Genomic DNA, 144,179 nt, shown 5'->3' with positions numbered 1-144,179 from the left:
TAACATCTCAAAAACTTTGGGGTGTTCAAAAAAATATAGGCTTCACCTTAACCTCTTCAAACACTGCCCTCCCTGGGCCTCAATATAGGGACACTTCTGATACATGCTTGGCCTCAGTAGCTTTCCTTAGCTATGGAGAGAGATTCCACCACCCCTTTCTTGTATCCTTGACTCTATAGCCAGAACCACATGAGCAGCCCTGCCAAGTTTTTCTGCTTGCTGGGGCTGGAACTTGACCTCATTCAAACAAATTTTCACCAGCTTGTGTCAAGTTGGCATACCACTGTCAAACACAACCCTAGAGACTGGACATGCATAATAATAATAGAAGAAGTATGTCAGTGTTCTGTCATAAAACTCCTATGAAAAGAGGACTTTAGAAATCTAGAATGCGCTGGAAGGTGGTGGCACACGCCTTTAATCCCAGCACTTGGGAGTCAGAGGTAGGCGGATTTCTGAGTTCGAGAGTTCGAGGCTAGCCTGGTCTACAGAGTGAGTTCCAGGACAGCCAGGGCTACACAGAGAAACCCTGTCTCGAAAAAACCAAAACCAAAAAAAAAAAAAAAAGAAAAGAAAAAAGAAAAGAAAAGAAATCTAGAATGCCCTGTGTATTTATTTGCTGGTTACTTTAGTCAAGACCAACTAGAGATACCTAGGACAATCAGCCTCTACTAAGTAAATACTAAGTAAATACTTCTATCAGATTGTTTGTTGGCATGCCTACGGGTGATTTTCTTGGTTGGTGATTTCTGTGAAAGAGACCAACACACTGGAGGTGGTAGCACTTCTGGGCAGATGGTCCTGGGTTGTATAAAAAAACAAATAGCAATCCATGGGAAGCAAATCCTTCTGCTTCAGTTCTTTCCTCCAGGTCTCTGCCTTGAGTTCCTTTCCTACCTTCCCTTAGTGATGAACTGGGATGTGGAAATAGATATCAAATAAATGCTTTCTTCCCCAAGATGCTTTTGGCTGGCAGTTTTATCACTGAAATCAAACTAGGCCAATGTCCAAATATTTCCCCCAAATTATCCAAGAAGACAGCTGCTCACAGGTGGGTATTCATCTCCTAAAACATTGAAAGAAAAATAGAGAAAGAAATTGGGACAGATTCACGGTTTAGAGCTAAAAGAAGTGAGTTCTGTGATTTTGATAGAGAACTAATTCTTATTTTTCCTAAACTCCAGTACAGGCCAAGTATCTCCTCAAATTCTGTGTATATTTGATTCCAATTTTACTTCCAGTATTCACTTTAGTTTTTGTTTTTCATTTTTATCATTGTTTGAGACTATCTCTGGAGTGGTTTGAGTGAAAATGGATAGCCTCCATAGGCCTATAGACACTATTGGGGGCTGTGGCCTTGTTGAAGTAGATGTGGCTTTGTTAGAGCAGATGTGTCACTAGCAATGGGTTTTGAGGCCTCAGAAACTGAATCCAGCTCTCTGCTTACTGCCTGTGGATTCAAATGCAGGGGATGGTTCTGATGCTGTGACCAGGAATTCGCATGTGAATGCTGAAGGTCCTGTTCCCCAATTGGTTCTTTTTTTTTTTAATTTATTTACATTACAGATATTATCCCCTTTATCCATTCCTGCCAACCACCCAGAAACCTATCTCCCCTCCTCCCGCTTCTATGACTGTGTGCCCCCACCCACCGACCCACTCCCACCTCCCTGCCCTCAAATTCCCCCATCCTGGGGCATCCAGCCTTCATGAGACCAAGGACCTCCTCTCCCACCTATGCTCCACAAGGCCATCCTCCCTTATATATACAGCTGGAGCCATGGGTCCCTCTCTGTGTCCTCCCAGGCTGGTGATCTAGACCCTGGGAGCACTGGTTGGTTGGTATTGTTGCTTTCCCCATGGGGCTGCAAATCCCCTCAGCTCCTTTAGTCTTCTCTCTAGCTCTTCTATTGACAATTCCTTGATCAGTTCAATGGTTAGGTGCAAGCATCCAACTCTGTATAAGTCAAGCTGTGGCAGAGCCTCTAAAGGAGACAACTATATCAGGCTCCTGTCATCATGCACTTCCTGGAATCCACAACAGCATCTGACTTTGGTGACTGCATATGGGATGGATACCCAGGTGGGGCAGTCTCTAGATGGCCCTTCCTTCAGTTTGGGTTCCACACTTTGTCTCAATATTTGCTCCTGTGAGTATTTTGTTACTCCTTCTAAGAAGGACCGGACCAGCCACACTTTTGTCTTCCTTCTTCATGAACTTCATATGGCCTTTGAGTTGTATCTTGGGCATTGCAAGCTTTTGGGCTAATATCCACTTATCAGTGAGTGTATACCATGTATGTTCTTTTGTGATTGAGTTACCTCACTCAGGATGATATTTTCTAGTTCCATCCATTTGCCTAAGACTTTCATGGAGTCATTGCTAATAATAAGTGAGTAATACTCCATTGTGTAAATGTACCACATTTTCTGTATCTATTCCTCTGTTGAAGGACATCTGGGTTGTTTCCAGCTTCTGGCTATTATAAATAAGGCTACAATGAACATAGTAGGGCATGTGTCCTTGTTATATGTTGGAGCATCTTCTGGGAGCGGTATAGCTGGGTTCTCAGGTAATACTGTGTCCAATTTTCTGAGGAACCACCAGACTGATTTCCAGAGTGGTTGTATCAGTTTACAATCCCACCAACAATGGAGGAGTGTTCCTCTTTCTCTGTATCTTCCCAAGAATCTGCTATCACCTGAGTTTTTTATCTTAGCCATTCTGACTGGTGTGAGGTGGAATCTCAGGGTTGCTTTGATTTCCATTTCCTTGATGACTAAGGATGTCGAACATTTCTTTAAGTGCTTCTCTGCCATTCACATTTCCTCAGTAGAGAATTTTTTTTAGCTCTATACCCCATTTTTAATAGGGTTATTTGATTGGCTGGAGTCTAACTTCTTGAGTTCTTTGTGTATATTGGATATTAGCCCTCTATCATATGAAGGATTGGTAAAGATCTTTTCCCAATCTGTTGGTTGCTGTTTTGTCCTATTGACAGTGTTCTTTGCTTTACAGAAGCTTTGTAGTTTTATGAGGTCCCATTTGTCAATTCTTGGTCTAAGAGCATAAGCCATTGGTGTTCTGTTCAGGAAAATTTCCCTGATGCCCAAGTATTCCAAGCTTTTCATAACTCTTTCCCGTATTAGTATCAGTGAGTCTGGTTTTATGTGGAGATCCTTGATCCACTTAGACTTGAGCTCTGTACAAGGAGATAAGAATGGATCAATTTCCATTCTTCTACATGCTGACTTCCTGTTGAACCAGCACCATTTGTTGAAAATGCTGTCCTTTTTCCACTGGACAATTTTAGCCCCTTTGTCAAATATCAAGTGACCATAGGTGTGTGGGTTCATTTCTAGGTCTTCAATTCTATTCAATTAATCTTCCTGCCTGTCCCTGTACCAATACCTTGTAATTTTTATCACTATTGCTCTATAGTACAGCTTTAAGTCAGGGATGATGATTTCCCCCAGAAGTTCTTTTATTGTTGAGAATATTTTCACTATCCTAGTTTTGTTGTTATTCCAAATGAATTTGCAAATTGCTCTTTCTATCTCTATGAAGAATTAAGTTGGAATTTGGTGGGGATTGCATTGAATCTGTAGATTGCTTTTGGCAAGATGGCCATTTTTACTATGTTAATCCTGCCAATCCATGAATATGGGAGATCTTTTCATCTTTTGAGATCTTCTTTGATTTCTTTCTTCAGAGACTTGAAATTCTTGTCATACAGATTTTTCACTTGCTTGGTTAGATTCACACCAAGGTATTTTATATTATTTGTGACTATTGTGAAGGATATCTATCATTTCCCTAAATTCTTTTTCAGCCTGTTTATCTTTTGAATAGAAAAAGGCTACTAATTTGTTTGAGTTGATTTTATATCCAGCAATTTGCTGAAGTTATCAGGTTTAGTAGTTCTCTGGAGGAAGTTTTGGTGTCACTTAAGTATACTATCATTTCATCTGCAAATAGGGAAATCTTGACTTCTTCCTTTCCTATTTGTATCCCTTTTGACTTTTTTGTTGTTGTTGTTGTCTAATTGCTCTGGCTAGGACTTCCAGTACTATATTGAATAAATAGGGAGAGAGTAGGCAGCCTTGTCTAGTCCCTGATTTTAGTGGGATTCCTTCAAGTTGCTCTCCATTTAGTTTGATGTTGGCTACTGGCTTGCTGTGTATTGCTTTTACTATGTTTAGGTATGGGCCTTGAATTCTTGATGTTCCCAGGACTTTTACCATGATGGAATGTTGAATTTTGTCAAATGTTTTCTCAGCATCTAATGAGATAATCATGTGGTTTTTTTCTTTGAGTTTATTTATATAGTAGATTATGTTGATGGTTTCCATATATTGAACCATCCCTGCATTCCTGGGATAAAGCCTACTTGATCATGATGGATAATTCTTTTGATGTCTCCTTGGATTCAGTTTGCAAGAATTTTGAGAATTTTGGCATCAATATTCATAAGGGTGATTGGCCTGAAGTTTTTTATTTCTTTGTTGTGTCTCTGTGTGGTTTAGGTATGAGTGTAATTGTGGCTTCATAGAACGAAATGGGTAGTGTTCCTTCTGTTTCTATTTTGTGGAATAGTTTTAAGAGAATTGGTATTAGGTCTTCTTTGAAGGACTGATAGAATTCTGCACTAAAATCATCTGGTCCTGGGCCTTTTTAGGTTGGGGATACTTTTAATGAATGCTGCTATTTCTTTAGGGGTTATGGAACTGTTTAGATGGTTTATATGATCCTAGTTTAAATTTGGTAATATGTCTAGAAAATGGTCCATTTCCTCCAGATTTTTCAGTTTTGTTGAGTATAGGCTTTTGTAGTAGATCTGATATTTGAAATTTCCTCAGTTTCTGTTGTCTCCCTTTTCAGTTCTGATTTTATTAATTTGGATACTGTCTCTGTGCCCTCTGGTTAGTCTGGCTAAGGGTTTATCTATCTTGTTGATTTTCTCAAAGAACTGGCTCCTGGTTTTGTTTATACTTTGTATAGTTCTTTTTGTTTCTACTTTGTTTTTCAGGGTTTTCAGCCCTGAGTTTTAATATTTCCTGCCATCTACTCCTCTTGGGTGTATTTGCTTCTTTTTGTTCTAGAGCTTCAGGTGTGCTGTCAAATGGCTAGTGTATGCTCTCTCCAATTACTTTTTGTAGGCACTTAGAGCTATGAGTTTTCCTCATATTACTGTTTTCATTGTGTCCCATAAGTTTTGGTAAGAGAAGCCTTAATTTCCATTACGTTGTAAAAAGCCTTTAATTTCTTTATTTCTTCCTTGACCAAGTTATCTTTGTGTAGAGTATTGTTCAGTTTCCACGTGTATGTGGACTTTCCATTGTTTTTGTTATTATTGAAGTCCAGCCGTAGTCTCTGGTGATCTGACAGGATGCATGGGATTATTTCAATTTTCTTGTATTTGTTGAGACTTGTTTTGTAACCAATTATATGGTCTGTTTTGGAGAGGGTACCATGATGTGTTGAGAAGGTATCTTCTTTTGTTTTAGGATGAAATGCTGTATAGATATGTTAAATCCATTTGGTGCATAACTTTTGTTAGTTTCACTGTGTCTCTAGTTTCTGTTTCTATGACCTGTCCATTTCTAAGAGTGGGGTGTTGATGTTGCTCACTATTATTGTGTGAGGTGTAATGTGTGCTTTGAGCTTTAGTAAGGTTTTTTTTTTTTTCGAATGTAAGTGCTCTTGCATTTGAAGCATAGGTATTCAGAATTGAGAGTTCATCTTGATAGAGTTTTCCTTTTCCAAGTATGAACTGTCCTTTCTTATCCTTTTTGATAACTTTTGGTTGAAAGTCAATTTTATTTGATATTAGAATAGCTACTCCAGCTTCTTTCTTGGGACCATATGCTTGGAAAATTGTTTTCCATCATTTTACTCTGAGGTAGTGTCTGTCTTTGTCACTGAGATACGTTTCCTGTATGCAGCAAAATTCTGGGTCTTGTTTGTGTACCATGTCTGATAGTCTGAGTCTTGTTATTGGAGAATTGAGTCCATTGATGTTAAGAGATATTAAGGAAAAATGATTATTGCTTCCTGTTATTTTTGTTATTAGAAATGGAATTTCCTTTTTGTGGCTATCTTTTTTTGAGGTTGTTGAAAGATTATGGTTGGGATTTTTTTTTTTTTTTTTTTTTGGTTTTTCAAGACAGGGTTTCTCTGTGTAGTCTGGCTGTCCTGGAACTCACTCTGTAGACTAGGCTGGCCTCAAACTCAGAAATCTGCCTGCCTCTGCCTCCCAAGTGCTGGGATTAAAGGCATGTGCCACCATGGCCTGGCTCATTTTGCATTTTCTTTTTTTTGTTTTATTTTGGTTTTTTGTTTTTTTGTTTTTATAATTTATTTTTCTCAAATCATAATTCATTCACACAGGCGATATAAACACAGAAAGACAGGATGTGGGGAAGGGAATGACACTGGAGTGTGAGTGTTCAGGGGGAATACAGATATCTTCAGAACCGGGTATCAGCTGGGTGAAGGTTCAGGGGACAAGTCACTATGACTCTGCCTATGACTCACTTGTCCTTATCTAAGTTGGTATTGTCTGCCAAGGCTACAGATTTACAAGGTCTATGGCTACTCAGGCTTGTAAATTTCCACAAAAGCTGCCTGTTTACATTAGCTTATAGCCATCTGTTTCAATGTTTTTCCACTGAGACCAAAGACTTGGTGTTAGTATACATGTATGACAGACCTATTGCTGATTTTAGGCATATGGCTGATTTTAGGCCTTCAGTGTGTGAGCAGGGCTGCCCCTGACATCTCCTCCCTTCACTAAGTTTAGAAGGGCTGTGGCAATTCTAAACTTGCGAAAGCGGGGATAGAGGCCTGACCGCCAGTATTTGAAGGGGACCGTATAATGGCTCCAGTCCCCCTGTCGTTGTCCAGTGAGGCATGAGGGCCATACCCTCATGGAAATGTCTTTTTCCTGGAGAGGGGATACTTTTGACATCAACCCCTATGCAGTCAGCCTTGTCCCTCAGGGAACCCAGAGAGATATTTTTATCTTTTTTTTTTATAAATAATTTATTTATTTTTGAACATGAAATGCTTTTTTATAGCATGTTTTACAAGGGGAGGGGGTAAGAGGGGCCAGGTGGTAGAAAAGTACAAAATCTTCTTGGCCTGTGTCTTGAAACATGTCATGGTCTATATGGTACACTGCCTTGAATTATGATCTACCTGCTGTTCTCCAGAAGATATGGTACACTGCTTGAGTTATGGTCTCCCTGCTATTCTTAAGATGATATGGTACACTGCTTTGAGTCTATCTGCAGTTGCTAAGCAGGATCTTGCAGTTGCCAAGCTTCAGAGGACATTGTGCAGGTGGGGAAAGGTAGGGGGTGAGGGTAAGGATGAGGGTCCTGTCTTCTGGCATCTCCCCCTTCTCTGTTTAGTTAGAGAAGGCATCTTATGATCAATCCCAACTATGTGAATTTTGAATTTGGATGTCTAATTATGGGGGGGTCTTAGACAAATTCACAACCCCAAAACACTGATGTGAGACGAGTCACATCGATGGTCGAAGGTTTTAGGCTGTCGACGATGGGCAATGTCAAGGGACTCCGATGTGGGTGAAAGGAGGGTGAGAGCCCTGTCTTAGGCCATGTAGGCTGCACCCACTCCCAGCACCACGCACTCCTTTTCGGCTGCATTGGGTGGGCCCCTGGGAAGTGGACCTACAATAATCCCGTCATTGGGCTAACTCACAGCCATCCTAGTCCCTTGTAAATGTTCAATTTACCAACCATTTGTCAGTTTGGGGTGTAATATTGTCATAAAGGAAGGCTCCCCAATGTTAGCGGCCATATCAAGGGCGGCCTTGGTTTAGGAAAAAGCCAATTTTTGTTGTGGTGATCAAGAGGCCAAGCTCTCTATCGAGAGAAACGGGGGCAAAGCCAGGCATACCAGGAACCCTTCTGGAGGGCATGGAAGTCTAGCGGTCGACCATAGGGGGGAGGCAGGGGAGCTGGCAGCTGTGTCAGTCTCCTGCAGAGTCACTTCTGGATCTTCTTCAATTTTCGGCTGATGGTAATGAACTTCAACCGTCTTCTTGATGGCAGCATCAACCTGGTTCCGTGGATGACAGGTCGCGGGCGATGATCTCTGTCTTGCTCAATCTTGATGTCCTGCGCACATCCTCTCAATGAGGGTCCGTCCAGAGGGGTCCGTACCTCGAGCCCCACATCTGGGTGCCACTTGACCCGACTGGCAGGCCCTAGTTATTCGTGGGGGCGAGGAGGACTGCAACCTGCTATTCTTCAGAAGATATGGTACACTGCTTGAGTTATGGTCTCCTTGCTATTCTTCAGATGATATGGTACACTGCTTTGAGTCTATCTGCAGTTGCCAAGCAGGATCTTGCAGTTGCCAAGCTTCAGGGAACCTTGTGCAGATGGGAAAAGGTAGGAGGTGAGGGTAAGGGCAAGGATCCTGGCTTCTGGCCCATCTGGATTAGAACTTCTAATAGCAGGCATCACGGGTGATTCATTTTTGCCTGGGATGCTGCGTGAGTTCAAGCTCTGGGAGTCCCTGTTTCTCTCGGTTTTCTGGGGTTGAGTACGGAGCTGCCGCCTGCGACCTACTCTATGCTCGGGCCCAAACCGGAAGTCTATTTTTATCTTTTATTTATATTCCCTTGAAGTGCTCAGCCTTGCAGCCTAATCAAGAATTCAGATCCCCTCTCAGAGAGGGTTCTGGGTGGCCCCTCTCTGCTTGGTCTAGGGACAGAAGTCCCCCCTTTTAGGTTGCGTGGAGATGGGTTTTGGAAACACCCTGTATAAAGTAACAACCTCATCTTGAGTCTCCTGGTCCTCCATAGCTAACTAATGATAATGTATCTGAGTAGGTTTTGCTACCAAATTATTTATCTGCTGTATCACAGAGTTTACACCTATTTGAGGGTCATGGACCAGCAGAAAAAAGCAAAAAGAACCCAAATATGATCCCAAGATGGGAGGAAATAGGGTTGACAACCTTGGAGAGGCTGAAAACCAATTCTTGTACCAGCCTTCATCTGTCTCTTTCTCTCTCTGATTTTTCTTAGGGCCTTCACTACCTATTTCATGCTCTCTTTAACCCTCCTTGTCTTGTCTATGTAAAGGCAACCTTGTTCTTTAAGGGCTGTACACAGTCAAGAGCTGAACACAGCCCTATCTATTGTAATAGAGTAAATAAAGTCCAATACAGATCTTTGCGATTTTTGGAGGTCTCTTCAGACAGCGAAACAAGGGATTTCTTCAGATTAGTGATGTCAATCTCTAGCTGTTTGATGTTCTTGCCAGTGGCCCTTCAAAGGTCTGAGTAGTGTAAGTTTGGAGACCAGCATCTGGATTAGAACTTCCAACAGCAGACATCACGGGTGATTCATTATTACCTGGAAAGAAAAAGAAGGGGATTCTCAGGGAGATTCTCTTCCCTGGATGTAAATTGTTATTCATCTTATTTATGGTTGGGCCTGGCTTTGTGGTGGTATCTATTTTTTTCATTAATCTTTTTGGTAGCCAGTCAGCTGTGCCTTCTGTGGTATCAGATAGGCATATCAATCCTCGGCCCCATAAGGGAATTGGATCTGGGACATTCCCTTTAAGGGTAAGAGGGTCCTTCCCCATATCTGTGGCAAAGTTTTGTTGGCCTCGGTGGTGCCAGAGGCAGTCAAAGCAGATTTTCCATGAGCTTTCAATTTAGAGAGTTAAAAGTGAACAAAGCATGATGGAGAGTATTTCAGGGGGACTCCTTCTGGGGGGGGGGTACCGTTCCCCCTCTTTTGTTTTTAAAGCCAATTTTTCAGAGTTCTTGTAAAATCAGGGCAGAAGCACCAACAGTCGCTCCTTCCACACTCAGAGAGTCATGCAGACCCTATTTAAGGATATATAAATCTATATTAATAATCTTTTGTCAAAGGACTGTTATAGCACCGCCGACAACTAATCAGACTATATAATATATCAGTTAGTAATAGCTTCTTCAACTTTTTGTGAGATTACCTCTCTTTTGTCAATTAATAGTTGAGGAAAATTAGGATTTACCTCTCTCTTGAGAATATTGAACAGAGACTTAAATTCTTTTGTGGAGAGCTTAAAATAGGATCTTAGCCAATTAGCAACTCCTAGAAACTTTTGAAAATAATTTAAAATAAGTAAACTCTCTCCCTCTTTTTTTTTTAGACCCTTTATCTCTGTGGTTTTATTATTGGATATTATAAGTATTTACCTTTCAATGTTATCTCCTCTCCCATTCTCCCCCAAAACCCCTTATCCCATAACCCCTCCTCCTAATTTTTGTGAGGGTGTGCTCCAAACATCCTCCCAGTCCCATCTCCCTGCTCTCAAATTCCCACACAGTAGGAGATCCAAACTTTTGGGGACCATGGCCCTCTACTTTCACTGAAGTCTAACAAGGTCACCCTCAATGCCCAATACAGGTACATGAGTCCCTCCCTTTGTGCTCTCTGGCTGGAGGTTTAGACTTTGGGAGCTCTGGTTGAAACTTTTGATACTCCTTCTAGAAAGGACCAAAGCATCCACACTTTGGTCTTCCTTCTTCTATGTGAGTTTTATGTGGTCTGTTGTTTCTTAGAAATTGTGAGCTTTTGGTCTAATATCCACTTATCAGTGAGTGCATACCATGTATGTTCTTTTGAGATTGGGTCACCTCACTCAAGATGATATTTTCCAGCTCCATCCATTTGCCTAAGAATTTCATGAACTCATTGCTTTTAATAGCTGAGTAGTACTCCATTGTATAAATGTACCACATTTTCTGCATCCATTCATCTGTTGAAGGGCCTCTGGGTTCTTTCCAACTTCTGGCTATTATAAATAAGGGTGCTATGAACATGGTGGAGCATGTGTCCCTGTTGTATGTTGAAACGTCTTTTGGGTATATGCCCAGGAGTGGTATAGCTGGGTCCTCAGGTAACACTATGTTCAATTTTCTGAGATACCACCAGACTGCTTTCCATAGTGGTTGTACCAGTTTACAATCCCACCAACAGTGGAGGAGTGTTCCTCTTTCTCCACATCCTCGCCAGCATCTGCTGTCACCTGTGTTTTTGATCTTAGCCATTCTGACTGGTGTGAGGTGGAATCTCAGTGTTGTTTTCATTTGCATTTCCCTGATGACTAGGGATGCTGAACACTTCTTTAGGTGCTTCTCAACCATTCGAGCTTCCTCAGTTGAGAATTCTTTGTTCAGCTCTGTGCTCCATTTTTTAATAGGGTTCTTTGATTGTCTAGAGTCTAATTTCTTCAGTTCTTTGTATACCTTGGATATTAGCCCTTTATCAGAGGTAGGGTTGGTAAAGATCTTTTCCCAATCTGTTGGTTACCACTTTGTCCTATTGGCTGTGTCCTTTGCTTTACAGAAGCTTTGCAGTTTTATGAGGTCCCATTTGTCAATTCTTGGTCTTAGAGCACAGGCCATTGGTTTTCTGTTCAGGAACTTTTTTCCTTTGCCTATGTGTCCCAGGCTTTTCCCCAAGTTTTTCCCCTTCTATTAGTTTCAGTGTGGCTGGTTTTAGGTGGAGGTTCTTGATCCACTTGGAATTGAGCTTTGTACAAGGAGATAAGTATGGATCAATTTGCATTTTTCTACATGCTTACCTCCAGTTGGACCAACACCATTTGTTGAAAATGTTGTCTTTTTTTCCACTTGATGGTTTTAGCTCCTTAGTCAAAGATCAAGTGACCATAGGTATGGGGGTTCATTTCTGGGTCTTCTATTCTATTCCATTGATCCTCCCACTTGTCTCTGTTCCAATACCACTCAGTTTTTACCATTATTGCTTTGTACTACAGCTTGAAGTCAGGGATGGTGATTCCCCCAGAAGTTCTTTTATTGCTGAGAGTAGTTTTCACAATCCTGGTTTTTTTCTTATTCCAAATGATTTTAAGATTGCTCTTTCAATCTCTGTGAAGAATTGAGTGGGAATTTTGATGGGGATTGCATTAAATCTGTAGATGGCGTTTGGCAAAATAGCCATTTTTACTATATTAATTCTCCCAATCCATGAGCATGGGAGATCTTTCCATCTTCTGAGATCTGCTTCGATTTCTTTCTTCAGGGGCATGAAGTTCTTGTTATACAGGTCTTTTACTTGCCTGGTTAGGTTCACACCCAGGAATTTTATTTATCTGTGACTATTGTGAAGGGTGTCATTTCCATAATTTCTTTCTCAGCCAGTTTATCTTTTGAGTAGAGGAAGGCTACTGATTTGCTTGAGTTAATTTTATATCCAGCCACTTTGCTAAAGTTGTTTATCAGGTTTAGGAGTTCTTTGGTGGAAGTTCTGGGGTCACTTAAGTACACTGTCATATCATCTGCAAATAGTGAGATTTTGACTTCTTCCTTTCCAATTTGTATCCCTTTGACCTCCTTGTGTTGACTAATTGCTCTGGCTAGGACTTCCAATACTATATTAAAAAGTAGGGGGAGAGTGGGCAGCCTTGTCTAGTCCCTAATTTTAGTGGGATTGCTTCAAGTTTCTCTCCATTTAGTTTGATGCTAGCTACTGCTTTGCTGTATATGGCTTTTACTATGTTTAGGTATTGACCTTGAATTCGTGATCTTTCCAAGACTTTTATCATGAAGAGGTGTTGAACTTTGTCAAATGCTTTCTCAGCATCTAGTGATATGATCATGTGGTTTTTTTGAGTTTGTTTATATAGTGGATTACATTGATGGATTTCCGTATATTGAACCAACCCTGCATTCCTGGGATAAAGCCTACTTGATCATGATGGATAATTGTTTTGATGTGTTCTTGGATTCGGTTCGCTAAAATTTTATTGAGTAATTTTGCATCAATGTTCATAAAGGAGATTGGTCTGAAGTTCTCTTTCTTTGTTGGGTCTTTGTGTGGTTTAGGTATGAGTGTAATTGTGGCTTCATAGAATGAATTGGGTAGTGTATCTTCTGTTTCTATTTTGTGGAATAATTTGAAGAGAATTGGAATTAGGTCTTCCTTGAAGATCTGATAGAATTCTGCACTAAAACCGTCTGGTCCTGGACTTTTCTTTGTAGGGAGACTTTTAATGACTGCTTCTATTTCTTTTGGGCTTATGAGACTGTTTAGATGGTTTATCTGGTCCTGATTTAACATTGGTAACTGGTATTTGTCTAGAAAATTGTCCATTTCATCCAAATTTTCCAATTTTGTTGAGTATAGGCTTTTGTAGTAGGATCTGATGATTTTTTAATTTCCTCGGTTTCTGTTATGTCGCCCTTTTCAGTTCTGATTTTATTAATTTGGATGCTGTCTCTCTGCCCTCTGATTAGTCTAGGTAAGGGTTTATCTATCTTGTTGATTTTCTCAAAGAACCAGTTCCTGGTTTTATTGATTCTTTGGATAGTTCTTTTTGTTTCTATTTGGTTGATTTCAGTCCTGAGTTTGATTATTTCCTGCCATCTATTCCTCTTGGGTGTATTAGCTTCTTTTTGTTCTAGGTCTTTCAGGTGCATTGCTAAGCTACTAGTGTATGCTCCCTCCAGTTTTGTTTTTTTGTTTTTTGTTTATTTTTTTGTAGGCACTTAGAGCTATGAATTTTCCTCTTAGCACTGCTTTCATTGTATCCCATAGGTTTTGGTATGATGTGTCATCATTTTCATTAAATTCTAAAAAGTTTTTAATTTCTTTCTTTATTCCTTCCCTTACCAGATTATCAATGAGTAGGGTGTTGTTCAGTTTCCATGTGAATGTGGGCCTTCCATTGTCTTTGTCATTTTTGAAGACCAGCCTTAGACCATGGTGATCTGATAGGATGCAGGGAATTATTTCAATTTTCTTATATCTGTTGAGGCCTGTCTTGTGCCCAATTATATGGTCTATTTTGGAGAAGGTACCATGAGGTGCTGAGAAAAAGGTATATTCCTTTGCTTTAGGGTGAAATGTTCTATAGATATCTGTTAAGTCCATTTGGTTAATAACTTCTGTTAGTTTCACTGTATCTCTATCTAGTTTCTGTTTCCATGATCTATCCATTGCTGAGAGTGGGGTGTTGAAGTCTCCCACTATTATTGTGTGAGCTGCAATGTGTGTTTTGAGCTTTAGTAAGGTTTCTTTTATGAAAGTGTATGCTTTAGCATTTGGTGCATAGGTATTCAGAATTGAGAGTTCATGTTGGTTGACTTTTCCTTTGACAAGTATGAAATGTTCTTCCTTATCCTTTTTGATAGCTTTAAGTTGAAAGTCGATTTTATTCGATATTAGAATGACTATTCCCGCTTGTTTCTTAGGGCCATTTGCTTGAAAAATTGTTTTCCAACCTTTTACTCTAAGGTAGTGTCTGTCTGTGTCGCTGAGGTGGGTTTCCTGTAAGCAGCAAAAAGCTGGGTCCTGTTTGCGTATCCAGACCTTTAGCCTATGCCTTTTTATTGGGGAATTGAGTCCATTGATGTTAAGAGATATTAAGGAGAGGGTGTTCTTGCTTCCTGTCATTTTTGCTAATAGTGGAGACATCGTTTGTGTGGTTATCTTCTTTTGGGTTTGATGGAAAAGGATTATTTTCTTGCTCTTTCTATGGTATGATTGCCCTCCTTGGAGCTTTCCTGCTACTATCCTTTGTAGTGCTGGATTTGTGGGAAGATACTGTGTAAATTTGGTTTTGTCATGGAATATCTTGGTTTCTCTGTCTATGGTAATTGAGAGTTTTGCTGGGTAAAGTAGCCTGGGCTGGCATTTATGTTCTCTTAGGGTTTGTATGATATTTGTCCAGGATCTTCTGGCTTTTATAGTATCTGGTGAGAAGTCAGGTGTAATTCTGATAGGTTTGCGTTTATATGTTGCCTGGTCTTTTTCCCTTACTGCTTTTAAAATTCTTTGTTTTGTGCATTTTGTGTCTTGATTATTATGTGACGGGAGGTATTTCTTTTTTGATCTAGTCTGTTTGACGTTCTGTAGGCTTCTTGTGTGATTATGGGCATCTCCTTCCTTAGGTTAGGGAAGTTTTCCTCAATAATTTTGTTGAAGATATTTACTGGCCCTTTAAGTTGGGAATCTTCACTCTCATCTATACCTATTATCCTTAGGTTTGGTCTTCTCATTGCATCCTGGATTTCCTGGATGTTTTGTGTTAAGAACTTTTTGCATTTTGTGTTTTCTTTGACAGTTGTGTCAATATTTTCTAAGGTATCTTCTGCACCTGAGATTCTTTCTTCTATCTCTTGTATTCTGTTGGTGATTCTTGTGTCTATGACTCCTGATTTCTTTCTTAAGTTTTCTATCTCCAGGGTAGTCTCCCTTTGTGATTTATTGTTTCTACTTCCATTTTTATGTCCTGGATGGTTTTGTTCAATTCCTTCATCTGTTTGTTTGTGTTTTCTTATAATTCTTTAAAGGATTTTTGTGTTTCTTTAAGGACTTCATCCTGTTTTCCTGTGTTCTCCTCAAGTTTTTTGATAGTGTTATTTATTTCCTTCTTATAGTCCTCTTTCATCATCATTAGAAGTGATTTTACATCTGGTTCTTGCTTTCCTGGTGATATGGGGAGTTCAGGACTTTCTAATGTGGGAGAACTAGATTCTGATGATGGCAAGTACCTTGGGTTGCTGGTGCTTGTGTTCTTGCACTTGCCTTTTGCCATCTGGATCACCTTTGTGCTATCTGTGCTGTCTCTGACTGGGGCCTGTCTTTCCTATTATCTAGGTTGTGTCAGAAATGTTTGGGATGGGTTTTGCTGCTGGGGTTAGAGCTGAGGCCCAAGATCTGCTCCGTGCTCAGGTGGAAACTGGAAGGGGCCCGTGCTCCGGGTCAGGAGTGGATTCCTGGGTCTCAGTGGGTCCCAGTTGTTCGCTGATTGGGGCAAGTATTGCCATTTCCTAGCCTAAGATATTGCTTGGGTTAGAGCTCCTCGGAGCCCCACTTCCTCTGGGTTCTGTGAGATTGGGTGCAGAGCTGATTCCTGGGATTTGCCGAGTGCTCGGGCTCAGACGGGAAGGAACCCGCGCCCCGGGCCAGGAGTGAATTCCTGGGTCCCAGTGGGTCCCAGTTGCTCCCTGTTTGGGGGCAAGTATTGCCACCTCCTAGCCTAAGAAATTGCTTGGGTTAGAGTTCCTGAGAGCCCCACTTCCTCTGGTTTCTGTGAGATTGGGTGCAGAGCTGACTCCAGGGATCTGCTCCGGCCCAGACCAGATGGAGCCCGCACTCCGGGCCAGGAGTGAATTCCTGGGCCCCAGTGGGTCCCGGTTGCTCCCTGTTTGGGGCAAGTGCTGCTTTTTCCCTACCTGGGATGCTGCCTGAGTTAAAGCTTCTGGGAGTCCCTCTTTCTCTCGGTTTTCTGGGGTTGGGTACAGAGCTGCCACCTGTGACCTGCTCTATGCTCCTACGGGGTTGTTTTTTCCCTGTTTTGCATTTTCTTTGACAGTTTTGTCAATGTTTTCCATGGTATCTTCTGCACATGAGATTCTTCTATCTCTTGTATTCTGTTGGTGATGCTTGTGTCTATGACTCCTGATCTCTTTCCTAGGTTTTCTATCTCCAGGGTAGTTTCCCTTTGTGATTTATTGTTTCTGTTTTCATTTTTAAATCCTGAATGCTTTTAATTCCTTCACCTGTTTGGTTGTGTTTTCTTGCAATCCTTTAAGGGATTTTTGTGTTTCCTCTTTAAGGGCTTCTACCTGTTTACCTGTGTTCTCCTGTATTTCTTTAAGGGAGTTATTTATGTCCTTCTTAAAGTCCTCCATCATAAATATGAGAAGTGATTTTAAATCTGAATCTTGGTTTTCTGATGTCATGGGATATCCAGAACTTACTATGATGAGAGAACTGGGTTCTGATGATGCCAGGTAACTTTGGTGTCTGTTGCTTATGTTCTTGTGCTTGCCTTTTGCCATCTGGTTATCTCTAGTGCTACCTGCACTCACTGTCTCTGACTAGAGCCTGTCTCTCCTGTTATCTTGGTTGTGTCTGAACTCCTCAGATTCCAACTGTCTCTGTGATCGTGTAATTCTGAGATCCTGGGTGAAAGAGCTTCTGGGACTCAGTCTGCCTCTGAGATTCTGAAATTCTATAATACTGGGCATGTTAGAGCCACTGGGAGTCCAGCTTCCTCAACTGCTCTGAGTGCAGCAAATCCTCCGCTGCTCTGAGTACAGTGGTTCCTCTAGGATGGGTCAGGATATGGTGTCTTCACAGGAGCAGATCAGCTAGGATCAATCCTAGCAAAAAGGATCAAGTGATGGGTTGAAGGAGAGTGGTATTCAGGAGGGCAGGATTTTGGTGGGTGATGGGTCCTGAGTGCCTCAGACTCCCAGCTGCAACTCTGAGGCTTCAGGTGGTGGAGGAGGGTTCTTATCTGCTGCTCTGAGTACAGTGGTTCCTCTAGGATGGGTCAGGATATGGTGACTTCACAGGAGCAGATTAGCTAGGAGTCTGCCCCAGCAAAAAGGACCAAGAGCCCCCAACTGGTTCTTGGTCGATTAATAAAGATGTCAGTGGCTAATAGTTGGGCAGAACAGGCAGGACTTAGAGGTTCCCACAGGCAGGCTAGGAGACTCAGGAAAAGGAAAAAGGATTCACCATGCTTCAAAGGGAGAGAGACAGCCATCAGCTATGTGAGATCTCCATTGAAGTGGCCATTGGCAGCTTCCCCAACTGAGCCTGGGGTAGCAGACAGGAGATTAGAAATGCAAGTAAGCTGAGAACAGATTTAGGGTGCTGATAAAGGAATACAGAGAAGTTCATGTTAGCAGAGGAAGGCTTAGAAGAGCCCAGCCACTACACCATAAGGCAGATTAAAAATGAGCTTGTGTGTGTGTGTGTGTGTGTGTGTGTGTGTGTGTTTCATTCTTGGATTTAAGGGAACCTGGGCAGAGGCTGGTAGTGTAATCTGCCCAGAGCTTAAAGTGGGGTAGTAGAAACTATATGCTACATCCAGATGTAGAATTCTTCCTTCTCCAGTACCATGTCTGACTTCATGTCACCATGCTTCATCCCATGACAATAATGGACTATATCTTTGAATGGTAAGCAACAACCAGTTAAATGTTTTGCTTTATAAGAATCACTGTAGTCCTGATGATTCTTCACAGCAATAGAAGCTCTAAGACAGTCTCATCATTTACCCTAAGATGGTCTTGAACTCTCAACACTAAGTCATCAATCTCCTGAGTACTGGAATTAAAGGCTTCCCCCAGCTAAAATTGTTTGTATTTTATTTATTCCCAGTTGGTGTTACAGATGTTTCAAATTCATCATGAGGAGTAGCTTATCAAATTAACTCTAGTAACTAAAATGATTGCATATTAAAATAATTACTTGTGACGGGAGGTGGTGGCACACGCCTTAAATCCCAGCACTTGGGTGGCAAAGGCAGGCGATTTCTGAGTTCGAGGCCAGCCTGGTCTACAGAGTGAGTTCCAGGACAGCTCAGGCTATACAGACAAACCCTGTCTCAAAAATAATAATAATAATAATAATTACTTGTTTCTATTTGTCTATATCAATAATTTGGAGGCATTTTTGGGAAGATTGCAGGGCCTAAGTCCCCACTCCTATGCAGCTTTCTGTGTAACATCTTTCCTTTATCTGCTTAGCACAAGAGCAGAAATCCCACTGATGATTAATCTTTGGTGTTGATATATTGTCCTTGCCTAGTTAGTATTTACTGACACATACCTTTCTACACATGAGAGAAATATGACAGAAAACACATAAAGGTTGCCTTTGACTCATGGGAATTATGTTTAAATGGAAAGTAGGAAAACAAAATTTAACAATAATAATCCATGCATGAGTTTTTACTGGGACTATTTCTTTAGAATAAAACAGAATGGATGATGTGATAAAAATGAGGCCATGTGGGTGGGAGGAGGCTACAGAAGGCTGAGCGGTGGGAAGGCCCCTGAGAGTCTATACAAGTGAAAAGAAGGAACCAGGTCACAGCAAATGAAAATGAGTCTCAAGTGTTTATGAAAAGACAAGGTGTGTCTGTGCCTTTCAGTAAGGAGGGCATGTAGCCGGAGGCTGGGACAGACACAGGAAGCCACAGAGGCTATAACAAAGTTTGAGATTTATTCTAACTACAGTGGAAAATATGGAACAGTTTATGCAAAGGACTGCCATAAGAACTTTGTTTAAACAAACAAAGAGTTATCTCAGACAGGTGATAAGCTGCTGCCACTTAGAAATAGAAAAAACAGTTCTGTAGCTAAGCAGAAAGAAATCATTTTAGATAGCGAGTGCCTGTAGTGTGGAGAAAGCCTGAGACAGTGCACTAGAGGGATAGCACATACCGCAGGGTACCATAGCCAGCATGAAGACAATGGATCCCCTGGAAAAAAGGCAGCAAGTCATTGCTAGTACACCCACCTGGGTGGATGATCTGGGCCAGCATCAATTACTATACCAAGACACAGAAATTTCCCATTAAATGGCATTGTAATTCCCTGAAAGACTGTCTCGATTCCTGTTTCATTCCTTAGCCCCTAAACAGATCTCCTGCACCCAGTAGAGATGGATGACAGCTGAAAACAAAGATGAGGCAACAAGAAGCAGGGGTATGAATATCTAACTGCTTTGAAAACTCTCAGAAGAAATTTGACGCCTTCTGCAGTGCTTTGGGTTTTCAAAGTAAATATGAAGTAGGAAGGAGTTGAAGATCAGCATGGTGGGTAGTACAATAGTATATCCTAGTGGGAGAAAGGGGTTGTTGTTTGTTGTTGTTATTTTGGTTTTGTCATTATTGTTTATATCAAAGCCTGACAAGGGCTCATATCTCCTGAACCTCCTCTTACTTAGCCTTTGTGTTGAGGAGCCAATTATAGCAGATTGTGAAGTAGATCTCCCATCAATGGGATGACACATGGTCACCTCCTACATCATGGAGCAAAGATGGGTCCTGGCACATCCTTACTGAAAAAAAAAAGTGTTGCCTTGACAAGCTATGTTTGCTTTGTTCCCATGTCCCTTTGTGCATAACTGAGATCACTCTTTGTTTTTAACATTTCGAGGTTCATTTCAAAATACATCTCGGAGAGTGCTCAGATCAGATACCCTCTCATGGGAGAAACACAGTCCCTGTCATGTTGCTGTGGCTACCTCTGAGTCTCACATTAACTATTTTCTTTTGGATTGGTAATGACCCCAGGATAGAAAATTTCCTGGAAATCTGGGGAAACATCACAGGAAAGCACCAAAGCAACCAGGAAAACTGAAGAGAGTTAGGTAAAAGTTACTTGATGGTCAGGTTTTCTGGAGGTTGTTTCAGAGTACTTGAGTCTCTTACCTCTAAGGTAAGTACAGAGTACTTGAGTACTTACCTCTAAGGGACTTTCTACTTACATGTTAGACATCCTTAGAGGTGGAGGATTGAGCACTAAGCACAAAAATAAGAAACAATCAGGCCAAAAATGCTCCAAGAAAAATAAAATAGACTCTCTTAGATAGAAAATTTGTCTTTAGCTGTTCCAGAGGCTCTTCCACCCCATTCAATATACCCTGGCTGCCTGGGCTACAGAGACATGAACAATGTGGAAGAAGAGACCTCTTAAAACCCAGTTTAATTCTCCCTCCCTCCCTCCCTCCTCCTCTTCCTCCTCCTCCTCCTCCTCCTCCTCCCCCTCCTCCTCCTTCTTCTTCCTCTCTCTCTCTCTCTCTCTCTCTCTCTCTCTCTCTCTCTCCTCATTCCCTCTCTCCCTCTCCCCTTCCCTCCATCACGCCCTCTCCCCCAATTGATTCTCTTTTTTTTCCCCTCTCAACCGTGTTTCCTTAGAATCTGGGAGTGCTTCGATCAGGTTTTGGAGAAGAGAGGAAAATACTTAGGTCTGATATTACCCTAGACTATGTGACCCTAAGCAGATGCTTTTCTGGGTAAAATTGCCTTGCAAGGCTACTCTGGTTTTTAATCAAGAATAACTATTTAAAGAGTTGTTTGTTTGTTTGTTTGTTTGTTTGTTTCAGAAACATAAATTCCAGCCAACACAGAGGGGCACAGATACATCTGATCACAGCCTATGCCATTCTTGAATGAGGCAAAAGAACTCTAAGGAAACCCTGCCAATTTCTCTGCATAACAAATCAATAGCTCCATCTACTGGCAGTGGGCACACCTCATTCCTACTTCATTTGTGAGTTCCTTTCCCAGTGACACCTTGTGTCTGTGAGCTAAGGAGGGCTCTACATGATAACACTTGCTGTCCATTGTTACAGTTTGTGTGGTAAGACATATGGATTCATCTTTCTTGCATTGATACGATGAATTCCTTCATGATTCTTTGCTTTTCTACTTTCTGCCTGCATGCCTAGTCCACAGGTATGTCTCCTTTATTTGTACTAACCTCAAAGGGTCTTGTGTTTTATGCATGCTTTTTCTTGGCTTTGAAAAGCCACATTGATTGTTTATTTATTTATTACATTATCCCATGTATGTAGTTTGGATCAAGCTTTTTCTTTTCTTTTTTTAAGATGATGTGACACAGCACTGTACTCTAAGTCAAATAATTACCATCTTCATATGACCAGCTTTGTCTTCTCATAAATGATCATTGTAACTGGACTTGTTGCTTGTTTGTTGATGATGTTCCTTTTATAGAAGGCGGGAATGAACAAGATCAAGATCTTCATCTGTGGCCTTTGGGAGTTAGGGAGGAGCTAGAATACAAACACTGTGAAAGAATAGGAAGAGGAGGGTGTCAGTAATCCCTTACTAAGATTCTACAAATAAATCCAATAAACTATTGTCCTCTCCCACCCCAGAATGATCTTTGATGAACCTGAACTTTATTTATTGAGACCTTATGGGAAGGGAAAATTTTGCTTAATCCTCCCTACACACCAGGGAGAAAATTCTCAAAGCAGATTTGTTAATATTCCTATCTCTCAATAAGAAAGAAAACCATGGCCAGTTATGATGACACATGCCTTAAATCCTAGCACTTAAGAGGCAGAGAGAGGCAGAGGCAAATAGATTCAAGGCCAGACTGGTCTACATAGCTTGTTCTTGGACAGTTAGAGCTACATAGCAGAGACACTCTGTCTCAAAAAAAAAAAAAGTTACAAATGAATATAATTGTATTTTTTAGATTAATGTATTTATTTTATTTGTGTGAATATTTTGCCTGCATTCATACATTTCTTACACTCCCATATTGCTGTTCATCATCAAAAGCAGTGAAAGAAGGAACCTGGAGGCAGGAGCTGATGCAGAGACCATGGAGGGATGCTTCTTACTGACTTGCCCATCATGACTTGCTCACCCTGATTTTTATAGAACAGAGGACCACTAGCTCAGAGGTGGCACCACCCACAATGGGCTGCATCCTCCCTCATCAATCACTAATTAAGAAAAAATGCCCTACAGTCTTGCTTACAGTCCAATCTTTAGGGAGGCTTCTTCTCAATAAAGGTTCTCTGCTCTCTAATGACTGTATCTTGTGTCAGGCTGTCATAAACATAGCCAGCAAGGCCCTGATTTCTGATCTGGTTTCTAAATGGTTCTTGGGTTACCTTTTCAGAGAGGAAAATAATAAAATACCAGTAGCTGGGTATGATGATATTCACTTTTAATCCCAGCACTTAGGAGACAGAAACAGGAGAATCTCTGTAAATTTGAAGCAATCTGAAGTAGCCTGATTACATACACACACACACACACACACACACACCATATATATACTATGTTCCAGGACAACCAAGGCTATGTAGAAAGATCCTGCCTCAAAAAACAAAATAAACAACACCAAACCAAAATAAATAATCACTGAAGGCTTCTTAAGGCAAAATTCTTATTTATTTATTTATTTATTTATTTATTTATTTATTTATTGGTTTGGTTTTTCAAGACAGGGTTTCTCTGTGTAGCCCTGGCTCCCCTGGAACTCACTCTGTAGACCAGGCTAGCCTCGAACTCTCGAACTCAGAAATCCGCCTGCCTCTGCCTCCCAAGTGCTGGGATTAAAGGCGTGTGCCACCACCACCCAGCTGGCAAAATTCTTCTAGTAAAGAGAATAGAATGTTTAGCTAGGATGAAAACCTCACCTTCCAGTTCGGCCAGGTCAATCACTCAGTCAACAGACCAGGCTCAACTTAAAGCATGCTTAAGCCATCACTTATTGTAACAATAACTTATTGTTACCAGATATTTCATAGTCGACATATTCTAGCTATATTTGAAAAAAAAAAGTAAAATAAAGTGGAGAATCAAAAAACACATTCTCGAGTTTTATTGTTGTTTCTATCAAAAGTGATTGTTAAAGTCTAGGTAAAATATTAAGGCTTAATTGAAATGTTAAGGCCTAGATGGAATGTTAAGTTCTGAGTAAAATGTTAAGACCTAGGTAACTGTTACCTGACTAGCCTGCCATTATAAGGAAATGTTCCCATTTTTTTCTACTGTTACTAGGAACCTTTCTATGCCAAGTTGGTTACATATCCTGTTATGTTCTATGCCCCTGGAAACAAATCATGATAGAAGTCAGTAAAACTACTTTGTATAGTTAGCCACAATAAGCCTGGACTCAAACCAATCTACCAGCAGCACTTTCTGCACCTGTGTATAAGCTTTTATAGTATTTGCTTTTATAAGCTGCCCCTGTGATGGACCCCAACATAAGAGATATAAGAAACTATTTAAAAATAAGACTTCTATTTTGAGTAATGGTTGAGTAAAGTTTAAGTTCCCAAGACCTCCTTATGAACTGACATCCTACTTAGCAAAAAGAGACATGTCCCATGTAACTGACATCCTGGTGATTGACAAGTTAAGACATATTAGACAAGACAAGTCCCATCTTGGTAGACAAGTTAAGACATGAATACTAGACAAGGAAAGTCCCTTGTCAGAGTTGCAAACACTAACCAATGGGAGCAGGATAAATATACAACAAAAACATAGTACTAAGGAAATTCCCTATCCTTACATCCTGATTGGTACAATAACTTGACACAGATGTTTATAGATTTTTAAGGATTAAAAGCCCTATCAGATCTTAAGTCAATGTCATGGTTCAGTTCTTTTATCTGGACCATGGCCCTGGTGGATCAGTCCTGGCTGTATACTTCATAGTGGCTCAATAAAATATCCCTGTCTGACTGAGATAGGTGTTCGTGTGGATTGTGAGGTGATTTCTGGACCCCGACAGTAATTAGGTATTCTGTTTTTGCTTTCTGTTTATTTATAAACAAAAGTAGAGACTGAAGCAGGAAGCCATGAGTTCAAGGACAGCCTGCCCCTGTAGTGAGACCCTATCTTAAAGCATCTTGACAGTGTGTTTCAGCTTCTTCTTCTTAAATATTTATCACCCTCTAGCAGTGAGATCCTTGCTCTGTGGCAGAATTGAATAGTCTCCAAAAATACAGCAATATTCTAATGTATTATATCATATATAAAATGACAGATACAATACCATAGCATACAAGGAAACAACTAGTGAGAATAGAAGTCACAAAGGCATCAAAGTTCTCTGCTAAGAGAATTTAAAGAAGGACTATTGAGGAAGCTGAAACACACTCTCAAGATATTAGTAGAAATGTAGTTTTAATTCATTGTAGATACAGATGTTTACATACGGATATGCATATGTGGTATGTATGTATGTATGTATGTATGTATGTATGATATATGTTCATAGTGTATTATATACATGTGTGTCTCATTGTCCTGTCAACTTAAAAGAACCTTTGGAGCAACAGCAAATACCCTAGCACCAACAACTAGATCAAAGTTTCTAATACTGTCTAATACAAGATCTTGGGATAGAGAGCTAGAGAGATGGGTCAGAGGCTAAGAGTGCTTCCTGCTTTTGGGTTGGTTCCAGCATCCATATCAGGCATCTCACAAGCAAACTCTAGCACTAGGGAATTCAAATTGCACATAGCAATATAAGACATACATGCATATGCTAGGAATTACAAAAGGAAGCTGATTCTCAAAGAAGCAACTTAAAGCTTCTAACTCTAACATTTCAGCAAACAGCCCACAGACTACTTGCCATGGCTTAGTTAAAAGAAGAAAAAGGAAAAAAAGTAATCATTTTTGTATTGCTGTACTTGAAATATCTGACAGTCTGACAGAAATACCATACAGGATTTCAATCCTTTGTGGCAGAGAGAACATGGTAGATTCATGGCAGTAAAAGTATGTGGTACCAGCTTCTCGTATCACTGTAAATCATGAAGCAGAGATGGTTTCTAAGGCCTCCCCTATGACTCTAATTCTATCAGCAAAGTCTCATTTCCTAGTGGTCCCACGGCTTCCCAGAAAAGCAGCAGCAGCAGCTAGAGAGCAAACATTTGAAACATAAGCTAGCTAGGGACATGTCAGATTCAAATCATAACAAATATGTATATTTACACATAAGTATACCTATGTAATATATCCATCATAAATACTCTATACATGTTTATTCATGCACATATATATTAGATTAGCTTAAAAAAAACAACAACTAGTATGATGAAAACTAAATGATGTGTTACTCTGGATGTGGAGTTCCACATCTTTTAGGTTTGATGTATCTTTATGTTTTTGTTTGTTTGTTTGTTTGTTTACTTGGTTTAAGTTTTGGTTTTGTGTGTGTTGTTGTTTTATTTTGGGTTTTTTGTTGTTCCTAGAAACATCCTTGTATTTTCTTGAGATGGGAAGTCTGAATGTACCTAGGCTAGCCTCAACTACTCCATCCTCCTACCTAGCTAAATGCTGGGTTATGGCTGAGCACCATTTTGTAAAGCTCAAGGTAATCAAATGTGATATCGTTGCTATTGGGAGCATCTGGAGTTACATGACTCCTGCTCTGATGAATAAGGACATATACAACCTCATGGTTACACGTTCTTACCAAAATTAATCCAGTTTAAACTAATTGCATTCTACTCAGCTTTCAAGAATAGTTAAAAGACATCAAGAGAGACAGGAGACTCCATTTTAAACAAATAAAGACCACTATAAACAACAACAGTAATAAAAAAAAAAACTAGGAAAATACAGGAGATCTAGATGACAAATTTCATTTTTGAAAGTTCTGATTAAAGAAAATGATGGTGAAACAGTAGGAAGACATAAATAAATAATTTTAAATTATTTTGTTAGTAGAATACATATATCAAATTCAAGTTTAGGGGGCTAGGGACATACCTCAGAGGTATGCAAGGCCTTAAATGACCAGTCCTTAGAAAAAGCTGAGTGGCTGATAAGTGAAGGAAGGTCTGACCCTTTCTTTGGGAAGTTTTCTCTAGACTGATGATTAATCACCAATAGCTACTTACATTGACTGAATAGGTTTTTCAAGAGATTAGCTCTGAAGTAGTATTCCAGGTAACACACAGTATTATGAAATGGGTATCTTTGTCATCCTTTTTTGTGGTTTATTTCATTTATTTATTTGTTTTCTTTTTGAGATAGGGTTTCAAATGACCTGGAACTTTAGCTGAGATGACCTTGAACCTCCAGCTTCTATCTCTCAAGTGCTAGGAATACAAGCATGCATTGCTATATCTAGCTTCACCTCTTTTTATAGATGAGGAAAGATTTGGAAAGGTCAATCTATGGAAGGATCCAATTCTGTAGAAGATTCCAGTGTGAGGACACGGGCTTTAAATCACAGTTCTACAGCTTTTTTGCATAACACACAACCCTCCATAGGAGAGACATTCATTAGTGTCTACTGTAAATACAGAATTATATCATGGGTCCTTACATACATTAAAAAAATAGTGGCCAGTCAGTGGAGACACACGTCTTTAATCCCAGCACTTGGGAGGCAGAGGCAGGCGGATTTCTGAGTTTGAGGCCAGCCTGGTCTACAGCGTGAGTTCCAGGACAGCCAGAACTATACAGAGAAACCCTGTCTCGAAAAAAAAAAAAAAAAAAGTGAATAGCCAGATAATGATCCTGAGTCAGAGTTTGGTGGCCAATGAGCTCCTGTGGACATCCCCCCAAAACCAAGGCTGATACTAGGCTGACAGAAGGGTCCCATTGCATAGGAAAACATACGAATAGCTCATTGTCTGTAGAGAGGTTGAACTGGTACCTGCATGGAACCTTCACCCCTGTGTTCTAGTCTCTAATACAGGAAGATACTCTGCAGACTACTGAAGAAGAAACATGAATACCTACCCAGCCACAAAAACTTTTACCTGTACACAATCTGTCCTGCCTACAAGATGTGACTCAGAACTTTGGGAGTGGCCAACCAATGGATGATTTAACTTAAGACTGGTGCCAGCAGTGGGAGCCCTTGTCCAACACTAAGTGGGTGGCCAGGAACTGGAGATTGGCTAGCCAGGAGACCTAGGAGAGAGTCAAACAGGACTAGCTTTAAAAATAATAATGATAATGATAATGATAATGATAAACAAACAAACACACTGACTCCTAATGATAGTCTGCTATAATCATAGACTGATGCCTTGTCCAGTAGTTATCAGAAAGACTTCCTCTGGCAAATGGAAGCAGGTGCAGAGACCCATAGCCACATATTACAAGGAGTGGAAGTCTAAATTGGAGGTCTCTTACTGGGTCCCTCCCCTCAGAACTCAGGGAACCCCATGGAAGGGGAGGAAAGACACACCAGAGGAACATGAACCACTCTATTCAACAAAGCAGGGCTCACATGGACTCACAAACTTACATGACAAGCTCGGGGTCTGCATGGGTCTGTATCAGATCCTCTGTGTATATGTTATGGTTATTAGATTGGGGTATTTGTCAGATTTCCAAAAGTGGGATCTGGTGTGTTTGACACTTCTGTCTGTTCTTAGACTCATTTTGTCCTATTAGATTGTTCTGTTCAGCCTGTAGCATCTGAGGATTTTTGCCTTGTATTGTTTTCTCTTGGAGGCCTGCTCCTTCCTGAAGGAACATGGTGGGCAAGTGGAGGAGTAAGAACTGTGGTCAGAATGTATTGTATGAAAGGAAAATCTATTTTCAGTAAAAAAACAAAAAACAAAAAACAAAAAAACAAAACAAAAAAAAACCCCTTATTTTTGTTGGACAACCCATGGCTTCACATAGCAATGATCTTAGGGAGTAGAGCAAGGAAGTTTAAGATCATCCTCAGTTACATAGCAAGTTCAAGGCCAGTCTGGGCCACAGGAAAGCCTAAGGGATAGGGAGGTGGAGGAAAAGAAAGCAAAAGAACATGATTTGATAGATGCCCCACCACTAGCAACACCACTTACTAGTACCTGGCAATGCCTGGAGCACAGAAGTGGTTCAACTACTTCTTGCATGACCCATGAAACAATCTCGGTTTATTCCACTGGAGAATCTGATAAATTCCTTATACAAGGTCAGTCTCCTGGGGTAAGTTTTCTGGATCTGAACTGAAACCAAGACTGACCTTCAACTCCTGACCTTGCTGTCTCCACTACTGCAGGACTGGGACTATAGGTGTGCACCACTGTGCCTGACTTTTCTGACTCCAGGTTCCCCTGTGACAGAAGTGACTTTTTAAAATTTAAATTAGATGTTAACACAACACAGATGGTTCCCTTCTCCTTATTAGTATACAACGGAAATGGGTAAGAATTTCACTTGTACTATTTGGCTATGTGTTTGCCAAATGCCATGCACTTTAAATAATAATCTATATTTTTTTCTAATTTAGTTTGATTTATTGATTTTACACTTAAGTGTGTGTGTAACTTGTGGGAGTGTAAATATGGGCACTTTTGGCAGGCATGTGAAGAACAAAGGATAACTTTTAGGAGTTGGTTTTCTGCTGGCCTTGAACTCAGCCTGCCTCCCTAGTGCTAGGATTAAAAGCATGTGCCATCACTACTCTGCCATTCTCAACTTCTATCATAGTTCCATGGATCTAACTTGGGTGTTATACTTGTGAAACAAACAATTCTACCCACTGAACCATTTCACAGGCTCCTGAGTTTATTCTCTGCCAGCATAATGAAGTAGAAACAGAAGCAGAAGTGACCGCATACACAGAAGAAACTGGATCAAGAGTCTGTGGCTCGTCTGAGGTACAGTATGAGACCTGTCTCAAATGAATAAACAGGTAGACAAGCAAGTAACATTTGCTCAATACTGAGTGTTAAATTTTTTATTATTTCACTTTTTTAAAGTCTTACTACATAGCTATAGCTGGCCTAGAACTCATGGAGATCCACCTATATCTGCCTCCTGAGTGCTGAGATTAAAAGCATGTACCACAGAGCTTGGCAGTTATGCCAATTTTTAAATAAATAAATAAATAAATAAATAAATAAATAAATAGTTTCTCTTGTAAATGTTATTTCATTGGAAACTAATTTTCAAATATAAAAACCATTTATTTAAATATGATAGCTAAACCTTCTTGGCCTTCTAATAAGCCTTCAACTGAGTCTTTTTTTTTTTTTTGAAGATTTATGTAGCTGTCTCCAGACACACCAGAAGAGGGTGTCAGATCTCATTACAGATGGTTATGAGTTATCATGTGTTTGCTGGGAATTGAATTCAGGACCTCTGGAAGAGCAGTCAATGTTTTTAATCACTGAGCCATCTCTCCAACCCTCAACTGAATCTTAAATTAAGGGTAATTCATATTCATACATTCAACATATTCATATTAAAATGGTTTTAAGGCCAGGCGGTGGTGGCACACGCCTTTAATCCCAGCACTTGGGAGGCAGAGACAGGCGGATTTCTGAGTTTGAGGCCAGCCTGGTCTACAGAGTGAGTTCCAGGATAGCCAGGACTACACAGAGAAACCCTGTCTCAAAAAAACAAAAAAAAAAAAAATGGTTTTAAGATAAAATCTGTTCATAATCATTGTACAAACCTGAACATAGGAAAGTTACCCTTTCCTTTGGAGAGCATGTTTAAATTGCTAAAGTCTTTTTTGAACTTAGAATATAAAATGTCTTTTTTGTTGTTGTGGGTTACTAGTCTCCCAGATGAGGCAACACTCTACCACTCAAGCCACCCCAACCAAAAAGGGAAAGATTTGTCAACTGAAATAAATGTTCTGGGGTAGGAATTTATGTTTCCAACAATACCTCTAGGTGCTTTGAATGTTCAGGGCTGTGTGAGTTCCCAGGTCTTTAGTGTGTTGGGGAATACAGTTAAAAATTGATGGACCAACCTGATTCTATCTTAAACTTTTGATGCCATTTTGTTACAAGGTCAGAATAAGTTCCTTTTTGTTTACTATAAAACTCAAGTTTGACCGTGCTTCATCCTATTTCTGGAACTCAACATGTTTCCTATGCCCCACCCTATGGAATTTTACTCACACTCTGAACATACCCTGAACTGTGCCCTGATATGATTAAGATATTTTGTCAAGGAGTCTTGAGGTATCTTGAGATGTTCTGCCAAAATGATTTGTCAAATAAACTTACCTGACATCTGCTTCTGTAACTTGCTTGCCAAGTCCTTATGTTACAAAATTCCTCTAAAAATCTCTTTTGCATCTTTTAAAAGGAGATCCAAAAAAGTTCACCCTCAATGGTCTCTCAAATCCCACTTTGGAGAATCCAGCATATGCATAATAAATAAAGCTTGCCTAATTAGCCTTAAGTTGGGTGGTAGTTTTCATTCTTGCTTGGTAAGATCAACATTCTTGGAGGCCCCAGTGAAATTCGACCCCAACAAAGACTAGGAGACCCAAAGAGCTACTTTGCCGGGCAGTGGTGGCGCACACCTTTAATCCCAGCACTTGGGAGGCAGAGACAGGCGGATTTCTGAGTTCGAGGCCAGCCTGGTCTACAGAGTAAGTTCCAGGACAGTCAGGGCTATACAGAGAAACCTTGTCTTGAAAAACAAACAAACAAACAAAACTAACAAACTAACACCCCTTTGGGGTGCACACCTTGAGGAAAGTCCAAGGCCCAGGGACATGCTCTTGGTTTCATGAACTACTGAGGTGAGCAGGGGAGACAAAAAGAACAACTGAGAATTCCTCAATCCATAAGTCATAAGTCATAGTAAGGGATCACCTCTTGTAACATCTGATACTGTTCTTGTGGGATCCTCCCTGTCTGGAGACAGAAGGTACCATATAAGGTACATCAAATCCTGTCCAGGGCACAAGTAAGACATTGCTCTGCCTGTCTTGTTTTGGTTTTTGTTTGTTTTATTTTTGGTTTTGGTTTGGTTTTTTGTTTGTTTTCAGTTTTGTTTTGTTTGTTTTGTTAGCGCCTGTTTCTTCATTTCCTGTATCCAGTTTTTTTTTTTGGGGGGGGGTTGTTTATTTGTTTGTGTGTTGGTTTTAGTTTTGGGTTTTTTTTGTTGTTGTTGGTTTGTTTGGGTGTTTTGTTTTGTTTTGTTTTGTTTTGTTTTGTTTTGTTTGTATCTCTCCCTTGCTGTTTCCCTGCTGTTAGTTTTCTGTAGTCTGAGCTTAGATGGACAGAACGGGTAACAGGACCAGTAAGTCTGACACTCCTTTTAAACTGTCTTTTTATAAACTTTTACAAACTTTTTAAACAGATTTGACAAACTTTACATTCCTATAATTAAGCAAGATTGTGATTATCCGATCACCTCCAATCCTGTTAGGAACTAGCATGCCCTACATTCTGAGTTGAATGGCCCCCATTGGTTTGCCTGGCCACCTGAACTAAACATAGTATATTCTACCTTGTGCAGAAGCAACATCTAATTTGCTCCCATGGATGAAGATTTGAATAGTCTGAATGGGTGAAGTGACAAAGAAGACTCCCTAGAGACCCCTGACTGGAAACCAAAATCCCTTCAAAAATCCTGTCCTATAGGACCCTTTCCTTTCTCCTTCCATACATTCCTCTTCACCTTTTGCCGTCCCCACCTCTCTGGAGCCCACTGGTTTCTCTTTCTTCTCCAACTCCTCAGGCTCTAGGGCAATAATCCCACTCCTTGCCTTCCTCCTTCCCCCCACCTTCCATCTTTTCTCCTAACCATACCCCACCATCAAGACTTTGTGCTCATTCCCCCCAACCCCCAACACACACACATACCACTCCCACTAGCCTGCAGCTTCAATGTCTTTCCCAGGCACGCCTGTGGCTTCTGTTTCCACTCTTAAGCCTGAAGCAAATGAAACCCCCAATTCAGTTTCCTCCCCTTTCCAAGCAGAAGCAGAAGGATTCTAGGCCCCTGTCCTTCCTCTCTGCTGGGCCTGGAAAGGATGATACCTGTATGTTCCATTTACTATAATAGATCTTTACAACTGTAAAACTACCTGAAATTATTACCAACAAATTCTTCACACTCACTATGAGAGAAAGAGAGCAAATCCTAACAGAAGCAGCCAAGACACTGCCCATATTATATAATTTTGACAATGACCCGAGAACGGAAGCAATTGACAAGGCTTTATCCAGAAGGAAACCAGATTGGAACTATGGGACAGAAGGTCACCCAGTGAGTACCACCAGGTTTTACTGGAGGGCCTAAATCTAATCCTTCTAAAGAAGTTGATGTAACATAGTGCTCAGTAGAATCACCTTCAGTGTTTCTTGAGCACTTTCTGGAGGCATATTGGCTATATACCCCTATTGACCTGGAGGACCCAGCAAATCTGAAGGCCTTTGTAACTCAGTCAGCCACAGATATACAGGGGGGAAAATACAAAAAATGGGTGAGGTTGCAGGAAAGAATAGGTCAAAATTATTAGAAATAACCCAAAAAGTGTTTGACAATAGAGACAGCAAAGGTTTTCTATAAAGAAAATAAATTGGGCCACTGTGGCAGCACTACATCCTCCTGGCACTTTCAACCACAGATGAGTGTTCCTCATCCAAAACCAGTCCTGACTTTGGAAGAAAGGGGGCCACGGCTCTTTCAGTTTAGGCCCCCAGTAAACTATGATAACCTCAGTTGGTTGCCTGTAAACTCCTTGTAGATACAGGAGCATCATATCTGGTGCTACTGAAACCCTTGAGACCTCTTGACAAAAAGAGCAATGAAAGTACAGGGGGCTACAGAGGAAATTTAAAACTATAATGAGACTACAAAACTGACCATTGATTTGGGAACTGTGACTCATTCTCTTATTGTTATTCCTGAATGTTTCCCTGGCTGGGGAGAGGTCTGAATAAGTTCCATGCAATTTCTTTTCAGGTTCAGGGGAGATGCCTAAGATACAAATAAGTGAATTTAGCCACAAACCTTGACTGTCACCTGTGCCTTAAGAAAGAAATGTATCCTCTTCCAAGGCCCAACCCAAGATCCAGACAGGGAACTAAAGGAAATTTTGATAAAAGATGTTCTTATTGTCTGGGCTGAAGATAATCCTCCTGGCCTGGCCAACCACGTGCCCCTGATAATAGTACAACTGACTTTTAGGACTATTAAGCACAAGGGTAAACAGTACCCCATTAGCTCTGAGGCCAGGGATGGGATAAGGACCCACATAAGATACTTGGTTGAAGCATGCATATTCAATCCATGCCAGACAATCTAAACTATTCTATATTACCAGTTCAAAAACCAGGAACCCAAGACTATAGGTTGGTACAAAAATTAAGGGATGTTAACAAGAAGATACAAACTTTTCACCTGGGGCTAGAGAAATGGCTTAGTGGTTAAGAGCACTGGTTGCTCTTTCAGAGGACAAAGATTTAATCCTCAGCACTCACATGGTAGTTCACAACTCCATATTTCATGTGTAACTCCAGGTCCAGGGGAAATGTTTCCTCTGATCTTCAAAGATATCAGAAATTCACGTGGTCCATATACATACAGACATACAAACAGGCAAAATACTCACACATACAAATAAAATAAACCTATTTACAAAAAGAAAGAAACTTACCACCCAACCATTTCCAATTCCTACAGTCTGCTCAGAATGTGACCACCTATACTGTGCTTGATTTAAAAGATGCATTTTTCTCCATTCCTCTGTCAAAACTAAGTCAGCCCATATTTGCATTTTAATGGGTGGATCACAAACTGGGAATTGTTTGGTTGCACCCCCTGGACAAGGGACTGAGGTGCAAACTTTACATATAAAAGTAGACCTGACCCCTAGGTTCTTCCAGCATTCCTTAGTTCCTACCTGGCATACTCTGCCCCCAACCCTGAACTTTCCAGCCCCAGGGAATGGGATGCCCTTTCCCAAGAGGCTCTTCCCTATATAATCCAGATATTCTGATCTCCTCACTCTCCTTCTCTTGTCTCTCTTCATGCACACCCTTTCTCAATCCCCACTCCTAGCTCCTCATAGTGACTTCCCTGGCCTCATGAATGTTGGGATAACTGACTTAGACCCAATTATATCAGGGAATCAAGAATTCCCCTACCATCTTTGATGAGATTCTTAACCAGGACTTAACTTATTTCTCAGTGAGTATTCAAAGGATACCTTACTTCAGTAGGATGATTTATTATTGGCTGCCAAGGATAGAGAAGCCTATTTAAGGCTTCTGTAAAACTCTTAAGGACTCTAGACCAGTTAGGCTCCCAGGCCTCCAAAAAGAAAGTTCAGGTTTGTATGTCACAGGTTACCTATTTGGGGTATGAATTAAAAGAAAGGAAAAGACTATTGTCAAAGGCCTGCATACAAGCTATAATGAGCCAGGCAGTGGTGGTGCACGCCTTTAATCCCAGCACTTGGGAGGCAGAGGCAGGTGGATTTCTGAGTTCGAGGCCAGCCTGGTCTACAGAGTGAGTTCCAGGACAGCCAGAGCTACACAGAGAAACCCTGTCTCGAAAAACCAAAAAGAAGAAAAAGAAGAAGAAGAAGAAGAAGAGGAGGAGGAGGAGGAGGAGGAGGAGGAGGAGGAGGAGGAGGAGGAAGAAGTTGCTATAATGAGAAACTTTACCCTAAACAAAAAGAAGAAAATTAGAGAATTCTTGGGGGGCATTGGATATTGCTGCCTCTTGATACACTGGTTTACTGAGATTGCCAGACTCTGTATTCAGCCTCTGTGAGAGGAAACACCCCCTTGGAATGAATGGAGAAGCATGAGTAGGCTGTTAAGAACTTAAAGGAGACTTTTGCAGACCCCTGTATTGGACCTCTCCCTGATGTTACCAAGCCCTTCCATCTTTATGTCCATGAAAGAAAGGGCATTTCCAAAGGAGTCCTAACTCAAACCATGGGTCCCTGGAAAAGGCCAGACATCCTGTATTTCACAAAGACTGGGTCCAGTGGCCTTGGGATAGCCATGTTGCCAGTGGGCCATAATGGCTACCATCATCCTTGTGAAGGAATCAGACAACTTAGGTTGGGACAAACTCTTAACTATAATGGTGTCACAGGTGGCAGAGTCTCTGCTCAGGAATACAACTAACAGGTAGATGTCAAAGGACTATTTGACTCAATACCAAGCTCTCCATTTAGACAAAGACAGACTAGCTTTTAACAAATCTTTGGCCATCAACCCTGACACCCTGCTGCCAGATGACCCGCTGAGGAACCTATCCATGACAGTCTTGAAATGTTGGATGTCATCCAAGGTACTCAACCAGACCTGATGAATATCTCTCTTTATTGACAGAGCTGCAGACCTCTACACTGATGGCAACACTTTCAATCAAAGAAGGAATCAGGTGTGCAGGATCAATGGTGATAACAGATCAATGAAAAATTACTGGATACAATCCCTGCCCAGTGACACATCTGCCCAGAAAGTAAAAATAATAGCCTTGACTCAGACACTATAACAGGCTGAAAGAAAGAAAATAAACAATTCTACAGATAGGCAGTATGCTTCCCTACAGCTCGTGTTCACAGACAGATATATAAACAAAGGGGCCATTTAACATCAGAAGGAAAAACAATAAAAAGTAATCAGGCTATTATACAGCTTTTGGAGAGCACCTGGGTACACACCAACCTGGCTATTATACATTGGCCAGGGCACCAAAAAGAAAATAGCCCACAGACCTAAGGCAATTTAACTATGTAGATCAGGTTACCAGGTATATTACTCTAGATTAGTAGTTCTTAGTCTTTAGGGGTCAAATGATCTTTCACAGGGGTCACCTGAGGTCATTGGAAAACATAGATTTTTACATTATGATTCACAACAGTAGCAAACTTATGAAATAGCAATGAAAATAATTTTATCATTGGGGGTCACCACAACATGAGGAACTATATTAAAGGGTTGCACAATCAGGAAGTTTGAAAACTACTGTTCTTAACATAAATTAGAACTTACACTGTATGTATTATCCTCAAAATTCAGGAAAGGTAAAAAGGATTAATAGAACTATAAAAAATTTAAACTAAATATACTCTTGAGACTAGTTGACCTCTTGCCTAATGCCCTCCTGAGGGATTACTGAACCTTATAATGAGGATGTAGGTAGAGGAATAGCTGCTTCTGCAGCCCTGGGAACATCAGCACTAGTCCTATAAGACCAAGAAATCAAAACCCTAAATGCCTAAATTAAATGGGACTTAGACTTAAAACAAACAAACAAAAAGCAACAAAAAAACAAAAATAAAAACAAAAACAAACAAACAAAAAAAACCCTCAGTCTCTGAATTAGAACAAACACACACTTTGGCCAAACAGGAGAGGTCTCATCTTACTCTTTATGAAACAAAGGGTGTGTGTGGCCGAGGGAGAAACTTGCCGTTTCTATGCCAACCAATCAGGAGTAACAATAGCTGTGGTAAGAAATGATCTTAAAACCAAATACTTAGATTACCAAAGAGGAAATAATTGGTACCAATCCCTATTCAACTTGTCACTCTGGCTAATCACTATCATTTCAGGGGCTGCAGGCCCACTAATACATAATCAAGCTATGTATCTTCTGATGCATTACAAATTTTGTCTACTGCTAGATAGAAAATGATAAAATACCTACCCTCTGCTGAAATTGTCAGCCCATGAAACAGACAGAAATGATAGTTCCCAACAAAGAATTTGAAAGGGACACAAAAAACAAGAGGGGATGATGGACCAACCTGATTCCATCTTAAGGTTGGAAGCCATTTTGTTACAAGGTCAGAATAACTTTGTTTCTCTTTACTGTACAACTCAAGTTTGACCATGCTTTAAACTATTTCTAGAATCTGACATGTTCCAGGTCTAGGTAATTTAACTGACAGTTTGAACTTATTCTGAACTCTGCCCTCATTAGTTGTTGAGCCAAGGAATCTTGAGATATCTATAGATGTTCTGTCAAAATGACCTGTCAAATAATCACATCTGTTGTCAGCTTCTGCAGTTTGCTTTCCAGATCCTTATGCTGCCAAATTCCTCTGAAAATGTAAGATTCTTGGGGAGCCTTAGCTTGCAGAAGACCCCCTGAGAGGAATTTTAACTGATCCAATGCATTGAGGCTGTCCTACATCAAAGGGAGTGGTGACCCCAGGCAGCCCATTTGGTCAGTTTTTATACAGTTTAAGGCGTGGACTAGAGAAACGGTGACTAGACACAATATGATTGGCAGAACAGTGTGACTTTTAAGCTGATTGGTCTTTGGGGAATGAAGTGGCAAGAACCCCTTTGTCTGTAAATGGCAAGGGTTGTTCCATCCTGCAGAATGTGTCTACTGTGCTCTGGGCCTTCCTCACCTGCAGGTGGGTTCCCACCCCTGTGGTCTGAGGAATGTTAATCAGCCTCTCCCTTCCTCCTCTGAATGTTAGTCCAGCAAGCGTCCTCTGACTAAGGAAAGTTAATTAGCCTCTCCCATTGGGGGGGGGGGGGGAGTGGCAAGTGTTCCAAAGTTCCTCTTCAAAAATACCTTTTTCCCTATAAAAAGAAGCCCAAAAAGTTCACCCTTACTGGTCTCTCAAAGTCCACTTTGGAGAGTCAAATCCTATGCATAGTAATTAATTGGCTTTAATTTGGGTGGTAGTCCTCATTCTTGCTTGGTGGGATCAACAAATGTCTCTTTTGTAAATTTATTTGCAAAGTTAACACTTCAGGGTCCTATGGGGGAGTTATGATAAGACAACTAGCTGTTACACTTCCTTGGAACTCACAGAGATTGCCTTGTGAGTGGTGGGATTAAAATATGCACCACTGCTCCAGGCTCCAATTTGTCAAAAAACAGTTAACATGTCAGCAATCCTAGCTGCTGGCTGGAGGATACTTGGAGGTCTGAAGTTTAAGGTTATACTAAGCTGCAGGGTGAGTTAAACAATGGCATCCTGAATTACTAGAGACCCCAGGGCCTTAGGGTTTTACTGCTATGAAGGGACACCATGACCATGGCAACTCTTTATAAAAGTAAACATTTCATTGTGGCTGGCTTACAGTTTCAGAGGTTTAGCCCATTATTGCTATAGCTAGAAGCATGGTAGCATACAGGCAGATATAGCGCTGGAGGACCTGAGACTTCTACATCTTGATCCACAGGCAGAAGCAGAAGCATTTTAGACCTCAAAGCCTGCCTCCAACAACCCACTTCCTCCAACAAGGCCACACCTCCCAATAGTGCCATTCCCTGTGACCAACCTTTGAAATACATGACCCTATGGGGACTCCACCTCAACCTGTATCAAAAGAAGAAAAAAAATCTTCACCAAAACACAACTGTTAGCAGCAGAAGCAGTTTACAGTTAGCCTTCAAATCCAGTGATGATGTCATCCCTAGGCAACAAGGACCTTCTTGTGTTTGTTGCCATGGCAACCACCACACACTCCCTGAGTATACTTGTGGGTGGTGGTGCACGTCATTACCTGGCATCTACCTCAGGGCCCAGATAAAAGACAGAGACCTCGACCCCTCTCTCTTCTCTTCCTAATTTCTTCCCTCCATTCAATAAAGAACCTCTGTTTGGAAACAAGCCTCCTTCCAATTAACAACAACAGTTACTAAGTACTCATAACTGTATGCACTTGCAATCTCAGAAGTTGGGGAGTAGAGTCAAAATAAGAAGTCTGTCTTAAATTTGCAGCAGACCTAGGCTATATAATGACTTCCTTGTCAGCCTAGGTCATAGAATAAGATGCTATCTCAAAACAAACAGCATTTGAAGGAAATGTGTTTCTAGACTATCTACTGCTTTATATATCAAATGCTAGCAAGATGAAGCCAGCTGTCTATAATTTTGTATAGCATTTCCATTTCCTATATTTACTTTTTTTTTCCTAAAAGTTAGTAGTATTGTCATAGTCTGCTTATAGTTCTGGTGATGCTTCAGAGACTCTTTCCCTTATTCTTTTTGCCTCATGGCTTATTGTGAAAGAATGTAAAAATTCATAGAGAAGCTTGGGACCCCCCCCCCCATCTGAATTAAGGTTAGCAAGTTGACAAGCTCACAGGTTTCAGGAACTAGCTGGCCACAAGTCAGAAGGCAGGTCAGCTAGATTGTTCCCAGAACTGGCTTACCACAAAGGATAGCAGAACTAAAGATACAGGTTGGCTGAGTTACTTCAGGAAATGGCTGCTTACAATAGTCAGGTTAAGGTCACATTCCTGAATAGAATGTGTATGATGTTTCCTACTCCCCACCCTGGTCTGTGACTAGCTGAATAATAGGTTAAAACTTTCCAACTATTTTTATGATGTAAGTTGGGATTTCTCCACTGTCCCCTCCTGGTTTCCCCCTTCACACACACACCTGTCCCGTGGTTTTCTGTTTTCTCCTTTAAATATTCCTTGCTCCCAAGCCTTGGGATCGACATTCCTCTTGTGAGCCTCGGCCTCAGCCAACTGATCCCCAAATAAAGCCTCTTGTGGTTGCATCAAGATCAGTGTCTCGTAAGTCATTGGGTGGCTATAATCTCCTGTGGTTTGAGTGGGGGGGTCTCCCTTATCTGGGGGCCTTACAATTGTTGACGAGTGGAGAGAAGACATCCTTGGCAAACATATCAATTATCCATTAGAATGTATCAGAGTAGGCAGTCTGTAGATTAGCTTTTAAGATTCCTGTAATCTCAAGTCCCTGTTGGGCTCTCTCTGTGTATCTTACTGTTTTCATCAAGAAGTCTATGGAAGTTTTATCTGGTCAGATATATTTTACAAGAAATAAAGTCTTTTTTTTTCTTTTTCTTTTCTTTTCTTTCTTTCTTTTTTTTTTTTTAAAGAGGCATTGATATATATAGCCCAGGCCGAGGCTGTCCTCAGTTTTAGAGTTTGGATTACAGGCTGTTCCCACCAAGTTGGGTACATTTCTTTCTTTTGTTTATGAAGACTAGATCTCTTGTATCCAGCCTGGCCTAGAACTCATTGTATCTAATCTTTAACTCTGACATTAGAGATTACAGGCAAGCATCACCACATCTGCCAAAGTTAAAGTATATAATTTTGGATGTATAAATTGTATCTTGACAAGTATATGAAGCTATGTAATCACCACCAAAATTACCATATAGACTACAAATAAGACTGGGGCATAACTTAAGCTCAGCTAGGAGACTGATTGCCAGGTGTAGAAGACCACCCACCCTGGGTTCAATTCTTGGCATTTAAAACCCATTGTGGAGAGGTATGTCTGTAATCCCAGCACTATAGCAGAAGAATTACTTTAAATTCAAGGCCATGCTGGGTTAGGTTACAGGTTGAGACCTCACCTCTCTCTACCCCCAAAATCTATTATCTCTTGCCCTCACTGAAGAAAGTCCTCTTGAGCCGGGTGGTGGTGGCGCACGCCTTTAATCCTAGCTCTTGGGAGGCAGAGGCAGATGGATTTCTGAGTTTGAGGCCAGCCTGGTCTACAGAGTGAGTTCCAGGACAGCCAGGACTACACAGAGAAACCCTGTCTCGAAAAACCAAAAACCAAAAAAAAAAAAAAAGAAAGTTCTCTTGAAGTCAGTATCTTGTCTGTCCCTAGAGCCCACGATGTCTTCTGCAGTTATGAATTTTCTTTTCCTATAGTGTTATAGAAACAGAGTGAAAGAGTGTTATAGAAACAGAGTGAAAGAGTAAATAATCTTTCACATAGGGGTGGGTGTTGAATGCCTTCTTTTACTCTTTAGTGCTTCTGAGCACTAAATTCATTGCCAGAATCTGTGGATTGGACCAATGTTAGTTCTAAATCTATAGGAGTCTGTCTGTCCTAATTGGCTTGATTATACTGTTCCATTTTGTCTCTGCCAGGAATGGACCCAAGGCTTTGCATATATTGGGGAGATACTCTGAGACTTGAGCTATATCCTCACCATGACACTGACTATAGTGAGTAAAGCTTTGAGGACCATGTTCTGTTTTGTGTGGACACATGCATTGATTTCTCTGGACAAAATACAAGCACAAGAGTGCTAAGTAGCATAAAACTTTAGTGTTGAGGTTTGGTCTGTTGCTATGTTTTATAATGCTAAATACTGTACCCAAAGGGAAGGTCTAGGCCTGTGAATGAATTCTCACATTTACAAGCTTTTGTTGTGCAAATCTTGTTCCTTGATTTAAAACTATTGGTTAAGTAAAATTTCCTACAGCCAATTAGTGGAGGGCTTAGACATATGTAGAATTTGAGTTACCTGGTTGGGGATGGAGAAGAGAGAGGAGAGAGGAATGGGGGTGGGTTGAGGAAGAAGGAAAAATGGGAAGAGGAGGAAGCTGCCACAAGAGAAGATAAACCATGGGCATGTGGCCAGGAGAAACAGCAAATATCTGTAGTATACCGCTGGGGAGGTATCCAGGGCATCAGTTAGAAGAATAAATTAGAAGTTACCCCCACCCTTACCCCAGTAATTGTCAAAGCCAAATAAAATAAACATAGTCTGAGTGTCATTTATTTGTAAGCTAGTCAGCTTAAGTTGATTGTACTACAGTTTAGCTGTCAAATTTGATCCATAGTGGCTGTATCATTTTAAATTCCAGAGGAACACAGGGTTACAGTTGCTTCTTATCTGTGCCAATATTTCATAATTGGTGTCATTTTAGCACTTAGTTGAATGTGAAGTAGATTGACTATTGTTTCAAACTGTATTTCCCTGATAACTAACCATCCTGTACACTGATGGCTTACATGAGAAATGTCCTCCATAGGACCTGGTATCTGAACTCTTAGATCCTAGCTGGTGGTTTGGGGGAGGTGTTTAGAGAGGCTGTGGGACTTTTGAAAGGTAGAACCTTGCTGGGGGAAACTTGTCCCTGGGTTGTTTATAGTTTAGTCCCATTCCCTGTTTGAACTCTGCTTTGTTCTGCAAGCTTGCCACTTGCTGCCACTTGCTGGCATGCTTACTGGCCATGACTGACTCCTAGACATTGAGAAACATAACCCATGTTGTTTCATCAAAGCAACAGAGAAGTAACTAACATACACACCCATTGTTCTTTTGATTTTTTTTTAATTATTTTATTTATATGAGCACATTGTTGCTGTCTTCAGACACACCAGAAGAGGGCATCATATCTCATTACAGATGGTTGTGAGCCACCATGTGGTTGCTGGGAATTGAACTTAGGACCTCTGGAATAGCAGTCAATGCTCTTAACCACTGAGCCATCTCTCCAGCCCCAAAATGTATGCCCCAGGCTGGCCTCAAACTCATGATCCTCGTGTGTCGGACACTGCTTGAGCCTAGGGATCACAGGTGGCCATGTTGGTGCGAGCAGAAGTGGGCGGAGACACAGGTCGGCGGGCGGCATAGACGCCGGGGATGCAGGACACCAGTTGGTGTGGGTGGCCACGCGAACAAGAGCGGGTGGAGATGTCCTGGGCGCCGGCTCCAAGGCCGTCTCGGGACGCGCAATAGAATGCAGAGAGTGCCAGGGCAGGCGGCCGCACGGCTAGCTTGAGTTCTTCCCCTGCCCCTTGCGGACAGGGGCGCACAAGATTTTGACTTACTTGAATCCAGAATTCACAAGACATGTGGAGATCTGAGACGTGTTGATTTATTAACAGGGTGGTGAATGGTAAAGGGCTCTCCCGAAACGTGTCGGAAGGTGTTCGTTTTTATATTGGAAGCAGGCAGGGCTTCAGGTAATACGTAAATTTTAAGGCAGAGACCTGTTAGCCTCGTGACCTAGTGAGGGCTCTATGTTAGGTCTCTGGATTTTGGGGGCGTGGCCAAATTACAGTCCCACACTCATGACTCTGCTTCCTTCAGCAAGTCCTACTGGTGTGCACCACCACAACTGGCATCTTTTGGCCTTGATACATGACTTTCTGTAGCCTGTGCTGACCTCCAACTAAGTATATAGCCAAAAATGACCTTGAACTCCTAACTCTGGCATGTGCAACCATGCACCAGCTCTTGTACACCTTTTCCTTTTCTGCACTTTTTATTTTTAAAAGATTTATTTATTTATTTATTTATTTATTTATTTATTTATTTATTTATTTATTGTATGTGAGTACTTGGTACACTGTCACTTTCTTCAGACGTACCAGAAGAGGGTGTCGGATCCTGTTCAGATGGTTGTGAGCTGTTGGACTCTAAGATCCAAAACCAGGGGATGCACTCCCCCAGACACACTCACAGATGGGATTCGCTGCAATAACATGAGGTTTATTAATGATAAGATGTTAACCAGTGTACTGGGGTTCCCCTATATGCAGACAAGAGGAACCCCAAGCCAAAGTTGGGAACAGTTTTTATACAGAGCTCACGAGGGAAACCACAAAGTCTGACCTTCTCAGGTCCGGTCTCTAGGTGACTTAGATTATGACAAGGAGTGTCCTGGAATGTGTCTGTGTGCTCTGGGCCTTCCTCACCCGCAGGTGGGTTCCCTCTCCTGTAGTCTGAAGAATGTTTAATCAGCCTCTTCCTTTTTCCTCTGAATGTTAAACCAGCAAGTGTCCTCTGACTAAGGGATGTACTCCTCCTGGAATGTGTCCAGGGGCAGTGAATTTTAAGTTCAAACCAAGACCTGAATTCTAAGTTCAAACTGAGACCCAAAAGTCCTACAGAGCCACCATGTGGTTGCTGGGAATTGAACTCATGACCTCTGGAATAGCAGTCAGTGTCTTAACCACTGAGCCATCTTTCCAGGCCCCTTTTCTGTACTTTTGATTTTTAAAATTTATTAGCATTTTGAGAATTTTTTACAGTGTTTTGATCAGATTTCATTTTCCAAAGTCAAACAAATGATTTAGTAGTTTGCCCAATACCACCCAGCTAAAAAGGCAAAGCTGGATTTAAATACAAACCTACTATTGTAGCAAAATTCTAATATATTATATATGTATAATATAGTAGCCTGGAACTCTTGGAAATCCTCCTGCCTCAGTTTTCTAAGTGTTGGAATGGCATGTATGAATCACAATATACAAGCTAATACTCTTTTTTTCAATTTAAGATGCTGGACATTGAGTCCTATAGCCATATGTGTGTTAGGTGTCCCTCTCCCATATGTTTGAGGCTGAGGCTCACTGTACAGTTAGGCTGGCCTGGATTTCTCTTCCGGTGTGGTATTCCTGTGATAGTCTCTCTACAGAGCTGGAACTCTTAAAATAGAAGTACAAAGGCCCCAGACTCAACAAGTTCAGGTTGGCCTCCACACTGACTCTCCAATTAAAAAGATAAAAAGCAGAGAGAGATTTAACCAACATGTTGGGGAAAGGAACACATACATTTCAATGACTCTCAAGTTTCTATTTGGGGGGTTCTGACATGACCTTTAGGTTTAAATATAGTAACTATAGTTCCTGGGGAACAGGGTGAGATGTATGCCTATTAGAAGTCTTGGTCAAGGTGTTGCCTTCTGATCTGTATTTCATTCCTGGCTCTGCAAGGTAGTCTGAAGAAGCCCTAACTTGAAACAATCTTGTTCCTACAAGTTGATTACTTAAGCTATAAGGAGCAGCCTTACATTCTTCCTTAATTACCCTTATCTGCCTGTGGTCTGCTCTATGAAGTCTTGCTGTTCCTGAAATCTAAGGTGAATTCAGGTGTGGGAAATGAGCAGTCTGCACCTTCAGCATTGAAGGAATAAGATTGTCTGTGTAAACAGACACTCCAGGGAATGACTAACATGCCTATGCAAGTTAAGCTGGAGCCAGAATGACACAGACATAAAATGAAGGCAGAAGGTGCCAAGCTTCTTTCTATCTTGCTTTCAGGTCATCTAGTTGGTCCAAGTAAGAAGTCAATGCTTTTTAGCAAAGGTAGTTTTTAAGTGCCTATTACATGATTATAGGCCAGCATTAAAGAACAGAAATCCCCAGAAAAGGTACACCTATTTCAGGTTCTTGAGGACTGACTGACTGACTGACTGACTGACTAACTGACTGACTGACTAGAACCACTCTAAAGGCTGGAGAAATGGCTCATGTAAGCATGGGTAATGGGCCTGGAATCCTCAGAACCCATATATAAATTTCTGATGTGACAACCCACTGATAATCTCAGTCCTGGGTGGGACAGAAGTAGGCAGATCTGAGTTCTAGAACACCCTGATCTATACTGTGAGTTCCAGGGTCAGCCAGGACTTTGTACAAAGTGAGTGATCTCTTTTGTTTTTGTTTTTTTAAGTTCATGTATCTACTTTCACACAAGTTCATGCTATTTTTTGAGGCAACTTCTGTTAGTATTCTGTCTAAACTCCACCTCCACAGTTATCTGGCAACACCCAGGTATGCTCCACCCCACAGTTACCTGGCAACAGCCAGGTAGGCCTGTCCATTATAAAAGGGGCTGTTAGCCTCCTCCTCTCTCTCTTACTCTCTTGCCTCTAGCTTCTGTCTGTCCCCTTGCCCTTCCCCCCTTCCCTTCCCCCTCTCTCCACGTTGTCACGGCTGGCCTCTACTTCTCCTCTTTCTCCACCATCTTCTTCTGTTTCCCTCCTCTCACCTTTGCCCTATCTCCTGAATACCCCCCCCCAACCATTTGGTCTGGTGTTGTCTGTTCTAAGCTACACACCAAAGTCTTAACAACTTCATGTCCACAGGGCATGATCACACTTGCCTTAGAATAAGCGATCATTTGTTCCCTTTAGGATGAGTGTGGTGCTTTGTTACATGAGTTTCCATGTCCACCTTCTTTCTTTTTTGTTTAATATATTTTGTTCAGGACACCTAATCAAGGGCCTTGAACGTGATGAATATCTGCTGCAACCCAGAGCTTCGTCCCCAGCCCACTTTGCCTTAACTTCTGCCATAGCTCCTGAATACACTGAAAAGTGTTGGTCTGAAAAATAGTCTTCTTATCAAAGTCATAATATGAATGTTTTTAAATTTTTTTCCAAAAAAATGTGCATGTTTGTGGATATGCCTGTCATTGACATAGAAAAATAACTCAGAGCAGGGTAATGGTAATTCCATACCTTGTTATGTTCTGTATGTTATGAACTTCCATTACTATAAGCTTCACATAGGGCCCATTAAAGATCAATGAGCATGTATCATGCTATGCTTGTATTTCCATATGAGCTCATTACAATTTTTGCAGTTCTTGCTTTTATGAGTTGACATAGAAAAATGTTCAGGGTTGTAACCTCAGCCCTCAAATTCTGAGCTACGGCCCTGATTGATCAGTCTTAGGGGTGTGTGTTCAATAAGCCATCCCTGTCTGATTGAGATCAGTGTTTGTGTGGTTTGTGGGATGACAAAAATAAACAAAAATATATCTTGTTTAGCTCAATACTTTAAGATAGTGTTGGAAATTTCTATCTTACAGTGACCTCTGGTGTTACAAAGAAAGGTATGCAGTGTGGTAGCACTCTGTCTCTCTCCTGGGTTTTGTTTGTTTTTTGAGATCAGAATCTGGCTTAGTAACCAACGCTGATGGTGAATGTCTGATCCTCCTGTCTCTAAGCATACACCATCACATCTGGACAGATCTCTATAATCTTAAATCATTTTGATACAGGATCTCATTGTGTTGTCTTAGCTGTCCTAGAACTTAATGTAGACCAGTTGGCCTCAGAACTCAGATCCTTCTGTCTCAACTTTCTACAAATGCTGAAATGAAAGACCTGTGCCAATGTACAAGACTTATGTGGTGTGAGGGACCAGATCTAGATCTTCATGAATGCCAGACAAGATCTCCAATAACTGTGCCAGACTTTCCAGGCTCCATGTCTGTAATCCAACAGACCATTTTGGGGTATCTGGGAGAATGGATGCTGGGAATCAAGTTCATGACCTTGTCCATGGTATGTATGTACCCTGTACCTGAGTTATATCTCCAGCACCTAATGCTATCTTTGATACAGCTTCAGACTCAGGAGCTGGGAGCTGCCACCCTGATCGATCAGTCTTAGGATATGCATTCAATAAATTATCCTTGTCTGATTTAGATCTGTGTTGGTGTGGTTTGTGGGGTGGTCCCTAACGCCAACATCTTAAAAGAATGATACAATTTCAATTTTAAGAAATCACTGCCAGCCTGGTCTACAAAGTGAGTTCCAGGACAGCCAGGACTACACAGAGAAACCCTGTCTCGAAAAAACAACAACAATGGAAAAAAAAAAACAAACGTAGAAATCACTAGTAGCTCAGGCTATGCATAGAGGTTTCACCCTAGATACAATTGTATAGTGACAGTTTTTACTTATCTTTCATAGGACATAGTTGAGAGAGAAATGCAAAGGAGAAAAGTGGCAGAGGAGAAGAAAGAAACAATACATTTGTTCACAAATCAAATTGTAATTTTTGTATCAACAAGAATAGTTGATACCTGGGCTAGAGAGATGGCTCAGCGGTTAAGAGCACTGACTGCAGCCTGGTAGTGGTGGTGCACACCTTTAATCCCAGCACTTGGGAGGCAGAGGCAGGTGGATTTCTGAGCTTGAGGCCAGCCTGGTCTACAGAGTGAGTTCCAAGACAGCCAAGGCTATACAGAGAAACCCTGTCTTGAAAAACCAAAAAAATAAAAAATAAAAATAAGAGCACTGACTGCTCTTCCAGAGGTCCTGAGTTCAATTCCCAGCAGCCACATGGTGGCTCACAACCATCTGTAATGGGATCTAATGCCGTCTTCTGGTGTGTCTGAAGTCAGGGACAGTGTACTCATATACATAAAATAAATAAATCTTAAAAAAAAGAATAGGTGATATCTAATACAGTTCTTTTTCTATTTTTAGAAGATAGAATCTAAATTCTGTTAGTAATACTTGATCTCTACCCCAAGAGGACAGTGGTTTAAGACAGAGTCATATAAATGACCTTATAAAATATAACTCACATAAAAGAACTCAATTTCCTTTTTTGAGGCCAGGTAGACCATAGTGGTCTCAACCATGTGATACTCCTGAGTTTTTTCCTCTCGAATGCTGCGTTATGGGTATGTGCCATCCATCGGCATTATCTCCCCAACCCCAAGATCTTCGTTTTTAAAAACTGTTTCATTGCTTTGTGTCATTAACTGGTAAAGGCATCTTTGAAAAGGTAGATGCCTCAGGCACTTCCAGTTCTTGTTGGAGAAGAGGATAAGTGTTCAGATAAAGGCAGACTAGAAGATGGGTATAGTGACTAACACCTTTTATCCCATCACTCCTAAGGTTGAAACCTCAAAAACAAACAAACAAACCAAACAGACAAAAAATAGGCCAGAGGAAAAAATAGGCCAGTGGTTAACAGCACTTGTTGCTCTTCCAGAGGACCCAGATTTACTTACCAGTTCCAGAGGATACAGTGGTTACATGGTAATCATATACAAGAAAAACATTCATACATGTGAAATAAAAATAAATAAATCTTAGAAAAACAAACACAAGACCAAAAATGGAAACAAAATGAAAATGAGCATAGGAAGAACATATACAACTGTTGGTTTTGTTTTGTTTGGTTTGGTTTGGTTTTTCGAGACAGGGTTTCTCTGTGCAGCCCTGGCTGTCCTGGAACTCACTCTGTAGATCAGGCTGGCCTCAAACTCAGAAATCCACCTGCCTCTGCCTCCCAAGAGCTGGGATTAAAGGCGTGTGCCACCACTGCCCGGCCACAAATGGTTTGTAATTCTGTGACAGTCCAGACAACAAAAATGACATGCAGTTGGTAGATTAGATACCCTACTCCCCAACAAAACAAAACAAAATGTGCCTGGATTGACAGTTTTACAGAAAGTAAAGAGTTCCAGAGCAGCACAGGCTGAATAAAGTCATATATTTGGAAGAGAAAAGAGTCTTTATCTAACTAGTAATAGGCCATGTTAACAGAGCACCTACTATATGTCAGGTGCTACATTTAACTCTTCATAAGTATTGTTGTTCATAGCACATTCACATTTTAGAGGTGGAGAAACTATGGCATACAGAAAGTTAGGTTCTTTTTTTGTTTTTGTTTTGGAGACAGGGTTTCTCTGTGTAACAAATCCTGGCTGTCCAGTACTCTATCTGTAGACCAGGCTGGTCTTGAACTCACACAAAGATCCGCCTGGCTCTGCATCTGAGTGCTGGGATTATAGGTGTGCACAACCATGCCCAGCAGAGTTAGGTACTTTTTTTTGGAGATCATTCATCTGCTAGTAGACATGGGTAGAGTCCAGAACTTCAGCTCTTGCTCTCTGCAGTTTTTACTACATCTAAGTTAAGACCACAGCAACCTAAGGACACTTAGAGAAGGCAAGAGGCCTATAGCAAGGTCCAGATGAGAAACTTCTCATCTGTTGCTACTCATTTTGAGAATCTGGCATTGTGAAAGGCCACACTGCTCGATAATCATCTCACGCCTCATCTCATGCCTTCCCTCCAGCCAGGAAAGATCCTTTGTGATGAATTACTAAAAGTTTCAGATGGACAGACAATTTGAGCTTCAAGGCTCAAATGTTTCCAGGGCAGAGTGAAAAGTTTCTTTTTTCACAAGTTTGCCCCAAGTGCCCAGAGTAACTTTCTGGAAATAAGCAAGGTTAACAGGACTTCTGTTTTCTAGAAATGTCTTAGAGTTAATTATATACATTGTATAAGGTTCCTTGTTTTTTGTTTGTTTGTTTGTTTTTGTTTTTGTCCTGGATGCAGAGGATTTATGTACAATTTAATGAGTCTCTCTACTAGTAACAAACAGCCTTTTACCCCCAAATAATATGGCATTAGCTGCTACTGTTGATGCTATTTTCTGCTCATGCAAATGCTTGTGTAAGATAAACTAGAGCTGGTACTTTTAATTTTAATGTGGTAATCAACTGCCAAAGTCTTCACCCTTTAGGCTGCAGTATTTGTATGCTTTTAAAAGAAAAAAAACCAACAACAATAAAACAAACAAAACAAAAACCAAAAACCATAGTATCTGACTTTTTCATTCTTTCTTTTTTTTTTTTTTTTTTGGTTTTTTCGAGACAGGGTTTCTCTGTATAGCCCTGGCTGTCCTGGAACTCACTCTGTAGACCAGGCTGGCCTCGAACTCAGAAATCCGCCTGCCTCTGCCTCCCAAGTGCTGGGATTAAAGGCGTGCGCCACCACTGCCCGGCTTTTTTTTTTCATTCTTTCTAATACATCATCTTGTTAAATGCTTTACGTTTTCACTTAAATATGCTTCCTACATATCCATACTGATACATGTGGGTAGCTCTGATTTTTGGCTTTTTATTTTTTACAGAGTGGTGTTCAATTGTGTGAATGTACTATGGTTTATCCATACATCTTCTGAATAACAGACAGTTGAGGATATTCTCTACAACATGTTTCTTTTTTTAAAACTATTTATTTATTTATTTATTTATTTATTTATTTAATGTAAGTACACTGTAGCTGTCTTCAGACACCTTACAGGAGGGCATCAGATATCATTACAGATGGTTGTGAGCTGCCATGTGGTTGCTGGGATTTGAACTCAGGACCTCTGGAAGAGCAGTCAGTGCTCTTAACCACTGAGCCATCTCACCAGCCCCTACAACATGTTTCAAGAGCTCCATTGGGACTTGTTATAGGAGGTGAACAAGACAGACTGCAGAATTCCAGTATGCTATGAGGTGAGGAAAAGCATGCATAGCATAGTTATAATTAGTTATACAAAACACCTGTTAGAGTGTCTGATCCATGACATGTCTTTGTTGAGTGAACTCACCATGAATCAGAAAGACACTGAATGCAGGGCATGCAGCGTGTCATGGTGTGGACACGTGGCAGACTGTGGTTGATATCCTTAGGAACTGCAGTACCTAAGGCAAGTAGTCATAGGCACAGCTGGTGTTCTGCAGGAAGTTCCCCTGTCTGTGGCTGTTGTTTAAAGGCTAAGATGGACAGGTCGAGAGGGACTAGTCTTTTGTTTCTGTTTCCAGTGGTGGCTGGAATCTAGGCCTCTTATTCATTAGGCCAGTGCTGTACCCCTGAGCCACATTTCCAAGCCCTGTAGAACCTTGTATTGTTCTTAGACTCTGGTTACTCTTTCAATTCATAACTAAAAAAAAAAAAAAAATCACTAGTTAGTCAAAGAAACTACATCAAGACTGTTTTTTCTACTCTAATGTAAATAGTGCCTTTTGAGCCATTTTTTTTTTAATATAAGAAATAGTCACAGCTCCCTAATGGCCACCACACCCAGCTATATTTATGCAAAGTTAATACACCTGGCTAGGCTGCTCTGTGACAAACCAGGTCTGTAAAGCTCAAATTCAAGTCCATATTTCATGACAAAGAGGTAACCTCATTTTAAGAACTTTATAACTGTACACTGGCAGTATTTAATATTTGTGTCATGATGTGTTTTGAGGATAGGGCAAGAGAAACGTATCATGTGTTAAAAATCCTGAAGCAAAGTGGTCCATATCCCACCCCCACCACAATTAATACATTCCCAGATTTTCATAGCTGTGAATGTAAAGACTCTACAGTTTTACAAAGCAACGATTTTGCTCGTTTCTAGTTTGGCTTGCTGTATGACTGATGAACAAGCACCACTGTCAGCTCCTGAGGCATTGAATCAGGAGGACTGTTGGAGCAGCTTAGTACACACTATTTCTCTTCTGTGTGGGAGGTTTTACGCCCAGTTTATCCCTATCATCAATTGGAAATTTACATTTCAAACGTATGGCTAAAAATAGAACGTTGACAAATCTTAGCCCACTGCCTAATACACACCAAGGAAATAAAATCGGGCTATGATCTTGATTACACATTTTGGAAGATAGCAGCTCCCCCTGTGGTCTCAGTCTCTCATTTTCATCTTTCTCATCTTACATTCACAAGTTTGTATCCACCTTTTAACTATTCTTTTTCACTTCAACATGCTCTTTTTGTCTTTCTTTCCCTCTGAACACTAGTGGGTGTGCCCAGTATGGGCCGTCGTTATCATTTTTTTCCCTCTATTGTTAATGTTTATCATCATCATTGTCTTAGCAAGTTGGGTTGGGGAGGAAAGGGTTTATTCAGTTTACACTTCCACATTGCTGTTCATCACCAAAGGAAGTCAGGACTGGAAGTCAAGCAGTTCAGGAGCAGAAGATGATGCAGAGGCCATAGATGGATGTTACTTACTGGCTTACTTCCCCTGGCTTGTCCAGCTTTTTTTGTTTGCTTGTTTGTTTGCTTTTCGAGACAGGGTTTCTCTGTGTAGCCCTGGCTGTCCTGGAACTCAGACTGGCCTCGAACTCAGAAATCCACCTGTCTCTGCCTCCTAAGTGCTGGGATTAAAGGTGTGCGCCATCGCTGCCTGGCTTCAGCTTGCTTTCATTCTTATAGGACACAAGACTACCAGCCCAGGAATGGCACCACCCACAATGGGCTAGACCCTCCCCCCCCCTTTATCAGTAATTGAGAAAATGCCTTACAGCTGGATCTCATGGAGGCATTCCTCAAGGGAGACTCCTTTCTCTGTGATGACTACGTTTTCGTCAAGTTGAAAACCAGCCAGTACAATCATCATCAACATAACACATAGTCAGTCTTACTGTGTAACCAAGGCTGGCATAGCCTTGCAGGGGCTGTCACTATAGGCTTTCCCATCATAGCAAGTGGATATTACTATTCCTTTCCAATGGGAAATGAAACATGAGCCCTTGAGTAAAGTTAGTGTTATGCCCAGGTCTTGGGATCTCCAAAAGATCTCAAAGAATTGCCATATCCGCTGTAGAGAAACATAAGAGCATTTATTTCAAACCAGGTTTGGACTGCAAATTGCACAAAGCAAAGTTGCATCCTGTGTCTAGGAGCAGGTTACATGGGGGAGGGAAGCTATAATGTTTTTACAAACCAGTCATAGCTATCTGGGAATGCTTAATTGGCATGATTTCTCTCTAAGGATATATGGTTTTTGCTTTTCCCAGGGCCATAAGCCACCTGTGTTGGAAAGTGTTTGGCCCTCCATCAGAGAGGGTTCCAGCTTCAGGCTGCATGGAGGCTGAAGCCTGCATTTGTTTATCTGTTCTCAGGATGGGGTTCACACTGTGGGGCTATGTCTTTTGGGAGAGTCAGGTGGAGGTGGCGGGAAGGAATGGGGGGAGGGCTTCTGTGTGTGCAGGACTGAGGGGGAATTGCTGAGTCAAGCACCAGCCTGCTTGGCCTCTGAGGAAGTGCTGAGACTGGTGCTAGCCACTTGACCTCTGGAGAAATGCTGAAGCCTAGCTGCTTGGCTAGACTTCTTCATTAGCATGCCCTCAACCATTGAGATATACCCCTAGTCTAAGGAAATTATTATATTTTGAGATAGGAATTTTAGCCTCAACTGATTTTGAACTCCCTATGTACCTAAAGATGTTTTTGAACTTGTGATCGTCCTGCTTCTACCACCAGAGTACTGTAATTACAGGCATGTGCCACAGACCAGGTTCAGACAGTTACTCTTCATATTCAGGAAACAAAATGAAAAATAATGACAAGACTCAGCAATACTTTATTGGTTTTGATTAATAGTATACAATTCAAACTTTTCCAGTAAATCTAAACACAGTTCAAGATTAGGGGGAAATGTAATAGATTTCTAGTGTTCTTTTATGTGAATAGATACTTTGAAGCGAGGCTAAGGTGGTCAGAAGATGTTTAGGAAAATGCTATAATTCTGAGGAGCATTTGCACACAGAATGACAGGACTGAACTTTTAGTTTGTGGCTTGGCCATTTTATAGTTATGATTCACTATCACTATTTTGAATATGCTATTAAACTCTAGGGTTTAAAGTGCTCAACTGCCAGGCAGTGGTGGCGCACACCTTTAATCCCAGCACTTGGGAGGCAGAGGCAGGTGAATTTCTGAGTTTGAGGCCAGCCTGGTCTACAGAGTGAGTTCCAGGATAGCCAGGGTTACACAGAGAAACTCTATCTCGAAAAACCTAAAAATAAAATAAAATAAAATAAAATAAAGTGCTCAACTTAATTCACAGCCTTGTGAGTGTTCTCTATGTATCCCCACACAAGGAAAGCTGAGTCCCTGTATGCATGGGTCAACTATGTAAGACTTCAGATAAACTTTATCAAAAGAATAAACTGAGGCAGGGTGTGGTACTTCACACCTTTAATCTCACAGGCTTTTGATCTCTGAATTCAAGGTCAGCCTGGTTTTCATAGTGAGTTTCAGGACAGCCAGGGCTACACAGAGAAACTCTGTCTCAAAAAACAAACAACAACAAAAAGAAAAAAAAAATATTTAATTGGAGAAAACACTAGCAACACAACTCAGCTCTGAAAACCAAGATAAAAAATGTGCTACATCCTGCTGGGTGGTGGTAGCACACGCCTTTAATCCCAGCACTTGGGAGGGAGAGGCAGGCGGATTTCTGAGTTCGAGGCCAGCCTGGGTCTACAGAGTGAGTTCCAGGACAGCCAGGGCTGCACAGAGAAACCCTGTCTCGTAAAACAAAACAAAACAAAAAAACAAAACAAAAAAAAGTGCTACATCAAAGCTTAGTCACTTACTAATTCAACAGAAAACTAGGCCATTGGTTTATAAACTAGGCCAGTGGTTCTCAACCTGTTTTGAATCTGAAGAGATATTTAACACTATCTGGAAACACTAAAGCCTGTTATCAGAAGGAAGAGGTTGCTACTGAAGTTAAATGGTGAGGGGGCTGAAGCACACTTAAGGACCTTAAGTTACATGGGAGAACTGCCCAGCAAAGGGTTAATAGGACTAAGCACAGAAATAAAGTGGCATCTTGTCTTCAACTTCTTAAGTATTTTTCAAGGAGGCCTGCTTCACTACCCTTTTGGGATGGGTGTCACACACACTCAGAACAAAATGAGGCAGGATCTATCTTTACTATTTGAGAGGTTTCATTCACTACCTAGCCCAGTTTGGACTGTAACTGAGGCTCCTCCTGCTTTAGCCCCTAAAGGCTGGGATTTATAAGCATGGGCCACTATATCTGCCTCTTCATGACAGGTCAATGATAACTTTAAACAATGTGCTTTTTGCTGGCCACACCCAGGAGTATCCATTCCCATACAACCAACTCAGAACTCTCATTCACTACTCTATTTTGTTCTCCTTAGTGTAGTAGATGCAAGTGAGTGGGGGTTGTTATCCAAGAGCTGTCTTACACACCACTCAATGGTGGTTAAATAACACAAAATTTACTTAACAAGGGTGGTTACTGATGGCCAGTGAATTTCTTACTTATATACTTTTCAAACCAACTGAGCACATTTACCATTCATCAGTTAATGTTTTGATGGCTTCTATTCTAAAGACAAGGTTCACAGTCAGGTCACCGGCTGGGCAGAGAGTGCCTTACCTGCTGAATTAGTCCAATGATCCTTTTAAAATTATAAGTATTTAAAAATTGCATTTATATAGAGGCAGTGGTGACACTCGTCTTTAATCCTAGCACTCAGACGGGAGAGACTGTAGGATCTCTGTGAGTTTAAGGCCAGTCTGTTCTATAGAGTGACTTCCAGGATAGAGAAACCCTGTCTCAAAAACCAAAGGCAAAACCAAAAACAACTTTACATTTATTTTTTATATAGGTGCATGAATGGAGGTTAGAGTTAGTTCTTTCCATCATGTGGTCTCGGGGATCCCACTCTGGTCCTGTATTTCATCTGCACCATTGTTGGTGTTTTAACTGTTTTGTGTGTCGTTAAATATTATGTTATCCCAAAACACATTTTATGTAAAAAGAAAAACTTAGTTTCAAGTTTTTATTATAAACTCTAAACTCTGTAACTAGTTCATTGAAGTGTTTATTTTCTTTTTTTGTTGTTTTTGGTTTTTGGTTTTTTGGTTTTTGTTTTTTTTTTTTTGGTTTTTGTTTTTTGTTTTGTTTTTTTTTTTTTTTTGGTTTTTCGAGACAGGGTTTCTCTGTGTAGCCCTGGCTGTCCTGGAACTCTGTAGACCAGGCTAGCCTCAAACTCTTGAACTCAGAAATCCGCCTGCCTCTGCCTCCCAAGTGCACCACCACCGGCCGGCTTTAAGTGTTTATTTTCATTATGCTCTTTTAGTGTACATGCTTGCGTGTGCGTGTGCGTGTGCGTGTGTGTGTGTGTAAGTTACAAGATCTGTGGCTGTCAGATCTCCTTCCACCATGTGGCTCCTGTGGACCAAACTCAGGCAACAGGACTTGGTGGCGAGAACCTTCATCCACTGAGTCATCTTGCCAAACTCCCACCTTTTTTTTTTTTTTTTAAGATTTATTATTTTTATTTTATGTGAATGAGTGATTGCCTACATGTATGTGCTGTGGCTTGCAGAGGCCAGAAGAGAAAGTGAATGCTGAGAGCCAGATCCTCTGCAAGAACAGCAACTGCCCTGAGGTGTTTTTGTTTGTTTGTTTTCCCCAAGACAAGGTTTCTCTGTGTAGTCTCCGCTGTCCTGGAACACAGTAGACCAGGCTGGCTTTGAACTCAGAGATCTAACTGCCTCTTCTTCTTGAGTGCTGGGATTAAAGGCATGTGCCACCATCAACCATCTAGTTCTTGTTTTTTGATACTGGATATCACTACATAGCTCAGAGTGTCCTGGAACTTGAAATGCTGGATCATAGCCTTATCTTACTGTGCACACCTGAAAGTTTTAAGTTTCTTAAAAATGCTTAGGAATGGAACTGCCTTCTGTTTTTAAAACAGGGTCACAATATCCCAGGCTGTCTTCTGACTTTTAAGTATGCAAGGATGAGCTTGAACTTCTGAACCTCCTGTTTGCACCTCTTTTAAGTATTAGGATTATAGGTTAGCCTATGTCTGGGTTATATGGTGCTGGCCTCTGATTCCAGATCCAGGGCTTTTTGCATGCTAGGCAAGGCTTTTTGTTTTGTTTTGTTTTGTTTTGTTTTGGTTTTGGTTTTTCGAGACAGGGTTTCTCTGTATAGCCCTGGCTGTCCTGGAACTCACTCTGTAGACCAGGCTCACCACGAACTCGGAAATCCGCCTGCCTCTGCCTCCCAAGTGCTGGGATTAAAGGCGTTACCCAGAAAAAGGATTTCTTTTTCGAGACAGGGTTTCTCGGTGTAGTTCTGGCTGTCCTGGAACTCACTCCGTAGACCAGGCTGGCCTTGAACTCAGAAATCTGGCTAGGTGTGCCGGGCCGTGGTGGTGCACGCCTTTAATCCCAGCACTTGGGAGGCAGAGGCAGGCGGATTTCCGAGTTCGAGGCCAGCCTGGTCTACAGAGTGAGTTCCAGGACAACCAGGGCTACACGGAGAAACCCTGTCTCGAAAAATCCACACACACACACACACACACACACACACACACACACACACACACACAAAAGGAAATCCGGCTAGGCAGTACTTTAGCTTGTTTCTCTCTCTCTCTCTCTCTCTCAGAGAAAGACAGAGAGACAGAGACAGAGGGACAGAGGGACAGAGAGACAGCCCGAGACAGACACAGAGAGACACATACAGAGAAAGAGAGAAACAGAAAGCCAGAGACAGGTTCTTTTGTGAAAACCTGGCTTTCCTGGAGTTTGCTCTGTAGATCAGGCTGGCCTTAGCTCACAGATATCCACTTACCTCTGCCTCTGCCTCAGGAGTGCTGATATTAAAGGCATGTGCCATCACCTGGCTTGTTACATTCTTTAAAAACATAAACATTTAAAATTGTGTGCATATACATGTAACAGGTATTGGTTACCAACTTGATTATATCCGCAATAAAAACACATTTGCTGGCTGTTGGGTACACCTGTGAGATTTTTTGTTTTTTTGCACTGGATGATTTAAGGTAGGAAGACTCATTTTAAATCTAGGCCATACTTTCTGGTGGCAGTTTATATAATAGGATGTGGAACAAGCTTTCACTGGCATTAGAGCCTATTACTTCAGGATTCTGGTGTATACTGAAGACAAGCTGAAATGTAAATATATATTCTATCAGTTATGTTTCTCTAGGGAATCCTGTAAGACTCTGTGTGAATATGTTTACACAGGAACCCGTGGAGTCCAGAAGAGGGTGTTGGATCCCCTATAGCTGGAGTTACAGGTGCTTGTGAGCGGCCTGGTATAGTAGGTGCTAGGAACAGAACTTGGGACTTCTGCTTGCAGCAGTATGTGTTCTTAATGCACTGAGACATGTCTGCAATCCCCTGCTTAAGTTCTTCTATCACATGTAGTCTGTTGTGTTAACATATAATTATGTCTGGCCGCCCATTCACTAGCTGGTCGACTCGGACCTCCCACATTTCAGCTGCTGTGAACTGTATTTTATAAGCGTTTGCATACATTTATTATCATTATCATCATCGTCAATATTATTATTATTATTGGTGGTTTTCAGTCAGGGTCTCTCTACATAGTCCTGGCTGTCACAAACTCACCATGTATTCCAGGCCGGCCTGGAACTCACAGAGATCTGTCTACTTCTGCCTCCCAAATGCTGGGATTAAAGACATGTCTCACCATGCCCAGAATTTGTGCCATTTTGTTGGTGACACTTCTCTGGTAGTGGAACTGCTCTTCCATGCGCACGATCACAGGGGTGTAAAGTACCATAGGCATGTCATGCCTAGAAGACAACATGTCACAACCTCTTGCACCCCCCTCCCCTCATCTCCGGTTCTTTCCATTATCTATTATGAAGTGTTCCTTAACCTTGGAGGGGATGATACAGATGTCTCACTTATGGCTGAATATCTATCACTCATTTATATTTAGTACTTTGGTCCCTTGTGAGTCTGCAGTCACCATTGGCCATTGCAAAAAGAAGCTTCTCTGATCAAAGGTGACAACCACATTATCTACAGGGAATAAACACAATTATTTAGGAGAGAATTTGTCAGGTCAGGTGTATCATGTTAATTTAGCAAAACAGCTATAGCTTCTATGCTAGGGTATATGAATTCCCAGCCGTGGGCTTTAGCCAGGTTTATAATACCAGATGTAAATTCCCTCCTGTGGAGCAGGCCTAAAAACTAGTCAGAAAGTCATTGGTTATATTCACAACAGATTTTGCACTACTGTTCAAGTGGGCACATGTGACCTGGCTGGTCAGTAATGTACCCTGTAGGACCCATAGCTGAGTAAGACCTGATGACTTTTCTCCTCGGCAACCTGAATAGCTCTTTCTGATACTATGAGGACTAACCAGCAACAGGGAAGCTTCCATGTCAGTTCCTGTTTGATTTCTCTATGCTCTACCACTACAGCATGTTATATACCGAAATTAAAACAAAACCCCTGCAATTTAACAAAAGCTGGATGAGATTAATTGTTGATGCTCATTATTTTAAAAAAAGAAATCTTAAAATGGGATGAGATGGTAAAATTATTATCGAGAGCACCATATATACAAAGAAAACAAGTATTTGCATAAAACCTGTCTTTGGTCAGATTCTAGAAGTCTGAGATGGATATAAAAAAATCAAAGATGGGAGAAAACAAAGTCTCTAATGCATAAATATAAATGGGTTAAAATTACTAAGAAATATTTCAAAAGTTATTTTTAAAATATTAAGTGAAAGTCAGTGTTTAAAGTCAAACACATACAAATACCATAGATTAAAAAAAAAAACAGCTGGGGTTAGTTTAATTTTTCAAGGAGTATTGAGTGCCTTCTAGGGTGTACTGGGGAATTCGTACTTGTTTTTAGAAAGGAAACCACACCTGTTAAAGATTGTACAAGGCTCACTTGATTACACCTTCTGTGATTATGGAGAGTTGAAATGTTGCAGGTACATAGTCAAATTATCTATGGCAATTTTTAGTTCACTTAAAAGACATTCATTGCCCCTAGGCTTCCACTAACCCAAAAGCTGAATGTCATTAAGTAAAACTGGCGACCTACAGAAGAGATGTCTACACTTCCCCATAACCCAACAAACTTGATGTTGCTACTCATTTATTTGGAAAATCCCTGGATTTAGGACTTTCTTTTGTTTTGGAACTATAAATACTTCTTGTACTCATTTCTTTGAATCAACCTGAATACATGTTCTTGGGTGAGTCTTACCTCTTTGAGGTAAGAACTGAGTTTGTATGGGTAATTAATAGACAGTCAGAACTGTATAATCTTACATGTAATATACAGAATCAGGTGACACAAATTTCGGTGTTTCGAATATTGATTTTAAGGAGAATTTGCAGGGTAAGATGGTGCAAACCTGTAATCTCAGCAACCAAGAAACAGAGATAGAAAATAAAGAGTTTAAGGTTAGCCTGGGCTACATAGCCACCCTAAAAGAAAACTGGAAACAACAGCAAGATGGTTCAATAAATTGTTTGCTGCCCAGCCTGAGGACCTGAGTTTGATCCTCAGAACCCATAAGGTGGAAAGAGAGAACCAATCCCACAAGTCGTTCTCAAATGCATACACTTGATATATAAATGCTTTAATTTTGCTGGGTTTTTTTGGTTTGTTTGTTGTTTGTTTTTTTGAGACAGTCATACTATATAGCCTTGGCTGGTGCGATGGCTATTGGTGGTTGTCAACTTGACTATATGTGGGATGAATGACAGTCCAGAAGTGGGGGCACATTTGTGATCTGGATATTGATGCAGATCTTGAGGCTGGTAGGCACAGGCTTTTGATCTAGATCTTGATCTTACCATGTTCTTCATCATACTGAAGCAGCTGGTGTAATAGAAAGATAGAATGACCCTTTGAAGACACAGTAATGGCGCCAATTAGGTGGCAGCGGCCTGGAAGGCTGAGGCAGGGTTTTCCAGGTGGTATATGCTTTGAATCAGTACCCAATATATAGTAGTTTCTCCACTATATAGCCACAATTGATGTGTCCAGGAATCAAGGGGTTGAAAAGGGAATACTTCCTCTCAATATCTTCCGTAGTAACCCACTGGGTAAATTTTTGCTTCCTGTTCTCACAACCCTAAGTTTTGCTGGCCTACAAGCTTTGGTTCCATAGTGGAGTTTTCCTGCCAGGAGCTTCCAAAAAAGATTCCATAGACCTGAAGGCTCTGATTTTTCCTGATCATTTTAGGCTTCTAATGCCCTTAAATCAACAGGCTACGAAAAGAGTAACAGTGTTAGGAGGGGTATAGATCCAGATTGGATTGCTTCTCCACAACGGACATTAAGTATTGTGTCTGGAGTGCAGAACATCCTTTAGGGCATCTCTTGGTACTAGTGTGTCCTATGATTAAAGTCAACCAGAAAGCACAACAGCCTAACCCAGGTAGAATGACAAAAGGCAGCACAGACCCATCAGTAACTAAGATATGGGTCACTTTTCTAGGAAAAGGGCTGAGACCTGCTGAGGTGCTTGCAGAGGGTGGAAAGAATTCAGAACGGATAGTAAAGGAAAATAGAGATACCATCTAAGGCCACATAACTAGTTGCAAAAATGAGGATTATAGTTGATGTGAGTGCTTCTGTTGTATTTTATTTAAAATGGATTTGTACAGATATTTGTTTTTTCTTTAGATTTTTGTATCATACATTGTAGCATGAATTAAGAGAAGACTAATAGGATATCCCCCAAGGGACAATGCCATCTATTCTAAATTTATATTGTCTTTGTGGTTGTATGAGGGATAGTTACATTATGTTAGTGATAACTCTGACCTGGTTAAATATGTAGTGTGTTTGCAATTGTACATGGAATAGTTACATTATGTTTAGGTATCATTATGACCTGGCTATTTTTTTATTTGGCATTAACCATGACAAAAGGAGGTATAGTTGTGTGTCAAGTTGACAAGGGATAGATTTGATCACTACTGTTGGTTGTAAACTTGACTATATCTGGGATGAACTGCAGTCTAGAAGTGGAGGGCACACTTGTGATCCAGACTTTGAGGCAGGAAGACAACTCACCTTTGATCCAGATCTTGAGGTTAGAAAACATAGGCTTATGATCTGGACCTTGAATTGGGAAGACTCAGGCCTTTAATCTAGACATTTGGTGGGAAGACACACCTTTAATCTGGGCCACACCTTCTGCTGGAAGCCTATATAAAAACAATGGAAGAAGGAAGGTTTGTTCTTTCACTGTTTGTCTTTGCCTTGCTGGGACATCAATTTCTTCTCTGGCATTGGACCCTACTTCTTCAGGATTCCAGTGTATATAAAAGACCAGCTGAGAGGACTTTCCATTAACAGCTCACCACGGTTGGCTTTGTTGGCCTGCATCCTGTAAGTCATTCTAATAATCATATTCTGTCTCTGAAGAGAACCCTGACTAATATTGCTGGCCTAGAGCTTCTATGTAGTCTAGGCTGGCCTCTAATTCAGAGATTCACCTGCCTGTTCTGCCTCCCAAATGCTGAGATTAAAGGTGTTTATCACCACCCCTGCCATTAAAAATTTGTCTTAATACAAGAAAACAACCAAACAACAAAGAGACTTTGATCACAGTCCAAATGTAAATGGACTCCACCTTTCCTAGTTCCTATTTGTCACCTAACTTATCAGCTATGTATGTGTAAGCTACATGAGCATATTTTTAAAATAAGTTTAAGGCAGACTGGAGAATGATAAACTCAAATTACTCTCAGACCAAATCTATAAAAATTCAGAAAGCTTTGGGAGTAGATCTGAATTTACTTGAGGTATGCAGTTTAAGAGGGTGTGATCCATCCATGACTAAAGATTGGCAGGTTCCCAGAACTACTTGCATTAACACTTTCCCTGAGAGGGAGCTGAGAGTGGAGCTCAGTAGGGAGATGCTTTAAGCAGAGACTAAAGGTCCTGGGTTTCATTCCTAGCTTTATGCAAAATGCACACATGTATACAGGTCTCTCTAGAACTCCTGTCTTGTTAGTGGTGTAACTAGTGTGTAACATTCAGAATGGATACATTTTAAACTATTTGTTCTAGTAACAACCATAAAATAAAAGCCATAGAAAGGATGAAGAATTAAAACTTTATAATAGGCAATCAAAATTTAAAGGAAATTTAAAACAAATTATAAAACCAAAAACATTAAACTATTCAATAGTTTTTGTTTGAGAGTTCTTATTCTGTAGCTCTATAGACTAACGTGGCCTCAAATTCAAAAGTGCTAGGATTAAAAGCAAGTGCTATCACAGTCTTAGGATGTTAGAGACAGAGTCTAAGAAACCCTGGTTCTAAAATTCCCTGTGTAGACTAGGACAGGCTTGAATTCAGATTCACCTGCTCTGCCTCCTGGGTGCAGGATTAAAGTTATATATCACCATAGCTGGCAATATTTTTTTTTTGATTTTTCAAGTTTTTTTTTTTAAAGATTTATTTATTTATTTTATTTATGAGTACACTGTCGCTGGCTGTCTTCGGACACACCAGAAGAGGGCATCAATCTCATTACAGATGGTTGTGAGCCACCATGTGGTTGCTGGGATTTGAACTCAGGACCTCTGGAAGAGCAGTCAGTGCTCTTAACCGCTGAGCCATCTCTCCATCTCTCAAGATCTGTTTTTATTTTATGTTTGCACCACGAATATACCTCATGTTCATAGAAGCTACAAAAAGGCACTGGATCCCCCAAAACTCGAGTTACAGGTGGTTATAAGTATCAGTACGGGTCCTCTGCCAAAGGCAAAGGCGCCTTTATGTGCAGAGTCTTCTCTTCAGCTCCTATTCAAGTTTTTATATCTGCCTAAAAGTTATAGCTAATCATATTACTTGTTAATTTTCAGTATCTACTAATATTTTATAAAACTTGGGATCAAATCCACTCTTATGTACTACCACTGATCTTTATCCCAGCATCAATTATTAATTATAAGAAACCATCTGCTGCCGGGCAGTGTTGGCGCACGCCTTTAATCCCAGCACTTGGGAGGCAGAGGCAGGCGGATTTCTGAGTTCGAGAGTTCGAGGACAGCCAGGTCTACATAGTGAGTTCCAGGACAGCCCAGGCTATACAGAGAAACCCTGTCTCGAAAAACAAAACAAAACAAACAAAAAAAAATTTGCATAGGAATATAATCGTGTACTATATCATATCTTTAAAAAAAAAACAGTTGTATGTAGCAAAATATGAATGACCATACCACTGGTCATCCAGTTTACCCCGAATAACATATTCTAACATAATAATAGTTTTGTGAGTTTTTGTTGTTTAAGAAAGTCAGGGCAGTTGTGGTAGCAAATGCCTTTAATCCTAATACCCTTAAAGAGGAAGCAGAATCTCTGAGCTTGAAGCTAGTCTGGTCTATATATGGAGTTCCAGGACAGGTGGGAAATTGAAAAATCAAGATATTTTTCTTTTCTTTCTTTTCCTTTTTTTTTTTTTTGGGGGGGGGGGTTGGTTTTGGTTTTTCGAGACAGGGTTTCTCTCTATAGCCCTGGCTGTCCTGGAACTCACTCTGTAGACCAGGCTGGCCTCAAACTCAGAAATCTGCCTCTGCCTCCCAAGTGCTGGAATTAAAGGCGTGCGCCACCACCGCCCGACCAAGATATTTTTAAAATTGATGAAAACATGGGTATTATAGTACAGTAGGAGCAGCCTTCACTATAGGTCTGAGATGTTTGTTATCTGATATCATTCTTTGATTTCAAGTTGAAAGAAGTGAGCCATCTGTTGGGGTAATACATTACAAAACATGTCACATATGTCACAAGACTGTTAAGTCATACAGAGGTAGGCAATGAATAGCTACTAAGAGGATTGTTAGCCCAAGAAAATTTTTTTGTTTGTTTGTTTTTCCAAGACAGGGTTTCTCTGTGTAGTCCTGGCTGTCCTGGAACTCACTCTGTAAACCAGGCTGGCCTCAAACTCAGAAATCCACCTGCCTCTGCCTTCCAAGTGCTGGGATTAAAGGCTTGACCACTACTGACCGGTTGCCCAAGATAATTTAGCTCTGAAGTTGCACTATCCTAACTCTCCACAATCAGGAAGCTCTGGCTTTTCTCTGGTAAATTCAGTTCACAGCACTTACCAAGTGATTTTAAAGACAGAATGGACTATATTTAAAGCCCGAGTCCCAGAAACACAGAGTACAGAATAAGGACTGGCATGGCAATAGATTTATTTAACTAGGATTGAAGATTTCATGGCCAAAATGTTCAGTTCAGCATTCCTTTTATAGTAAGTCACCTTAAAAATATATGAGAGGTTTGTCAAGTAAGATGGCTCAGAGAGTAAATGTGCCTGCGCCGAGCCTGATGGCCTGAGCTCAATTCCTAGAACCCATGTTTAAAGGAGAGAATTGATTCCCACAGAGTCTAATCATAATCTGACTAAAACCAAAGGATCATTTGAGAACAAAAGATTGAAAGCAAATGCTACTAAAATAAAATGATTTCAGAAAACTAGAGAGAAACCTTAATTTTATAGGTTACAAAACACATAGTTTAAAAGATATAGAAAAAGTATTGTTTAAAACCTATAGAATAGGTACAAATAAAATCCCTTTGTATTTTACTTAGAGTTTCGATTGCTGGAGGTTGTGGCACCCGCCTTTAATCCCAGCATTCAGAAGGCAGAGGCTAGCAGATCTCTTGAGTTCAAGGCCAGCCAGTCCACAGAGTGGAGGTCTAGAATATCCAGGGCTACACAGGGAAACCCTGTCTTGAAAAATCAAAGTGAGGTAAAGAAGTTTTGATAAATTTCATTATCCTTATTTTTTTAATCACACCACTACCTCATGTTTATATCACCAGTTTAGATTGTTATAGAAATAAAATCCTTTTAGAAATCTTTAGAATTTTATTTTCTAAGCTACCATGGTTGAAGTTTTATATGCATAGGGAATGAATGACAAGATTTTATGATCCTCATACACAAGTTAACTCTAGTCAGATTTCCAGAGATTAATATAAAAATGTGAATTATAGTAGTCTGATTCCATGTCTTCTAACATTTTTCTGAAATACAATTTACAGTAGCTGTATGATGTCGCATGGTACAGACATCAGTGGGAAAGTGCTGTGGGAAAGGGGTTGGTTCTTCTGTCCGTCCCTCTTGGGAGTACTGGAGTGTCTGCAGAGGCATTTTTTTACTTGTTTGTTTTTCAAGACAGGGTCTCTGTATAGCCCTGGCTGACCTGGAACTCACTCTGTAGACCAGGCTGGCCTGGAACTCAGAAATCTGCCTGCCCCTGCCTCCCAAGTTGGGATTAAAGGTGTGCGCCACCTGCAGAGGCATTGTTAAGTCGGTATTGATGTTATTTTTCCACCAGTAAAATGAGCCAGTTTTAGCCAAAGTATACATAGGTAGATTTATTGCCATGAAGAGGGAGAAAGAGGGGAGGGGGAAGAGAAAGAGCACATCCAGGGGGGATGTGGTGCAAAATGTCTGGATTATATAGGGAAGAGTCTGGATGTATGGGGGAGGGGAAGAGAGCAGCCCAGCCCCTGGGCTGGAAAGTTCGAGGTTGGGGGCAGGGTATGTCAGGTAGGGACAGAGGGATGCTGGGAGAACCTGGGGCCAGGTCTGTTTTGGTATGTAAAATAATTGGCTCAGCCCTTGTCCTGGGGTTTGAAACCAAGCAGTTATGGATAGGAGTATCACTGGCATCAGGTGATGAAAGCTAGAGATGTCAAAAATCCTAAAATGTCGGGCTAGAGTGGGCTCTAGACTCAGCCATCTAGAGCACTGGCTGCTCTGCCAAAGAGCATATTCAGGTCCCATGACTCACAGCTTTCTGTAATTCCAATGCCAGAGGATCGAGTGTCCTGGTCTCTAAGCATGAGGCAGGCACATGGTGCATGGTCATACATGTAGATAGAATATCCAAACAAATAGAATAAAATACATTTTAAGAAACCGACATTCACCAGGCAGTGGTGGCGCACGCATTTAATCCCAGCATTTGGGAGGCAGAGGCAGGTGGATTTCTGAGTTCGAGGCCAGCCTGGTCTACAGAGTGAGTTCCAGGACAGCCAGTGCTACACAGAGAAACCCTGTCTCGAAAAACCAAAATAAATAAATAAATAAATAAATAAACAAACAAACATAATGACAAGTACTGCCAGAAGTATGAAATCAATCTCAAAATCTAGCTCCTGTCACTGAATCAAATGGTCTTTCAAGCCATTAGATAATGATAAAAATCAATGCTGGGTCAATATTAGAATTGGGAGAATAAAGAATAGAAAATATTTCTGCCTCAGAAGCAACAGGTTATTTTTTCCTTAGGATTTATGTGTCTTTAGTATAGACATAAATTTGTATGTACTTGATCACGGTGTTATTAGATAGGGTGGCCTGTTGTCCTACCTTAGCTTCTATATGCTTAAGATTAGAAGCATGCTTTTTTTTTTGTTTTTTTGTTTTTGTTTTTTGTTTTTTTGTTTTTTTGTTTTTCAAGACAGGGTTTCTCTGTGTAGTCCTGGCTGTCCTGGAATTCACTCTGTAGACCAGGCTGGCCTCGAACTCAGAAATCCACCTGCTTCTGCCTCCCAAATGCTAGGATTAAAGGCATGCGCCACCACCACCCAGCTAGAAGTATGCATTATTACATCTAGCTGTTTTGTGAATGTAGGCAGTAGGGACCAAATACAAGGCCATGCTAGAACCCATTGTAATACTGAGTTACACTCTCCATCTCAATTTAAAAAATGTATATTGTAATGTATGTAAGTTAAAATCCCAAACTCTCACTTGGAGTCAGTTCTGTCTAGATGATTGACTAATTTATCATTAAAAATATTCCAGAAAGAATTGGCTCTACTTCTGGACATTTTGGTAAATTTTGAGATAATATAAGAACTAATGTTTTATAATCTTAGGGATACTGTATCTTTCAAATTTGAAAAAAGCCTGTCTTTATAGATTCAACTCTTTTAGAACATCAAGGGTGATATACTTGCATGTTTTAAACTTCAGCATCAACAGTGTTAGTTACTAGTTCTTCAGATTCATTACTATCCTTGAAGATACTCAAATTAACTATCATTATCACTAATAACACCTATGAACACTAACAAATCAACTAAGCAATAGAGCAGCTGTAGGGTCTATAAATAGTACTGAAAACAGAGAAGATCTTTCTCATGAATGCACTGTGCTACCAGCATTTTCAAGAGTGCCTGACAATTAAGTTACGATCTTTAAAAAAGTATTTTATATTTATGGGTGTTTTGCCTGCACTATATGCATGGCTGGTGTCAAAGGAGGTCAGATGGTGTTGCATGCCCTGGAACTGCAGTTATGGATATTTGAGAGTGACCAGGTGGGTGTTAGGAACCAAATGGTCTTCTGCAAGAGCATTAAGTCCTCTTAACTATTGATCCAGCTCTTTCCTTCTAGTTACAATTTTAAAAGCAAAATTTCAACCACTATTTTAACTTTCTTTGTTGTTGGTTTTTCGAGACAGGGTTTCCCTGTGTAGCCCTGGCTGTCCTGGAACTTACTCTGTAGACCAGGCTGACCTCAAACTCAGAAATCTGCCTGCCTCTGTCTCCCAAGTGCTGTATTTTAACTCTTAACAGACTTAATTTTGATATGTATTGAGTACAAATTAGCCAAATATATAAACATAACTGATCAATTTAAACTTTTTAAAAAAGATGCTCTATTTCTTTACAAGCTTTATTTTTTAAAGGTTTATTTATTTTTATTTATATGAGTACACTACAGCTGTCTTCTGATACAGAAGAGTGAATCAGATCCTGTTCCAGATGGTTGTGAGCCACCATGTGGTTGCTGGGAATTGAACTCAGGACCTCTGGAAGGGCAGTCGGTGCTCCTAAGCACTGAGCCATCTCTCCAGACCCAATTTATACTTTTTTTTTTTTTTTCGAGACAGGGTTTCTCTGTGTAGCCCTGGCTGTCCTGGAACTCGTCGCTCTGTAGACCAGGCCGGCCTCGAACTCAGAAATCCGCCTGCCTCTGCCTCCCAAGTGCTGGGATTAAATGCGTGCGCCACCACTGCCCAGCTGCAATTTATACTTTTGACTGTTATTGAAAATTACCTTAAATTAGGGCAATAACACTTAAGTTTAAGAAATAGCAGATATATGTTCTGAGTGGAATTTCAAATTTTGCAGAGCTGAAAACATTTAGGTGTGTGCAAAAAAATTTAGGTGTCTCCAAGTATCCTTAAGGGATTTTTTGTAAGAGATGCTGTAGCAACTTGTCATTGCAGTTTGTTTTACAGTGTTTGTATAACAGGCGTATCATAGGCCTGTTGTTAAATGTCTGTGTAGCTAAGGATGTCCTTAAACTCCTAATCTTCCTGCCTCTATTTCCCAATGCTCAGCTATCCCTGTAGTTTTGTTTGAGTGGCCCCTGTATTACTTACTACTAGTGGCCTTTGAGACATCTGAGGGCAAGAATTTTTCATAGAACTTGGCCTTACATATTAAAATTTAGTTATTAATGATACTAAATATTAACATTCAATATTTACAGAATTTATTAAATGCTTTATAATTTGTGTCAATCCCTCCAGAATCCTATATTCATCCAACTTAAAGATTCATAGGAAGAGGAGAATTTAATCAAGTATAGTGTGAGATGAGACCTAATCCCAATCCAGACAAGATTGGTTGTGCTATGTTCAAATTTTATCCATCTACAATACAAAACCACTGAAAATCCTTAGGAAGGGGAGAGACATAATTTTGATAGAAAAATAATGAAGGCTAATACAATGCCAGCCAGATGCAGGGGGCTTGAGCAAGCTGTAAGGTGCTCACACATGTTAGTACTGAAAACATATAATTATTCAGGGGGTGGGGTAAATATTTAAAGAGGAGCTTACAATAAAATCAGCATGTTAAATACTTAAAAGATCCAGAGTTACAGATGTGTCAGGTAGACTAGGAGATACTGAAGTTAAAGCTGAGAAAAACAGACTTAAAAATTCAAATGATTTGAAGTACTCAGGTTGACACTCTCCAGACTTTTTGTTTGTTTTTTTGAGACAGGGTTCCTCTGTATAGTCCTGGCTGTCCTGGAACTCACTCTGTAGACCAGGTGGGCCTCGAACTCAGAAATCCACCTGCCTCTGCCTCCCAAGTGCTGGGATTAAAGGCGTGCGCCACCACCACCGGGCTCTCCAGACTATCAAAAGAAAAAAAATCACTTTAAAAATTCACTGAAACGCCTGGTCTACAGAGTGAGTTCCAGGACAGCCAGGACTACACAGAGAAACCCTGTCTAGAAAAAAAAAACAAAAAACAAAACAAAAAAATCACGGAAACGTTGACCGATATTAAATTTAAAAAAACAAACAAACAAAAACAAAAAACAGTGGAGGCCAAGAATAAGTAGTCGTCTTCTCTTATACAGAACCTAATCTTTGCATCATCCACAGTATATTCTAATTGAGAATTGGGAAAAGAATGCAGTTAAATGGACAGGGGTTTACAAGCAACAGGAAGGAAGTAACACAAGGAGGGGGAACAAATGCATTAGTAAGTTTAAATGATGTTTCAACACTCTCCATGAAAGATAATTCTAAGGGCCTTGTAAATCTGTTTGCAGTTTCATTGAGGAAATCCCAGAAGCCAAAAACAAAAATGCATTAGGATGCTTCACAGGGTATTGCAGGAGGAGTTTCTTCTTGTTTATTATGGAGAATAGAATGCTCAAGAGAATGAGGGAAAATAATTTGTGACAGAAAACATAGATATGCTTTTGACAGGACATGCATGATTAGTAACATTTATTTCCTATGTACTCAAAAGTTTATTTAGCAGAATTCATATAAAATATTTTCACTTTAGTCTTAGTAAATAATTTGAGATACATATAAACTCTAAACATTCATATAGTGTATGGAGTAACAGACACTTATAGTAACAGTTTCCCAAAGAAGTCAGGGACAAGCACATCATGAGACAGGTGGTATCAATGCCACTGATTAAGTGTGAGGAAACAGCTCTTTTAGTGTGTGTGAACTTCAAGGAGTGGTTCTCTCCTCCCACAGTGTCAGTCCTAGGATGAAATTGAGGTGGTTTAGTTTTAGTAGTCAGTAGATGACCTCTGGGCCATCTCACCAGCCCTGATTTTTCTTTTTCTGTGTAGCCTTGGCTGTCCTGAAGCTCACTCTGTAGACTAGGCCTCTCTGCCTCTGAGTGAAAATATGGGCTGCCACTACCACCTCCAGGTTAGCTGTTTTTCACAGTTTCTAGCTAGACTGCAATATCACATACCTTACATGTGTTAATGTACTAACAATTTTTCTTCTCTTTACTCATGCCAATTCACTACTTTCCCTGGTGCACAATAATTGAGTCCCCCCCTTTTCACTTTTGCTTTATTTGCTGGTGTAATGTACTAAAATTCCAGTTTAAAAAATACTCAATATGTCTAATAGTGTGATCAAAAATCAAGAAGACAACATTTTTCTGGGATATGGCAGAAGTGCAAAGTTAAAAACAAAGTGAGATTAACAACAAGGTCCTCTCCAAACAACTCTGAAATGCAGCTAATGTTTTTCCAGTGTATACCACAATAAAGAGCTGCAGATCTCGGTCAGTTTAATACCCTTTATGTCTCATTTTGTCAGGAACCAACCACTCATTGTTGGCTTAGAGAGGCCATTTCTAAACTTTTACCTCTATCAGATATTCCTGGAAATGGTTATTTAATACGTGTTTATGCCACGCAATTGATTGGTCTGCATATAACATCTGCTCATCAAATTTTAATAGTCAAGTTTTGTAGCTTCAAGTCCTTGTCTGAGCCCGAATACAAATGCAATATTCTCACAAGCTGACATTCTCTTCTCTAATCTTGACGCTGTTGACCCATTATCGACCTCAGTATTGTAAGGTCGTGCCGCTTACAGTCCAGTACACTTTGCTTCGTTTCTTCTCTTCTGGACGTCCTCTTTACTTACCTGGTCTGATTTTGTGCCGCCCCACCCTTGCAAAGATGCCAGGCATACTTTCTGAGTTGCCTGCCAACCTGGCGGTCGCGGTATGAGTGGCCCAGGTGACAGTCGCCTGACCCCGGGGCAGCTGACGAGGGCCCCCGAGCTGTGCTGGTGCTCACTCTTCAGCCTCCGGTTCCACTGTTGGGGCTGCTCCAGGTTTGGCGGGGTCGGTCTGCCACGGCCAGAAGGTCACGCTCACCTTGGGGCCGTCCATGGCAAGCACCGAAATACCTCCCAGGGTCAGAGAAGGACAGACAAGTCGCCAGCCAAGGACAACACTTAGTGCCCGAGCCGCGCCCGTCCGGGCAGCCAGCGACTTCCGGATCTGCGCAGACGCCTGGAGCGCCCTTCCCCCGGGGTGGCTGTTTCCCGGCGTGCTCTGCGGCGGAAAGGCCGAGTCGACAATAACAAACCCCACGGCGGCCGCGACCCAGCCCTGCTAAGCTCCCAGTGCCTCGGCCCGCGGACTCGGGTCCCCGCGCGGAGCCGAGGGGCCGGAGTAGCGCCTGCGCCGGACTCCCATCCCGCCGGACCTTCAGGCCTCACCGGGTGCTCGGCGGCCGGGCGCCGACGGTTGTGTCGGTTGGCGGCGCCGCAGGGGCGGTTGGTGGCCGCCGCCGAGGCCAGGGCGGCGGCAGAAGATGGTGCGGGGGACCGCCGGCTGTGTTGCTGCCGCGGGTGGAGGAGGCGCTGCCGGGTAAGTGCCGCCCCTGTTCCCATCTGACGGCAGGCTTGGCCGGGCCGGTCGGCACCTGACGGGTTCACTGGAGCGTCTGTCGACGCCTGCTCGGAGGGTCGCCGCGCCAGCCCTACCAGGACCGTGAGGCCCGCTGGCTGCTGACTGGATCGCGGGAGCGGCAGGGCGCCGGTGCTCACCGGAGGCCTGAATCGCGGCCTCGGTCTCCAGGGCTCGGCGCACTGGAGTGTTGGACTCGGGAAACCGGAGAGGGTTTGGGCCAGGGCCGGAGTGCCCAGAGAGGAGGAACCTAGAGGTGATGCTTTTGTCCTGACCCCGGAGTGGAAGCATCGGTGTAAAGTTACTCCTTGGAATGACTCAGCCTCGCTTGCCCCACGGGTGGATTTGGGGGTGGGGGGTTATGCGGGTTCCAAAACTTGGTACAAATGACAGCTTCCAAACGTGGTGTCTATACTTTCTCTACAGAGTGGTAGTTGTACTATGGTGACTGTTTATGGTTTCATAATCCTGTCCTTTCCGTCATGAGTCTTTAAAGTGTGATCATTCTATGAACTGATATAGGCCTGATACCACTGAACACTCGTGCACTCACTTATTGATAAAGTCCCTGTAAGACATTCAGTTGAGTGCGAATGTTGACAAGTCTATTATGAGCGTTAAAAATTGTCCATTTTGCTAACTATTTTCTGTAAAGTACTGATGAGATTTACTTACCTGAGGATTTGCAAAGCTAGCTGTTTAGAAGAAGCTTAAAAGTGGACCAGCCTGTGTACCTAATTAAATATTGTTACTGTATTTCAGTAGGTGATTTTTTTTTTGGATTACTGGATCTATAAATGGACTGCTATTATGTGAGAAATACTCTATTTAGTGTTATCACAAAATATGGCACAAATCGTTTTACCAGTAGGTTTTTGTCATGTTTTTTAGTGTTTATATCTGGTTTAAATGTTAGCCTAGGGTTAGAACATAGCTGCTATATTCATCTCAGCATTCCAGGAGGCTGAGACAGAAAGATGGCTTTAGGTTATTTGACTTATCCAGTAAGTTAAGGTGGTCTTGGGAAGCATAGTGAAACATGTTTTGAAAAAACAAAACCAACAAAACTTATATTTACATAGTTATGCCATGGGTGTGTCAGGTACTTAATGCAGCATTTGCATTGATAAATCTGTTATAATGTAATTGGTTAGTAGGCTTAGGCAAAATTTAGAATTTTTGTTTTGTTTTGAATTAGGTAGGGAAGACAAGCGGTCCTCTACCTGGAGAGAAGAGGGTTTTTTTTTTTTTTTTGGATCTTTATGACAAACATCAGGGTTTGAATGCACAGCAGGTTGAGTTTACACATAAATCCATAAAAGCCAAAGGACGATAAAAGAACTGATTTCTCTCCAGATTATATTTGTTTGTTTCTGTTTCTTGCCTTGTTCGTGTGTACAGGTAGGAGTAAAACCCTGAATTTCCAGCATGCTCTGTGAAGTGTTACATCCATGAGCCACTGTTAGACCTGAAGAAAAAAACATTTCCACAACTATCTGATTAAGAGAGCTTCATTTAGAGGTGCACATTGTAGCTCAGGTTGGCCTTCACTCTTGGCCCTCTTTTGCTAAGACCTGTCATACCTGACACATCTCAGAGTTTTGGTAGGTGTTCAGCAGCAGACGCTCAAGTCTCTATCTGTCATTCAGAAGAAAAGCGAGAATATAAGTGGATATAAACCAGCAAACCAGGAAGGTTAAGATGTGTGTGTGTGTGGGTTTGAAACTTTGGATAAGATGTTTTTTACTGTCTTGAGTAAAGACCCAAGAGAATTTAAGAAGCTATGGCTACTTGACAAAAGGACCCTTTTGGAGGGATGAGGAAGAGAAGAAATAGAAAATATGGAAGGCTCTGATTGAAGGTGTATTCCATGAAAAAGGTATTACTGAAGATGGAATGCCGGGACTGAGGGGTATTAGGAGGAAGAGACATTCTGTAGACATTCAAGTTTTATGTCATAGTAGTTAAAAAAATAAATAAAAATGTGGGTTCTATGGACCCTGCATGTATAAAGGCACAGAGTTGAGTGTCAGTAGATCCAGCAAGTCTGGGGAACAGTTGGACTCGAATCTACTCCTCACATATTGATTGATCCTACAAAGTACACTTGTATATAATAGTGTACTAGAGTAACACACATTTCATATATGTGTGATTAGACAACCATTGGACATTTTAAAGAAGGCAAAATGACATACCAGTTGCAGGTGTAGAAAAGATGTTAAAGAAGCAGGTTCTAGTGAGTTAGGTTAGATAATGTACTTTTTACAAAACATTACTTAGAAATTTCTCTAGTATTCTTTCTGAATTATGGACCTAAGAAACCTAATTTGCTTATTATAAAACTGGTCATTGTCGAAGGTCTTAAGAGCATTACTTTTTCTTATACCCTTCTGTAAAGTTGAGTCTAGTGAGTCTGCAAGTGTGCGCAGAACTTGAATGCTCACAAGCAACCTTTTATGAGTAGTTTCAGTTTTCTCAGGTGTTTAATGAGTGTCCTCAAGATTATAGATTGTGCTAGAATGAATTATCATATTATTGACTTGTAATTATGAAAACATGAACATAGTAGAGATCTGTTTTCTTCTTTGAGACTATCGATATCTGTTTTTCCTTTACTATCCATATATAAAAATTGGTCAGTAACTGCCCACAGAATGTGTATCCAGATTACTACTATTCACTACTATTCTGTTCTTTTCATGGCCTTTGGTGACAGCAAATGATATTTGAGAATGCTTTTTTTGATACTGCCATATGTTTATAGTCTTGGTTTGATAAGAGTAAAAGCTAATTCAGTATTATATAGGTAATTTAGGTTTTGTTTCATAGTATACAATGTGAAATACAACTTTAGAGAAAATGTTCTCTAAAGTCATGGATTTTTTTGTAGTTTTGATGAATTAGATATGACGCCAGAATGAGTAATACGTTAATGCCCTAATGTTGAATAATTTCCATATTATGCAGTCCAGGTAAGGTACACACTAGTATGTATGGCATCACGGTGGAAATAAAACTGAATATCATTACTTGTTCTTTAATCTTCACATGAATTGTGGCAAATACACTCATAAAATAAAATCTAATCTTTACAAATTTGGGGGCTGGAAATATATCAGCAGTTAAGAGCACTCCCTCCTCCAGAGGACCCCAATTCAGTTCCAGCACCCACATTAGATTGCTTATAAACCAGCTGTAACTCCAGCTCTAGGGAACCCAACACCATCTTTTGGTCTCTTTAAGTACCTCCATTTATGTTCACACATGTATTATTTATCTATTTATTTATTTACTGTCTGTAGAAGGAAGGAGAGACAGTCACAGACAGACACTCTTAACTATGTAGCACTGGCTGACCTCATTTTTATAAAACCAGATTATTGTATATATGCATCTGCTTACTCTACTACTGAATTTCATTTCTGATTTAAAAGTATTTCTGTTGTGTTTTGGCGATGAGCATGTTATATTAGTTATCTCCATATTAACTCTTACCTGAGCATGCGTATCTAGTGTCAGAGAAGGCACATGCTTAGATATGAACCTTCATGAGACAGGTTTGCTTTGTATAAAGTGTGAAGAAGATACCTGCCCTACTCCTTTGTTTTCTCCTGGTGGTGGTATATGGGGGGCATATGATTTGCAGGGGCTGACACCCAGTTCTTGGTCTGGACCACCCATATGGATTTTGTGGTGAATGCTATTTTCATTGATGCAAAAACTGGTCATCACTCAAAGTGGTAGAATTGCTAAGAATTGCAGTTTGTAGAATTAGAAACAAGATAAAATTATTTCAAATTGCTTTTCTCCATGAGGTCTTTAGTTTACTTTCTTTAGTAACATTCAGATCTTGTGCTCTGTTAGACTTGAAAGCAACTTGAAAGTATTTATATTCCTAGCACCTAGTACCATGCCTGAATTATTTACATCTCCCCCACTGCTACCCCCACCCCAAGTATTGGGAGTCTAATGGGTGTTTAGTTTTGGAAATCTTAAAAACCTTGAAATGTAAGAAAGCTAATTCTGAGGTTTTAGCATTTTAGAAAATTGGTGGTAAGGCTAGAGTGATGGGCCTTATTATCACAGTGATTTTTTTTTCAAGAGGAAATTCTGAATTACCTCAGTTGAAAAGTTGGCTAGACAGTTAAATTAATTTTAAAACAATTCTCACTATGAAGCTTTGGCTGGCTTGGAACTTGTTATGTAGACCAGGCTGTCCTTCATCTCTGGGATTTTACTACCTGTGCCTCCTCAGGGCTGGGATTAAAGTTGTGCAGGTATGTTGTGCAAGATGAATCTTTTTTTTTATGAGATGATTTCTGGTTATTTTATATAGACATGGAAGTCAAGCATCACTCATACATTCTATATAAATATAATGGGATCATTTTTAATTTAAAAGATTTTGTTTTAGATTGCTTTATATGACATTGGATACCCTGTAATTGGAGTTGTGGAGACTTAGGGGTTGCCATTTGGATGGTGGGAACTTTGAAAGAACAAGTGTTCTTGGCTGCTAAGCCATCTATCCAGTTCTTCCATCATTTATAGCCAACTATAAATGAGAAGGACCATGTTAATTGCTGAACTACACACCCAGCTCAGGAATAATGTTAAGGACCATATTTGAACTTTAAAATTCAGATAAGCAGAGTTTGGAGGAGGGATTTTACCTGGCCAGAAAATACAAAGTGTTAGTATAGTTTTCTTCATGTGTAGGATCCTTTCATGATACTTCTGGAAAGAGGAACTGGGGTTAATTCTGAAGCTAATAAACGTTAAAGCTTACTACCCACCACTTTTTAGTCACACACACACACACACACATATAAATATAAGATGTACTCCTGGACACTGTAAAGGATTCTAATGTACATTATTGCTCTCCTCCTTACCAACTATGTAAATATATCATTTTCAGTTTGTAGATCATAAACTGAGATGCTAAAGTTACTGAGTTCCAGTGGAGTAGATAGAATCTAAATAGAGATAAATCTTGTTCCAAACACTACCTTTCTAGGTTAATTATGTGTCAGCGTTGTCAAGTTCACATATGTAGTGGGGTTGCAAATAAAAGGAAGTAAGTGGGATCATGTAGGTTGTCATTCTCTGGAGTTGCCATTTCACTAGTTTTGCAGAGTGGTTCAATGAGAAGGAAGAAAAACCAGCTTTGAAGAAAGCAGTGCTTAGCTAAACATTACAGCACATGAAAGGTAGCTTCAGAGAAGGCAGAGAAAGACAATGAGAAGCAGAATTTGAGGCCAGCTGGTAGGAGTATTGAAGGAGTGCAATAGAAAGGTAAAGAATTTGCAGTATAAAGTTATTCCATGGAAGATAAGGAGTTACGTTCTAAAAGAAAAGATGAACAGTATTTAAATAGAAATGACTTTGGATACCAGGTGAATGATAGTTTTATATACAATAAAATTAAGGGAAACATTTAAAGGAAAAGCATCAAATTGAAAATTGGACTTTTTGGCTGTATATGGATGTGTAGTTCAGCAGTTATCTAGTCTTGGTTTTTTGTTTTTATTTGTTTTAGACAGGGTCTCATGTAGCTCAACTTGGCTTTAAACTCACTGAGAATAACCTTGAAGTTATGATGGATCATCCTGTCTCCAATTTCCAAGTGTTTCGATTACTGGGGTATGCATTACTACACCTGGCTTATACAGTGTTTGGGAGTCAACCCAGGGATTTCTCTATGTTCATCTGGGCAAGCTCTATACCCATCAACCTCTTGAAGTCAATCACACTGTGAGGCCCAGGCATACTTCTGTGTCTCAAGTGCTATGGTTCTTGACATGCACAACCATTTCTACCAGTGACCATACACTGGACTCAATCCCCAAAGCAAGAAAAGAAAAAAGAATAAATTTAGACATGTTTGAGAGTAGGATTTGTAGTTGTAAAGATTTTTACATCAGTTAGTACTGATGAGTAGGAGATAGGTCTGAATTGTTACTGACATTAACTGATGGTGTTTTCAAACATGTGGGAAGAGTTTGTATAATTTTATTACATATGAAGATTATTTCTCGGGAAATAGATCTTTCCTTATCAAATGAAAGAACTGGTAGATGAACCCAGTCAAGGTCACATAGAGTAGGATTGAATATAGGTTTTCTGAGTCATCTATTCTTATTCTGTTTCCCTAAAGATAAAAATTAGAGGAGTAGCCGGGCGGTGGTGGCGCACAACTTTAATCCCAGCACTTTTGGGAGGCAGAGGCAGGCGGATTTCTGAGTTCGAGGCCAGCCTGGTCTACAGAGTGAGTTCCAGGACAGCCAGGGCTGCACAGAGAAACCCTGTCTCGAAAAACAAAAAAAACAAAACAAAAAAAAAAATTAGAGGAATAAATATGAGTGACCATTTAGGGGAGACAAGGTGGAACAGAGCAACATATGGTCCACAAACTAAATTTCAGGACAGCTAGGGCTACATAAAGACACTGTCTCAACAAGCAAGCAAACAACCACACCCCAAAAACAAGAGGTGTAGTGGCATACATTTAATACTATCCTTAGGAAATAGTCAGGGGGTTCAGAATTGATATTTGAGACTACCCTGAGATTGTCTAAAAACAGACAGGCAGTTCTTAGTTTGTGCATTTGTGCATTTTTAGTACACGGTGCAAGTCTCTATAAGAGTTACACCAACTTATATTCCTGCCAGTAAAGCTAGGTGTGGTAGGTGGTACAGACCGCAAAGACAGGAGAATTAGGAGTTCAAAGTTGGCCTGGTACCTAAGACATTTCAGGCTACCTGGACTACATGAGACTGACTCTTTTCTGTCTCAAGACTAAAGATAAGAAAGGGGAAGGAACAAGAACAAGGAAAAGAGTCAGTGCACATTGTTTGTTACCTTTTCAACATTTAATCATTAGTGGCAATCTGAATGCTAAAAATCGTGTCTTGTAGCCATCTCAGTTCTTATTTTTTAGTTTAGTATGCACATCCAGTTAGTTAGTTAGTTAGTAAGTATGTATGTATGTATACTATTTTTGTTTTGAGATATGGTTTGACTGCATAGTTCAGGCCATCCTCATGCTCCAGAATGTTTATTTAGACTCCTGAGTGCTGGGGTCACACAGGTGCTACATCATCCTAAAACTGTCATTTGAAAAAAATTCAACTTTTCTCTCCTCCAATTGAAATTCTAAAATTCACTAGGTTTGAGCATGACTGACATGTTTTGATATTTCTGTCTAGTGCTGTCTCAGTGAAATATATTAATAATTTTTGTCTTATTGACTAGAAGCTAATGACAATACTTAGGCAAGTGGTTAATAAATAGTAGGAGTTGGGAGTTGGGGTGCTGAAGAGATGGCTCATAAGTTAAAAGCTCTTTGTTACATTTCTAGAGGATACTCAGGTGATTCCTAGCACCCACATAAAGGCTCAGAGCCATCTCTGACTCCAATTCAAACGGATCTGACACAGCTTTTGCACTCTGAAGGCACCTGACATGCATATAATGTGCCCACAAAAAAGTGTAGGCAAAACACCTATGCATGTAAAATAAAAATGTTTTTTATAAAAAATGAGTAGGTATGGTGGTACATACTTGAACTCTGAGCTCAGGCAAGAATACTGAGCGTTTAGAACCAGAGATAAAAAGTAGTAGGCAAGCAAGTGTGTTATTACTATATACACTCAAAGTCTTCCAGTTATAAATCTCTCAGCAATTCATTCTAGCAACTGTTTACAAACACAGTAGTAGATTAAAACTCATAGGAGGCTGTGTGTCAGGTGAACATAACACCATTAAGATACAGGACTTGATACTGAGATTTGGGTATTCGTGGGATCATTTCCCCAAAAATAAAGAAAAAAGATGACTTTTTAAATGCTTGTTCTGAAAATTAAGTGCAACAAACAAGTTTAGTTCATAGAAGCAACTTATGGAATTAAGGATTTTTTTATATAAATTAAGGGCAAATGTATAAAATAATGAGCAATCCCAAAGTTATAAGTTAATAAGAGCATTAGCTCTTAATTTTGTTTGTATGTTGAGGTCAGAGGATAGTGTCCTCTCTGTCACCATGTGGGTCAGCTACAATAGGTGCATTTACCTTCTGAGCTATCTTGCCAGCCTACAGTTGTTTTAGGAGTTAATAGTGTAAGGTTAAGTTTTGGTAATGTGCTCAGTGAAGATAAACTTAGGTTCTAATTAGAGTTGGTTTTGTATATGCAGATTTCTGGTTTTGGTTAATCAAAGAGTTCATTGTGAGCTTACAGTTTGAAAGGGTGAGACCATAACAGAGAGCATGACAGCAGGCAGCCAAGCTTGGCACCAGAGCTTTACATTCTAGTTTACAAGCCTGAGGTAGAAAGTTACCATTTTTAAAAATCATGCCTTCTTTTTGTAGATTCTTGTCTTTTCCTTCTTAGGATAGCACTTGCATACCTCCTTTATTGATATTTAGTCATTTTATATGGTGAGGTTTTAAAAGATACTTAATATTGAAGTTTGTCACTACAAACATTTTTTTTTTAATTTTTGAGTGACTACATAAGCACTTGGTTTTATGCATAGTCTGACTATATCATTTTCTAGAACATTGGATGAGTGATCTCATGTACTGCTTGACTTTTGCAAAGACATAGATTTGGAAAAACTGGGTAGTTTGTTAATAAATAATAAGCCAAGACTTTAGTTACACATATGCTTAAGCTTATTTTTTATATTATTATTATGTAGGAGTATTTTGCCTGCATGTATGTACACCACCCACATGGGTACCTGGCCCCTTTGGAGGCTAGAAGAGGCCATTGAATCCCCTGGAACTGGGGTTGCAGTCTCAATGTAGATGCTGGAAATCAAACACAGGTCTTCTATAAGAAGCCAATGCTCTAAACTGCTAAATCATCACTATACTGATACTTGAGATTTAAAAAAAAAAATTTTTTTTTTTTAAATTGTTATCTGGTCAGCTTGGAACAGGCTGTGTGGTTCTAGATGACCTGGAGCAAATTTCTAGCTGCACCTGCTTATTGCAGACTTGGATTACTTACATGCTACCATGTCCACTTTGAACAGACTCATAAGGAAAAGAAAACTCAACTTCGGATCATCGTATTTTTGACAAGATAGTTTCCTGTGAATTCTCCTTCAGAGATTTTGTTTTTTTATTTCATAGTTGGGATACATCATTTTTGCCTCAAACACCATTGATTGCCCATTACGTTTGTTAGTTATTAAGTATTTAAAGAATGGCATATGCCAAGTTGTAGCATACACCTACTATCCTACCACTTGGAAGATGGAGACAGTTTGAGGATTTCGAGTTTGAGGCTAGCTTGTGCTACATGGTAAGACCTTGTTTGAAACAAACGAGCAAAAAAAGTTTACCAAACATAGAGTGACATGAGTAAAGGCACAAAGAACCAGGGCTTACTCCTCTCATATCAGTGGAACTGTCACAGGCCTCATGTAGGGAGCCAGAGCACGTACTGGTGGGGTATCCATCTAAAGAAGCATGTTTTATGAGTAGATTTTTGGGGGGTGGGGTGGGGTTTCGAGACAGGGTTTCTCAGTGTAGCCCTGGCTGTCCTGGAACTTACTCTGTAGACCAGGCTAGCCTCGAACTCTCGAACTCAGAAATCCTCCTGCCTCTGCCTCCCAAGTGCTGGGATTAAAGGCGTGCGCCACCACCGCCCGGCAAGTAGATTTTTTTTAAAAGATTTATTTTATATATGTGAGTACACTGTAGCTGTCTAAAGACACACCAGAAGAGGGCATCAGATTCCATTCAATATGGTTGTGAGCCAACATATGGTTGCTGGGAGTTGAACTCAGGACCTTTGGAAGAACAGTCAGTGCTCTTAACCACTCTCCAACCCTTATGAATAGATATTATGAAGCTGTTTTTGATTTGGAGTAGTATGGCATAAAAACAGGACTCAATCTTGTTCTAGTGGTGGCCTTCTACTATCAGCATTGTCAGGCTCAGGTATATGGTACTAAATGCTAACTAGACAGAAATAGTGAAAGATGGGTGGGATATAAAGACTTAATTACTGATGGATATGGGATCAGGGAACCACATGATAGGAAACCAAGTAGATACTCTTTTGTTTGTTTGTTTGTTTGTTGTTTTGGTTTTTTTATTTTTGTTTTTTGTTTTTTGGGTTTTTTTTTTGGTTTTTCGAGACAGGGTTCTCTTATAGCCCGGGCTGTTCTGGAACTCACTCTGTAGACCAGGCTGGCCTCGAACTCAGAAATCCGTCTGCCTCCCAAGTGCTGGGACTAAAGGCGTGCGCCACCACTGCCCGGTGTAGATACTTTTTTTTTAATGTGCATGTCTGGAAATATATTGACAAATAAGTTACCCAAAACAAGCTACTTGGGTGTGATCTGTAATTTTTTTGCAGTGTTAGACACTGAACCTAGTTAGGGTCTTGTGCCTGTAAAGCAAGCACTCTGTCATTGATCCATACCACTAATTAACCTCTCAAGTTATTTATTCACTCTATAATGCCTACTATAGAGACTCTTAGTAATATGCTAAGAGTGCAGTTGCCTGTTCACTCAGTGGATGCTTTGGGGTGAGTATTTTATGTTAGGCCAGTTATTTTTTACCTCTAGATAGCATTTTTGCAACAGTTACTGTGATGTTGGCATTGTACAAAATACCTTTTGCCGTAACTTCTTTCTGTGATAGCTATATGAAGTGGACATTATTAGCATCCCCATTGGGGATTGGAAATACAATTTTTAAAAGTAACTAGAAATTTAACTAATGTCTATTGATAGGAAAGTTTCTTCTTTTTTTTTTTTTTTTTTTTTCCCAGTTTTTCGAGACAGGGTTTCTCTTTATAGCCCAGGCTGTCCTGGAACTCACTCTGTAGACCAGGCTGGCCTCAAACTCAGAAATCTGCCTGCCTCTGCCTCCCAAGTGCTGGGATTAAAGGTGTGTGCCAACACTGCCCGACAGTTTCCTTCCTTCTTCTCAGCGGTTTTTATAAAACCAGTTTACTTCAGTGACTGTTACTTCAGAAGAAACATTTCAGTGAATTTTAGAACTTTGAGTTAGATTATACAAAATTGAGCTCTGTAAAAAAAAGTCTTAGGATATTTGTTTTAATAATAATATTAAGTTCCTCTTATTTATATATAATAAGCATATTTATGTGTATATATGTGGTGGGGCTAAGGATTGAAGCAAGCAAGAGCCTTGTGCATACTAAGCTAAAATTCCACTCATAAGCTTCATTTCCAGCCTATTAAATGTATATCAGTTAAAGATGACAAATTTCTTTTTTTATTTTTATTTATTTTTTTATTGGATATTTTATTTACATTTCAGATATTATCCTCTTACCCCATTCTCCCCCAGCCTCCTCGCCCAGTAACCCCCATCCCATCACCCCTCCTCCTGCTTCTCTGCAGATGTGCCCCTACCTACTCCCCCATTCCCACCTCCCCACCCTTGAATTCCCCCACACATGGTGTCCAGCCTTGATGGGACCAAGGATCTCCTCTCCCACCTATGCCCAACAGGGCTATCCTTCCCTACATATACAGCTGGAGCCATGGATCCCTCCCTAAGTGCTCCCAGGCTGGTGGTTTAGACCCTGGGTGCTCTGGTTGGTTGGTATTGTTGCTCTCCTCATGGGGCCACAAACCCTTTGAGCTCCTACAGTCTTCACCCTAACTCCTCCATTGGGAACCCCTTGAACAGTTCAATGGTTAGCTGTGAGCATCTGCCTCTGAATATGTCAAACTCTGGCAGACCTCTAAGGAGACAGCTAGATCAGGCTCTTCTTCATGAGCTTCATGTGGTCTGTGAGTTGACTCTTTGGTATTTCAAGCTTTTGGGCTAATATCCACTTATCAGTGAGTGAATACCATGTGTGTTCTTTTGTGATTGGATTACTTCACTTCAGGATGATATTTTCTAGTTCCATCCATTTACCTAAGAATTTCTCAAATCCATTGTTTTTAATAGCTGAAGAGTACTCTAGTGTGTAAATGTACTACACTTTTTGTATCTATTCATCTGTTGAAGGACATCTCGGTTCTTTCCAGCTTCTGGCTATTATAAATAAGGCTTCTATGAACATAGTGGAGCATATGTCTTTGTTATATGTTAGAGCATCTTTTGGGTATATGCCCAGGAGTGGTATAGCTAGATTCTCAGGTAATAGTATGTCCAATTTTCTGAGGAACGGCCAGACTGATTTCCAAAGTGGTTGCACCATCTTGCAGTCCCACCAACAATGGAGGAGTGTTCCTCTTTCTCCACACCCTCGCCAGCATCTGCTATCACCTGAGTTTTTATTTAATCTTAGCCATTCTGACTGGTGTGACATGGAATCTCAGGGTTGTTTTGATTTGTATTTCCCTGATGACTAAGGATGCTGAACATTCTTTAGGTGCTTCTCAGCCATTCGAGTTTCCTCAGTTGAGAATTCTTTGCTAAGCTCTAGACTCCGTTTTTTAAATAGGGCTATTTGGTTGTCTGGAGTCTAATTTCTTGAGTTCTTTGTATATATTAGATATTAGACCTCTATCATATGTAGGATTGGTAAAGATCTTTTCCCAATCTGTTGGCTGCCGCTTTGTCCTATTGACAGTGTCCTTTGCCTTACAGAAACTTTGCAATTTTATGAAGCCCCATTTGTCAATTCTTGATCTTAGAGCATAAGCCATTGCCTTTCTATTCAGGAAATTTTCCCCTGTGCCCAAGTATTCGAAGTTCTTTCCCACCTTCTCTTCTATTAGTTTCAGTGTATCTGGTTTTATGTGAAGGTCTTTTATTATCCACTTGGACTTGAGCTTTTTACAAGGAGATAAGAATGGATCAATTTGCATTCTTCTACATGTTGTCCTCCAGTTGAAGCAGCACCATTTGTTGAAAATGCTGTCCTTTTCCCACTGGACAGTTTTAGCTCCTTTGTCAAAGATCAAGTGACCATAGGTTCATTTCTGGGTCTTCAGTTTCATTCCATTGATCTTCCTGCCTGTCTCTGTACCAATACCATGCAGTTTTTTATCACTATTCCTCTGTAGTACAGCTTGAGATCAGGGATGGTGATTCTCCCAGAAGTTCTTTTATTGTTGAGAATAGTTTTTGCTATCCTGGGTTTTTTGTTATTCCAAATGAATTTGAGAATTTCTCTTTCTAACTCTGTGAAGAATTGGGTTGAAATTTTAATGGGGATTGCATTGAATCTGTAGATTGCTTTTGGCAAGATGGCCATTTTTATTATATTAATCCTGCCAATCCATGAGCATGGGAGATCTTTCCATCTTCTGAGATCTTCTTCGATTTCTTTCTTCAGGGACTTGAAGTTCTTGTCATACAGGTCTTTCACTTGCTTGGTTAGATTCACACCAAGGTATTTTATATTATTTGTGACTATTGTGAAGGGTGTCATGTCTCTAATTTCTTTTTCAGCCTATTTATCCTTTGAGTAGAGGAAGGCTACCGATTTGTTTGAGTTGATTTTATATCCAGCTACTTTGCTGAAGTTGTTAATCAGGTTTAGGAGCTCTCTGGTGAACACTTTGGGGGTCACTTAAGTATACTATTATATCATCTGCAAATAGTGATATTTTGACTCCCTCCTTTCCTATTTGTACCCCCATTTGACTTCCTTCTGTTGTTTACTTGCTCTGGCTAGGACTTCCAGTACTATATTGAATAGGTAGGGGGAGAGTGGGCAGCCTTGTCTAGTCCCTCCCTGATCATAGTGGGATTGCTTCAAGTTTCTCTCGGTTTAGTTTGTTGTTGGCTACTGGTTTGCTGTATATTGCTTTTTTTTTTTTTTTAAACTTTATTTATTTATTTATTATAAGTACACTGTAGCTGTCTTCAGACACCCCACAAGAGGGCATCAGATCTCATTGCAGATGGTTGTGAGCCACCATGTGGTTGCTGGGATTTGAACTCATGACCTCTGGAAGAGCAGTCAGTGCTCTTAACCACTGAGCCATCTCACCAGCCCCTGTATATTGCTTTTACTGTGTTTAGGTATGGGCCTTGAATTCCTGATCTTTCCGAGACTTTTACCATGAAGGGATGTTGAATTTTTGCAAATGCTTTCTCAGCATCTAGTAAGATGATCATGTGGTTTTTTTTTTTCTTTGATTTTGTTTATATAGTGGATTACATTGATGGATTTCTGAATATTGAACCATCCCTGCATTCCTGGGATAAAGCCTACTTGATCATGATGGATGATTGTTTTGATGTGTTCTTGGATTCGGTTCGCTAGAGTTTTATTGAGTATTTTTGCATCGATGTTCATAAGGAAGATTGGTCTGAAGTTCTCTTTCTTTGATGGGTCTTGTGAGATTTGGGTATGAGTGTGACTGTAGCTTCATAGAATGAACTGGATAGTGTTCCTTCTGTTTCTATTTTGTGGAATAGTTTGAAGAGAATTGGTATTAGGTCTTCCTTGAAGGTCTGATAGAATTCTGCACTATAACCATCTATCTGGTCCTGGGCTTTTTTTTTTTTTTTTTTTTTTTTTTGGTGGGGAGACTTTTAATGATTGCTGCTATTTCCTTAGGGGTTATGGAACTGTTTAGATGGTTTATTTGCTCCTGATTTAACTTTGGTACCTGGTATCTGTCTAGGAAATTGTTCATTTCATCCAGATTTTCCAGTTTTGTTGAGTATAGGCCTTTGTAGTAGGATCTGATGATTTTTTAAATTTCCTCAGTTTCTGTTGTTATGTCTCCCTTTTCAGTTCTGATTTTATTAATTTGGATACTGTCTGTGTGCCCTCTGCTTAATCTGGCTAAGGGTTTATATATCTTGTTGATTTTCTCAAAGAACCAGCTTCTGTTGTTGTTGATTATTTTGTATAGTTCTTTCTGTTTCTACTTGGTTGATTTCAATTATTTCCTGCTGTCTACTCCTCTTGGGTATATTTGCTTCTTTTTGTTCTAGAGCTTTCAGGTGTGCTGTCAAATTGTTAGTGTGTGCTCTCTCCAGTTTCTTTTTGTAGGCACTTAGAGGTATGAGTTTTCCTCTTAGTACTACCTTTATGGAGTCCCACATGTTTTGGTATGATGTTTCCTCATTTTCATTAAATTCTAAAAAGTTTTTAATTTCTTTATTTCTTCTGTGACCAAGTTATCATTGAGTAGAGTGTTTCAGTTTCCACATGCGTTGGTTTTCCGTGGTGATCTGATAGGATGCAAGGGATTATTTCAATCTTTTTGTATCTGTAGGGGCTTGTTTTGTGACCAGTTATATGGACTATTTTCGAGAAGGTACCATGAGGTGCTAAGAAAAAGGCATAGTCTTTTGTTTTAGGATGAAATGTTTTATGTTTTATAGATATCTGTTAGATCCGTTTGATTCATAACTTATGTGAATATCAGTGTGTCTCTGTTTAGTTTGTTTCTGTGATCTGTCCATTGCTGAGAGTGGGGTGTTGAAATCCCCCACTATTATTGTGTGAGGTGTAATATGTTTTTTAAGCTTTAGTAAAATTTCTTTTATGTATGTTGGTGTCCTTGCATTTGGAGCATAGATGTTCAGAATTGAGAGTTCATCTTGGTAGATTTTTCCTTTGATGTGTATGAAGTGTCCTTCCTTATCTTTTTTGATTACTTTTGGTTGAAAGTTGATTTTATTTGATATTAGAATGGCTACTCTAGCTTGTTTCTTGGGACCATTTGCCTGGAAAATTGTTTTCCATCCTTTTACTCTGAGGTAGTGTCTGTCTTTGTCACTAAGGTGTGTTTCCTGTATGCAGCAATTTTCTGGGTCCTGTTTGTATATCCAGTCTGATAATCTGGGTCTTTTTATTGGAGAATTGAGTCCATTTATGTTAAGAGATATTAAGGAAAAATGATTGTGGCTTCCTGTTACTTTTGTTATTAGAGGTGGAATTATGTTTGTGTAGCTATCTTCTTTTGGGGTTGTTGGTAGATTGCTTCCTTGCTTTTTCTAGGTTGTAGTTTCCTTTCTTGTGTTGGTGTTTTCCATCAATTACCCTTTGAAGTGCTGAGTTTGTGGGAAGATAATTGTGCAAATTTGGTTTTGTCATGGAATATCTTGGTTTCTCTATCTATAGTGATTGAGAGTTTTGCTGAATATAGTAGTCTGGGCTGGCAGTTACGTTCCCTTAGAGGTCTGTATGATGTCAGTCCAGGCTCTTCTGGCTTTTATAGTCTCTGGTGAGAAGTCTGGTGTAATTCTTATAGGTCTGCCTTTATATGTTACTTGACCTTTTTCCCTTACTGCTTTTAGTATGTTTTCTTTGTTTTGTGCATTTGATGTTTTGATTATTATGTGACGAGAGGTATTTCTTTTCTGGCATAGTCTATTTGGCGTTCTGTAGGCTTCTTGTATGTTTATGAGCATCTCATTCTTTAGTTTAGGGAAGTTTTCCTCTATAATTTTGTTGAAGATATTTACCGGCCTTTTAAGTTGAGAATCTTCTCTCTCATTTCTACAAGTTTTCCTCAGGTCTGATCTCATTTTGTCTTGGATTTCCTGGATGTTTTGGGTTAGGAGCTTTTTGCATTTTGCATTTTCTTTGACAGTTGTGTCAATGTTTTCCATGGTATCTTCTGCACATGAGATTCTCTCTTCTATCTCTTGTATTCTGTTGGTCATGCTTGCGTCTATGACTCCTGATCTCTTTCCTAGGTTTTCTATCTCCAGGGTAGTCTCCCTTTGAGATTTCTTAGTTTCTATTTCCTTTTTTAGATGATCCTGGATAGTTTTGTTCAGTTCCTTCACCTGTTTTGGTTGTGTTTTCTGGCAATTCTTTTTTTTTTTTTTTTTTTTTTTCCGAGACAGGGTTTCTCTGTGTAGCCCGGGCTGTCCTGGACTCACTCTGTAGACCAGGCTGGGCTCAAACTCAGAAATCCGCCTGCCTCTGCCTCCCAAGTGCTGGGATTAAAGGCGTGCGCCACCACTGCCCAGCATTCTGGCAATTCTTTAAGGATTTTTATGTTTCCTCTTTAAGGGCTTCTACTTGTTTACCTGTGTTCTCCTGTATTTCTTTAAGGGAGTTACATATGTCCTTCTTAAAATCCTCTATCATCATCATGAGGAGTGATTTTAATTCTGAATCTTGCTTTTCCTGTGTGATGGGGTATCCAGTTCTTGCTATGGTGTGAGAACTGAGTTCTGATGATGTCAAGTACCTTTTGTTTCTGTTGCTTATGTTCTTGCGCTTGCCTTTAGCCATCTGGTTAACTCTAGTGTTGCTTGCACTCACTGTGTCTGACTGGAGTCTGTCTTCCAGTTATCGTGCTTTTGTCAGAACTCTTCAGAGTCCAGATGTCTTTGTGATCTTGTGATCCTAAGCTCCTGGGTGGAAGCACTCCTGGGACTCAGGCTGCCTCTGGGATCCTGAAATCCTGCTGCTCTGTGTACAGTGGTTCCTCTAGGATGGCTCAGGATACAGTGTCACCACAGGAGCAGACCAGCTATGTGTCTGCCCCAGCCAAAAGGACCTGGTGAAGGGGCGGAAGAGAAGTGGTATTCTGGAAGGGTAGGGTTTGGGTTGGTGATGGGTCCTGAGCGCCCCTGGCTCCCAGTTGTAACTCAGGGGCGTAGGTAGTGGCAGGGGGTTCTTACCTGCTGCTCTGAGTGCAGTGGCTCCTCTAGGATGGCTCAGGGTATGGTGTCTCCACAGGAGCAGACCAGCTAAGTGTCTGCCCTTGTCAAAAGCTACAGATTTCTATCTCATTTACACAGAAGTTTATATTTCCCACAATGTGTTTAATCTAAACTGTGGAGGGAAAATTAAAATAAAACCTTTCCTTTATCAGGAAGAACTGTGGTGCTCTCAAACAGTATCATGGCCACCTAAAATTAAGATCTCTGATTGAAATAGCAAGTTAGAGACAGCTTGTGTATTTGGTTCTGATGTGTTAGCTCAGAGCCTGGAACATGTTAGGTAAAGTACCTGCATTACACACCTACCCAGAAATACTTGTTAAAGAGTTGGTAGGGTGAGCACCAAGGCAGAGAGAGGGGGTCTGTGGAAATCGCAGCTTTAAGTTCTATGGTGGAAGAGAATATCTGTGGCAGAAGTCTGTGGGTAGGGTAATCTTGGTCTGTGGCAGAGTGTATATCTCCAGTCTCCTCAGAGTGTTACCTGCCGTAGTGCTTGCCTCCCCCACATTTTTGTTTTAAAGCCAAAGATGGTATACCCCTTGAATCAGGTTGAGGACACATATACTTTACTTTGTAGATTCTTAGGAGGGTATACACTAACAAGTCAAATTATTCTTTCATTTTCTTTGTGTCTGATTTTTAATTTTAAAACAAGAAAGCTGGATATTAGCTAAGAATGAGAAAAATCTTAAGTACCTCTTATGTTGATTAGGTGTTGATGCAGTGGAAATTTGATTTGTATATGATGTGCTTAGAGGAGGCTCAGATTATTATTTCAGTTATTACTATTTTTAGTAAAGTATATTTATTGCTTATTGTCTGCCTTGTGTACAGGGTGTTCACAGTCCTTTTGTAATAGGCATTATTAGGTATTTTTGCTTATGTTCCTGAATTGGCTACAGATACTATGCTAAGAATTGACAAATGCTCAGTCCATAATTTAAGAACTTGATTTCTCATTGAGATCTTACAGGAAAGCCAAGCGGTGGTGGCACACGCCTTTAATCCCAGCACTTGGGAGGCAGAGACAGGCGGATTTCTGAGTTCGAGGCCAGCCTGGTCTACAGAGTGAGTCCAGGACAGCCAGGACTACACAGAGAAACCCTGTCTTGAAAGAAAAAAAAAGAGAGAGATCTTACAGGAAATAAAATTAAGTAACTTCATTTGTAAAGAATTGAAATGGGTTAAATTTGAGCCAGAGTCTTGCTGTGTAGCATTAGCTAAGCCTAGAACTCAACTATGTAGACCAGGCTGTCCTCAAATTCATGGAAATCCACCTGCCTCTGCTGGTATTACAGGCATATACCACCATGCCTAGTTTTGGGAGGCTTAGTGTTCTGGTACATCAGCATGAGTAATGATGACTAATCAGTATGCAAAATAATTAGTTTTTGTCCATTTTGAACAAGGGGAGGATTATGTAGGACATATTTAATGTATATGCTTAACATCCAGACACTATCCCAATTCATGTAGGTACCACAGTAGACCTAGTCTTCCTACTAGGCTTTTAGAATATGGATTTACTTTTGAGAAATCATTCCTTTGGCCCTATTAAAAAACAAGCAGACAAAAGACCAGTTGATTGATGGAAACTTCTAACTATATAATTTTTGCCCTGTAAGTAGGGGCTGGAACCTAGAACTCTTTGTAAGCTTTGCTTTAATATTGCAGCTATTTTTTATGTTTTATTTTTTTATTTTTATTTTTTTTTTAACAGAAATGAGAAACAAAAACCTGGACATAGAGGACTGCCTAGTATACCCATACTGCATCTTAGTAACTTCCTTCAGCTCCCATCTTGCTTTAGTTTAGACTTTTGCCTTCCCCCTTCTCTTATTTGGCACTGCAAAGAATACGATACTGCTTTTAAGAAGAAAGCTGGAAGTCAGAATAATTTTCTCATTGTCCAGCCTAGAAATTGTGGTAGAGGGATTTGAACCAGAGCTTTCAGTTGTTTTTCTGCTGAGTGGGGACATATTATAACCGGAGAGGTAACAGGTATAGTGGCACATGTCTAATTCCAGCATTTCTCAGGGGCAAGTTCAAGGTCAGACCCTGTCTCAAAACAGCAAAAAATATAAATATAACTAGAAAATGTTGTTTCCATAGAAGCTTACTGTTTTGAAACACTGTTGCTAATCCAATACTTAATAGTATCATTTTCTCTCTAAACACTGCCCTGAACATTTTCTCTATACATCTTTGATTGTGTTATTTATTGGGGGATAGCAGAAGACCAAGATTGTGTCCTAGGTTGGCCTGGAATTTCCAGCAGTCCTCCTGCTTCACTCTGCCCAGTGTTGAGATTATAGGTGTGAGTCATAACACCTAGCTGTGCTTATGTTTTGTGGCTTGTTCTTTAACTACCCCATGTTTTCCCACAATGTTTACACCAAAAGAATGAGTAACCCCACATTTATTATTAATGATAATGTAAAGTATTTTATTTATTTTAAAAACATAAGAAAATGGTTTGCTTTTTGCTGGGAGGGAATAAGACAGGGTTCTTGTGTATCTCTGGCTGTCCTTAAACTCACTATGTAGACCAGGTTAGCCTTGAACTTGTAGAGAATATGCTGAGATTAAAGGAAAGCATCCCATGCCTGGCTATGATTTCCTTAAGAAGGGTCTTTATTGTACTGCATGGGTACCTGTTCTCAGCAGTTCTCTTCTGCTAGTATGTTTCAAGGATGGTGCCATAGAAATTCAATATCGGCCATTGTTGATTTTCTTAAACCTGGTATTTCTACTGATGCAATTTTAAAGAGAAAAAAGGTGAGGGTTTTCTAGTATTATTATTGAACTAAGGGAAGTCTGAATTTATAAAATTTCTGTTTACCCTAACAAATACCAGTGGTTTTCTAGAAAGGTTATAATTATTCATGGTACATTGATTGTTTTATTGTGAATGTTGAATATGATTAAAATGATTTACTACTACCTATAATGTTTTATTGTGAAAATTTACAAATGAACAAAGTATCCTCACTTGTTGGAGGTACTATTCAACATTCTATATATCTTTCAACGTAATTCAGTTCTGCTAACCTTTTTAACGTTGTTTTCTCTTTTTCACCATTTGTTTCCATTAGAGTAATAGTTTAAATCGAGTATCATTTTACACATTAGTTTTTTCAACTTATTTGGTCTTAGCCATAGTACCATTATCAACCAAAGAAGCATGTCTACAAATATTATTTTAATAATGTGTGTGTCCAGGGTATGTGCGCTGGTTCCTGTGGAGACCAGAAGCAATGTACCTATCTAGAGCTTGAGTTAGGGCCACCACCAAATGTGCTGGGAACTGAGCTGAAGTTCCCTGAAAAATCAGCAGTAGGAACTCTTAACCCTGAGCAACCTTTTCAGCCTCCAGTCAAATAAAAATGTTAGAAAACTTTTGGATGTTGGGGGTTTGTGCTGAGATTAAAAACTAAAAGATGCTAAACTAAAAGATACAAACTAAAAAATACTGTGCATGCTGAGCAAGCATCCCATAAGGAAAAACTTGTAGCTTGAAATTCTTTAATATCTAGGACTTAACTTAGACTTAGATTCCTATATTCACCTAAAAATTGGCTTTTATTTCATGCAAGAAAGCTAAGAGCTTAATTTTCATTCCCCAGGTTTATAATGGGCTCTGAAAGCATCTTATTTTAATTTTAAAATTAATTTATTTGTTTTGTGTGTATGGTCAAAAGACACATGACATAGCTTATGCCTATGGGAGTCAGGGGACAACTGGTAGGAGTTAATTCTCTCCACAACTTGAATCCTGGGGATAATCTCAGGTGCTTTTACCTACTTAGTTAACTCACTAGCCTCAGGGGTTTTTGTTTGTTTTGTTTATGGTTATAGACACATGAGTTTTTACAGATTTGATGTTATTTAGTTATTTGTAAAAAAAAAAAATTTTTTTTGGATGGATGGATGATTAAACTACAGCAGTGAGCCGTTATAATATTGGGTTTTGCACGTTTGTCATGGTCTCGTTAGTTTTTCTTACTGTATGGCACATTAAGATGGTCTAAGCATGTGTGATTGGTTGGTTTTTGTTTTGTTTTGTTTTGTTTTTTGGCTTTAGATTTTTAAATTCAGCAACTTCTAATAGCCCCCTTAGAAACCACAGTGTTGAGTGTTTAGTGAGTCTACCCAATTCTAGAGTTAGAAAAGGCTCTGAAGACTGCCTCTACTCTGGAGACAGACTGCAAGCATGGTGATTCGCAGACCCTCACCCCCAACTGCTGATGAACACACCCACCTCTTATGTGTAATAGCTCACAAACTTAGGAAAGCACTGTACTTAACTACAACTTTTACTGTAATTAAGGATACAAATTAAAATCAGGCTGTTGCTTATAGAGCTGAAGCCCTCAGCTTCAAAAGTCTGCCTGCTCACTTTCTGAATTACCCAAAACACCTTTTCTGTCATGTTTTAAGCATGCTTTCCCTAGCATTTTGGAGTTTAATTTTCTGTGCCTACTTGTCTGCTTCGTGGCTGACCTCCATACTTGATGAGCTTAAATGGCATGGCCTTTTTCTTTCCTCCCTCTTCCAAGCAGCTACTGACATTTACTTGCTGCTGTGAGATTTTTCTTTTCTTTCCAAAAAAGGGAGGGGTGTAGAAATTAGAATTTGGAAAGGATCCAGACTGAGAATCTCTCTTGCTGTCATCTTCAATCTGTAATACTTTCTGGTGTCAGGAGGTCTTCAGTTCCTTTAGAGTCATTGGTTATTTGAAGCCCATTAGATATGAAATCCCAGAGGCCTAGAAATTGATAGATGATGAGGACAGAGATAGGACCTTTTCAGATGAAGATGGTTCTTCACTACAAAGGTACGTAAAGCTGTTTTGCTGCCTTGCTTTTATTGATGCTGTGAAAAATACATATCCTGGAAAGGGTTTATATTCACTGTTGATATTAACTTTTCCAAAGTAATCTCCCCCTCTACACCTATAGCTGAACTAGTATATTGGCAAGCATTCTACTGAGCTGCATGTCCAGCCCAGCCAGCTCTTTTAATTCTTTATGTATTATGTGTTTTTTTCTCTGAAAATGTTTTATTTTTTAATAGTACTAGATACTGAATATAAGACCTTGCAGTGCTGTAGTTGCAAGTGTGTAAGTACCAACTTTCCTAGTCCCAGCTGCTATTTGGTTGAAATTATGTAGCAAACTGACTTGGGTTCAGCCCCTGGAATTTTTATTTGTGTTTCTAATTCTAAGCAGGCTAAGTACCTTCTGAATCTTCAATTGCAAAAAGAAAAAAACAGTAATATTACATATTGTGTGATAAATGAGGCAATGTATATAAAGTTCTTTAGTATAATGATTGTAACAGTCTCTTGGTGAGAGCAGTGATTGCTAACCTTCTGTACCATCCATGTTCTTGGATGTGGGAATAAATAAAAGCATTTGTGGCCAAAATCTATCCACTAACATTTTTTAGGCAACAAATATAGGTAGAATCTTATTATGTAGCTTGGCTTCTTTGTTGTTCTTGGGTAGGACTTCGCTAGCTGCAGTTATTTGGTGTGAGGAGAATAAGGGTGCAAATTCAAGAGGGAGCTTCTCAGTAAAGCTGCCAGTCTTTGAATTCACAGTAGTCATCCTAAATGACTCCTCAAAGCCGCCAATCGGTAGATGAAAGCACAGGCTTCCATATCTAAGTAGCTTAGGGGATGCTTCTCAACATATCTTTCATAGCTTCTAGATTTGAGCTAAGTAGCAAATGCCTGGCACTTACACATACCCCTACCTCATATTTTATACCTATAAGGAAGGCGTGTGTGTGTTGGGGGGGTGCGGGGGGCTTGCCTAATAAGATGGCCCTAACAGTGGAGTTTATTTTTTTTTCCTAGTGATTGAAGTTTACAGTAGTCTAGAGACTATGTTTATCCTGGTCATTGCATTCTTATACTCTAATATAGTGCCTGATGTGTCAGTGGGTATCTTCAGACAGACCAGAAGAGGGGATTGGATACCATTACAGGTAGTTGTGAACCATCATGTGGTTGCTGGGAATTGAACTCAGGACCTCTTGAAGAAGAGTCAGGCTCTTAACCACTGAGCCATCACTCCAGCAGTTTAGTGATTTCTCAGTAGGGTTTTGTTTTTTTTGTTGTTGTTGTTTGTTTTTTGTTTTTTGTTTTTTAATGTTTCTGTGAAGAAAGCCATGACTGAGGCAACTTTTATAAAGGAAAACATTTAATTGAGGCTGACTTACAGTTTCAGAGGATTATTCAGTCCATTATTATCATGGCAAGAAGCATGGAAGCTTGCAGACAGACATGGTGCTGGGGAGCCCAGATTTCTACAACTTAATCTATAGGCAGCAGAAGGAGACTGCCACACAGGGCATAGCTTGAGCATAGGAGACCTCTAAGCCCAACCCACCACAGTAACACACTTCTTCAAACTGAACCACACCTACTCCAACATGGCTACACCTCCCAATAGTGCCAGTCTCTATGGGCCAAGCATTCAAGCAAAAAATTATAGGGGCCAAACCACTACTGTAGGGAATTTGTGAATGAGCAACAAACTTATTGGCAGTCAAAGATGGCATGGAATGTAAAGAAGTGAATTGTTACAGGGAAGGATATGATAACAGTGTAAATGGGATATATGGCTTTTGGAATATGGGTTGGTAAATGTAGCAAATTTATATATACTCTAGTAACTGAAATACTTGATTGTTTCAAGTCAGTATGTCCCTGTAATTCCAGCACTTGGAGCATGAGGCAACTTTAAGGCCAGTTTGGACTGAATAATGAGACTATTTCTCAACATCAAACAAACCAACAAAAATTGAGTATTTTGATGTAGCAGTTTTACTTCTTTAAAAATTAGTCTTTTAGAAATAATTATGAATATAAGAAATGAACGTATTCTCTGACATTAAACTCTGAAGGCTAATAAGTAAATATCATGTAGCCTTATGGATACTTTGTACTGCAGGCTATCAAGCATTTGTGGTAATTTGGTGACTTTTTGTCTTAAGTGGAGCATTATGGGTCTGAATCATAGTTTTGGATTCAGTATATATGCAGGCAGAAAAACTGGACCAGATCGAGAACTATTATAGATGGCAGTTTTAAAGGAAAAGATTGATTAACATTGTGTTTTTTTAAAAACAAAAACAAAAACAAAAAAAATCGTGTTGTTTTGACATTGAATTATTTCTCTATAATGACTTTGAAATTTCTCTTTTCCAGTTCTTTGCGTTTCACCAGTAATGCCACTCAGTTGCCAATATCAAGCAAGCACATATAAGACACTTGTACTCTTTTAAGAAAAGTAGTAGTTCTCTTCACAGTATCTGGTGGTAAGTCATACTTAAACCTTCATAATTGTGTTTTTGATCCATTGACATCATAGTTTTAAAAATTTTATTTGCCATTTTTTTATTGAATATTTTCTTTATTACATTTCAAATGTTATCCCCTTTTTTGGTTTCTCCTCCAGAAATGCCCTATCCCACCCCCCACCCCCCCTGCTTCTATGAGGGTGTTCCCCTACCCATCTATCCACTCCTGCCTCCCTGACCTAGCATTCCTCTATTCTTCTACACTGGGGCATCAAGCCATCCCAGGACCAAAGGCCCCTCCTCCTGCTGATGCCAAACAAGGCCATCCTCTGCTACATATGCGGCTGGAGTCATGGGTCCCTCCGTGTGTACTCTTGGTTGGTAACTTGGTCCCTGGGAGCTCTGGGGTGTCTGGTTGGATGATATTGTTGTTCTTCCTATGGATTGCAAACCCCATCAGCTCCTTCAGTCCTTTCTCTAACTTCTCCATTGGGGACCCTGTGCTCAGTCCAGTGGTCGCCTGGGAGCATCCACCTCTGTATTTGTCAGGCTCTGGTAGAACCTCTCAGGAGACAGCTATATCAGGCTCATGTCAGCAAGCACTTCTTGGCGTTCACAATAGTGTCTGGGTTTGACTGTATGGGATGGATCCCTCGGTAGCCCAATTTGTGGATGGCTTCTCCTTCAGTCTCTGCTCCACAGATTGTCTCCGTCTCCATATTTCCTCCTGTGAGTATTTTGTTACCAATTCTAAGAAGGACCAAAGCATCAACACTTTGGTGTCCTTCTTCTTGAGCTTCATGTGGTCTGAAAATCTTGGGTATTCTGAGCTTTTGGGCTAATATCCACTTATCAGTGAGTGCATACTATGTGTGTTCTTTTGTGACTGGGTTATCTCACTCAGGATGATATTTTCTAGTTCCATCCATTTGCCCAAGAATTTCATGAATTCATTGTTTTTAATAGCTGAGTAGTACTCCATTGTGTAAATGTACCACATTTTCTGTATCTATTCCTCTGTTGAAGGACATCTGTGTTCTTTCCAGCTTCTGGCTATTATAAATAAGGCTGCTATGAACATAGTGGAACATGTGTCCTTGTTATATGTTAGAGCATCTTCTGGGTATATGCCCAGGAGTGGTATAGCTGGGTCCTCAGGTAATGCTATGTCCAATCTTCTGAGGAACTGCCAGATTGCTTTCCATAGTGGTTGTACCAGCTTACAGTCCCACCAACAATGGAGGAATGTTCCTCTTTCTCCACATCCTTGCCAGCATCTGCTATCACCTGAGTTTTTAATCTTAGCCATTCTGACTGGTGTGAGGTGGAATCTCAGGGTTGTTTTGCTTTGTATTTCACTGATGACTAAGGATGTTGAACATTTCTTTAGGTGTTTCTCAGCCATTCGAGTTTCCTCAGTTGAGAATTCTTTGTTTGCTCTGTACCCCATTTTTAATAGGGTTATTTGATTGTCTGGAGTCTGTCTTCTTGAGTTCTTTGTATATATTGGATATTAGCCCTCTATAGGATTTGTAAAGGTCTTTTCCCAACCTGTAGGTTGCCGTTTTGTCCTATTGACAGTGTCTTCTGCCTTGCAGAAGCTTTACAATTTTATGAGGTCCCATTTGTCTATTGTTAATCTTAGAGCATAAGCCATTGGTGCCTTGTTTATGAAATTTTCCCCTGTGCCCATGTTTTCCTAAATGAAAATTTTATTTTATGACTCAGAAAGGACGAACATAAACCATGCTAAGAGGATAATTTCATCAATTTCATTTGTTTATAGGATTTCTACCTCTTGCTTATTAAAAACAAAGAAAATAAAATAATGAAGGAAAAAATAACGAAAGTCTTAAAGTCCAGTCATGGTACTTTATTATGAAATGTTCACAAATGACTTTTTAAATTGAACAGGTTAATGGCAGAGTAGCTTTAATTTCATTTCGAGATCCATCCCATTTATAGTTAGTAATAGAGGGTGATCTTTTGTGTTTTTTTTTTTTTAAGGATATGTTTATTTTTATTTCTGTATATAAGTGTTTGCATATATGTCTGTTCCGGGTGCATTCAGGGACCAGAAAAGAACATTGGATCTTCTGGAACTAAAATTACTGACAGTTGTGAGTCACCATGTGAGTGCTGGGAATTGAACCTGGGTCCTATAAGAGCTGCAGTGTTCTTAACCACTGGGCTATCTGTCCAGCCCCTGGCTGCTGGCTTTTTGAGGTAGGAAAAGGGTTTAAGTTTTTTTTGTGGAATAGTCTAGCTCATTACAAAGATTACAGAGACAGAATACAGATTAAGCAGCAACCAAGTAGGAGGAAGGTGTGTGTGTGTGTGTGTGTGTGTGTGTGTGTATTTCTTTAACTTAAATAGCTGTTCTCTGTCTCTGGGGAGGGGTTTGCACACAGTTCATGATATGTATGTATGTATGTATGTATGTATGTATGTATGTATGTATGTATGTATGTATTTTCCTGTATCCTGGAATGGAGGCAAGAATTGGATGTCACTTGTCTTGCTCTGTCTCTCTTCTACATTATTTTCTTGAGACAGAATCCTTCCCTAAACCTGGAGCTAGGTTGGGGACCTGCAAGTCCCAGTGAGCTTTCTGTGTTTTCTTTTCCCAATATTTGGATTATCAGCTTGCCCGTGACCTGGGTAGTCCATGGGATTTGAACTCATATCCTCTTGATTAAGCAGCAAGTATTTTCACCTGCTGAGCCATCTTCTTGGCCTAATAATGGGCAATTGTATTTTTATTTGTTCCCTGAAACAAGAAGGAGGAGCAGTGCCTTTGGAGTTTTTGTTTTGATATTAAGATCACTGCTTCTTAGGCTGGCCTGGAACTTATTTAATGTGTAGCCAAGGCTGGCTTTGAACTCCAAGCCATCTTCCTGCCTCAGCGTCCTGAATACTGGGATTACAAGTATGTAACTGCCCCCTTCACCATCCGCCCTCCCTGCTTTCCCCAATACACACATACACATTGTTTTATGTTGTTTAGTGCTCTGTTAAGGATTAAATCTAGAACCTTTTGCATATTGCATACAAATCAATTCTGTTGAATTACTCCTCCAGCCCCCCCCCCCGCAATTTTTTATTCAGAGTGTAGAAAACAAGAAAAATGATATACATTATTTTTCTAATGGTAGGACTCTTTCTTCCTGCACAAAAGCTGTCTACAGTGTAGAACTGTTATGCACTAGTCTCACTCAAAATAAAAACATATTCTGAGTTGTTTGCATGGTCCACTTTCGCTATCTTATCAACACACATTTTTTTTTTGTGGTATAGTAAGATTGTTTTAGCATGGTGATGAAGGTATTCAACCTTATTCTTGAATGATTCTCTTTGTATTTTCTTTTAGGAACCACTTTGGAGGGTGAGGTATCAGATTCCAGAAAGATCATCATGAAGTTATATGTGTTTCTGGTTAACACTGGAACCACGCTGACATTTGACACTGAGCTAACTGTGCAAACGTGAGTTATATTTCGCTTATCCTTTGGTTTTCAACTTGACTTAATGAAAAAAAAATTACCTTATTTTAAGAAAATATTCTATCCTGATGGTGATGATAAAACACTCAACTTAAAAGCACAATCTGAGTTTATTGCCCAAAGCCCATGTAGGAATGACAGTTGTTATGATGGGCTCTTATAATAGAAGTTTGGGAAGGTCTTTTTGGATAGACAGTCTAGCCTAATTTGGTGAAACTTAAGAGAATGACACTGTCTTCAAGGTGGTAAATCTACTTCCCAAGGATAATACTTCCTGAGGAAGCTTTCATGTAACTTCATGTGCACATGTAACCATACACATATGTACCATATACAAACATTTTAAAAACTCTGCTTCTAATACAACTTGGCTAGGGAGTTGGCTTAGCAACTAAAGATGCTGTTGAGGAGAACACAGGTTGAGTCCCAGCACCCATATGGTAGCTCACAACTATCTGTGTCTTCAATTCGAGGGAATCAAGTGCTGCCTTCTGACCTCTGTGACACCAGGCACATATGTAGTGCACAGTACACATAAAAATAATAAGATCAATAAATCTAATTTTTTTAAAAAATAACCAATCTATATGAAAAAAAAAAGCCAGCTGGGAATGTTAAACACATTTTGTACCAACACTCACCTTGGAGGTAGATGGATACCCGAGTTTCATGACAGTCAGGGATACATAGTGAGACCCTGTCTCACTATGTATATGTAGCCATATAGTAAATCTCAAATCTTAGTATCATTTTCCTACTCATACATAATTGATTATAAAATGCTAAAATTAAATTCTGTAAATTGCTTTGTGATTTTTGCATGACTGTGTTATTCACAATTTTAAACTAAAAGTTTATTAGAGCAGTAGGAATCACTTTGCTATTTTCGGTAATTTTCTATTACATTTTATTTGTGTGTGTGTCTGTGTGTGTGTTTATACGCTTGCACATGCAAAAGTACATATGTGGAAACCTGAGGAAAATTTGTGCAAATTGGTTCTCTTTACCATCTAGGACTTGGGGATTAAATTCAGGTCATCAAGCTTGAGAGTAAGTTCCTTTATCCACTGAGCCATCTTGTCCATTTGTTGTTTTTATTCTTGTATGAATTAAGTCAATGGATTTGTTTTGCTTATTAATTAGAATAAAGCAAATGGACTATTTTTTACCTAATTTAGTGAAGCTCATTTCTAGTCATTCTCTATTTTAGCCAGGGTATCAAATATTTGAATATTCTCATAAGCTTATAAAGTATAAAGGTTAGTTCTCAGGGCAAGGAAAAATTAATTTGAGTTCTCATAGGAAGAAGAAACAAATAGGTTCATATGACTTTCAAGACTATTTACTTTATTGTAACAATTTGATAGTACTGCAGAATAATCTCATACTGAAATTATTACAAATACTTTGAATAATTTTTATTTAGAAAATAGCAGTAAAATAGCTGGAAAGATGGCTCATCAGTTAAGAGCACTTGCAGAGGACTTAGGGTGTGTTTGCAAAACTAACATGGAGACTCACAACTTCTTGTTCTGCAACTCCGTTTCCAGGATTCAGATGCTGCCTTCTGGCTTCTGGGCAGCGCGCGAGCGCGAACACACACACACACACACACACACACACACACACACACACACACACACACCTGAAAAGCACTCATACATCAACTAAAAAGGGTTTTTGTTGTTTTTCGTGTTGTCATATTCTCATAAGGTTTTTGTTGGTTTTTAGTCTTAAGTGGTACTAAGGTTGGAAGAAGGCCACATATAGTTCTACCTCTCTCTGAGAGTCTGTAGTTAGTTCGTGAGTACTGGAGGCAGAGCGATATTTTCTTTAGTAGTGGCTCCAGTGGTAAGTCACTTATATTCCTGTATATAACCCTGTACCTGTGCTCTTGAAAGTAACTCTACTTAAACCTGAAAAAGAAATGTCAGCATGAGAGTAGAAGAAAGATAGGAAGTAGTTGGAAAGAGGAAGGAAACTGATGAGTGGAGAGGAGATGAGAGGGAAAGAGTGAATATAAAATGAAATATTATTAATATGTGCTAATAAACTTTTTTAAAATTCCACTAAAGGAGCTGGAGAGTTAGCTTTGGAAGTTTTTGCTGTGCAAGCATGAGGACTTGAGTTTGGATGCCCAATGCCCATGTATAAACCTGATGTTTGAATGTGTGCCTGTAACCCCCAGCAGCGTAGAAAGGGGAGCAGCAGCATGCAGAGACAGATGAATCCATAGGGCTTGCTGTCCACTCAATCTAGCTAACTAGTGAGCTTTAGGTTCAGTGGGAAATACCATCTTGAAACATGGTGGAAAGCAGTGGAGGAGGACAGCCAGCATTAACCTCTTGCATCCACATGCAGGCGCAGGTGAATATACCAGTATACACCAAATACACATAAGTGTACAAATGCCACTAGGGGTATTTTGTGATTTTTGTTTTCTGTGGTGTGGGCTTATGAATGTTGGACATTTATGTAGATGTGTCATGTCTTGCTCTATAACCCAGCCTTTTTTCCCCACTGAGATAGGAGGCTTTCATTGATCCTAGAACGTTTTGATTTGGCTAGCCTGCCTAGCCAATGCATCCCAGTGGTTTGGGGAATCTACATGTCTCCTTGCTACCCTAAAGCTGGGGTTTCAGACTTGGGCCAGCACACTGCCTCTGTATGAGTCCTGGGGATTTAAACTCAAGTCCTTTTGGTTGTACAGTGGGTACTTTATCCATCCAGCTATCTCGAATTTATGTTTTAAATACATTCATTTTTATTGATGCAGTTTTACTTCTAAAAGGATGATTTCTCATTAACTAAGCCCAGGCTGGCCTTGAACTTGCCCAGATTCTAGAATTAACAGATTTTAACATGTGGCTATAGGAATTTGTTTTTGAAGTAGTTTTCACATGGTTTAGATTTAATGTACTTTCTATAATGTATTGTGAAAATCTTAAACACAAATCCCGTATTCTGAGGAGTTCTACCAAACTAGATTTCAGCTTAAACATACATTTATGTTCGTTTATACCTTTCACCATTATGCAAAACCCAGAAAAGTGATTGTGTATGCTGCCTGTATTTTATGGGTTCAGTTTTAGATATGAAAAACATAGGCATTTAATTCATTTAATTCATAGCCAGCCAGTTGATTGTGGTATCTGATTTAAAAAATAGGAAACTTTTACTACTGGTGTTTTTTTTTTTTTTTTTGAGAAAAACTTTAAAATGAAATTTAAGTAGTCTTATTATGGTGTGTGTTTTATGAAGTGCTTTTATAAAGGTACTATAAATATGTAAGTAACTGAATTTTGTTTTTCTAAGTGTGGCTGATCTTAAGCATGCCATTCAAAGCAAATACAAGATTGCTATTCAGCACCAGGTGCTAGTGGTCAATGGAGGCGAATGCATGGCTGCAGATAGAAGAGTGTGCACCTACAGCGCTGGGACGGTAGGTGTCACAGAGCCTGTAGTCTATATTCTGCTTTCTTAGCAGATGGGAGCAGGGACGCTCTTTTTATATTAAGGACAGTATACAAGTTCATCATTTGTAACACTTACATTTCTATCATTTCTGCATTTTTTGATACAGGACACGAATCCAATTTTTCTTTTTAATAAAGAAATGATCCTATGTGACCGTGCACCTGCTATTCCTAAAACTACCTTTTCAACAGAAAATGACATGGAAATCAAAGTCGAAGAGTCTCTTATGATGCCTGCAGTTTTTCATACTGTTGCTTCAAGAACACAGCTTGCGGTGGTATGATGTAAACGATTCTTTTAACAAGTTGCTTCTAAAAACATTTAAGTCTAGATAGCAGAGAAGTCAAATTATGCATAGTTAACATGAAATATACTCCCCTTACAGTTTTTTTTTCTTTTAAATTATGTGTGCACCTTTCAAAGAACATCTAGTGGCAGTAGGTTCTCAATATAGTTTCAGGGATTAACTCATCTACTTGGTAGTGAGTGCATTTACCTGGTACCTGTCTCATAGGCCTCTTCATAAAAACAGGCTTAAGTGTAGGGTTGAGGGTGAAGTTAGGTAGATCATAGTTTAACAGCATGCATTATTCTTCCAGAGAACTTGAGTTTAGATACCAGGATCCATTCTGGGTGGTGCACAACTGTCTGAAACTCCAGCTCTAGGGTATCTGATTTCTCTTAACTTCCACAGAACTTGTTTGTATTTATTTGGTGTACACACATACACAATTTAAATGAATAAAAAAAAAATCTTTCTTTCTTTCTTCTTCTTTTTTTTTTTTGGTTTTTCGAGACAGGGTTTCTCTGTATAGCCCTGGCTTATTTTTTTTATTTAATAGTTAATATACCAAGTTGTAGGATTTTGGTCCTCTGCATTACTAGATAGTGTGAGAAGATTGCCTTAAATATGACTTGGCAAGTATCTTCCCTAGATGATAGTCACATTCTTTAATTGATTATCTAACCATTACTTTAAAGTGTCATTCACTCTAAGCTGTCAAGAAATTGCTGTGTTTTACTTTTAGATAAGGAAGAAACATGTTTCTTAGAACCTATGAAGTGACACAGTCTATATTCTATTTAAAAAGGGTAATATTTAGAAAAGTTTCAGTTTTGGGATTAAAACTTAGAAATTCATTCTGATGTGTTATGTAAGACTGCACAAAAATTCTTGTGGCAGGAAAACAGGTGAGAAGGATTTGCACATTACAGTCAAGGCACACATTGGTTTATTGGGAGCCGAAGAAAATGCATGCTGAGGAAGCTCCTGTTCAGCAGAATAGGGAGCCACAGATTTTTATTTGGTTTTCTTGGAGTGGGTTAAACTTATATTTGTCCATATATTTATTAGTCATGGACTTTAAAGATGCTTTTCTTCTTGTCCACAAGCACTCTGGCTTTGTGAGTGACTGACAGTAGGAAGTGACTGAACCCAGGATTGCTGAGTCCGTTCTGTTGCTGTTGTCATCATCATGATAAAAGACTTGGTAGTGCTTGACTCAGGCTGAGACCCTCTTGGTGGTGGCATCAAGGAAAAAATTCAATGGGATTATACTTAACGTATTAAGGATCATACTGTGAGCTGAGTGGTAGTGGCAGGAGCATACACTTCTAATACTCAGGAGGCAGAGAAAGGTGGATTTCTGTGAGTTCAAGGCCAGCCTGGATTACAAAACAAGTTCCAAAACAGCCAGTGCTACACACATAAGAGACCCTGTCTTGAAAAAAAAAGGGAGTTGGGGATGTGTCAGCTGAGATGATTTCTTTATTGTAGATAAAAACATTTTAAAAATTAAATAGGGCTGGAGAGTTAGCTCAGTGGTTAAGAGCGCTGGCTGCTCTTCCAGAGGACCCAGGCTCGATTCCCAGCAACCACCTGGCAACATATAGCTATGTAAATCTAAGATCTGTCACCCTCACACATACATTCAGGCAAACACCAATGCACATAAAATAAAATAGTTGAAATGAAAGTAAGGAACATTGGTATTGAGATTCAGAATGCCAGTCATTGCTATTCTTGTTGTATAGGCAGTTTAGAAACTTGTCATTCATTGGGGCCTTGAGCACTTTTATGTAGGGGAAATTTTTTTTATTACTTTTAAGGGTAATTTTAGATACCATAACAGCTTAGGTAACTTACCTTTGTTAAAGGAAATTGGTCAGCTGTTTTCTTACTTGTAGAACTGATATAAATTTCTCTATTCTTGTAATTATAGTTATTTTCTAAATATTTTTTGGTTGGTGATGATTTTTTTGTGAGGTGTGTGTGTCTCTCTCTGTGTGTGTGTGTTTTTTTTTATGATACAGGGTTTCTCTGTTTAGCCCTGTTTGTCCTGGAACTCCCTCTGTAGACCAGGCTGGCACCAAACTCTGAGATCAGCCTGCTTCTGTCTACCAAGTGGGAATAAAAAAATGCACCACCACACACCTATCTTCTGAATATCTTTATTTTGTGCTTTTATATTTCCTCATTTCTAATTTTTATTATATATTGATTCCGCTAAGGCTAAGTAAATGCCATGTTTGATCCCCGACTCTGTCCACTGATATTTACATTCTTCATTTTGTACAATACCTAGGTTCACCTAGGTCTTCTGAGCTTCCAATCATGGATTATTCACCAGGCTTGGTGTTTCATAGGCATGTTTCACATTATTCACAGGCACACATGTGTTTTCTTCTGTGGTACAAGCCCTAAATCAGAAAGTGATTTATTACTCTCGTAACATTTTGCACCTACATTCGCATTGATCTTAAAAGATCAATAGTCTTACCCAGTAATCTTAGCAGTTCAGTTTCCAGCTGGGAAGAATATTGATGTCTCCCCCTCTACACCAGTTGCTTGAATAGCAACTTCTAGTACTATGATAGCCAGTCAACAGAGAAAAAGCTTCCTGGTCAGTGCTATCTTTATAAATGGTCTATACTTCTGAAAGTGTTCACTTTAACATAGTGTTGTTTTCTACAGGAGCAATCCCCAGTGATGGGGAGCCAGTAGACACAAGTGTCACTGAGGCTTGCTGGCCACCAGCGCAGCTCTAGGCACACTTTGATTCAAAGGAATAAAGTGGAAAGTGGTAGGACACCCAGCATCTTCTTAAAGCTTCCATGTTCATATATGTACAACATATACATAGCACAAAACATACATAGATACACACACACACAACCACACAATTTGTTTTTATATTTGAGGACTTCTACCTTACAATTTGAAAATGTGTTATAATATTCTAGAATTTGACGATGCATTTCCAGTCATTCATGTTTGACAAAAATGTTTGTGAAAATGAATATATATGCAAACATACACACAGATCATTGCTTTCTTCTTTTCCATTTTCAAACAGGAAATGTATGAAGTTGCCAAGAAGCTTTGCTCTTTCTGTGAAGGTCTTGTTCATGATGAACATCTTCAGCACCAAGGCTGGGCTGCAATCATGGCCAATCTGGAGGACTGTTCAAATTCATACCAAAAGCTTCTTTTCAAGTTTGAAAGTATTTATTCTGATTATCTGCAATCCATAGAAGACATCAAGTTAAAACTTACTCAGTATGTTTATCATTTAAGTAGATGTTTAAAATGCCTTTATCAATAGTTTTTTTAGTTGCTGGATGTTGATTGGAGGCTGTTTATTTAAATGATGATTTTTAGAATCTCTTAAAGCATTTCATTATAATTATCATTATTGTGTGTGTTAGTACAGGGCTGTGTGTTTCCTAGTGCTCATGTAAAAGTCAGACGACAACTTTCAATGTTGATTCTCTCCTCTGGTTGTGGGATTCAGGCTGTTCCTGTTACCCACTCAGCCATCTCACTGACCCATTTTTACAGTCACACTTTAGTTGTGATTTTGGTTTTGTTCTTGGTTTCTTTTACTCTATCTATCTAAGAATCTCTTCCTAGCTTTTGCCCAGTTGAGAAAATGTAAATAGGGGGTGGAGAAGACCAGAACTCATGGAAAACTTAGTATAAGTTCTTTACATATAAATCATCAAGTATTGTTGGGTTTTGGAAGGAAAGTACTAAAATATTCTAATTAATAAGTAATAATTATAATTCTATAATCTAATTAAATTAAATTAAAATTCTAATTAATAAGTAAGCAATACATCAACCTTAGAATAATAATGTGAAAGTATGCTAGTATATGTACTTTCCAGATTTTGTATTTAGGTTTTTTGGTTTTGTTTTTCTTCTTTACTTTGAATTTATCTTAGAGGTAATAGCATGTATATTAGAGGTAATAGCATGTTCGAGGCTGGCCTCGAACTCAGAAATCCACCTGCCTCTGCCTCCCAAGTACTGGGATTAAAGATGTGTGCCACCACAGCCCAGCAAGGACCTAAATCTAATTAATTTAATTAAAAAGTTTTATGACATCTTAAAGATTACATTTTTCCTCCATATCCTTTAGCAGCTTAACTCTCTCAGTCCATTTTCTGATGTGGTTAGTGTAAGAGTTATCCTAAGGCTAAAATTCTTAATTTAATCCTGTATTTTCAATATATTAAATATATTTGATTGTGTTAAAGGCAGATACAGTGTGAGGGACTGCTATGGTCAATCTTTATAAATTTTAATGTTTTTAAATAAATAGATTGTATTTGAAACAGGTATGAAAGTCAGTGTCTATTTCTTTAGTACAGTCTAGCTAGCTTTACTATAAATTGGTATTTTAATGTTAATGATCACCTCTCTACTAAGCTGTGGTTTTAACTGGCTAATAAATAAGCTTATATAAGAACAAGACACAGAGCAGCGCTGAGGCTGTATAGTGTGATTTCATTGGACACACTTGTTTTACTGACTCATGTTTTGTATATTAAGTTTAGGAACTGCGGTTTCAGTAATGGCCAAGATTCCACTGTTGGAGTGCCTAACCAGACATAGTTACAGGGAATGTTTGGGAAGAATGGATTCTTTAAATCAACATGAAGGCTCAGAGAAGGCTGAGATGAAAAGATCTCCTGAACTGGTGCTCTCTCCTGATATGCCTAGAACAACTAACACATCCTTGTTAACCTCATTTCACAAGTCAATGGAGCATGTAGCTCCAGATTCCACTGATGCTGAACGTGGCAAAGAACTTAGGGAATCTTGTCAAAGTACTGTCCAGCAAGAAGAAGCTTCAGTAGATGCTAAAGACAGTGATCTGCCTTTTTTTAATGTTTCTTTGTTAGACTGGATAAATGTTCAAGATAGACCTAATGATGTGGAATCTCTGGTCAGGAAATGCTTTGATTCTATGAGCAGGGTAAGTAGTATATGTGTGTATATGTTGGGGCAGGGATGATTAACAGCAGAACTTGCATTGAAACTTGGAGATTAGATCAAATTACTTGTAGCTGTGCTCTTGAGTTTGGGAAGATTATTTGAAAGTGTAAATTTTTAGTGCAGTTTTGAAGGGTTTACATAAATAAAGGATACATCACAACCAATTAAAATATATTATTGAACATTTTTATAATTTGGAAAGTGGCCTTTTCCCAGTGAGCACCTCTCTACATGAGAATTGTAACCATTCCATCAGTAAGACTTTAGGCTTTCAGTTATAATTCTTGAAGTAAACATGGAATAAATGTCTCTTCATATTTGATCTGTAAGTTGATGCAAAACATTTGCATCAGAAAGGAAATTGCTTTAATGACACAAAATACTAATGTCTTGAAGATTTCAGTTGTCAGAATACAAAAGATTTTGCTTAAAAGGGGTATTTACTTTGAAAACAGGTTTAGTTCTTGATTCATTCAGTCTTCAAAAACCAAAATAAAACACCTGAATATTTGGATTAGGATACCTGGAACAGCATGTGCCTTGTGTAAGTGATAAGTAAAATCAGAAACTTAACTTGGCTTCCTAATGTTTAGCATCTTTGTCCTTAATAACATCTGATAGGTAATAGTTTAAGGCACTTGACCCAGCAAAAATTGTCAAATGAATGAAAGCAAGGCTAGTATTTTTGCTTAAGTACTAATATCTTAGTAGCAGAAACTTCCATTTATGACTGCATGATCAACCATATAACAGTGGTCTCAATAATCAGTGTCATTTTTATAATTAAAATTGTCTTGGAATTCAGAATAATTTTTCATAAAACCTGATGCTTGCTAGGGAAGTACTCCCAATATTGTTGTATCCCTTGGTATAGGCAGAGATAACTTTCCCAGGCTGACTTTGAACTCATTTGTGTAGTCCAGTTAAGTCTTTTTACAGTCCTTCTGCCTCAACCTTTTGAGTACCTGGGACTATATAGGACTTGCTACCAGATCCACCATGAGACATTTTGTTTTTTCATCTCTCAGTTAGTGCTTAAATTTGATGGTTTTGTTTGTTCTTTTGTTTGTTTGTTTTTTAATTCTATTTAAAGCCCTTAGTTAGTGTCATAGATTAGTCTGATTTCTGTTGTTTCATAATATATATTTCCAGCTGTGAACTCCAGTAACTGCCCCAGGAAATGAGTTGGGACATAAGTTTTGTTTTTTTGGGGGGGGGGGGGGGGGGGGATTTTAATTTTTATTTTTTAATTACTGCCCTCCCACTTGTGGATTTTTCTTGTGTTTATAAATTTCTTAGCAATTTGAATACCTAGTTTTATGTTTGTATGGACTGCTGGATAATTTCATAGTAGTTTTGTTTGGAGCCAAGTTTTAATTTATACATAATATTCTATAATTGTTGACTTTTTATAGACTTCTATTTCACAAATAAAGAGGATTTATACTTTTGATTAATACATGGGTTACACGTTTATACTTAGCTCAGTTTAAACTTTTCAGAGTTTATTGATCTTTAGTGTTTCTAGTATTTTACTTAAGCCACATATTTTGTCTGTCTATTTAAGTCAGGGTTTCATTATGTAGTCCTTGCTAGTCTTGAAATTATTCTGTTTTTCAGGTGCTGGGAATAAAGGTGTACACTGGTACACTCAGCTTTTTATTGAATAATTTGTGCAGTTTGTTTCAAGGTTGTACAGTTTGAAATAGAGAAGATTAGAGAGTTGGTTTTATAACTTCACTCTTGAGTAAAGATTAATGTAGCAATAAATGCTGATATTGGAAACCTAGACAAGTAAATTATTAGTATGATTAATATTAATAAAGAATTATCTGGAAATTGTAGTTTTTATCATCTCTAGGAAAATGGAATAAAATCATCCAAAATTTTAATTTTTTTTTTTTTTTAGTTTTTCTAGACAGGGTTTCTCTGTGTAGCACTGGCTGTCCTGGAACTCACTCTGTAGACCAGGCTGGCCTCGAACTCAAATCCGCCTGCCTCTGCCTCCCAAGTGCTGGGATTAAAGGCGTGCGCCACCACTGCCTGGCTTAAATAAATTTTATTACAGTAAGATTTTTTTTAGGAATTATGTTAAACTAATTCAGGATAAATACATTTTTTTCTGTTTCTGATCATTGTTCCCATCAGTTGAAGTATCTTCCTGTTTTACCCTCTCACTAACCTCATTTAAAGGGCCTAGTCACATTCCTCCTTTACACGTCAGAAGGATGGGGAAAAAGACCCCATCAATAAGATGACTCAGCGGGTAAAGGATATCTTGAATATGGTGTTAGGGTCCTAGATGGCCACAGGAGGAAATTGGCTCTCACAAGTTGTCCTTTGACCTGCATATATATGTCATGGCTTTTGAAAGCTCACATTCGTGCCCACACGCGTGTATACATTTACATGTGTTTATACATATACAAAATAAACATAGTTGAAGAAATAACTTGATTGATATCTGCATGTTGATATTGGCAGGTATTCAGAATACTTTCCCAGACTTGAAAAGCTGTGCTGGCTTTCCTCCATTAAAAGTTGAGCATAGGATCTGGCAAGATGACTTAGTGGGTAAAAGCCTGAAACCAAATTTTAATCCTCAGGGCTCATTGTGAAAGGAGAGAAGACATTTCTTTTTGCAAATGTCTTTTACCCACCAAGGCTCTGGGTTTAGTTACTAGTACTAGAATAACAATAATGATAAAGTAATAAAATGTTCTTTCAAGTTATTGGTGATAGTTCTCACATATACTCCCAACATTGAAAATTTGAGGCTAGCTTGGGCAATGTAGTGTGAGTTCCTTGAATAAAACCCTGCCTCTAAATAAATAAAGAAATATGTTATGCTTAATGAACGCTAAAAGCATACAGAGTAATCAGACTCTGAGGAGGGATCTGTGAAGGAAGTAGTAGAACCTGAGGATGAGGGGATAGGCAAAGGTTCACAAAGGTCACAGTTCCAGGAGTCTTTAATGAAAAAGGTCATTTAATATTTGTGACTAGTTTTACTAGAAAACAGTCACTGTCAAGCGCATCATATAATTAAATTTTACACTACAAACATGTAACACTAAAGTCAGAGAACAGGAAAGATTAAAGATTAAGAAACCTTATTGATCAAGCCATTTCCTTGCAGTAGAGATTAAGTTTAAATTAAGCTTTCTGTCCCAGTTCGAAAGAAAAACGTTGCCTTTTTAAAGAATGAGGTCTTTCTGTGTTGCCTCTGCTGGCCTGAACTTTGGGTCTTTTTATCGGAGATCTGAATTTCAAGCATATACCAGCGTATCTGGCTATGGAAGACGTTTTGAGAGAAGATGGATAGATGAGTTACTACCAGAGAACGGCTTTGTCATTAGCTCTGCTTTAGATGACCTTGATGACTTTGAAAATAACATTGTTAGCAATACTGAGAATTGTTTAAATTAGAGCATTGATTGAGATTTGTGATTCCTGAAATTATGCTTTTGATTTTTGTATTGTAATTTGTTGTTTAGAATGACGTTCATTCTATTAACCTCCCTTTGGAAGTATGACTTGATTTCCCGTGTGTTGTTTTTCTGTATTATTTTTATCTCTTTTGTATCTGACTCTGTATCCAGTTACTGTGAAATATAGTTAAAACTATTTCCAGAAGATTTTACTTACATATGTTTCCTTCTCATTTAGCTTGACCCAAAGATTATTCAACCGTTTATGTTAGAATGCCATCAAACTATTGCCAAACTTGATAATCAGAATATGAAAGCCATTAAAGGGCTTGAAGATCGGCTGTATGCTTTGGACCAGATGATTGCTAGCTGTAGCCGGCTGGTAAATGAACAGAAAGAGCTTGCTCAGGTATTGTTTATGACCACTTGTTTTCCAGCCCCCAGAACTAAGTAGCTGGATTTCATTTTGTGCTACTCTCATTTCCTTCACTCTCTCCCGCCCGCCTTCTGCATTTCATGGACTGGAGTTTTCCTGTGTAGCCCAGGTTGTCTTCTTGCTTAAGTGCTGTAGCTTCTGGTGGTTGTTACATTTTTATTCTTTGTAATGTTGATGTTTCATTTGCTTATGTTTTAATAAGAAAACTCAAATATTGTAAAAGTCTAAGCTTAAATTTTGTGTTTCTCTGACACTTCAAAGAATTTGTTTGCTTTTGGCTTGTGTTTGAGTTAATTATTTTAATAAAGCTTTCAAGATTCAGATTATTGTTAAGATGTTAAGATTATTGTTAAGTTGGTTTTCTGTCCTTGGAATAGTCATTTCTTTTTTCTCCCGTAATGTGAGATAGAAATTTTAGGAATCCAAATAAAAAGTGGTTCATTCTTCATGTTTCTCTTACTTGAGAGCTTATGTTATTTATGTAACAAAATTAAATATTCTTAAAATTTTTCCTCCTCAAAGGGATTTTTAGCTAATCAGATGAGAGCTGAAAACTTGAAGGATGCATCTGTGTTACCTGATCTGTGCCTGAGTCATGCAAATCAGCTAATGATTATGTTGCAAAACCACAGAAAACTATTGGATATTAAACAGAAGTGTACCACTGCCAAACAAGAGCTAGCAAACAATCTACATGTCAGACTGAAGTAAGAGATTCTGTCATATTTAATTTAGGTTCATTAGAGATTTTGTTTAAAAAAAATCTTCCTTCCTGCTAATAACAGTAATTTCCACTTATGATTATATCGCAATGCGTATTGACTAGCCCTGGGGTTAGACTTTATAGAGCCTTGATCTTCATAGCTTACCTACAGGATGACTTTTAGCAAATGTTGGAGCTGTTGAAAACAATGAATCTTTATCTGTAGGTGGTGTTGTTTTGTGATGCTTCATGCTGATCAAGATGGAGAAAAACTACAAGCACTACTCCGCCTTGTAATAGAGCTGTTAGAAAGAGTCAGAATTGTTGAGGCTCTTAGTACAGTTCCTCAGATGTATTGCCTAGCTGTTGTTGAGGTTGTAAGGAGAAAAATGTTCATTAAACACTACAGAGAGGTAAGCAAATCTAATTATTTAATTATATATTAACATTCATAATTGGTATATGTTATTAACATAAACATTCCTCTTCTAAGTGGGCTGGTGCTTTAGTCAAAGATGGAAAACAATTGTATGAAGCTGAAAAGTCAAAAAGGGAATCCTTTGGGAAATTATTTAGTAAGTATTCATTTATTTATCCTTTTCCTTCTTTATTGTTTGGCCCTTAAGTAATTTCTAAAATAACCATGTTGCTGGTTTCTTTGTACAGGGAAGTCCTTTTTAAGAAATCGTCTGTTTAAGGGACTGGACTCCTGGCCTTCCTCATTTTGTGTATGTATTTATTTTCTAACCAGGACTAAATTTCTATATTATAAAACCTCATTTTAGAAGGGTTAGAAGCATTTATCAGAAACAGAGTAAGTTATGAGTGATGGGATTAACTTAGGATAAAATGTTTTGGCTTTAAGGGTTATCTGGTGAAAGCTTTTTAATATGTGTTAATAACTTTTTGTTGTTAATTTTTGAGATTATATTTTAATTACAATGTTTCTCCCTTCCCTTTCTTCCCTCTAAAATCTCCCATATACACCTCCTGATCTCCTTCAGATTCATGAACTTTTAAAAATCCATTGGTACTATGTACATATATATGTATATGAATATTCCTAGATATAATCTGAGTCCATATAATGCTACATATATGTTTATTTTCATAGTTGACCATTTGGTACTGGACAGTTGATTAGTGTGTTCAACCCTGGGAAAGATCACCTCTCCTGCTCCCAGCTTTACTCAGTTGTCTGTAGTTCTTTGTGTATCCATTATGGGCTTTTTCCCATGCAACTTGGTGTGTTCGTTAGTGTCCTGCTTGTTTACCTCACATTAAGGTGGTCATGTTGGTAAGACTTTGTAGGTGTAGCTTCAGATGTTACTAGAAGACAAAGTTTCTGATCCCCTGTCTCTTAAAATCTTTCTACCCCCTCTTTCCAATGTTCCTTGAGTCTTTATAGTGTTAGAGTGTTTATACATGGATCCTTTGGTACTGGCTTCCTCAACTCTGGTTTTAGTTTTCTGTAGTGTCTGTTGCAAAAGAGACTTTTTCGGGTGAGGGGTAAAGATGTATACTTCTATGTGGGTATAAGGACAGATATTTGAAGACTGTTATTAGAGATTATGCTGGTTTAGTAAATTAGTGCTTGTATATTCTCCTACAATAATCCTGATTTCACTAGCGCTGAGTAGTAGTTAAGTTTCCAATATCACACATGGTCTATTTCTGTTGAGCAGGTCTTAAGTTCAGTTAGAGAGCTGTTGCTTACTGCCGAGGTGTGAGTGCTTTACACTAGTTTATCATCCAATAGCTGAGGAGGCTGGCATCATCAATGGCAGTGCAGTTTTTTTTTCTGTTTTTCATTTTATCTTTTTGTGATCTTTCTGCTGTCGTCATTTCATCCCATTGTCTCCATGCCGCTTCATTATTTGAGTCAGAGTAACTTGAGTCTTCAGTAAATCTTCCTTAAAATTAAACATGAATATATCATTTGATATATTTTAAGGGCAATTAACTGGGCTTATTAATTTTTTAAATGGAAAGAAGCATGTTTCATGATCAAAGAAATTTAGGAAATGCTATGTCCCTCTACCATATTAAGACATCAATTTCAAACATGTTTCTGCATGGCAGTATTTCTGAAGAATGCACAATTATAATTAAAATTCATACTTATTGATCAGTTAACCTGTTTTAATGAAGATTATCCTCGCATATTTAAATCTTCTTGACTAGTGATCAGATAAGAAAAAGATACCAGTTCTTTTCTTTGAAAAGATACCAGTTCTTGCCAGCATTATAAGAAACAGTTAGTAGGTCTTTACCCTCCATTTTTCATTTAGAATTCTTCAAAATGAGAACAACAAAGAAACAAATATTCCCAAGGTACACAAAAAAGGTTTACTATAGAGATCTTTTGTGACCATTCTGCAAGTCAAGGGAAAATTAGAAAATTTCCCAATTTACACAGTATAGCATATGGAACCATTTAGTGTGATGGGATACTAGAATGTCTATAAAATGGTGCTAAGACAAAAGGGAAAGAACAAGCATGTTAGTTGCCATCAAGAAGCTCAGTTTCCCTGACTAGTGTGCCCTGTCATATTTACATGGTCTTTTGTTTAATTATTATTATTCTCTCTTAATTGTGAGATCTTTTGACATGTTTTTGTCAGTCTCTTATAATGGATTTAATTGTTGCAAGAAATCATCAATTCATCCTTTATATTGGTAAAGTTTTTTTTTTTTTCTCCACTTATAGACTCAGAAGCCTCGAAAATTTGACTGTGAACTCCCAGATATATCACTAAAAGATTTACAGTTTCTTCAATCATTTTGTCCTTCAGAAGTGCAGCCATTCCTCAGGTAACAGCCATGAATATATTTGACTTAAGTTGATCTTAAAATGACGAAAGTTGAAGTTATGATTTGTTTTCTTGTGGCTTCCCTAACTTGATTTTTTTTTTAATGATTGTACAGGCTTCTTTCAGTTTGCCTGTCCTTGCTCAAGAACAACTGACCATGCTGTTCATTGTTTTTAACTGAGTGAAGTAATTTGTTTTCAGTTTTTATTAGAAAGTAAAAATCTATCATTCTTTTCCAGGGTTCCCTTACTTTGTGACTTTGAACCTCTACACCAGCATGTACTTGCCCTTCATAATTTGGTAAAAGCAGCACAAAGTTTGGATGAAATGTCACAGACCATTACAGATCTGCTGAATGAACAAAAGGCAAATGAGTTGTTTTAAATATTTTTATTAATATGTTTTCTTTGTTGCAGATTTTTAAGACTTTCACTCTGTATTTTAGGTTTCCACAAGTCAGGCATCCCCACAGTCAGCTGCTTCTCCAAGAATAGAAAGTGCAACAGGCATTACAACTACTACCTCACCAAAAACTCCTCCTCCACTAACTGTTCAGGATACCTTATGTCCGGCAGTGTGTCCCTTAGAAGAATTATCTCCAGATAGCATTGATGCTCATACATTTGATTTTGAAACCATCTCCCATCCAAACACTGAACAAACTGTTCACCAAGCTTCTATAGACTTGGATTCATTAGCAGAAAGCCCCGAGTCTGATTTTATGTCTGCTGTGAATGAGTTTGTGATAGAAGAAAATTTATCGTCTCCGAACCCTATAAGTGATCCACAAAGTCCAGAAATGATGGTGGAGTCACTTTACTCTTCAGTCATCAATGCAATAGATAGTAGGCGCATGCAGGACACAAGTACACGTGGAAACGAGGGCTTTGGGGATCGGGCTGCTCCACATGTCCAGATGGAGAAATACAGAGTTGCTGCCCAAGACTCCTACATCAGTATACAAACCATCAAGGATGATCTGTGCCACTTGAGAACATTTGTACAAAAAGAACAGTGTGACTTATTAAATTATTTAAAATGTACAGCTGTAGAAATAAGAAATATTATTGAAACAATAAAATGTTCCCTAGAAATAACACTAAAGGAAAAGCATCAGCAAGAACTCCAATCTTTAAAAATTGAGTATGAATGTAAACTTGATGCCCTAGCAAAAGACAGTGAAGAAAATGTAAATAAAATTTTAAAATTGAAAGAAGATTTAGTATCCCTCGAGGAGGCTTTACAAAGTAAAGACAGTGAATTTGCTTTGATTAAACATGAAAAGGATGCTGTTGTCTGCATGCAGCATGAAAAGGATCAGAAGTTGTTAGAGATGGAAAATAAAATGCATACTCAAAATCATGAAATTAAAGAACTTAAGCAGTCACGAGAGAGAGTGTTAGAAGACCTGAAAAAGCTGCATGATGAAAAAATAGAGTCATTGAGAGCTGAATTCAAGTGCTTAGAACAAAATCACCTGAAGGAACTAGAGGACACACTACACGTCAGGCATACACAGGAGTTTGAGAAAGTTATGACAGACCACAAAGTGTCTTTGGAGAAATTAAAAAAGGAAAATCAGAAAAGAATCGATCAGATGCTAGACTCTCATGCCTCAACTATTCAGGAAAAAGAGCAACAGTTGCAGGAACTGAAACTCAAGGTGTCTGACTTGTCAGACATGAGGTGTAAGCTTGAAGTTGAACTTGCACTGAAGGAAGCAGAGACGGATGAGATAAAGATCTTGTTGGAAGAGAGCAGAACACAGCAGAAGGAAACGTTGAAATCTCTACTTGAACAAGAAACAGGAAGTTTAAGAACAGAAATAAATAAGCTAAACCAAAAAATTCATGATAATAATGAGAGGTATCAGGTGGGTTTATCAGAGTTAAGAGCTTTAATGACAATTGAGAAAGATCAGTGCATTTCAGAGTTAATCAGTAGACATGAAGAAGAATCTAATATACTTAAGGCTGAATTAGACAGTGTTACATCTTTGCATCACCAAGCGTTTGAAATAGAAAAAAAACTGAAAGAACAAATAGTTGAATTGCAGACTAAATTGAACTCAGAACTGAGTGCTCTTGAAAAACAAAAAGATGAAAAAATAACCCAACAAGAAGAGAAGTATGAAGCACTTATTGAAAATCTTGAGAAAGACAAGGAGAGATTGGTCATGAACCATGAGCAAGACAAAGAACAGTTAATTCAGAAGCTTAATTTTGAAAAAGACGAAGCTGTTCAAACTGCACTAAATGAATTTAAGTTGGAGAGAGAACTTGTTGAAAAAGAGTTATTAGAAAAAGTTAAACATCTTGAGATTCAAATAGCCAAAAGGTAGGTATTAAGCTTAGAATGTAACTTACTATTTCAGATGTATGTGTTAATTATGCTACCTTGATTTATTGATTTTCTATAATTAGAGTATCTAGGTGGGATGTTTTCAAAAACTGAAGAAATTTTATCTTAGAATACTGTTTATCCATGGCTCCAGCTGTATATGTAGAAGAGGATGGCCTTGTTGGGCATAGGTGGGAAAGGAAATCTTTGGTCCCATGAAGGCTGGATGCCCCACTGTGGGGGAATTCGAGGATGGGGAGGAGGGAGTGGGTGGGTGGGTAGGAGCACATCCTCATAGAAGCAGGAGGAGGGGGATGGGATAGGGGGTTTCTGGGTGAGGGACGGAAATAGGGAAAGGGGATAACATCGGAAATGTAAATAAAATATCCAACAAAAAGAATACTATTTATCATAAACACAAAAATAGCATTACATGAGTTTACTATTGCTGGAACTAGGTGTCATAGCTTATGCCTGTAATCTAAGTACTTGGGAGGCTGAGGCAGGAGGATTGCTGTGGAGCCAAGCCTGGGCTACAGAGTGAACTAGTTTTAGGCTAGACTTTGTCTTAAAAAGGAAAACAATCGTTTTCAGGAAAAAATGTTGTTTTTGAAACACGTGATTTGCACCTTTTACTAAATTTTTCAGTTGAAATTGCTTTTGTTTTCTGGTTTTTTTTTTTTTTAGAGTTTATGTCATTGTGGAATATGCAGAATGGTCTTCACTGTTGCTTTCTTGATACTACAATTTCATTTTTTCCCCTCTGGTTAGAATGCTAATGCTTTTAAATTCCAGACTTCTTGGTTGTGTGTTTCGTTCTTTCATTTGTTTGTGGGTGTGTGTGTTTCTTTTTATTAATTTTTTTAATGTTTATTTGTCTTGTTACCACAGATGGATTTGATATTTCCATTTTGTGGTGGGATTTTATGCATTATAGTAGAGTAAATCTATCGTTTAGTCCCATCATTAGTTCGCAATGTGAATATTGTATAGCATGTGCATGTATATGTGTATGTATGTTTCGGCCTCTGTTGTAATCTTGATTTTAAAATAGCTCTTTTTGTATTTATGGGAGGTGAGAGGGTTTAATAGAGAAGCCTTGTGGAAATAGAACTTGAAGACAAAAGTCAAAACAATGTAATGACTGTGAAAAGCTCATTAAAGAACTGGATGGTAACTGGTAATCACAGAGTATATTAATGAATTATTGCAGTAACTGTACTATAAAACTGAGTTTAGTTCTTAGTACAGCATGGACCAGTTCAAGTTTATTCTAGGTAACAGGATCCAGATAAGGATGAAGCCTTATAAAGACAAAGCAATCAAATGAAAGAAAATTTTAGCCTTTCCAACTGACCTTCCAAGATTCTTGCTGATAGCAAGCTAGAATGATAAGAAACCAGGCATAGGAGATAAAGAATTTCATCCAATATTGAGAGAGATCAGATTGCAAGAGTGGGAAATTTTCTCCAAACTGACTTACAAACGTCATGCCACAGCTGAGTGTTGCAAGCTTGACAAGGACAGTTATCAAGGTTGGAGTCTAAAGGGCCTAAAAGACTGACTAATGTTTAGTGAGACTTTGCCAAGCTCTAAGTTAAATATCAAGACATCTTCTGAAGTACCCATCAAAGTCGATTCTCCTTGGCATACTGAGAAGCTGCCACAGTACTCAAGAACCTCTTAAAAGCAGCAAATGTTGGCTTAATCTGCAACATAAAATGAGTAGTTCTCAGTTACTTGTCAGGAAGTTTCTGTGAGACAACTGACTACAACCACTTCTGGAAAATAGGACTGGGCCTTTCTTCTGTCTCCAAAACCTTGCAGGTGTTCTTTTATTGGCATGTTTGAAGCTCTTCAAGGGATTTTGGGTAATGTAGAGTCTCTTCTTTGAAGTATGCATGAGATTAAAAAAGAATTGGTAGCAGTGTTGTGGGGAGAGCAGTCTAGCACTGTTATAAACATAGTAGTCAGATGTCACTGTTTCTTTATTCATATTGAACACTCAAATAAAAACACTTCTATTCGTATTTGTTTCACATGATGCAACTTTTGTCCCACATATTCCTGATATTTTTTTATCCCCCTTTTCAAAGGTAAGACTCAAATTGATGTTATTATATTGGACATTTGTTCCTTTTCCTTTTTGTTTTGTTAAAATCACTGCCATTCTGTAGGGTAAAAGCTGAAAAACAAAATAACTACCATTATTCTAACTACCTTACTTCATAAACTGTAGGAGTAGAAGAAGGGACTATAAATCCTTAAGAAACATTAAAGAAAACATAAAAGCCATTAAAAATGAAATGCATTAATGTGGATTGATTTAATTACTAGCCTCTATTTCTGTAATTACTCTTGTGACTGAGAAATATATGCAGCTTTCTTCCTTCTATTATCTACTTCAAACCTTTGTAAGGAGACTATCATTTACTTCTATAAGACAGGTGCCATAAGGTTTTTAATTTAACTTTTTAAAAAGTGTGTGTGTGTGTGTGTGTGTGTGTGTGTATTTGTGTCTGTCTGTCTGTCTGTCTGTCTAAACCCAAAGCTTTGTACATGCTAGGCAATTACACCACTGAGCTACATCCCCATTCTTAGTTGGTATAGTTTTTCATTAGTTTTCTTTGTGTCCCCTCTATTACTAGACATGGTAATGCTTAGAGACATCCCAGGAAAACTGTGATACGTTAATAGTCTTTTCTTTCCTTATTCTATTAGATAGTATGAAATTAAGCCAGCTATATAGCAGATAACATTTTTACTTATTTGTTCAGTATAATGGGGAGAAGGGCTCAGTGGCCAAGTGATAACATAATTTTAAAAAATGTTTGGGGAAAGGGTATTATGTTTATTATGCCATGTGTACAGATCAAAGGACAGCCTTGATTTCCACTTTGTTTGACACAGGGCCTCTTTTGTTGTTAACTTTCAATACTGAGTACTCAGAATAGTTTCCTGAAAGTCTCCAAGGATTCTTCTGTTTCTACCTTCCATGTTACCAGTAGTATGTTTGTATTAATTACAGAAATAAGCTACCACACTTGATTTATGTAGTTTTAGGGGATTCCAACTTAAATCAGTGTGCTTGTGTGGCAAGTACTTTACCCACTGAGCTGTCTCACTAACTCCCAAGACCTACTTCCTGTAGAAGTAAATCACTTCTAAATAAGCATAGGCCAAATTTCTGTTGTTTTTCTTTGGAATTATATTTGTACCAATTTCAAGTTCTGCTATTGTGACATAACAGGAAGAATTGTCACCAAATGATCTTAAGACTCAAAGCACTACTACATTTGGACTTTACCTCATCCATGCAAACTGCCACTCTTATACTATGAATTTAAAGTACAGTTTTCCTTGCTAATGTTTCATCACAGCAACAGAAAAGTAATGTAGACAGTACTTAGCCGGGTGGTGGTGGCGCTCACCTTTAATCCCAGCACTTGGGAGGCAGAGACAGGAGGATTTCTGAGTTCGAGGCCGGCCTGGTCTACAGAGTGAGTTCCAGGACAGCCAGGACTACACAGAGAAACCCTGTCTCGAAAAACAAACAAACAAACAAACAAAAAACACCAAGATAGTACTTAATGAAAAACAGACAGGGTGTCTCAGTAATTTAGGAGATTATTGCAGTAAGTTTTAATCTGTACAGGGACCAAGTAGCGCACTTGATAATTCTGCAAAAGGAAAATACTGACTACCTATCTCTAGCATCTTAATTGTGATTATCCTACAGTGCACCACAAATTTCTTTGCATCATTCATTTCTGTTAGCCATACTTGAAATTCTACTCAAGTTTGTGGTCTAAGGGTTAAGGAAGCTTGTATGCTAATCTAGACCTTATAAAAAAGTGAATCTTGCTTTGTTCCTTGAACAAGTAGAAAGGCTTATAAGTTTTTGGCAAATGTCCCAAAACAACATACTCAGGCAGGGATGTGTTACTTCCAAGATTTAGAGCCTTGCCCAGCAATACCTTTTTTCCCATTAGAGGAGTCACAGACCCTGCTGACTAACCCCAAATATTCATAGCCTTTGTATAAGCCCTTCATGTCTTGCCCAATCAAGATAGGTTATAATTCTAAGTTCACCTAAAGTCATGTTTAGCCAGTCATTGCCTTTAAATGTGTTAGTTCAGTCTGTCCAGAATAGGAGGAAGACGAGCATCTCTGCCAACTAGACTTGGGGGCATTAATTACATAATTCTTCAAAGACAAATGAAGTATAAAACCTTTTGTAATTGGTAGTAAACTGCTGTGACATCTGTGCAGCAAGGTCAGTTTCTAATCAAGATTTGAAGCCAGATGTTTAATGCCTGCTAACCAGATTCTAACAAAATTAGCAGATGATGTATAGCATGGATTGACAGACTAGAATCTAGGACTCTGTCCACTGTTGTAACATGTGTATTGTCTCTCCAGTTATATATGTGCACCCCCAGTTTTCCCATCTTTTTCTTAGTTTCAGAAGCATTATGGCACACAATTCCTCTTATAATGGAGGTAAAGTGCCCTGTCTTTCTAACACAGTGGTTACTTCATTTACCTTATTTCATCTCACCAGGTAGATATTCCTACCTCTACTGACTTGGAGAGTGAGTATAGTATGATAGGATGTCTTGAGAGGGCACATTTAGATTTTATATTTTATAAAAAATACAAGACTATATCATTTATTTTCTTTGCCTAATTTGTAAGTTAATGTTTGCCTTAGATATTTGTGTATAGAAACAGTATATAAAGAGTTCATAATCTCTATGCTGCCAGGCCTCCATTGTATGTCTTGAGACATTGATCCTGCGGGTGTGAGCTTCTGATAGAGCTTTATTGCAATGCACCATGCACATTCATGTATTTGTTTTCAGTCCCTGCTTTTGCCAAAGTTGAATAGTTAGAATACATATCATTAGGTTAACACTTTTATTGTCTGTACCATAACAGAAGATTTGGGTTTCTGTTCCTATACTAATAGTTTGTCTCCCACATTAGGTACATTCTCCGCTCTATCCTTCCTTATTTTTGCCAAAATAATTTGAGTAATTGATGAATATAAACCTCTTTTGGTTATTTTATTTTTGACTTACTTGTATACCTGGTTTGAAAGTCATGGTGGATCTGGAAGCAACTGAATTCTGTGACAGGATCTTGTAAAGGACCTGAGTTTCGAGGATGGAACTGCATCCCTCTGGAAAAGAAGACTCCTGTGCTGTATGGAATGGAAGCTCTTTAGTATTTTAAGAGACAGTTGAAACATACCCCAAAGCCCTTACCTTCATTGGTCCCTTCATAAAAGTTGCTGTGCTGTGCCCTAATCTACTGGTGCTTTATTTCACCGCTGGGTTATAACTATTTAGGTTATTTATAGCTAAGCTCAGTCTGGTTGCAGTTAAACAGAACCACTTAGCCATCATTTAAGTTTGAGTTTCAGTGTGTCCTTTTATCACCACTATCACTCTTTGCCAGTTCACAACTCTTTGCTTCCCCAAAGCCTGGAAGTGGTAGTCTAGAAAAAAAAAAGCTGAACAAAATGTTGGTTATATCAACTGTTACTATATCATTACTGTGTTAGTTAATTCTTCCATCTCAGGCCTTAGGCTATATTTCTCCCACCTTTAGCCTTTGTGTCATTGTGCAATATACCTGTGCTAATCACTTAGGGATCATAGACTCTTTTCAGAGAGAGTGAGTATGATAGCTGTATATGCTTGCTTGACTAGAACTATCTCTTCTACCTGTTTCATCTCAGCCCAGCATTTATCCCGAAACACAGTGCATAGTGATAACAAAGATTAAAAGAAAAAAAAAATTTACAAAGTTTACAAGGTATTTGCCTTTGGGCATACATACCCCCAGTCACACAATTTGACTACTGTATCATTCTTAGTAATACAAATCTCTACTTATTTGATACATATTCTTCTCCTACATCATGGTATCATCCAAAAAGCATTTTGTTTACAGTAAAGTTTCAATTTGTGACTGTACAAATACAGTGCTCCATATAATCCATACAATGCTCTGCTTGATTACCTAATCTGTCTATGTCCTTCTATATGCTAAATTGTTGCTATGTACCCTCCAGCTGTAGGGGTAGTTCTTCAGTAACTGTAGTAGCTGATTAGGATTACCTCTCAGCACTACCTATGGCTAGTTTTATCCATTGTTACAGTCCTAAGTCCTTTGTGTTTCTCATTAAGACTTCCTGTATGCAGCTGTGCATACTAGCTTTGACTTGCACAGCAGCATTTCTTTCAGCCCTAAGGAGAAACAAAATAAATTCTTCACCTTTTAATGCTGTGTTATGAAATAGAAGATTACAAACTGTCTGACTAAGTCATCAGACTGTTGCTTAAAGTGCTTAAGAAGGAAGATTTGTCTGAGTGTTCAAGTTTGAGTTAGCTTTATCTGTAAATTTGGATATATGGGTAGAAGATTCCCAGTGGTCTTCTGCATAATTTCAATTGTTATAGTATTAATCGTACATTGCCACCATAATTATAATAGAAAACTAGGCATGAGCATAAAAGCGTAACCTTTTTAACTAAAAACCTTGTTTATAGTTGTACCTCTATTCCAAAAACATTACAGTGTTTTTAAAATCAACCAAACACACACTGAAAGTTTATTTTCTAGTAACGACACAACAGCCTCTATTTTATAGTAGTCTGTTTTAACACTTAAATAGAGGTTGAGACAACAGCCTTGCCATGCAGCCTAGGCTCACCTGATACTATGTGAAACCCCCACACTAGTAAGGGGTAAGACCCACACTAGTGTGGGTAAGAAAGCTTGCAGAAATGTGAGTGCTGGAATGATCCACCATGCCTGGCTTGGCTCAATACTTGGAAGACAATATTTTAGGAATCTTTGAAAAGTTGAATTAAGATTTAAGATAACATGCTGACAACCTGTTGAACCAGCACCATTTGTTGAAAATGCTTTCTTTTTTCCATTGGATGGTTTTGGCTTCTTTGTCAAAGATCAAGTGTTCATAGGTGTGGGTTTGTTTCTGGGTCTTAAATTCTATTCCATTGTTCTACCTGCCTGTCTCTGTACCAATACCATACAGTTTTTTTTAATCACTATTGCTCTGTATGTAGTTCAGCATGAGTTCAGGAATGATACTCCCAGAAGTTCTTTTATTGTTGAGAATAGTTTTTCCACTCTCTTGGGTTTTTTGTTATTCTAGATGAATTTGAGAATCACTGTCCTTTTGATAAAGTTAAAGTATGTTAATCCTGCCAATCCATGAGCGTGGGAGGTCTTTCCATCTTTTTCAGTTTCTTTCTTTAGAGATTACAAGTTCTCGTCATACAGAACTTTACTTGCTTGGTTAGAGTCACACCATGGTATTTTATATTATTTGTGACTATTGTGAAGATTGTTGTTTCCCTAATTTCTTTTTCAGCCCGTTTAATCCTCTGTGTAGAAGAAGGCTAGTTAATTTTATATCCAGCCACCTTGCTGGAATTATTTATTATTTCAGCTGTAGGAGTTCTCTGGTAGAAATTTTGGGGTCACTTACGTATATACTATTAGACCATCTGCAAATAGTGATATCCTGACTTCTTCCTTTCCCGTTTGTATCCTTTTGCCATCCTTTTGTTGTCTAATTGCTCTGGCTAGGACTTTTGAGTACTAGATTGAGTAAATAGAGAGTGGGAAGCCTTGTCTAGTCCCTGATTTCAGTGAGATTGTTTTAAGTTTCCCCCCATTTAATTTGATGTTGGCTGATGGTTTGCTGTATATTGCTTTCATTATGTTTAGGTATGGGCCTTGAATTCCTGATCTCTCCAAGTCTTTTACCATGAAGGGATGTTGTATATTGTCAAATGCTTTTTCAGCATCTAACGAGATGATCATCTAGGGTTTTTTTTCCTTTGAGTTTATAACATATAGTGGATTATGTTGATGGTTTCTATACATTGAACATCCCACATCCCTGGGATGAAGTATACTTGGTCATGGTAAATGATTGGTTGGATGTGTTCTTGGATTCAGTTTGCAAGAATTTTATTGAATATTTTTGCATCAATAATCATAAGAGTAATTGGTCTGAAGTTCTTTCTTTGATGGGTCTTTGTGTGGTTTAGGTACCAGCGTAACTGCCTTCATAAAACAGAATAGGGAGTGTTCTTTCTGTTTATGTTTTGTGGACTAGGAGGCCCTTGGTCGTGTGGAGGTTTAATGTCCCAGAGTAAGGAAATGCTAGAGTGGTGAGGGGGAGCACCCTCATAAGAGGCAAAGGACAGAGGGGTCAGATTGGGGGATTTGTGGTTGGGAGACCTAGAAGGGGGACAAAATTTGAAATGTAAATAAATAAAATAACCAGTAAGAAAATAAAAAATATTTAAGATTGCTAACCAGTGTGTAATCATTTACCTGGGCTTGCTTGTGCTTTACTTGGCCATTTATTTTTGCTGCCTTGCCAAAAGATTGCCAAGTTTTGACTAAAGTGAATCAGTTTAAGAATATATAGATTTTCTTTGTATGGAGAATTCTCTTTTAGCTTCATGTTATTTACCATTAGGCATCAAATTGAGCCAAGATCTGTTTTTTGTAAGAGGTTGCCAGGTATGTGTTTCCTCTTGAGTTTATAGGGCTAGAATAGCTGAATCTTCAAATTCTCAGCAAGTACATTGGTTTCCTAGGTGCCAATGGAGGCCCTGATAATGCCACATTTGTCGCTGTTGTCAGTCATGTTACTTCAGATATTACATACTTCATAGTTTATTTTCAATCAGAAAAACGGGTTTCATACAGAAATACATTTCTCATTGTCTTGGGTTTCTGGGAGGTAAATAACCTAAAGTATGATGTTTGATATATTTTGATTATCTGTTACTGGGTTTTTAAAAATCTCTTTTCAATTTTAAGTCCGGCCTTTGAGTCAGCCAGAGAAGATTCTTCAAGCTTAGTTGCAGAACTTCAGGAGAAACTTCAGGAAGAAAAAGCTAAGTTTTTGGAACAACTTGAAGAACAAGAGAAAAGAAAGAATGAAGAAATGCAAAATGTCCGAACCTCTTTGATTGCTGAGCAGCAGGTGTGTTTGAGATCTGAGGAAGCTTGATAGAAGCTAGGCAAGCTAGTTCTATGCAGTTGAGGGTTCTTGTGGGTTGTGTTTCCATTATTTGACCTTCTTCATGTTTGTTTGACTTTTTTCATGATAAAAGCATTTATTTTAAAAACGTGTAACAATGTCACATGAATGTAGTCAGTTTATGTAAGAATTATCAACTCACATAGACATGAAATCTGCTTTTGAGAATTGCAGCGTCCTTGGCACAACTTATTTCACATGTAATTGGGCTCTTTCTCTGTAGTTCTCACTGTGATCTTTTATAAAAATATACTCAATTTCAGATTATCATCATGAGTTAGGGGCTGAATTAACTGAATTCAAAACTGAAAGCAAAGAACTATTTGAATTATCCTAAAATTCCAGTTTGCTTCTATAAATTGTGATTATCATCTAAATCCATTTCATATTACAGAAAAATCGTAGTTCATGAAAATAAACAGTGGTTAATGTGCTTTTATATGTGCTAATTTTCTATTTGTAAACAGAAATTTCATAGTAGTAAGCTGCATTGGTAACGTTCCTTTTTTTTTTTTTCTTCAAAGAAAGGTTTTTCAAATTCTAGGGCTCTTTGAATGTTCTTGGGTAGACTGAAACTTTTAGTTTGTTCTTTGCTGTTAGATTTTTGTCTGAAACTGTCAAATGATTTTCCTGTTAAATCTCTTCGTTGCCATTAATGGATTTCTAAAAGCTTTTGGGTAAATGCTAAGTAGATTAAAGAATCAGGTTACATCGTTGTCTCAAATGTATTTGTTATTTTTAATGAATGGATATGTTTAATAAATATAAATGAAATGTTTAATAAATTTAATCTTTGCTAATTAAAATGCAACTAAAATTGCCAGTTGCCTGTCAGATCTCTCTAGGCAATTGGATATGTGAACTTCATGCAATGAGTGTGGGTGAAACCTGGGGAGTGATAAGTGTAGTCGCTATAGAGGCCCAGAGGGCATTATTCCACATGTCCAAATAAGAGAGAGAAAGATAATCACATACTAGTACAATAATCAAGAGCTAGCCAAAAATCAAAGATTTCAGAGGAAAGAAACTTTCCCAAAGAAAAAGTCATATATATATAACATTTAACTTACTTAATTTTTAGTTTAAATTAAATGTTAATTTCAATAAGTTAAATTGTTAAACTTCCTTTCCTAAAATCTCAAGCATTTGATAATGCCTTTCTTCTGACAATACAGACAAGGAGAAAATAAAATTTGTTTTTAAGATACTGAGTTCAAACAAAGAGAATAATCTTCCCTGGAATACATACCATTTTTGCTTAGTCATGTGATTCCACAAATGTACCTCAGAAAAGAAAACTTTACAACCTTATTTCCATAGCATTGGCTCCTACGTATATGCAGTTAATCAGATATTACTGTTGTTTCAGACCAACTTTAACACAGTCTTAACAAGAGAGAAAATGAGGAAAGAAAACATAATAAATGATCTTAGTGATAAGCTAAAAAGTACAATGCAGCAACAAGAGCGGGATAAAGGTTAGTGTTGTCTTATAATATGATTTTTAAAAATACTTTGAAATGTTTTCAGTAAGTAATGTGCCTTTGAACTTGGGGTCTTAGATTTGATAGAGTCACTTTCTGAAGACCGAGCTCGTTTGCTTGAAGAAAAAAAGCAGCTTGAAGAGGAAGTGAGGAAACTGCGCACTAGCAGTTTCCTTCCCTCAACGCCTGTGGCTGCAGCCCCAGAGCTTTATGGCGCTTGTGCAGCTGAGCTCCCAGGTGAGCCAGAGAGATCAGCCATGGAGACAGATGAAGGCAGAATGGATTCAGCAATGGAGACAAGCATGATGTCTGTCCAGTGAGTAGGCTTATTTTCCATTCAATTCATCAGAGGCTTTTATATTTAACAGTGCCTGACCCTGGTGTCGTGGAGCTGTAATCCCAACAGGAGGATCACAAGTTAAAGCTCTTCTTGGGCAACAGTGAATGCAGAGCCAGGCTGAACAATTTAGCTGAGGCTGTCTCAAAATTAAAAAAAATAAATAAATCAAAACAAAAAGTCTGTACTGCTATTCCATTAAATTAGAAAATTCTAAAAAAGGATGTATTTTTAACTTTACTAATTGTTCTCATATAAAAGTAATTTAAAAAGACAGTGTAGAAACATCCTAAGAGAATGTGGTCATTAAAATTCATAAATGACAGAAATTAATCCAGAGTAGAAAAGTGACCTACAGGAGGGAAATCAACCCATCTGTCTTCTATGTACAGGAGAGGCAGTTAAAACAGAACAATATAAAGTTGTTCAATATAAGATATAAAGTATAACATGGATCTAATATCTTCAACCTGATACTGGTGGGGAGGGGACAGAGGCAGGCAGATCCTCAGAGCTCATTGGCCAGCTGTTCTAGCAGAATTAATGAGCTCCAGGGTCAGTGAGAAAACTCAAAAAAGGTAGCAAGCAGTCTCAATGAAGACTCCTGATGTTGACCTGGTTTTCACACATATGCTCACATCCATACAAACACATGCATAGACCACACACCCACACCCACACCCAAAAAAAGCAATCGATTTTCCCAACTTTTGTTAATAACAAAAAGGTGAGTTTGTACAATTGCAAATTGTAACAAATCTGTATTTAGATGTATAGCTATTGATGCCGCTAAGAAGAGATTAGTATGTAAGTAGAAATTGGACCATTCTAGAGTAAACAAACGGTTCTAAAAGTATAATCAATGTAATATTCTGAGAAAGCAATATAACTGCATATACATTTCTTTCAAAATTAATTCAGGTAGGGAAAAAAGTGCTTAGTATCTGAGAAAATATGAATTTTGTAGACATTATCTCTAGATAGAAACATATTCAAAGTTTTGTTTAAGTCTTAGGAAGTGTCTGAACACAGAGTATCAGCTCTTATAAATATGGGCTACCTTTGACAATTTAGTACAAGCTCTTTAAAGTTATCAAGGCTGGCCTTGAACTCAGAGATCTGCCTGCCTCTGCCTCCCAAGTGCTAGGATTAGAGGTGTGCAGCACCATGTCCAGCTAAGCTTCTAAAATCTTGTTGATGAATGTACAATTCAGAGTGTACATTCTGTGAAAGTGCTTAAACCTTAAAAACAACCATTCTCTTACTTTTAGAGAAAATACGCTATCTGAAGAGAAGCAGAGGATCATGCTCCTAGAACGGGTGAGCAGGCTCTGTGAAGTACTTATGTAATATGATGACTCTGGGGAAAACATTTAAATGCCTTTTATTTTAAAAACATTGCATTTTTGACTTGCATTTGTGAATTAAGTCTTTTTATGATTACTTTGAGAAGGCCTGTCATTCGTGTTCCTAGTAGCTGAATGAATAATTGTAGAAGAATCAGGTCTCACTATGTATTAACTTCTTTAGGGATTGACATCTCTAGAAGGAAAAAGGGATTTGTTTTATAAAATTTTACTTAATAACAGCTCAGAAAACAGCAATATAATATCAGTAAGAATTTCAACACATTTATTTTAAAAACAAAAGTAGATTTTTTTAAGTTGAACAAGAATATAAAAAAATTAAGATTGAAATAATATTAATTGAAATGAGGAAGGGACTTCCTTCCAGTTGCATACAAAATTATATACATATACCCACAGAAACACACATGGATCACACAGACACACCAAAAATAAAGGATAAATATTTGGCAATTATTATGAATTAAAAGTACATGGAAAACAGAATGAACTCTCAATGGTTAGTTTCATTCATTGGGTCATGACGATTTTTACCAGTGTCTTTGTTGTATACCAGCTTAGAAAATAATTCAGAGCCAAACTGTCCAATTTAACTCTGATGTATTAGCCATTCTCTTCTTGTTTTGTGAGTAACACCTTAGGATCACACAAGATGTAGCAGTATATTGCAAATGCAGGTTCCATCTCTGAACTAACAAATTTGGGTGGGATAAATGCAGCATTTATTGTGTGTTTATAAATTACACAGTTAATGACAAGATTTGAAAACTTAAGGAATCAAGTTTTAGAGTAATATATTCTGTAAAGTGGTTAGTGATCAGAACAGTTAGAATAGACTGACATGTACTCTATTTGAAGATGACAACCTTGCTAATTATTCAAGGATAAACCACAGGTCTGTTTTCTCCTTGTAGACATTGCAGTTGAAAGAAGAAGAAAACAAGCGGCTAAATCAAAGATTGGTAAGTGTTTTCTGGTTATGACTCTTTTTAAAAAATTGACTTTGTATTTTGGTATAGACATCATGCACCTCAAGGATATATTCTTTTCTAATTTTGTTTTTACACTTACTAATCAGAGAATGGAGCACGTGTGCCACCATACTGTCAGTAAGGAAATCAGAGGATAAAATAAGTTTATTGCCACCATGTATGCCAGGGGATTGAACTCAGGATATCAGGCTTGGTGACACCTTGTTTTAATCTGCTATGTCATCCAGCCCAGAATGTGTGTGATTTATTCATACTTGTGTTTGTTAAGCCATTTCGTACATTGAACGTCACTGGCTCTCAAGTGATGGAATCTGGTCAGGGTTACTATTTTGATTGATTGTAGAGTCACCTGCTCCCCCTTTTTTGTAGATTTATTTATTTTGTGTATATGAATGTTTTGCCTGCATATATTTATGTGCAACTTGTGAGCGCATGTGGATAGTTGTGATCTCTCACATGGATGCTGGACCTGAACCCCAGTCCTCTGTAAGAGCAGCAATTGCTCTTAACCAGTATGTCATCTCTCTAGCCCGTATCTTGTTTTTCTTGACTTGAAAATAGTGTATTGTACTAAGAATTTAACAAAGTAGACTCACTACCTTACTTTGATACTTAGGGGGAAAAAAAAGAAAATGAATACAATCTTTATTATTAAGGAACTACTATTTGTTTGGATTCTATATTTATGCATGTAATCTTTGCATGTTGAATTCGGTGAGTTTGGAGGGATTTGTAATCTGTTGAAAATTGACATTTACTCTAATGAATCTTGAAGGTGAAGATAACTGGCTCTGTCCTGATTTGTGTCTTTTTTTTTCAATTCCTCCAGCAGCTTTAATTCCTCAGCAATCATGTTTTAATAGTTTTAATAACTTATCCCTAAATCAGATTGAATTTCTAGCACCCAAAAGAGTTATTTTCTGATAATTGTATATTTTAAGAGACATAGTTTCAGGCTATGAAACTAGGTTTACAGTGGTTAGGGAAAAAAAAAGGAGAAATATTTTTCGTGCAGATACCCATATATACCACAGTCAATCTGATTGTAGAGGTAAAATGTCAAACTTTGACATAGGTTCTTTCCTTCCACCAGGGTTCCAAGGACTGAACTTAGATCATCAGAGTTTGTGCAACAAGCACTTTAAATATATATATTATATATTTAAATATAAATATTATATATTATATAATATAATATATTATATTATATTTTTCCTTTCTGAGCTTGCTACACTTTTTTCAAAAGACTCTTCATAAGACTTATTAACTAGAGAACAATGTCTCTGCTGGGGTTTTTTTGAGATTTCATTTGTCAATGTAATTAATATAAATCTCATTACTTTAGCCTCAGCTAGACTCTTCAGACAAGGGCAAAAAGTACCCAAAATACCACAAAAACAGTCTCTGGGCCACATATTGAAATTCTCCACCGAAACCTCTTGGACCAGGTCTACACAGGCCTAATCACTCTCAGTAGCAAAGTCTTTTATATTCCTATTAGGATAGTCCATTAAGCCGCACTTAAAGAATTCCACTGCTTTCCAAATCCAAAGTCTCAAAATCTACATTCTTCCAAACGAAAACATGGTCAGTACCATCACAGCAATACCCCAGTCTTGGTACCAACTTCTGATTTAGTTAGGGTTTTATTGCTGTGAACAGATACCATGACCATTGCAACTTTTATAAGAACGTTATATTGGAGCTGGCTTACAGGTTCAGAGGTTCAGTTCATTATCATCAAGACAGGAGCATAGCAGCATTCAGGCAGGCATGGTACAGAAGGAGCTGAGAGTTCTATATCTTCATTTGAAAGCTGCTGTCAGAATACTGACTCCCAGGCAGATAGGATGAGGGTCTTAAAGCCCATGCCCACAGTGACATACCTATTACAACAAGACCATACCTCCAAATAGTGCCACTCCCTGGGCCAAGAATATTCAAACCATGACACCAACTGAGCCATTTCACTGGTCCCTGCAATTAGTATTTTTAATGATTAACAGAACCTAGTGTAATGACACATACTATTAATCGTAGCACTCAGGAGGCAGAGCGAGGCAGGCAGATGTCAATAAGTTCAAGGCCAGGCTATTTTACTGGGAGTTCCAGTACAGCCATGGCTACAAAGAGACCCTGTCTCAAAACAGATCTACCAATAGTAGCAATGAAGCATCCCCCTCTCTGTTTTCTTTTTTGTTTGTTTGTTTTGAGACAGGATCTCTCTAACTAGAGAACACAAGGAATGCATAGTCCTACCTCCAGAGTGTGGTAATTCCAGCTAGGCATTTGCCACCATTTATTGCCAGCCTCTGCTTTCTTCCTTTGCCTTCACACCAACAGCAAAAATTAGATGTTCTGTGCTGAGAGTATTACTAATTAAGAAGGCTTTAAAGCCTTCTTTTAACTCTTCTTTAAAGAAGAGTGGCCTATTCCATATGACATCAACTGATACATTTTTTATGGAGAGTCTCCAAGGGAATATAAGCCCTATTTGGCTGAGATTTTTACTAATATTTTGTTGTTTTGCTTTCATATAGGGCAGTCGAGGTCAAGAAATATTTTAAAACTGCTTTTTCCTAGCACCTAGAATAGTAGTAACCAGAGAAGTAGAGATGTTCCCATGTGACCCAGAGAACTAGCACATGCAGCTAGACCTGGTGTCCAGAGAAGGGTACATTCCCACACATTTACTGTCTTTACACAGAAGCATTGACATGTTTTTCTCCAAACTTAGATGCTTTTTATAGAGTGAGCTTTTAGAACATCTAAATAAAATTGAACATGTGTTGAAAATGACTTAACTTCACTGGTAGGATATATGTCCCTCTCCTGGGTAATTTTACCAAATCTTGAGAGCTACTAGGCCTTCTTAGTCAGATAATTCTGTTACCATTTCCTTGCTTTTGTACAAGATACTGTTTGGAATGGAGTGGATGACATTTTATGCACAAATTTAGATTTCAGTGTTGAATTAATGCACATAAATAAATAAGTGTCAATGTGGCCTCTTCAGCCTGAACGCAGAATAAAAGATGTGTAACAGCAGACCCTTCTGGTGAGTATTGTACCGTGTGCACATCTAATGCATGATTCTCCTTTTTTATCTCAGATGTCTCAGAGCTTGTCCTCAGTATCTTCAAGGCATTCTGAAAAAATAGCCATTAGAGAGTAAGTATCTCATTTTTATTTTGTAGGTTTTCTGTCAGATTGTTGAATTAGTGAAAATGTGTTATAGTCACAATGATTATTAGATCCATGCTCATTGAGCCAAGTGCCTTGTACATAATGGTAAAATGAAAGCTCATTGGAAAGCAACTTTTCTCACTGTTCTTCTGGAGCTTTGGGGTGACTATTCTGAGTCATCCCATTAGAGGTCTGTCATTCACACAAAAACCCAGGAAACTTTTCTTGACATTGGCTAACATTTCAGCTGAATGTCCATTCTGAAAACAACATCCTTAGCTTCTTCATACTCATTTCAAATTGGAAGATCTTGATTTTAGGTTGCTATGCTTCGTTTCTCCATTTTATGTTTTTTATGTGCTATAAATTCATTCAGAGTATAATTTGAAATTTTCATCAGTCAAACAGTTTAACATTGTAGCTTCCCTGGACCAAAGTAACTCATAGAAGTGTAGTTGTCTCCCCTGGGGTTGTTTGGCAGGAGCTCTGGAATAATAAAGAAAAGCATCATAGCAGCTCATTGAACCCTGTTGTATAAGAATTATTGAATGTTACACACTTACTTGGTTTTCTTTTTTTTGAGACAGGGTTTCTCTGTATAGCCCGGGCTGTCCTGGAACTCACTCTGTAGACCAGGCTAGCCTCGAACTCAGAAATCCGCCTGCCTCTGCCTCCCAAGTGCTGGGATTAAAGGCGTGCGCCACCACCGCCCGACTTGGTTTTCTTAAAACAAGGACGTCTTAAACATAGCTCATTCTGGCCTGCCACCCACCATTTTTTTGCCTTGTTGCCTCAAATGTTAGGATTAAAGTGGTGAATCACAGTACCTGGCTTTGTATTTGTGAAGACCCTTATTTTATTTATAGTAGATTTTTGTTACTAATTGGTTTGAAGGGTGTTTGTCTGTTTGTTTTGTTTGTCTAGGGCTTTTTATGAATCTTAGATATTCTTTTTCTGGCCCTAGCATCTCAGTTTTATCTTCTCTAACTGATGAAATGGCAGGATAGCTGTCTCCTTAACTAGCTGTGTATCAAAACTTTAGTTTTTGAAAGATTAGAGACGAGCTTATTAACGTCACTGCCTCAAAAGATACTTTACCTCCTTTTAATATATTAGGTTTTGGTTCAGTCAAAACAGTGCTTACCCCATCATTGTAGTAGCATTTAAAACTCTTCCTAGACTGTCCTTGTGGCATCCACCTATAGTCCTGGTGCTGAGAAAGTGAAGGCAAGAGACGATTTCAAGTCAAAGGCCAGCCTATTCCATATAGCAAGACCCTGTGTCCAAAAAAAAGAGAAGGGAAAAAGTCTTCATAGTTGAATTTGTCAGCTGGTAACTAAATCTGAGACTGATCTTGAGAACCTGTAAATATTTGAGCATGGTTTGAAAGGTAGACACTAATTAAGTAGGTAGTTGTAACTATTTCTTCATCTGCTATTTAACATCTTTCTAAGGCCCGATTCAGCACATGGACTTGGTTCAGTTGCTTTTTTTTTTTTTTCCTCTCTTTTTCTTTTTTGTTTTTCAAATGAAGAGCATAACATCTAAGAATTGAAATCCTGGGAATGTCCCGAAAAACCAAAAAAAGAAAAAATGAAATCCTGGGAATGTTTCTTGGTATAAAATGAAAGACTGAGGGTAAAAATTAACCTATGACTAGGTATTTTTTCTACTCTGTGCATACAATGGATATAGAACCCACAAACACTGAGCCAGCTGGATAGTCTCAAGTTTGTATCATGTGATTAATGCTCTCTAGGGCAATAACCTACCTCTCCTTAGTTTTCAGGTGGGAGATTTGGTTCTCATCATCCTAGATGAGCGGCATGACAATTATGTGTTGTTTACTGTTAGTCCTACTTTGTATTTTCTGCATTCAGAGTCTCTTCCTGCCCTGGATCTCAAACCAGGTGAGGGAGGTAAGTGCATACACTTCTAAAATACTAATCTTGAGTGGAGGACATTTATTCCCTTCTGTTGTATATTTTATACACAAATTATGTCACTAGGAAAATCTGCCTTTTTTAAAAAATGAAATCTACATTAGCTACATATTTTTATGGACTTATTGATAATTCTAAATTTGACTATAGTATTTTACAGTAGATCAACTGCTCAGACTGCATATATATTCAAACATGGCATAACCTAGTACTTGCAATCTTACTGTCAGAATTTTGGTGTTTATTTTGTTGACAATTAGAATATGCTTATTTGCTCAAAGGTATTGTTTAAGTAGCGCCTTTCCTGTACTTTTTATGGTTTGTTTTCCTACATTATTCATTTGTTCATTGATTCATCATCGTCATTATCGTTTAAAGGAGTTCCATTTTGTAGAAACTGAGCTTTGTTCAGCATGCTGAGTAACAATACCCATTATTTGTTGGCTCATTCGAGAGTTCAAAGAGAAGAGAATAGCCGTTCTGGAATTCATAGACTAAATAGAACTGCTTAGAAAATTAGTTTACCAAGCCAAGTGTGTTGGAACATGCCTTTAATCCCAGGACTCTGTCTCAGCTGATACGAGGACAGCTGGGATTACACAGAGGAACTCTGTTCAAATAACAAACAAAGAAAAGGGAAATCAGTTTCCCCACATGATCTGATGTTCTTATGTGGAGTGACCTGTAGACAAATCCCCATCTGTGGGCTAGTGCAGTGTCACTTGACTACTATCATGGCTTTTGATGTATGACCTATTTATAATGTCTATGGGACAGCAGCTACAGAACCATGAAAAGTGAAAAGATAAATTTGGTTTCACCTTGAAATTTGGGAAATAGGTAGCATTTTTCTTATTGTATATTTTTGGATTTTTAACCCAGGCTCATATATCTCATACTGGTAGCAAACTGTTGTACATCTGAGGTTGATCTTGAACTCCTGATTCATCTCTCTGTACCTCCCCACTGCTGTGTTTCCAGGCATAAAGCACTATGCCCAGATTCATCTTTCTGCCCTCTGACTTTGTTCTTGTTTCACTTGTTTCCTTGTATTTACTTAGGGGTTTTTGTTTTGCATAGTTTGGCAATCAAACCTATGTCTTGTTTCTCTAAGTTGTCTCTCAGCTTTTTACATTTGTAGATGAAAATGAGTCTTCAAAAACTATAAAGATTTGTAAGACAAAGCAAACCCACATATTTACCCAGATTCACCTGGTAACACTTTACCTTATTCTTATGTGTATTTCTAAACATGTACACTTGAAAATGTGCACTACTACTGTAATGAATTTTAAAACAAAGTGCTTGTCTTCTCATTAGTGTTCTGGTCTTGGCTCTTCTCAGTCTCTACACGTTTAGATTTCATTTGGTTTTTATTAATTGCTCACTGAGTCTCAGTTATGTTGATGTTGCTGTGCTAGGCACTGGTTACAGGTTCCAACACACAAAGGACTGCCACTCAGAAGTCTGAATGTCCTTATCATAGTTCCTTCAGTAGGTGGCAGTGTCGAGTTAGTTATTGGTTAATGACTCCTACAGATTACTAGTGTTCCTTGAATGAGTATTTTAAAAGCACACAATATTTATATAATGGAGCACACTATAGATTTTTTCTTCAATAAGTAAAAATTTGGGTTCAGTGATTTTACTAGTTTTTAAAATACTTAAACATTCTTAGAACTCCATTATTGTTTTGATTCTGAAGGTTTTTTTTTTAATGAATGAACTTTGAAAATACATTACCAATTTATTTATTAGCTTCAGGTGCATCTAGAAGACCCTGGGTCCTTGGGAAAGTAATGGAAAAGGAATACTGTCAAGCCAAAAAGGTAAGAGCTATACCCTATAATAGTATACCTAGAAATTTTATTATATGGAAATGGTTACTAGTATTTTCTGATTTTTATTCACTTAGAGCTTGAATTTTATTAAACTGAGTTTAATCCAGAAACTTAGTAAATATTGTTATTATCTGTAGATAGAAGAGGTGAATTGCCAACAGTCCATTCACTTACAAAGAACAGCCAAAGAACTCATGTTGAAAGTATACTATATAACTAGAAGCAACAATTAACTTTATTTATTAGTACAGTTTGTTTGTACTCATTTTTATTTGCTACACCATTGGTGAAAGATGCTCTCAAGTCTTTATTTGGAGACTTAAATGAAACTGGCAAGCCAAGATTGGTAGTATACCTCTAACCAAAGCGCTTGGAGCCAAGGCAGAGACAGAAGGATCAATATAGTTCCAAGCCATCCTGGGCTATGAATATATGCACATGTCAGCCTTTTTAAGAGAGGGGAAGCAGGGATGCTACAAATTTGAAGCCAGTCTTGTCTGCATAGTGAGTGCCATGGCATCTAGGGTATATAGCTAGACTGTAATAGAGAGGGAGAGGGGTAACTACACCATCCTGCCCACCTTCAACACATGTTAATATCAGTTACCTAATATATTCTCACTTGGTCCAGAACCTATCTTTTATAGTTTGGTACAGAGTAGAGACTCTACTTCACCCCGTCTCTAATTCTCTAGGAGTAAGCAATATGGTACAAGGGTGCTTATATAATTTGATTCAGTCAGTGACCCTTTTTCTTTTTTCTTTTCTTTCCTTCTTAGGCACAAAACAGATTTAAAGTTCCTTTGGGGACAAAGTTTTACAGAGTGAAAGCTGTGTCGTGGAATAAGAAGGTATAGCCACTGAAGAAATCTCTACATCTGATACCATTTTCTGATTTGTCCTCCAGTGCTGATAAACCACTCCAAAAACAACTGGCCATCCTTTTTTACAAAAGTCAACAGACAATATACTTCATTGGTGGACTGCACTCAACTTTTAAGTGGTTACATCTTAGAAACAATAAATTTATTAAAATTCTTGGCTGAATCGAAATGGTTTTGTTTCCACCAAAATAACTAGAAATGCGGACCAAAGTAGATGTTTTCCAACGGTAGAGCCTGCACTGTGGCTTGTGACTAGCCTCATTAATTGCCTGTTAATAAACATTAGCTGAATAGTTACCCGTGTTGTTACCAGCATTTGTCCTCTTGTGAATTCAAGAGTCCTTGCACTCTCTAACATGTTCTTTATAAAATGTATAAATCCTTCCAAACTATTTAAAGAAGAGTGTTACTGCATGCAGATAATCGTAATTTTGAGTATGCCTCGGAAGACTCCTAAAACAAATTTGTTCATTTTTTAAAAATACCCTTTAATGTTTCAAAAAATATATATAACAGTGTAATTTGACTGACTTTCAGATCAGCCATAAATAATGAGCAGTCTTCAGAAGCATGTCCACACAGATCGTCCGGGCTCTAGGGGGGAAGAGTCTGTACCCCTAATACTTTCAAGTACAGGACTCAGACCTCTCAGTATCTTAGGACTGTTTTAAATAATCATATTGATGAACTCATAATTCCTGGTTGAGCTTCAGAAGAAGATATTCATTGTACATTAACATTTAGAGATCATTTAAATAACAAGATTCTGTATTGTAAAGGACCTGTACAATTTTAAGACAATAAAGAATTGAAAGTGTAAATGTGTGTGCCTTTTGAAGGTTACATTTTTAATATATTGTGTGAGTGCTAGGAAAGGTGAAAAAATGTTCTGTATCAAAGAGAAACATTTTTATTACAAAGATGTTGTTTGTATCCTATGTAACAGGGTGGAGTAGTGTTCTGTGGAACAGAAGAACCATGTAAACTCAAGGTGTAGACACTGGCTCTGAACAAAGATGTTGAAGTAGCTAGTTGATTGGAAAGAGTTTCTTCAGGGTTGTTGTTAGAGAGCAGTAATAAAATGATTTTTTTCTGAAATATTTAATTTCTTCATAAAAATAAGTTGGATATTTTTATAAATATGTAATCTAATATAATGAAAATGGAATAAACATGATAGTGTATAGAATACCTAATTCAACAACATTATTAATGAATAAACGAACAAATGATTTCATATGTTTCTATTCAGTCCTTCAATGACATCTTTATATAGAGACTACAAGTGTAACAAATGACTTTTTTTTTAACAGTTGTGTTTGTGTTTGAGTCTGCTAGTGCAATTCATTTAACTTAATTGTTGCTCTTCAGATTAAATATATGGTTTTATGCTGTGGAATTATTGTGTGCTCTCACACACTAAATCTCTTTCATTAATACTGAGTTGTGGTCCTTAAATGTTTTTTGTTACATAGTGCTTTCATATTCATCTTACCAGTGTTCACACATACGTTCAAAAAGTGAGAACTAAAATGATATTGTTAGAAGGAAAACAAAGCATTTCAAGAAACCTAAATTTATTGAGTTCTTGGTATTACATGATTAAAAGGAATATGAACTTTGCAGCTAGAATGCCTGGCTTTCAGTCTCAGATAGGGCCTCTAGATAGAGTTTCATAAACAGACTCATTTGTCTGATATTTAAAACAGGGTAATGGAACCTATGTAATAGAGTTTACACTTTCAATGCAAATAGTTTTTAGGAATGTGTTCAGAACTAAACATGTTAATCATTGTATAGGTTTCTTTATACAGTATAGTCTCGAGGGGGACAAAAATATAGCTTTATAAGGGACACACGTGGTTCAACATCAAAGGAGGCTGCGGCAAGAGTACTTGAGCAACAGGGAAAGACAAACATCTGAAGAGCAGGTGGGAGAAAAAAAGCCTTTACTGTAAACTTTTTTTTTTTTTTTTTTTTTTCGAGACAGGGTTTCTCTGTGTAGCCCTGGCTGTCCTGGAACTCATTCTGTAGACCAGGGTGGCCTCGAACTCAGAAATCCGCCTCTGCCTCCCAAGTGCTGGGATTAAAGGTGTGCGCCACCACTGCCTGGCTACTGTGAACTTTTTAAGAATGCTTATGTTACATACGTATTTTGTAACAGTGGTAATTTGATATAATCAAAACATTATATATGCCTGGCTCATGCCTATAAATCAAGCACTCAAAGCATTTGAAGCAAGAGAAGACCCTGTGTCTCAGTGAAAAATAAGTAAAAGCAGTGTACAGAACTAAAACTAATATATTGTTTTGAAAAAGTAAGGTATAAAAGTTTTTAAAAAATACATTGTAGTCCCTAATGTTTCTTAGTTTTGTTATACTTTTTTATGCAATTATACATACTTTTTTTTTTGAGATAGGGTCTCTCTATCTCTGAGTTTCCTGTAACTTCACTGTAGACCAGGTGGCCTCAAACTCACAGAAATCCACCTACCCTTGCTAAGTGCTGGGAATAAAAGTGTGCCCTACCATGCCTGACTAATGTGAATTTATATGTCCCTTTCATTATGTTTACATGCCTCTTTTCTCACTAATGGGAGTTTCTATGTCCCCTTCACTCTGTTTATATGCCTCTTCTCAATAATGGGAGTTTCTATGTCTCTTTAACATTCATGTTGCAAGTGTTCAAAAGTGAGCTTTACTTGCTTATTTACATTTAATAATAAGACATTAAAATCTAATAGTGAATTATCATTACCTTTCTATTGGCTGTGATAAATCCAAGGCAACCTGTAGAAGAAAAGGTGGTGTTTGACTTATGGTTTCAAATGTCCATGATGATGATGGAGCAGAGGTGGCAGATAGCTAGCTGGAGCAGCCGCTGAGAATTCACATTTGAACTGTCTTGTACATTACCAAGTTCAACTACATTATATTATTGGCCCCTCTGAATCACAGCTTCTGTGTGGAGACCCCAAGGAAATACTTTCCAGAAGATTTTTGCTTCCATGATGCTGGCCTCTTTCACATCTGATTATCCCCTGCTGACCAGTATCAATTGTTGCAGCAAAGCAAAGATTTCATGTTAGTGCAGCTAGTCACTTGTTAGTCACACAGCTGTCCAGACACCACAGTTTCAAATTTCCACAAAGCTTATCAAGCCAAAACCCCATCTCTACTGCTCATACTATTTTTACTTTCTAAGTTCTTATAACAACCCATTAAGCTCTGAACACTACTTGTCTTAGGGTTTTATTGTTGTGAACAGATACCATGGCCAAGGACTTAGAAGGACAACAATTAATTGGGGAAGGTTCAGAGGTTCAGTACATTATCATCAAGGTGGGAGCATGGCTCCTTCCAGGCAGGCATTATCCAAGAGGAGCTGAGAGTTCTACTAAGCCCAGGCCCACAGTGACATACCTACTCCAAGAAAGTCTCACAAGGTCATACCTCCTAATAGTGCCACTCCCTGGGCCAAGTATATTCAAGCCACCACACTATTTAGTGGCTTTTGTAGCCCAGAATTCGAAGGTCCTTTTACAATTCTACGGAAAACATGGTCATGTCTGTCACAGCAACATCCTACAAACCTGGTAGCTTTTTTTTTTTTTTTCTATTGCTGTGATTAAACACCATGACCAAAAGTAACATGGGGAGGAAAGGGCTTATTTCACCTTAAAACTCTCAAGTCACAGTCCGTAACTGAAGACAGTCAAGGCAGGAAC

General features: G+C 39.0%; 1 protein-coding gene and 1 non-coding gene across 3 annotated transcripts; both read left to right on the top strand.

Moving 5' to 3' along the window:
• Window positions 1-72,311: 72,311 nt before the first annotated feature.
• Rb1cc1 (RB1 inducible coiled-coil 1) lies at window positions 72,312-141,688 on the top strand. Of its 2 annotated transcripts, none has more exons than XM_028773404.1 (24): window positions 72,312-72,377; window positions 97,239-97,348; window positions 100,701-100,815; window positions 104,149-104,275; window positions 104,417-104,587; window positions 107,667-107,869; window positions 109,148-109,574; window positions 113,264-113,434; window positions 113,984-114,168; window positions 114,391-114,577; window positions 114,658-114,739; window positions 114,831-114,892; window positions 116,875-116,978; window positions 117,217-117,343; window positions 117,423-119,314; window positions 128,195-128,360; window positions 129,787-129,895; window positions 129,980-130,217; window positions 131,510-131,558; window positions 132,520-132,567; window positions 135,710-135,768; window positions 137,566-137,693; window positions 139,485-139,555; window positions 140,347-141,688. In XM_028773404.1, the coding sequence occupies exons 3-24, from the start codon at window positions 100,745-100,747 to the stop codon at window positions 140,422-140,424; spliced, it is 4,755 nt and encodes a 1,584-aa protein (XP_028629237.1). In that variant the 5' UTR covers window positions 72,312-72,377; window positions 97,239-97,348; window positions 100,701-100,744; the 3' UTR covers window positions 140,425-141,688. The 2 variants fall into 2 exon arrangements, with proteins under 2 accessions (XP_028629237.1, XP_028629236.1); XM_028773403.1 differs by having other exon boundaries at window positions 137,566-137,702.
• Window positions 92,658-92,782, top strand: LOC114626070. The gene has a single exon (XR_003712174.1). It is a non-coding gene; the product is annotated as a small nucleolar RNA SNORA8 (small nucleolar RNA).
• Window positions 141,689-144,179: the final 2,491 nt, after the last annotated feature.

This window comes from Grammomys surdaster, unplaced genomic scaffold (genome assembly GCF_004785775.1).
Source record: "Grammomys surdaster isolate TR1022 unplaced genomic scaffold, NIH_TR_1.0 226, whole genome shotgun sequence".
Lineage (NCBI taxonomy): Eukaryota > Metazoa > Chordata > Mammalia > Rodentia > Muridae > Grammomys > Grammomys surdaster.
The sequence above is the reverse complement of the archived record's forward strand: the minus strand, read 5'-3'. Positions and strand labels throughout refer to the sequence as shown.

What these genes read in the sequence shown, in the direction of transcription:
- Rb1cc1 (XM_028773403.1), top strand. Translation starts at nt 100,745, where the DNA reads ATGAAGTTATATGTGTTTCTGGTTAACACTGGAACCACGCTGACATTT. An exon ending in CAAGAACACAGCTTGCGGTG is followed by an intron (nt 104,588 to 107,666) that starts GTATGATGTAAA and finishes ATTTTCAAACAG; the next exon opens with GAAATGTATGAAGTTGCCAA. An exon ending in CCTGGCCTTCCTCATTTTGT is followed by an intron (nt 114,893 to 116,874) that starts GTATGTATTTAT and finishes CTCCACTTATAG; the next exon opens with ACTCAGAAGCCTCGAAAATT.